Source organism: Microtus oregoni, unplaced genomic scaffold, assembly GCF_018167655.1.
Source record: "Microtus oregoni isolate MIOR12 unplaced genomic scaffold, Mior012 000112F_ref0000385, whole genome shotgun sequence".
Lineage (NCBI taxonomy): Eukaryota > Metazoa > Chordata > Mammalia > Rodentia > Cricetidae > Microtus > Microtus oregoni.
In genome coordinates, this window is record NW_024544738.1 from 1674806 (window position 1) to 1818984 (window position 144179).

The following is a 144179-nucleotide window of genomic DNA, read 5'->3' on the forward strand; positions in this document are numbered from 1 at the left end:
AGTCCTGGCCACCCCAGGGCGGCTCAGAACCACGGTCTGGCGCCCTCTGCTGGCCTGCAGGCGTACGCACAGACGGAGTATTATATCCATAATTAATAAATAAATATAAAAATCAGAATATTGTATAAATAATGAATAAATAAATAAGAGAATTATAATATTGTCTACATAATGAATAAATAAATAAATATAAAAATTAGAGTGTTGTATACATAATAAATAAATATAAAAATCAGAATATTGCATGCATAATAAATAAATAAATAAACCGGATCCAACCAGATCAAACCAGATCAAACCAATGCAAATAGGTTCAAAACCGGATCCAACTGGCTCAGACCGGATCCAACTGGATCACACCAGTGTAGACAGGTTCAAAACCGGATCAAACCTGGATCGGCCTGGCTCAGACCGCATCAAACCGGCTCAGACCGGGAGTCCTCGTCCTCCATCTTGTCCCTGGGGAGGGGTTGACCTGTGAACCCCCACACCGTGACCCCGGACGTCCTCATCCTCCATCTTGTCCCTGGGGGGGGCGTGACCTGTGAACCCCGACCCCGTGACCCCGGGAGTCCTCGTCATCCATGTTGTCCCTGGGGGGGGGGCGTGACCTGTGAACCCCGACCCCGTGACCCTGAGAGTCCTCGTCCTCCATCTTGTCCCTGGGGGGGGCGTGAACTGTGAACTCCGACCCCGTGACCCCGGGAGTCCTCGTCCTCCATCTTGTCCCTGGGGTGGGGTGATCTGTGAACCCCGACCCCGTGACCCCAAGAGTCCTCGACCTCCATCTTGTCCCTGGGGGGGCGTGACCGGTGAACCCCGAACCCGTGACCCCGGGCATCCTCGTCCTCCATCTTGTCCCGGGGGGGTGGGGGGGGGGGTGGGGGGGGTGGTGACCTGTGAACCGCGACCCAGTGACCCCGGGAGTCCTCGTCCTCCATCTTGTCCCTGGGGGGGGTGACCTGTGAACCCCGACCCCGTGACCCCGGGAGTCCTCATCCTCCATCTTGTCCCTGGGGGGCCTGACCTGTGAACAGCGACCCCGTGACCCAGGGGTCACATGCGGGTACCCCGCCTCCCCGTGATCCCGACCACCGGTGACCCCGGCTCCCTGTGACCCCGACCCCCGTGACCCCGGCTCCCCGTGACCCCGACCCCCGTGACCCCGGCTCCACGTGACCCCGGCTCCCCATGATCCCGACTCCCCGTGACCCCGGCTCCCTGTGACCCCGGGGCCAGGCGCCGTCTCTGTTCCGCGTCTCCATGACAACCAGCTGGGTGTGGAGAGGGGGAAGAGAATTATCTGTGACAGCACCGAGCACTGAGCACCGAGCACCAAGCACCCAGGGGTACCGAGCACCGAGCACCGAGCACCCAGGGGTACCGAGCACTGAGCACCCAGGGGTACCGAGCACCGAGCACCCAGGGGTACTGAGCACCCAGGGGTACCGAGCACCCGGGGGTACCGAGCACTGAGCACCCAGGGGTACCGTGCACTGAGGACTGAGCACCCAGGGGTACCGAGCACTGAGCACCCAGGGGTACCGAGCACCGAGCAGCCAGGGGTACTGAGCACCCAGGGGTACCGAGCACCCGGGGGTACCGAGCACCCGGGGGTACCGAGCACCGAGCACCCGGGGGCACCGAGCACCGAGCACCCAGGGGTCCCAAGCACCGAGTACCTGGGGGCACCGAGCACCGAGCACCCGGGGGTACCGAGCACCCGGGGTACCGAGCACCGAGCACCGGGGGGTACCGAGCACCCAGGGGTACCGAGCACCGAGCACCCAGGGGTACCGAGCACCGAGCACCCAGGGGTACCGAGCACAGAGCACCCAGGGGTACCGAGCACCGAGCACCCAGGGGTACCGAGCACCGAGCACCCGGGGGTACCGAGCACCGAGCACCCGGGGGCACCGAGCACCGAGCACCCGGGGGTACCGAGCACCGAGCACCCGGGGGTACCGAGCACCGAGCACCTGGGGGCACCGAGCACCGAGCACCCAGGGTACCGAGCACCGAGCACCCTGGGGTACCGAGCACCGAGCACCCGGGGGTACCGAGCACCGAGCACCCGGGGGTACCGAGCACCCAGGGGCACCGAGCACCCAGGGGTACCGAACACCCAGGGGTACCGAGCACCGAGCACCGAGCACCCAGCACTCAGGGGTACTGAGCGCCGAGCACCCAGGGATACTGAGCACCGAGCACCCAGTGTCTGGGGCACCGAGCACCCAGGGGTACCGAGCACCGAGCACCCAGGGGTACCGAGCACCGAGCACTGAGCACTCAGGGGTACTGAGCACCCAGGGGTACTGAGCACCGAGCACCCAGTGTCCTGAGCACCGAGCACCCAGGGGTACCGAGCACCGAGCACCCAGGGGTACCGAGCACCGAGCACCCAGGGGTACTGCGGGGGGGGGGATAAAAATATTTTAATGAATTAAAACGAATTAAAAATATTTTAATCAGTTAAAACGAATTAACAAAATTTTAATCAATTAAAAAGAATTAAAAATATTTTAATCGATTAAAAGGAATTAAAAATATTTTAATCGATTAAAAGGAATTAAAAATATTTTAATCAATTAAAACGAATAAAAAATATTTTATTTTCAAACGAATTAAAAATATTTTAATCGTTTCAAACGAATAAAAATATTTTATTTTAAAACGAATTAAAAATGTTTTGATCAATTAAAACGAATTAAAAATATTCGAATCGATTAAAACGCATTAAAAATTTTCAATCAATTAAATTAAAATAAATCACACTACAAACGAAAGTAGGTACGCAGAAAATAAACTGACATCGCTGAGAAATAATTAAATAAATGAAGAAAATTAAAATAAATCTAAGGAATCACGGAATGACAAAATGAAATAAAGAAATAAAAGTAGATTAAAAAATAAAAGGACACTACATCGGTTTTTTAAAAAGAAAACCCTGGATTCACGAGGAAGAAACGAAAACCAGCGTGGACAGGTTCACAACCGGATCAGACCGGATCAAACTGGTTCAAACCGGATCAAACCTTGGTAGACGGCTTCAAAAACAGGATCCAACTGGATCAGAAAGGATCAAACTGGTTCAAACTGGATCAAACCAGGGTAGACGGCTTCAAAACAGGATCCAACTGGATCAGACTGTATCCAACTGGCTCAAACTGGATCAGAGCAGTGTAGACAGGTTAAAAACCGGATCAAACCGGATCAGACCACATCAGACTGGACCAAACTGGATCAAACCGGTGTAGACATGTTCAAAACCGGATCCAACTGGATCAGACCAGGGTAGACCGCTTCAAAACGGGATCAAACTGGATCAGACTGGATCTAACCTGTGTAGACAGGTTCAAAACCGGATCAAACCGGACCAGACCAGATCAAACTGGATCAAACTGGATCAGACCGCTGTAGACAGGTTCAAAACTGGATCAGACTGGTTCAAACCGGATCAAACCTGTGTAGAGAGGTTCAAAACCGGTTCAAACCAGATCAAACCGGAGTAGACAGGTTCAAAACGGGATCAAACTGGATCAGACCGGATCAGACCGGATCAAACCAGGGTAGATGGCTTCAAAAACCAGATCAAACTGGATCAGAAAGGTTCAAACTGGATCAAACTGGAGCAAACCATTGTGGACAGGTTCAAAACCGGATCAAACCGGATCAGACCAGATCAGACTGGCTCAAACTGGATCAGAGCAGTGTAGACAGGTTCAAAACCGGATCAAACCGGATCAGACCAGATCAGACTGGACCAAACTGGATCGGAGCAGTGTAGACAGGTTCAAAACTAGTTCAAACAGGATCAAACCGTTGTAGACAGGTTCAAAACCGGATCCACCTGTATCAGACCAGGGTAGACCGCTTCAAAACGGGATCAAACTGGATCAGACTGGATCTAACCTGTGTGGACAGGTTCAAAACCGGATCAAACCGGATCAGACCAGATCAAACTGGATCAACCTGGATCAGACCGGTGTAGACAGGTTCAAAACTAAATCAGACTGGTTCAAACCGGATCAAACCTGTGTAGAGAGGTTCAAAACCGGTTCAAACCAGATCAAACCGGTGTAGACAGGTTCAAAACGGGATCAAACTGGATCAGACCGGATCTGAATGGATCAAACTTGACCAAACCCGTGTAAACAGGTTCGAAACCGGATCCAACCAGATCAGACCGGTGTAGACGTAAAACACTGATGGAGGAAGGTCATTGGCTAATAAAGGAACTGCCCTGGCCCATTTTATTGGTTAGAAGATAGGTGGGAGGAGAAAACAGAATAGGACGCTGGGAGGAAGAGGAAGTGAGCTCAGAGACTCCACAGCTCTGCTCTCCGGAGCAGACGCCTGAGAGAGACGCCATGCCCCGCTCCGGGCATGAAGCTCCGACCCAGGATGGACTAGGCTAGAATCTTCCCGGTAAGACCGGTTCTCACAGATTATTAGAGATGGGTTGATCGGGATGTGAAAATTAGCCAGTAAGGGCTAGGGCTAAAGGGCCAAGCAGTGATTAAATGAATACAGTTTGTGTGTTGTTATTTCGGGGCATAAGCTAGCCGAGCGGGCGGCTGGGGTGCTGGGGAAGCGGCCCCGCCGCCCTTATTACTACAGTTGGCGCCCAGACGTGTGGACAACTAAACCCACTTAAAAAACCTGAGAAGGCTTAAAAATAAGGGAGCAAGAGTTTAACACAGATTTTTGCTGTTTGTTGGTGGCGTGCTGTAGAGAGATTTCCTGATTCGGCAACAGTAGCAGAAAAAAAACGCTGTGTCATTTTAAAGCGCGACTTCCTGGGGCTGTGCCGCCATTGCGATCTCTGTCTGGCTCCTGCGGGAGACAGAGCTTTTGAATAGAGCATAAATGGAGTAAAGTGCTACGATTAGTTTGATGGCAACTAGACTCGCTGTGTCCTCGGGTCTGCTCTGCTTGCCAGAGGCAAGCAAGCACCTCATCTAAGAGAGGCTTCCTGACTCAGCTTTAGCTGCAAAGCCTGCAGCTCATTAAGAGGTCCTGCCACGAAACACTTAAACGGTGTTGATGAAAAGCTGAACGCATGCTTTTCGGTTTTCATCCGTAGCAGGAAAAAAGCTGCGCTGTTTAAAAATGCTGGCTTTCTGGGCCATCCTGCCAGGGCAAACTCTGTTTGAGGCAGGAGGGCCGGCTACCAAGAGAGGACGTGAGTGTTGTCTGTTGTAGCTCACTTGCTGGCAGGGACCTTGAAATGCCATACAGTTGTTGCAGTAAACATGGCTACAGCCTGTATATCAGCCATGAGGCTGGAAAGCTAAGGAATGGACTGGATCTAGCTGGCAAAGCCACGCCTTTAATCCTACCCATATTGCTCAGTAATTTAAAGGCTCGTGTGGTCAGAAAAAGAGAGATATACAGTAAAGAGAGATTCAAAGACAAAGAAAATTTTTAAATGGTTTACAGTGTGTTAAAAATATATGCAGACTAAAAGTTGAAGTTCTTAAAGTAAAAAACAAAAAAAGGAAGAGAGTTGTTGTGTGTGGTAGCACACGCCTTTAATCCCAATGCCTGGGAGGCAGAGACAGGCGGATCTCTGAGAGTTCAAAGACAGCCTGGTCTACAGAGTTACTTCAGGTCAAAGATACAGAGAACCTGTCTCAAAAAGCAAAGAGTTAAAAGTAAAAATAAACAAAATAGAGGTTAAAACAAAGCTGTACAAAGATGGAAAATACACAGAGAATCTTGATACTGTATGCTATTATGATCTCTTTGAATTATTTGAATGCTGAGGAAGGAGCAACAGCTGCTAAAAGATATTTATTTATAAATGCTGCTGAACTAATCCAACATAAATATTGTGAAAATGCCTTGACTTTGAAATTTGGATTTAAGGACATGATGCTTTGGAGAGGAGTTTCTTATTTTGTTTTCACAGAGGATGAGACCCTGTTCTTTTCTTCTATTCCGATTTGGTATGATGGACCACGCCCTCCTGAAGGGTTGGTGTGAACGCCTTCAAAAAATTGCTTCGCTCAACTGCCAACTGAGATGAAACTAGCACACAGGTTATACCATGAAAGACCTAATTAACGACGTCCCCATTCAGCAGGAAGCAGTTTGGAGAGAAATAACTGCGCCCATGTTCCCAAATATGGTTTATAAACGTTCTTTTACATTTTAAGGGGGATATGATATAGATATGAATAATTTACATTAGTATAGATTTTGCTTTATTGATAGAGATTTAAGGTCAATTTTGTTATATGTATAAGTGTTTCTGATTTTGATTAAGGTATTGTGATTGTGTAGTTCATTTAAAAATGTACTGTATAATTAAGAAATATAGGTTGTTAATGGATAATCATCGATAATAGTAAAGCTTGTAGTCATGTTAGTTAGATTTTCTAGATATATAGAGATGTATTTCAGTTAGATAGACATTCTTCATGTCTTTCAAAGATACTTAGGACTTTTCATGACAATGAGACCAGACACTCTGCTCCTGGCAGCACCAATGTACTTCAAGAGGAAGATGGGCATCGAAGAGGCACCTTATGGAGTTTGATAGCCATTTGGGCAAGAAACTGCTCTTGCCTGGACTACTGCATAAACTGGACACAGAGAACCCGCAGAGAGAGGACTACTGAACTTGCCTAAGGTGAGATGATCTTTCGGGGTTCCTGATTCATTTTGAAAGAGTCTGCGAGATATTCTGCAGGACACAACAGATAGTGACTGAACTGACTTTGAATTTTCCTGCTTTATGGAAATGTCTGCTGGATACCATGGGCCTGAAGGCTGAAGATGGATGCCCCAACGGTACAAAAGAACTTTGGGTGACTGTCCAGGCAGCGAGATGTCTTTGTCATTTCTAGAGTTTGAAGTTTCTTAGTTCTTGTTTACTTAGGCAATATTATATCTTTCTGGAGTCTTTGATGGAGTTAAGAATAGTTAGTTATAGTTTTCTTTAGTTATGATAAAGATTATTGTAACTTTTACTTGATAACTGTTTGGTTATATGTAATTTTGCTATGTTAAAGTTAAAGCCATTTTTTTTTTGTTTAAACCGAAAAAGGGGAAATGATGGAGGAAGGTCATTGGCTAATAAAGGAACTGCCCTGGCCCATTTTATTGGTTAGAAGATAGGTGGGAGGAGAAAACAGAATAGGACGCTGGGAGGAAGAGGAAGTGAGCTCAGAGACTCCACAGCTCTGCTCTCCGGAGCAGACGCCTGAGAGAGACGCCATGCCCCGCTCCGGGCATGAAGCTCCGACCCAGGATGGACTAGGCTAGAATCTTCCCGGTAAGACCGGTTCTCACAGATTATTAGAGATGGGTTGATCGGGATGTGAGAATTAGCCAGTAAGGGCTAGGGCTAAAGGGCCAAGCAGTGATTAAATGAATACAGTTTGTGTGTTGTTATTTCGGGGCATAAGCTAGCCGAGCGGGCGGCTGGGGTGCTGGGGAAGCGGCCCCGCCGCCCCTATTACTACAAAACACGTCCCCATCCCCGAGGTCACGAGTTCGAGTCCCGGCCACACGCACACACGAGAGTCACCCACGGAGTCTGCGCGCCTGAGGCAGACGGTGAGCGCGGTGTCCACAATAAATAAATATAAAATAATAAATAAATATAAAATCAGAATATTATGTGCATGATAAATAAATATAAAACCAGAATATTGTGTGCACGATAAATAAATATAAAATCAGAATAGTGTGTGCACGATAAATAAATATAAAATCAGAAGAGTGTGTGCATGATAAATAAATATAAAATCAGAATATTGTGTGCACGATAAATAAATATAAAATCAGGATAGTGTGTGCATGATAAATAAATATAAAATAATAAATATATATACATAAAATCAGAATAGTGCATGCATGATAAATAAATATAAAATCAGAATATTGTGTGCATGATAAATAAATATAAAATCAGAATAGTGTGTGCATGACAAATAAGCAAATAAATATAAAAATAATGTGTGCATGATAAATAAATATAAAATCAGAATATTGTGTTCATGATAAATATAAAATAATAGATAAATATACATATAATCAGAATATTGTGTACATGATAAATGAATATAAAATAATAAATAAATATACATAAAATCAGAATAGTGTGTGCATGATAAATAAATATAAAATAATAAATAATTATAAAATCAGAATAGTGTGTGCATGATAAATAAATATAAAATCAGAATATTGTGTACATGATAAATGAATATAAAATAATAAATAAATATACATAAAATCAGAATAGTGTGTGCATGATTAATAAATATAAAATCAGAATAGTGTGTGCATGATAAATAAAAGTAAAATCAGAATAGTGTGTGCATGATAAATAAATATAAAATAATAAATAAATATACATAAAATCAAAATAGTGTGTGCATGATTGATAAATATAAAATCAGAATATTGTGTACATGATAAATGAATATAAAATAATAAATAAATATAAACAAAATCAGAATAGTGTGTGCATAATAAATAAATATAAAATCAGAATAGTGTGTGCATGATAAATAAATGTAAAATCAGAATAGTGTGTGCATGATAAATAAATATAAAATAATAAATAAATATACATAAAATCAGCATAGTGTGTGCATGATTAATAAATATAAAATCAGAATAGTGTGTGCATGATAAATAAATGTAAAATCAGAATAGTGTGTGCATGATAAATAAATATAAAATAATAAATAAATATAAAATCAGAATAGTGTGTGCATGATAAATAAATATAAAATAATAAATAAATATACAAAAATCAGAATATTGTGTGCATGATAAATAAATATAAAATAATAAATAAATATGAAATCAGAATAGTGTGTGCACGATAAATAAATATAAAATCAGAATAGTGTGTGCATGATAAATAAATATGAAATAATAAATAAATATACATAAAATCAGAATAGTGTGTGCATGACAAATAAATATAAAATAATAAATAATTATAAAATCAGAATATTGTGTGCATGATTAATAAATATAAAATCAGAATAGTGTGTGCATGATAAATAAATGTAAAATAATAAATAAATGTACATAAAATCAGAATAGTGTGTGGATGATAAATAAATATGAAATTAGAATAGTGTGTGCATGATAAATAAATATAAAATAATAAATAATTATAAAATCAGAATAGTGTGTGCATGATAAATAAATATAAAATCAGAATATTGTGTACATGATAAATGAATATAAAATAATAAATAAGTATACATAAAATCAGAATAGTGTGTGCATGATTAATAAATATAAAATCAGAATAGTGTGTGCATGATAAATAAAAGTAAAATCAGAATAGTGTGTGCATGATAAATAAATATAAAATAATAAATAAATATACATAATGTCAGAATAGTGTGTGCATGATAAATAAATATAAAATCAGAATATTGTGTACATGATAAATGAATATAAAATAATAAATAAATATAAATAAAATCAGAATAGTGTGTGCATAATAAATAAATATAAAATCAGAATAGTGTGTGCATGATAAATAACTGTAAAATCAGAATAGTGTGTGCATGATAAATAAATATAAAATAATAAATAAATATACATAAAATCAGAATAGTGTGTGCATGATTAATAAATATAAAATCAGAATAGTGTGTGCATGATAAATAAATGTAAAATCAGAATAGTGTGTGCATGATAAATAAATATAAAATAATAAATAAATATAAAATCAGAATAGTGTGTGCATGATAAATAAATATAAAATAATAAATAAATATACATAAAATCAGAATATTGTGTGCATGATAAATAAATATAAAATAATAAATAAATATAAAATCAGAATAGTGTGTGCACGATAAATAAATATAAAATCAGAATAGTGTGTGCATGATAAATAAATATGAAATAATAAATAAATATACATAAAATCAGAATAGTGTGTGCATGACAAATAAATATAAAATAATAAATAATTATAAAATCAGAATAGTGTGTGCATGATAAATAAATATAAAATCAGAATATTGTGTACATGATAAATGAATATAAAATAATAAATAAGTATACATAAAATCAGAATAGTGTGTGCATGATTAATAAATATAAAATCAGAATAGTGTGTGCATGATAAATAAATGTAAAATAATAAATAAATGTACATAAAATCAGAATAGTGTGTGGATGATAAATAAATATGAAATTAGAATAGTGTGTGCATGATAAATAAATATAAAATAATAAATAAATATAAAATCAGAATAGTGTGTGCATGATAAATCAATATAAAAAATTAAATAAATATAAAATCAGAATATTGTGTGCATGATAAATAAATATAAAATCAGAATAGTGTGTGCATGATAAATAAATATAAAATCAGAATAGTGTGTGCATGATAAATAAATATAAAATAATAAATAAATATACATAAAATCAGAATAGTGTGTGCATGATAAATAAATGTAAAATCAGAATAGTGTGTGCATGATAAATAAATCTAAAATTAGAATATTTGATACATAATGAATAAATATAAAATCAGAATAGCGTGTGCATAATAAATAAATATAAAATCAGAATATTGTGTGCATAATAAATGAATATAAAGGAGAACTAGAATAGGGTACACATGATCAATAAAAATATAAAAAACAGAATAAGAATATAGTATACATGTTAAATAAATATAAAAGAGAAGTAGAATATGGTATACATGATTAAAAAATAAATATAAAAGGGAATTAGAATATGGTATACTTAATAAATAAATAAAGTGAAGTTAGAATATTGTATGCAAAATGAATATAAAAGGAGAATATTGCATTCATAATGAATAAGTAAATAAATATGAAAATTAAAATATTGTATACATGATAAATAAATATAAAAATTAGAATTTTGTATACATAACGAATAAAAAGATAAAAAATAAAAATTAGAATGTTGTGTACATAATAGGTAAATATGAAAATTAGAATATTGTGAACATAATAAATAAATATAAAATTATGATATTGCATACATAATAAAAAATACAAAAATTAGAATATGGTATACATAAAAATAAATGTAAAAATTACAATGTTGCACACATAATGAAAAATAAATGTAAAAATTAGAATATTGTATATGTAATGAATAAATAAATAAATAAATTAGAATATTGTGCACATAATGAATAAATGGATGTAAAAATTAGAATATTGCATACACATACATAATGAATAAATGAATAAATCAGAATATTGCATACATAATGAACAAATAAATGAACAAATTAGAATATTGTGCACACAATAAATAAATGCAAAATTATCATATTGCCAATATAATGAATGAATAAATGAATAAATTAGAATATTGCCTACATAATTAATGAATGAATGAATAAATTAGAATACTGTGAATGAATTGTATGAATATTGTATAAATAATAAGTAATAAATATAAGATTAGAATATTGTATACATAATGAATGAATCAATATAAAAATTAGACTATTGTACACATGATAAATATAAAAATTAGAATATTGTATATATAATAAATATAAAATTAGAATAGTGTATACATAATAAATATGAAATTAGAATGTTGTATACATAATAAATATAAAAATTAAAATGGTGTATACTTAATAAATAAATCATATATAAAAATTAGAATATTGAATACATAACAAATAAATGTAAAATTAGAATATTGTATGCATAATAAATATAAAAAATAGAATATTGTATGCATAGTAAATAAATATAAAATTAGAATATTGTATGCATAATAAATATAAAATATAATTAAATCAATATAAAAATTAGAATATTGAATACATGAAAATACATAAATGTAAAAATTAGACTATTGTATACCTGATAAATATAAAAATTAGAATATTGTGTCCATGATGAATAAATAATTATTTAAAAAAAAGGAACTGTTAATTGTGGCCACACCCCACCAATGACTAAGCTTAGAAAACTATTGAAATATACATTTTGAGAAATTAATTCAACACAAAGCCCGGCTTCATTTCCATTGCAGCGGCTCAGAAATATTTATTAATTATTAAATGTTAATATTTCTTAATATACAATGATATAATCATTATGCTATTAATGCCTATGTTTCAGAAATATTTCTATTTATGTCATTAAAATTAATATTTATGTCATTAATATTAATATTTATATCGTTAATACCTATATTATTAATATCTACATTATTATATTTATTAATATACAATATTAATATGTATTAATATACAATAACAGAATCATTATGTTATTAATGTCTATGTTTCAGAAATATTTCTATTTTTTATATTAATATTAATATTTATGCTATTAACATTAATAATTATGTTATTAATAATCATATTTATGTCGTAAATACCTATATTATTAATATCTACATTATTAATATTTATTAATACACAATTACAGAATCATTATGTTATTAATGTTTACGTTTCAGAAATATTTCTGTTCATATTATTAATATTAATGTTATTGATATTGATATTTTTGTTATTAATTTTAACATTCTTTTTATTAATATTCACATTTATATTATTAATATCTATATTATTAATATTAATTAACATACAATAACATAATAATTACGTTATTAAGGTCTATGTATCTGAAATATTTCTATTAAAATTATTAATATTAGTATTTATGTTATCAATATTAATATTTATGTTAATCATATTTATATTTATATTATTAATATCTATATTTTTAATATTTATTATTATACAACAACATTATGTTTTTAATGTTTATGTATCAAAGATATTTATATTTATGTTATTATATTAATATTTATGTTATTATATTAATTTTTATGTTATTAATACTCATATTTATATTATTAATATCTATATTGTTAATGTTTATAAATATACAATAATATAATCCTTATGTTATTAATGTTTATGTTTCAGAAATATTTATATTTATGTTATTAATATTAATATTTCTGTTATCGATATTGATATTTTTGTTATTAATATTAACATTTTTGTTACTCATATTCATGTTCATATTATTAAGATCTATATTATTAATATGAATTAACATAAAAGAACATGATCATTATGTTATTAACGTCTTTGTTTCAGAAATATTTCTATTCATATTATTAATATTAATATTTATGTTATCGATATTAATATTTATGTTATTAATGATCGCATTTATATTATTAATATTTATTAGTATACAATAACATAATACTTATGTCATTAATATTTATGTCTCAGAAATATTTATAATATTATAATTATGTTATTAATATTAATATTTATGTTGTCGAAACCAGCGCCGCTCCACCAGGAACCTGGAAGAGACGACCCAGGGGTCACGTGATCACTGAGGGGCGGGCGATACAACCATCAATAATAATAATAATAATAAATAAAAATAAATAATAAATTATAAAAATATAATAGTACCGTATGATAATTTTCCAGCAGCATTTTAAAAATAAGGAAAGGCAAAATTTTTGTTATTTTTATTTTTATTTTTTATATTTATTTGTTTATCATGTATACAATATTCTAATTTTTATATTTATTTATTATGGATACAATATCATAATTTTTATTTATGTATAATATGTACAATATTCTGTTTTTTTATATTCATTTATCATGTATACAATATTCTATTTTTTATTTATTCATAATGTATACAATATTCTAATTTTTATATTTATTCATTATTATACAATATTCTAATTTTTATGTTTATTTATGATGGATACAATATCGTAATTTTTATATTTATTGATTCTGTATACAATATTCTAATTTTTATAATTATTTATCATGGATACAGTATCATAATTTGTATTTATGTATTATATATATAATATTCTGTTTTTTATATTTATTTATTATGTATACAATATTGTAATTTTTATATTTATTTATCATGTATACCATATTCTAATTTTATATTTATTCATCTAATTTTTTATATTTATTCATTACATATACAATATTCTGTTTTTTGAATTTATTTACTATGTATGCAATATTCTAATCTTTATATTTACTTATCATGGATACAATATTCTAATTTTACATTTTTTTATTTATCATGGATACAGTATTCTGATTTTCATATTCATTTTTTATGCATACAATATCATAATTTTTATTTATTTATGTATCATATATACAATATTCTAATTTTTACATTCATTTATTATGTTTCCAATATTATAATTTTATTTATTCGTTTATTATTTATACAATATTCTGTTTTTTATATTTATTTATTTATCATGTATACAATATTCTAATTTTTATATTTATTAATTACATATACAATATTCTGAAATTTTTATATTTATTTATCATGTATACAACATTCTAATTTTTATATTTATTTATCATGTATACAATCTTCTAATTTTTTATATTTATTCATTACATATACAATATTCTGTTTTTTGTGTTTATTTATTATGTATGCAATATTCTAATTTTATATTTTTATCATGAATACAATATTCTAATTTTTATAATCATTTATTATGCATACAATTTCATAATTTTTATTTATTTATGTATCATGTACACAATATTCTAATTTTTATATTTATTTATTATGTATACAATATTGTAATTGAACCTGTCCACACTGGATCAACCTGGATCAGACCGGATCACACTGGTTGAAACTGGATCAAACCAGTGTAGACCGCTTCAAAACTGTATCAAACTGGATCAGACCTGATTAAACTGATTCAAACTGGATCAAACCAGTGTGGACCGCTTCTAAACCTGATCAAACTGGTTCAGCCTGGGTCAAACCATTGTGGACAGGTTCAAAACTGGATCAAACTGGACCAGACGGGATCAAACTGGTTCAGACTGGATCAAACCAGTGTAGAGAGGTTCAAAACTAGATCAGACTAGATCAAACTGGTTTAAACTGGATCAAACCAGTGTAGACCGCTTCTAGACCAGATCAAACTGGTTCAGAATGGGTCAAACTGATTCAAACTGGATCAAACCACTGTAGACCGCCTCTAAACCGGATCAAACTGGATCAGACACGATCAAATTGGTTCAAACTGGATCAGACCAGTGTAGACAGGTTCAAAACTGGATCAAACTGGATCAGACAGGATCAAACTGGATCAAACCAGTGTAGACCGCTTCGAAACAGGATCAAACTGGTATAACTGGATCAAAACAGTGTAGACTGCTTCGAAACAGGATCACACCAGTGTGGTCAGTTTTATTTTTTAATGATGTGACATCGACATAAAGAAAAAACCCATTTTAAAACGAACGCTCCATCGACCCCGAGTCCGTCCACGATCTTCCGTGTTCCCGCCACCTCTCCTTGTGGACACCTCCACATGAGCGACAAAAAAAATGAATAAAACAGTCTGAAAAAAAAAATAACAATTAAAAAAAATAATAATAAAAATAAAAAATAAGAAAAATTAAAAAAATAAAAATAAAAAAATAAACATTAAAAATAAATAAAAATTAAAAAAAAACAAATTAAAAAAAATTAAAAAAATAATAAAAATTAAAAAAATAAAAATAAATTAAAAATTTTAAAAAAACCAAATTAAAAAAAATTAAGAAAAATAATAAAAATTAAAAATATATATATAAAAAATTAAAAAAAAAACAAACCAGTCTGCTCCCTGTTTATCTTCAGAATGGATCAAGGCTATATTTTTTTGGAGAACTATGATCGAATGGCATAAAATCAGTATATCCTGGGCTGGGGAGGCGGCTCAGCGGTTAGGGCGCGGCCTGCTCTTCCTGAGGTCCCGAGTTCGAGTCCTGGCCACGCCAGGGCGACTCAGAACCGGCTGTGATGGGGTCTGGAGCCCTCTGCTGGCCTGCAGGCAGACACACAGACAGAATATTGTATACATAATAAATCAATATAAAAATTAGAGTATTGTATAAAAATAAATGAATATAAAAATTAGAATATTGTACACATAATAAATAAATATAAAAATTCGAATATTGTGTACATAATAGATAAATATAAAATTAGAATATTATATACATAATAAATAAATATAAAACTTAGAGTATTGTATGCATAATAAATAAATATAAAAATTAGAGTATTGTATGCATAAAAAATAAATATAAAAATTAGAGTATTGTATGCATAATAAATAAATGTAAAAATTAGAATATTGTGTACATAATAGATAAATATAAAATTAGAATATTATATACATAATAGATAAATATAAAAATTAGAGTATTGTATGCATAATAAATAAATATAAAAATTAGAGTATTGTATGCACAATAAATAAATGTAAAAATTAGAATATTGTGTACATAATAGATAAATATAAAATTAGAATATTATATACATAATAGATAAATATAAAAATTAGAGTATTGTATGCATAATAAATAAATATAAAATTAGAGTATTGTTTGCATAATAATAAAAAATAGTTTTTTAAAAAAATCATTCTATCCTTGATTTTGGAACTGTCATCGGTCTCCTCGACCACGCAGACCTACGCCCCTGGCCCTGTTCTTCGGGACCTCAGTAAAGTGGGGAAAATCGAGAAAAGGCCCTGAAATGGAAATAGAATGGAAACCATATATATATTTTACCATTTATGCATGAGACAGGGGGCTGGGAGACATCCTGAGGAACAGATGGACATGATATATATAATATATATAATTATATATAATATAAATATAATATAATATATTTTACCATTTATGCATGAGAGAGGAGGCTGTGAGACCTCCTGGGGAACAGATGGAAATGATATAGATATATATAATATATATAATTATATATGATATAAATATAATATTATAGTATATATTATATTATATAATTGTGTATAATAATATATATTATATAATTATATATAAAATATTATAATATATAATATATTATATTTATGTAATTATATATTATAGTATAGTATATATTATATAATTATGTATGATAATATATAATATTATATGATTATATATAAAAATATTATACTATATAATATATTATATTTATGTAATTATATATTATAGTATAGTATATATTCTATTATATAATTGTGTATAATAATATATAATATTATATAATTATATATAAAAATATTATAATATATAATATATTGTAATTATATATACTATTATATTTATATTATATATATATGTATTTTAAAAACTCACTGCTTAAGAGAAACCTGGCGGACAGAACCATCGCCAACCGATCAGGTGAATGTCTTACATTCCATCATCATCATCCATTGATCCTGTCACAGAAGGGCTCACGGTCTGCATCCGGTCCATTTTATAAACATTATATATAGAGAGAGATATATATATATAGACATATAAATATGGTAATAAAAACGAAAAAAATTAATATGATGATAAAAAAAGAAAATAAAGAAAAAATAAATAAATCAATATGATAATAAAAAAAGAAAAAAACGAAAAAAATAAATAAAAATGATAATGGAAAAAAGGAAAAATAAAAGAAAAAAATAAATATGATATTATAATTAAAAAATAAATAAATATGATAATAAAAAAGAAAAAATAAATAAATAAATAAATATGATAACATAAAAAGAAAAAATAAATAAATAAATATGATAATAAAAAAAGAAGAAAAACAAAAAAAATAAATATAATGGAAAAAAAGAAAAATAAAAGAAAAAAATAAATAAATATGATATTATAAAAGAAAAAAATTAATATGATAATAAAAAAGAAAAAAAAGAAAAAATAAATAAATATGATAATAAAAAAAGAAAAAGAAAAAATAAATTAATAAATATGATAATAAAACAAGAAAAAAACAAAAAAATATGATAATGGGAAAAAATAAAAATAAAAGAAAAATATAAATAAATATGATAATAAAAAAGAAAAAAATAATAAATAAATCTGATAATAAAAAAAGAAAAAGAAAAGAAAAAAATAAATAAATATGATAATGGAAAAAAGAAAAATAAATAAATAAATATGATAATAAAAGAAGAAAAAATCGAAAAAAAATAAATATGATAATGGAAAAAGAGAAAGATAAAAGAAATAGTAAATAAATAAATATGATAATGTAGACTTTAGATTTTCTTTTCTTTTTTTTTACGGTAATGTGCAATTTTTTTCCTTTGAAGTAAACTCCTGGAAAAAAATAAATAAATAATAAATAAATAAATAATAATAAATAAACTCACAAGCTTTCCGAGTTCCCTGAAGACTTGGCCTCCAATAAAACAGAAATAAATAATAATAATAATAATAATAATAATAATAATAATAATAATAATAAAATAATAATAATACAAATAACACAAAGACGTCTGTGTTCGCCCTGAGATTTCCCCCCTAAATTGAACACAGTTCATCCGTTTCTTATTTTTAATAATTAATAATTCATCTTATTTTTAATAATAATTAATGATAATAATTAATAATTCATTGATAATCAATCTTATATCATTTTATTTTTGTTTATTTCTACTTCAACTATGGACTCCATTGGCATTCTTATTACACGTTTAATTTTTATCCCATAGTTCCGTCTACGACGGTGATCATTATAAATTTAATTTTTTATCCCATAATGATTTCTTTTCATTGTCAATGATTTTATTACACCTACGTCAAACATCTCACCGGTTTTATTTTATTATTTTAATTTTTTTCCCTCCCCCATGCAATTCACAGCGAAAGAAATCACGAGCAAGAACCCTGACGTTTTTATAAAAATCGCTTTTATTTATTTTATTTTATTTTTTCCCCCCTCGTCCTAGGATCCGACGTTGTTATTGAGGGTTGGGACCGGTTCAAACCGGCCCGCAGCAGACGCCCCTCCGCCCTCGGTTACGTCACCCACACCCCGCCCCCAGCTCCGTTCGTAGCTCCGCCCCCAGCCGGGCTGCAGCCGTCCCATCCCCCGTGCCCAGAATTCGCGGCCATCCCCCTGCCTCCGAGGCCTGTCCCTCACCCCACCCGTGCCTCAGCCACAAACGTCATCCCCCTGCGTCGGCCACCGGCGTCATCCCCCTGCCTTGGCCCCCGGCGTCATCCCCCTGCCTCAGCCACCGGCGTCATCCCCCTGCCTTGGCCCCCGGCGTCATCCCCCTGCCTCGGCCCCGGTGTCATCCCCCTGCCTCACCAGCGCTCCCCTCCCCCCCGCGACTCGGCCCCCTGCGTCATCCCGTCTCAGCCCCCGGCGTCATCCCCCTGCCTCGGCCACCGGCATCATCCCCCTGCCTCACCAGCGCTCCCCTCCCCCCCCCCCCCCCCCCCGCACCTCAGCCACCGGCGTCATCCCCCTGCCTCATCAGCGCTCCCCTCCCCGCCGCGCCGGACACCGGCGTCATTCCCCTGCCTCGGCCACCAGCGTCTACACGGGTGTGACCAGGTCTGATCCGGTTTGAACTGGTTGGATCCGGTTTAGAACCTGTCTACACGGGTGTGGCCCGGTCTGATCCGGTCTGATCTGGTTTGATCTGGTTTCATCCGGTTTAGAACCTGTCTACCCTGGCTTGGTCCAGTTTCATCTGTTCTGATCCGGTTTGAAGTGGTCTGATCTGGTCTGATCCAGTTTGATCCGGTTCAGAACCTGTCTACCCTGGTTTGGTCCAGTTTCATCTGGTCTGATCCAGTTGGATCCGGTTTAGAACCTGTGTACCCTGGTCTGATCCGGTTTGATCTTCTCTGATCCAGTTGGACCCAGTTTAGAGCCTGTCTACACTGGTTTGATCCAGTTTCATCCGGTCTGATCCAGTTTGATCTTCTCTGATCCAGTTGGACCTGGTTTAGAACCTGTCTACCCTGGTTAGATCCAGTGTGGACCAGTTTTCATCCAGTTGGATCCGGTTTAGAACCTGTCTACACTGGTTCGATCCGGTTTGAACCAGTTTGATCTGGTCTGATCCAGTTGGATGCGGTTTAGAACCTGTCTACACTGGTTTGATCCAGTTTCATCTTGTCTGATCTGGTCAGATCCAGTTGGGTCTTTTCTGATCCAGTTGGATCCAGTTTAGAACCTGTCTACACAGGTTTGATCCAGTTTGATTAAGTTTTGAACCAGTCTGATCCAGTTGGATCCGGTTTAGAACCTGTCTACATGGGATTGATCCGGTTTGATCCGGTTTTGAACCGGTCTGATCCGGTTGGAAGCCGGGGGATGGAACCCAGAACCCCAGAGCCTATTGGTGATTTCTGTTTTAACTATGGACTTAATTAAAACGATGATTACACATTTAATTTTTATACAATAATTCCTTATATTATTATTATTATAAATTTAATTTTTATAACACAATTATTTTTTATTATTAATTATAATTATTTTATTTTGGTGATTTCTGTTTTAACTATGGACTTAATTAGGACGATGATTACACATTTCATTTTTTTATTTTAACTCAAATTCAAACAGTTGACCAGCTCCCATTCTGAATATGAAGCTCAGGTCGGCGTTGAACTCATGGCGGTCCTCCTGACGTAGCCTTTCAAATGCTAGGAGTACAGGGTCACCGGTTCTTAAATATTTATTTATTTATGTATTATGTGTACAATATTCTAATTTTTATATTTATTCATTTATTATGTGTACAATAATCTAATTTTTATATCTATTTATTTATTATGTGTACAATATTCTAATTTTTATATTTATTTATTATGTGTACAATATTCTAATTTTTATATTTATTTATTATGTGTACAATATTCTAATTTTTATATTTATTTATTATGTATACCATATTCTAATTTCACATTTATTATGTATACAATATTCTAATTTCTATATCTATTTATTTATTATGTACACAATATTCTAATTTCACATTTATTTATCATGTATACAATATTCCAATTTTATATTCGTTTATTATGCATACAGTATTCTAATTTCACATTTATTATGTATACAATATTCTAATTTTTAATGTATTTATTATGTACACAATATTCTAATTTTTATATTTATTCATTATGGATACAATATTCTGTCTGTGTGTACGCCTGCAGGCCAGCAGAGGGCACCAGACCTTGCTTCTGAGCCCCCCTGGTGTGGCTGGGACTCGAACCCGGGACCTCGGGAAGAGCAGGCTGCAATCTAACCACGGAGCCGTCTCTCCAGCCCCTTTTTTTAATGTTTATTTATTATGTGTACAATATCCTAATTTCATATTTATTATGTATACTAGATTCTAATTTTTATATTTATTTATTATATGTACAATATTCTAATTTCACATTTATTTATTTATTATGTATACAACATTCTAATTTTTATATTTATTTATTATGTATACAATATTCTAATTCTTTTATTCATTTATTCTGTAAACAATATTCTAATTTTCATATTTATTATGTATACAATATTCTAATTTTTATGTTTATTAATTATGTATACAATATTCTAATTTTCATATTTATTCATTACGTATGCAATATTCTAATTTTTAGGTTTATTTATTATGTATGCAACATTATTTTTATATTTATTTGTTTTTATGGAAACAATATTCTAATTATTTATTTATTATGTCTACAATATTCTATTTTTATATTTATTCATCATGGATACAATATTCTAATTTTTATATTTAAGAGAAAAAAAACAGCCTGGGGACGGTGTCCAGGCTTTGCGGAAACCTTTTTTTTTAATCTTATATTTATTGTTTTTATTGGTTTTTTAATTTCTCTCCAAGTCTATCTTCAGGATTTCCATTAGAGGCCGGCGGGTCTGGGTTCGAGTCCAGCCTGGTCCACAGGAGTGAGGGCCAAGGACGGGCACCCAAAAAGCCGTGGGGAGGGAAACCCTGTCTCGGAACACCAATAAATAAATAAATATAGATAGATAGATAAATAAATAAATAAAAAAATAAAGATCTTACTGCGGCGGCCCTGGGTCGATGCCCGGTCTGGGAACCCAATAAATAAATAAATAAATAAATAAATAAATAAAAATAAATAAATAAAATCTCACCGCTGTGGCCCGGGTTCGATGCCCGGTCAGGGAACCCAAGAAATAAATTAATTAATTAAAAAATAAATAAATTTAAAAAAAATAAATTTAAAAAAAATAAATAAAAATAAATAATAAATCACTCCACTTAACGCCTTCCGAAGGCTCCCTGGGCCTGAGCCCGGGATCGAATCCAACCGGCATTCGAGGTCCGCCCTCCTCCCCGCTTGCCTTGCGGATGATTGACAGCCAGGCTTTTCTTTTAATTGTTGTTGTTGTTTAATATTTCACACGGCGATGAGGTCGCATCCGGGGAACCCCCCGACTTCCCCCCAAACCCCCCACGAGACGTACATCCGGGAGCCGAACTCAAACTCAGATCCCTGCAGGGGATGGTGGTATAAGCGCGGAGCACGACCTTGCACCCAGGTCCCCGCTGCCTCTGATCGTATACTCATCCTATAGAAGGCACAGCCTGAAAATCCTGGGCGTGGGAACTCATTACCCACAATCCCGGGCGTGGACCTCATAAGCCACAATCCTGGGCGTGGACGTCATTACCCATAATCCTGGGCATGGGTGTCATTACCCACAATCCCGGGCGTGGGACGTCATTACCCACAATCCCGGGGGTGGGATGTCATTACCCACAATCCCGGGCGTAGACGTCATTACCCACAATCCCGGGCGTGGACGTCATTACCCACAATCCCGGGCGTGGACGTCATTACCCACAATCCCGGGCGTGGACGTCATTACCCACAATCCCGGGCGTGGACCTCATTACCCACAATCCCGGGCGTGGACGTCATTACCCACAATCCTGGGCGTGGACGTCATTACCCACAATCCCGGGCGTGGACGTCATTACCCACAATCCCGGGGGTGGGATGTCAATACCCACAATCCCGGGCATGGACGTCATTACCCACAATCCCGGGGGTGGGACGTCATTACCCACAATCCCGGGCGTGGTCTTCATTACCCACAATCCTGGGAGTGGACGTCATTACCCACAATCCCGGGCGTGGACGTCATTACCCACAATTCCGGGCGTGGACGACATTACCCACAATCCCGGGCATGGATGTCATTACCCACAATCCCGGGCGTGGACGTCATTACCCACAATCCCGGGCGTGGACATCATTACCCACAATCCCGGGCGTGGACGTCATTACCCACAATCCCGAGCGTGGGACGTCATTACCCACAATCCCGGGCGTGGACGTCATTACACACAATCCCGGGCGTGGTCTTCATTACCCACAATCCTGGGCGTGGACGTCATTACCCACAATCCTGGGCGTGGACGTCATTACCCACAATCCTGCTCGTGGGACGTCATTACCCACAATCCCGGGCATGGACGTCATTACCCACAATCCCGGGCGTGGAGGTCATTACTCACAATCCCGGGCGTGGACGTCATGACCCACATTCCCGGGCGTGGACGTCATTACCCACAATCCCGGGCGTGGACATCATTACACACAATCCCGGGCGTGGTCTTCATTACCCACAATCCTGGGCGTGGACGTCATTACCCACAATCCCGGGCGTGGACGTCATTACCCACAATCCTGCTCGTGGGACGTCATTACCCACAATCCCGGGCGTGGACGTCATTACCCACAATCCCGGGTGTGGAGGTCATTACCCACAATCCCGGGCGTGGACGCCATGACCCACATTCCCGGGCATGGACGTCATTACCCACAATCCCGGGCGTGGACGTCATTACCGACAATCTCAGGCGTGGACGTCATTACCCACAATCCCGGGCGTGGACGTCATTACCCACAATCCCCGGCGTGGACTCCATTACCCACAATCCCCGGCGCTGCCCCCCTGCCCCCCATGATGACAGACACACGGCGCAGCCAATCCGTGGCGAGAGCTCTGTTAGCACCCAGCAGACAGACGGGGGTCGGGGGTCGGAGGTCGGGGTGGAGGCAGGGGGATGGCGGGGATGAGCGGGAGGCCGCACGTGCGAGTCCAGGCCCCGGGGGTGAAGTGAGTGTCATCCCCCTGCATCCGCTGCGCAAGGGGCGGGACCTGGGGCTTCGTTCTCGGCTGAGATTAGAACTCGGTGTCCACGACCCGGAACGCGGGGCGGCCTGCGGGGGGAATCAATAATCAATAATCAATAACGGATAATTAAATAATAGTAATCAATAATCATAAAGAAGAATTAAATAATGATAATCAATAATCATAGACGGTAATTAAAAAATGATCAATAATCATAAAGGGTAATTAAACAATGATAATCAATAATCAAAAAGGATAGTTAAATAATGATAATCAATAACCATAAAAGATAATTAAATAATGATAATCAATAATCATAAAGGATAGTTAAATAATGATAATCAATAAACATAAAGGATAGTTAAATAATGATAATATTCATAAAGGATAATTAAATAGTAATAATCAATAATCATAAAGGATAGTTAAATAATAATAATCAATAATCATTAATAATTAAATAATGATAATCATTAATCAACAACGGATAATTAAATAATAATAATCATCAAGGATAGTTCAGTGATAATCAATAATCATGAATGGTAATTAAAAATTGATAATCAATAGTAAGAAATGGTAATTAAATGATAATCAATAATCATAAAGGGTAATTAAATAATGATAATAATCATACATGGTAATTAAATAATCATCATCAATAATCATAATGGGTAATTAAATAATGATCATCAATAATCATAAAGGATAGTTAAATAATGATAATAATCATAAATGATAATTAAATAATGATCATCAGTAATCATGAAGGGTAATTAAATAATGATAATCAATAATCATAAAGGATAGTTAAATAATGATAATAATCATAAATGATAATTAAATAATGATCATCAGTAATTATAAAGGGTAATTAAATAATGATAATCAATAATCATAAAGGATAGTTCAATAATGATAATCAATAATCATAAATGGTAATTAAAAAATGATAATCAATAGTCAGAAATGGTAATTAAATAATGATAATCAATAATCATAAAGGATAGTTAAATAATGATCATCAATAATCAATAACCGATAATTAAATAATTATAATCAATAATCATGGAGGATAATAATGATCATCAATAATCATAAGTGGTAATTAAATAATGATAATCAATAATCATAAAGGATAGTTAAATAATGATAATCAATAATCATAAAGGATAGTTAAATAATGATCATCAATAATCATAAAGGATAGTAAAATAATGATAATCAATAATCATAAAGGATAATTAAATAATGATAATAATCATTCATGGTAATTAAAAAATAATAAAGAAAGATAATAATAAATAATAAAACAAGTGAAAATAATAATACATAATAATTAATAATTAAAACATGATAAGTGAAAATAATAATAATTAATTAAAACATGATAAGTAAAAATAATAATAATTAAAACATGATAAGTAAAAATAATAATAAATACTAAATAAAACATGATAAGTAAAAACAATAAATAATTACAACATGGTAAGTAAAAATAATAAGTAATAATTAAAACATGATAGGTAAAAATAATAAATAATTAAAACATGATAAGTAAAAATAATAATGAATAATGATTAAAACATAAGTAAAAATAATAATAAATAATCGTTAAAACATAAGTAAAAATAATAAATAATAATTAAAACATAAGTAATAATAATAAATAATAATTAAAACACGATAAGTAAAAATAATAATAAATAATAACTAAAACATACTAAGTAAAAATAATAATAAACAACAATTAAAACATAATCAATAATAAATAAATGGGAAAAATTTAAGAAAAAAATAAAAATATAAAAATAATAAACGGGAAAAAAAGAAAGAATAATTTTAAAAAAAGGAGAAAAAAAAGGAAGAAATAAAAACAAAAAGGAAAAAGGAAAAACCCAGAATAAATGGATTTTATTGGATTTTATTCGCGGGCCCGCGGGCAGACACCACGGGGGACTGGAGGATAAACAGAATAAATGGATTTTAAGCAGAATAAATGGATTTTAATCAGAATAAATAAGTGGATTTTATTGTATTTTATATAAATTAATGTTGTCAGCGGTTACCTGAGTCGGGCGCGGGCGCGGAGCGCAGGGCGGCCTCCTGCTGGAGCTGGATCTCCTTTAGTGCAAATATCGACGTGGCTGTGGGGGAGAAAACAGTATAATATAAAATAAAAATAAGTTAAATTAAAATAAAATAAAATAAGATAAAAATGAGATAAAATAAAAATAAAATGAAATAAAATTAAAATTAAATTACAATAAAATAAAAATAAATTAAAATAAAATAAAATAATGAAATTAAAACAAAAATAAAATAAAAAATAAGACAAAAATGAGATGAAATAAAAATAAATGAAAATAAAATTAAATTAAAATAAAATAAAAATGAAATTAAAATAAAATAAAAAATAAAATATAAAAATCAAAAGTGGAGTCCTGCAACGCTATGGCCTCTTGGAGAATTTCGTACACCATAGAAGAAAAAAAATAAAGAGAAATAAAAATAAAATAAAAAATAAAAATAGTGGAGTCCTGTGAGGCTATGGACTCTAGGAGAATTTCATATACCGTGGAAGGAAAAAAATAAATAGAATAATAATAAGATAAAATAAAAATAAAATAAAATTAAAATAAAGATAAAATAAGACAAAATAAAATAAAATACAATAAAAAATAAAAATAGTGGAGTCCTGCAACGCTATGGACTCTAGGAGAATTTTGTAAAAAATGTGGAAGGGAAAAAATAAACAAAAAATAAAAAAATGATTAAAAAATAAAAATTAAAAATAATAAATAAAAAATAAAAAAGTGGAAGGTAAAAATAAATAAAAAATAAGAAAATATTAAATAAAAATAAAAAATAATAAATAAAAAACACAAAAAGATAAATAAATAAAAAATAAAAAAATGGAAGTGAAAAATAAAAATTAAAAAAATAATAAATAAACAAAAAATAAAAAAAGTGGAAGGGAAAAATAAATAAAAATTATAAATAAATAACAAAAAAATAATAAATAATAAAAGATAAAAAAAGTGGAAGGGTAAAAAAATATAAATATATAAATAAAAAATAAAAAATAATAAATAAATAATAAAAAAATAAATAAAAATAAAAAAATAATAATTTATAAAAAATAAAATAAAAAAGTGGAAGGGAAAAATAAATAAAAAACAAAAAAATTATAAATCAAAAAAAATATTAGATAAATAAGAAATAAAAAAATGAATATGAAATAATATTAAGTAAATAAAAAATAAAAAATAATTAAAAATAAAATAATAATAAATAATAAAAAAATAAAAGTGGAAGTGAAAAACAAATGAAAAATAAAAAAATAATAAATTAAAAAAAACAATAAATCAATAAAAATAAAACAATAATCAATCGATAAAAGTTCAGGACGGACTGTCGGGAAGCTGGTGGATCCGCTCGCCCAGGCTGAGGAAGAAGTCGTGTCGCATGGCGGCGTCCGCGGAGATCCGGTGTCGGCCCTCGAACTACAGGGGGGAGATAATATATAAATATAAATAATAATCGAAATAATAAATAACAATAAATAATACACAATAATAAATAATGAATATAAATAAATGATAATAAAAAGTAATAATCAAAATATATGATGAATAATACATAAAAATAAATAAACAATAATGAAAATAAATGATAATAAATAAAAACAAATAAATATAAACAATAAATAAAAGAAAATAATAAATAACATATAATAAAGAAAATAAATGATAAATAATAAAAATAAATAAATAATAATGAAAATAAGTAATAAATAATTAAAATAAATAATAATAAAAATAAATGATAAATAATAAATAAATAATAATAAAAATAAATGATATCAAATAAAAATATATAATAAAAATAAATAATAAAAAAAATAAACAATAATGAAAATAAAAAACAAATGAAAATAATTAAAAATAAATAATAAAAATAAATGATGAATAATAAGTAAAATAAATAATAATGAAAATAAATAATTAATAACAATAATAATTAATAATAAGTAATAATAATGAAAAAACTGCGTGGGAGAGAGTAGATGGGTCCCTAATAAATAAAAATAAATAAATATGAAACCAAAATACTGCACACATAATAAATATAAAATCAGAATATTATGTAATGAATAAATATAAAATCAGAATATCGTACACATAATGAAAAATTATAAAGTCAGAAAATTTCACACATAACAAATAAATATAAAAACAGAATATCGTATACATAATAAATAAGTATAAAATCAGAATACTGCGTATATAATAAATAAAAATAAAATCAGAATATTGCGTATATAATAAATAAACATAAAAATTAGAATATTGTATACATAATGAATAAATGTGAAATTAGAATATCGCATGCATAATTAATATAAAATCAGAATATCGCATACATAATAAACACCCGCCCTCACCTGCAGCAGCTTGGACAGGAGGTCGGCGCCTTCGCCGTCGAGCCTGATGGGAAGACAAGGGGGCGGAGCCCGTGACCCCCTGACCCCACACCCCGGGACCCCTGAAACCGCCGTCCCCGCAAACCCCGGGGCCCCCGGAAACTGCCGTTTCCCCCCCACACCCCGGGGACCCAGAAACTGCCATCCCCTCACACCCTGGGGCCCCCGAATCCGCCATTCCCCCCACACTCCGGGGAACCCTGAAACTGCCGTTCCCCCACACCTCGGGGACCCCTGAAACCACCATCACACCCCAGGGACCCCCGAAACAGCCGTTTCCCCCACACACCCTGGGGACCCCAGAATCCGACGTCCCCCCACACCCCGGGGACCCTTGAAACCGCCATTTCCAACACACCCCGGGGACCCCAAAACCGCCATTCCCCCCATACCCTGGGGCCCCCAGAAACCGCTGTCCAACACACCCCAGGGCCCCCCAAAATCACCGTCTCCCCACATCCCGGGGAACCAGAAACCACCATTCCCCCCACGCCCCGGGGACCCCCGAAACTGCCGTCACACCCCGGGGCCCTCTGAAACCGCCATTCCCCCAACACCCCTGGGACAACGAAACCGTCAGTCCCCCCACACCCCGGGGCCCCCTGAAACCGCCGTCCCGCCCGCCAGCCTCAGCGGGGCCCCCCAAAACCGCCGTCCGGCCCCCCGAAACAGCCATCCCGCCGTCCCGCCTCCTCGGGGACCCCCGAAACCGCCCTCCCGGCCGCCCTCCTCACCGTGGCGCGTGGCTGAGCAGCGCCTCCGCGCGGTACTTGGGGTAGTTGTGGGTGCGAAACTCCTCGTTGGAGAGGATGCCAGGCCAGGTCTCCTCCGTCGGCGTGCCTGGGGGACGGGCGGGCGCGGGTTCGAGTCCACCCGGTCGGCCCAAAGCCATCCCCCTGCCTCAGCTCCTCCTCCACGTACTTAGTCATCCCCCTGTCTCAGCTCCTCCTCCACGTCCTCAGTCATCCTCCTGTCTCAGCTCCTCCTCCACGTCCTCAGTCATCCCCGTCTCAGCTCCTCCTCCACGTCCTCAGTCATCCTCCTGTCTCAGCTCCTCCTCCACGTCCTCAGTCATCCTCCTGTCTCAGCTCCTCCTCCACGTCTTCAGTCATCCTCCTGTCTCAGCTCCTCCTCCATCTCCTCAGTCATCCCCCTGTCTCAGCTCCTCCTCCACGTCTTCAGTCATCCTCCTGTCTCAGCTCCTCCTCCATGTCCTCAGTCATCCCCGTCTCAGCTCCTCCTCCACGTCCTCAGTCATCCTCCTGTCTCAGCTCCTCCTCCACGTCCTCAGTCATCCCCCTGTCTCAGCTCCTCCTCCACTTCCTCAGTCATCCCTCTGTCTCAGCTCCTCCTCCACGTCCTCAGTCATCCCCCTGTCTCAGCTCCTCCTCCACGTCCTCAGTCATCCTCCTGTCTCAGCTCCCCCACTGTGGTCATCCCCCCGCCTCAGGTCCCCATCCCCACTGTGGTCATCCCCCCGCCTCAGCTCCCCCGCCCACACTGGTCATCCCCCTGCCTCAGCTCTCACCCAGCACCCGGAAGATGAAGTGCAGCTGCTCCTCCACGGTGGAGCCGGGAAACAGCGGGCGGCCGGTGGCCATCTCGTAGAAGATGCAGCCCACGCCCCTGCACGGCATCGTGGGTAGAGAATGGCATCATGGGTAGAGAGCAGGGCATAGTGGGTAGAGAGCAGGGCATCGTGGGTAGAGCAAGGCATTGTGGGTAGAGAGCAGGGCATCGTGGGTAGGGGAGAGCAAGGCATCGTGGGTAGGGGGAGAGCAAGGCATCATGGGTAGGGGAGGAGAGCAGGGCATCATGGGTAGGGAGACCAGGGCATCATGGGTAGGGAGAGCAAGGCATCATGGGTAGAGCAGGGCATTGTGGGTAGAGAGCAGGGCATCGTGGGTAGGGGAGAACAGGGCATCGTGGGTAGGGGAGAGCAAGGCATCGTGGGTGGGGGGAGCAAGGCATCGTGGGTATGGGGAGAGCAAGGCATCGTGGGTAGGGGGAGGAGAGCAGGGCATCGTGGGTAGGGAGAGCAGGGCATCGTGGGTAGGGGGGGTAGGGAGAGCAAGGCATCGTGGGTAGGGGAGAGCAAGGCATCGTGGGTAGGAGAGCAAGGCATCGTGGGTAGGGGGGAGCAAGGCATCGTGGGTAGGGGGGAGCAAGGCATCGTGGGTATGGGGAGAGCAAGGCATCATGGGTAGGGGGAGGAGAGCAGGGCATCGTGGGTAGGGAGAGCAGGGCATCGTAAGTAGGGGTGGTAGGGAGAGCAAGGCATCGTGGGTAGGGGAGAGCAAGGCATCGTGGGTAGGGGGGAGCAAGGCATCGTGTGTAGGGGAGAGCAAGGGATCGTGGGTAGGGGAGAGCAGGGCATCGTGGGTAGGGGGAGAGCAGGGCATCGTGGGTAGGAGGGGAGCAGGGCATTGTGGGTAGGGGGAGAGCAAGGCATCGTGGGTAGGGGGAGTAGAGCAGGGCATCGTGGGTAGGGGGAGAGGAGGGCATCGTGGGTAGGGGGGCGAGCAAGGCATCGTGGGTAGGGGGGAGCAAGGCATCGTGGGTAGGGGGAAGCAAGGCATCGTGGGTAGGAGAGCAAGGCATCGTGGGTAGGGGGGAGAAAGGCATCATGGGTAGGGGAGGGGATCAAGGCATCGTGGGTAAGGGGGAGAGCAGGGCATCGTGGGTAGGGGGAGAGCAGGGCATCGTGGGTAGGGGAGAGCAGGGCATTGTGGGTAGGGGGAGCAAGGCATCGTGGGTAGGGGAGGGGAGCAAGGCATCGTGGGTAGGGGGGAGAGCAGGGCATCGTGGGTAGGGAGAGAGCAGGGCATCGTGGGTAGGGGAGAGCCGGGCATCGTGGGTAGGGGAGCAAGGGATCGTGGGTAGCCCCGCCCCCTCACCAGAGGTCGATCGGGGTCGAGTACTCGGTGGCGCCCAGCAGCACGTCGGGGGGGCGGTACCACAGGGTCACAACCTCGTGCGAGTACGTCTTCGTGGGGATCGACTTCGCCCGCGCCAGGCCTGCGGGGATCCGGGTTCGAGTCACCGGGGGGGGGGGGGGATGATTATAAATATGAAATTATAATATCATATCCGTAATAAATATACAAAATTATATAATATCGTGTGTCCATAATAGATATAAAATTATAATATTGTTTCCGTCATTAATATAAAATTATAATAATATCGTGTCTGATGGAGGAAGGTCATTGGCTAATAAAGGAACTGCCCTGGCCCATTTTATTGGTTAGAAGATAGGTGGGAGGAGAAAACAGAATAGGACGCTGGGAGGAAGAGGAAGTGAGCTCAGAGACTCCACAGCTCTGCTCTCCGGAGCAGACGCCTGAGAGAGACGCCATGCTCCGCTCTGGGCATGAAGCTCCGACCCAGTATGGACTAGGCTAGAATCTTCCCGGTAAGACCGGTTCTCACAGATTATTAGAGATGGGTTGATCGGGATGTGAGAATTAGCCTGTAAGTGCTGGAGCTAAAGGGCCAAGCAGTGCTTAAAAGAATACAGTGTCTGTGTAATTATTTTGGGGCATAAGCTAGCCGAGCAGGTGGCTGGGGTGCCGGGATGCAGCCCCGCCACGCCTCTTATTACTACACGTGTCCGTCATAGATATAAAATTATAATATCATATCCGTAATAAATATACAAAATTATAATAATATCGTGTCCGTCATAAATATACAATTATAATAATATCGTGTCTGTCATAGAGATAAAATTATAATAATCTCGTGTCCATAATAAATATACAAAATTATAATAATATATCCGTAATAAATATAAAATTATAATATCGTGTCCGTAATAAATATACAAAATTATAGTAATATAGTGTCCGTAATAGATATACAAAATTATAATATCGTGTCCATCATGAATATAAAATTAGAATATCGTGTCTGTAAAAGATATAAAATTATAATAATATCGTGTCCGTAATAAATATAAAATTACAATCTAGTGTCCATAATAAATATAAAATTATAGTAACGTGTCTGTAATGAATATAAAATTATAATATAGTGTCCATTATAAATATAAAATTATAATACTGTGTCCGTCATAATTATAAAATTATAATACTGTGTCCGTCAAGAATATAAAATTATATTGTTTCCGTAATAAATATAAAATTAGAATATTACATGCATAATTAGTATAAAATTAGAATATTGTATACGTAATAAATAGACATAAAAATTAGAATATTGTGTGCATAATAAATAGATATAAAAATTAGAATATTGTACATATGATGAATTAATATAAAAATTAGAATATTGTACACCTAATAAATATAAAAATTAGAGTATTGTATACATAATAGATACAAAAATTAGACTATCGCACACATGATAAATAGATATAAAAATTATCATATTGCACACATAATAAATATGAATTTAGAATACTGTACACATAATAAATATAAAAATTAGACCATCACACACATGATAAATAGATATAAAAATTATAACATTGCACACATAATAAATATAAAATTAGAATATTGCACGCATAATAAATATCAAATTAGAATATTGCATGCATAATTAATATAAAATTAGACTATTGCACGCATAATAAATAGATATGAAAATTAGACTATCGCACATGTGATAAATAGACATAAAATTAGAATGTTGCATGCATATTAAATAGATCTAAATTAGAATGTTGCAAGCATAATTAATATAAAATTAGAGCACCACATGCATGATTAATATGAAATTAGACTATTGTACGCATAATAGATATAAAAATTAGACTATCGCACATGTGATAAATAGACATAAAAATTAGAATATTGCGTGCATATTAAATAGACATAAATTATATTGCAAGTATAATCAATATAAATTAGAATATCGCATGCATAATTAATGAAATTAGAACGCCACATGCATAATTAATATTAAATTATGATGCTGCATGCATGATAAATATAAGGTTGGGATATTGCATGCATAATTAATGCAAAATTAGAATGTCGCCTGCATAATTTATATAAAATTAGCACATTGCATGCATAATTAACATGGAATTAGCATGTCGGCGCCAGGGGGCCATGGTACCGAAGTCGGCCAGCTTGAGCTCGCCGCGCTCGCTGAGCAGCAGGTTCTGCGGCTTGAGGTCGCGGTGCAGCACCTTCTGGCGGTGGCAGTACGCCAGCCCGCGGAGCAGCTGGAACAGGAACAGCTGCGGGCGCCCAGAAAAATATCATCATTTTAGGGTGCAAAAAATATCATCATTTGTGGGTGCAAAAAATATCATTTTAGGGTGCAAAAAAATATCATTTTAGGGGTGCAAAAAAATATCATTTTAGGGTGCAAAAATATATCATCATTTTAGGGTGTACAAAAAATATCATCATTTTATGGTGCAAAAAATATCATTTTAGGGTGCAAAAAATATCATCATTTTAGGGTGCAAAAAAATATCACTTTTGGGTGCAAAAAATATCATTTTAGGGTGCAAAAAATATATCATCATTTTGGGGTGCAAAAAATATTTTAGGGTGCAAAAAAATATCATTTTAGGGTGCAAAAAATATCATCATTTTATGGTGCAAAAAATATCACTTTTGGGTGTACAGAAACCAGGTGGCAGTACGCCAGCCCATGGAGCAGCTGGAACAGGAACAGCTGCGGGCGCCCAGAAAACACACAGCACGCACGGTGGGAAAAACAGCATTGCGGGGTGAAAAAAAATCAGCATTTTAGGGTGAAAAAAAATATCATTTTAGGGTGCAAAAAATCAGCATTTTTGGGTGCAAAAAAACCCATCATTTTTGGGTGCAAAAAAACCCATCATATTTCGGTGCAAAAAAACCATCATTTTAGGGTTAAAAAAAATCATCATTTGAGGGTGCAAAAAATCAGCATTTTTGGGTGAAAAAAATCATCATTTTGGGGTGAAAAAAAACCATCATTTTGGGGAGAAAAACATCATTTTTGGGTACATAAAATCATTTTTGGGTGCAAAAAAAATCATCATTTTTGGGTGCAAAATATCATTTTTGGGTGAAAAAAAAACCCATCATTTTTCGGTGCAAAAAAACCAATCATTTTTGGGTGCAAGAAAATCATTTTTGGGTGCAAAAAACCATCATTTTTGGGCGTAAAGAAAACATCATTTTTGGAGGAAAAACATTTTTGGGGGAAAAACATCATTTTTGAGGGAAAAACATCATTTTTGAGGGAAAAAGATCATCTTGGGGGGAAAAACATCATTTTGGGGAGAAAAACATGATTTTGGGGAGAAAAACATCATTTTTTGGGGAAAAACATTATTTTGGGGGAAAAACATGATTTTTGGGGAAAAACATCATTTTTGGGTGCAAAAAAATCATTTTTGGGTGCAAAAAAACATTTTGGGGAGGAAAACATTTTTTGGGGAAAACATCATTTTTGAGGGAAAACATCGTTTTTGGGATAAAAACCGTCATTTTTGGGGAAAAACATCATCTTGGGCATAAAACCGTCATTTTGGGGGATAACAACATCATTTTTGGGGGAAAAAACGTCATTTTTGGGGGGGAAAGTCATTTTGGGGGGAAAACGTCGTTTATGGGGACCCCGCCCCCCGCCGTTCCCTCCCCCTGCCCCCACCTTGACGTTGTGTGCGTTGATGACGTTGCCGCAGTCGTCCAGGTACTGCTTCAGGTCCTTGTCCTGGGGGCACAGGGGGAAAACCGAGGCACGGGCCCCTGGGGAATATCCCATCACCCCCCGGAGCCGCCTGTGACCCCTGAACCCAGACCCGCCCGCGAGGGCCCCTGGGAAATCTCCCATCACCCCCCGGGGCCACCCGTGACCCCCGACCCCCGACCTTACCACCAGGTACGGGGGCACAAGGGGGGGGAAACCGAGGCACGGGCCGCTGGGAAATCTCCCATCACCCCCTGGGGCCGCTACCCCCAACCCGCCCGCGAGGGCCCCTGGGAAATCTCACATGACCCCCCGGGGCCGCGCCGTGACCCCTGACCCCGACCAGCCGTGACCCCTGACCTTACCAGGTACTCGAAGACAAGGGTGAGGGACTTGTCGGTGTGGATGATGTCGTGGAGCGTGACGATGTTGGCGTGCTTGAGGTCCTTGAGCAGGGACACTGCGGGGGCGGGCGCGATATTCCGATTTTATATCTAATTATCATGTGCACGATTTTCTGATTTTATATCTAATTATCATGTGCACGATATTCTGATTTTATATCTAATTATCATGTGCACAATATTCTGATTTTTATGTCTATCATGTGCGCGATATTCTGATTTTTATATTTATTATGTTCACGATATTCTGATTTTCATATTTATTATATATGCATTATTCTGATTTTATATTTATCATGTATGCAATATTCTGATTTTATACCTATCATGTGCACGATATTCTGATTTTATATTTATTATGTATGCAATATTCTGATTTTATATCTATCATGTGCACGATATTCTGATTTTTATATCATGTGCACAATATTCTGATTTTTATGTCTATTTATTATGCATGCAATATTCTAATTTTATGTTGATTATGCATGCAATATTCTGATTTTTATATTAATTATGTACGGAATATTCTGATTTTTATATTTATTATGTGCACGGTATTCTGATTTTTATATTTATTATGTGCACGATATTCTGATTTTTTAATATTTTAATATTTATATTTATTTATTATGCATGTAATATTCTAATTTTTATGTTTATTATGTGTAGGATATTCTAATTTTTATATCGATCTATTATGCACACAATATTCTGATTTTTATATCTATTTATTATGTATGCAACATTCTAATTTTTACATTTATTATGCACACAATATTCTAATCTTTACATTAATTTATTGTGTATGCAATATTCCGATTTTATATTTATTATGCATGCAATATTCTAATTTTTACATTTATTATGTGTGCAATATTCTAATTTTTATATTTATTTATTATGCGTGCAATATTCTAATTATATATTTATCTATCAATCATGTACACGACATTCTGATTTTTATATCTATCATGTGCACAATATTCTGATTTTTATATCTAATTATCATGTGCACAATATTCTAATTTTTATGTCTATTTATCATGCACACAATAGTCTAATTTTTTAATATTCTAATTTTTACACTTATTTATTATGCATGCAATATTCTAATTTTATATGTATTATGTATGCAATATTCTGATTTTATATTTATCATGTGCACGATATTCTAATTTTTATATCTATTGATTATGTACACAATATTCTAATTTTTATGTCTATTTATCATGTACACAATATTCTAGTTTTTATATTTAGCTATCTAATATGCATACAATATTCTAATTTTATATTTATTATGTACGCAATATTATTTATCTATCATGTATACAATATTCTGATTTTTATATTTATGATATACACAATATTCTGATTTTTATATTTATTTATTAAATATATATTATTCTAATATTTATATCTATTTACCATGTATACAATATTCTAATTCTATACTCATCTATTATATATACTATATTATAATTTTTATATTTATTACGTATACAATATTCTGATTTTTATATTTATTTATTCATTATGGATACAATATTCTAATTTTTGTGTTTATTTATTTATTGTGGATACAGGGCAGGAGTGAGACCCCTCGTCTATCACAATAAAGACAAGAGCTGGGTGCTGAGTTCGAGTCCAGCCTGGCCTGCAAGAGCGAGTTCCAGGACGGGAACCCAACGCCACGGAGAAACCCTGTCTACTAAAATAACAAAATAAATTAATAAATAAAAACAAATAAAAAATGATAAGAACCACACAGGGGCCGGAGGGGCGGCTCAGTGGTTAGAGTGTCGCCTGCTCGGCCCCGGGTCCCGAGTTTGAGTCCCGGCCACCCCAGGGCGGCTCAGAGCCAAGGTCACGGGGTCGGGCGCCGTCTACGGGCCTGCAGGCATACGCACAGAGTATTGTATCCATAATAAATCAATGTAAAATTAGAATATTGTGTACATAATAAATCAATATAAAATTAGAATATTGTATGCATAATAAATAAATGTAAAATTAGAATATTGTGTGCATAATAAATAAGTATAAAAATTAGAGTATTGTCTGCATAATAAATAAATGTAAAATTAGAGTATTGTATGCATAATAAATAAATATAAAATTAGAATATTGCATACATAATAAATATATAATTAGAATATTGTATATATAAGTAAATATAAAATTAGAATATTGTATGCATAATAATAAGTATAAAAATTAGAGTATTGTAGGCATAATAAATGTAAAATTAGAGTATTGTATGCATAATGGATAAATATAAAATTAGAGTATTGTATACATAATGGATAAATATAAAAATTAGAATGCTGTGTACATAATAAATAAATGTAAAAAATAGAATATTGTATACATAATAAATAAATATAGAATTAGGATATTGTGTACACAAAAAATAAATATAAAAACTAGAGTATTGTATGCATAATAAATAAATATAAAAAATAAAGTATTGTATGCATAACAAATAAATATAAAAATTAGAATATAGTATACATGATAAATAAATATAAAAATTAGAATATTGTATACATAATAAATATAAAAATTAGAATATTTTATACCTAATATATAGATTTAAAATTATAGTACTGTATATATAGTAAATAAATATAAAAATTAGAATATTGTATCCATGATAAATAAATATAAAAATTAGAATATTATATACTTAATAAATCAATATAAAAATTAGAATATGTATCCATGATAAATAAATATAAGATTAGAACATTGTATGCATAATAAATAAATATAAAATTAAAATATTGTATGCATAATAAATATAAAATTAGAATATTGTATGCATAATAAATAAATATAAAAATTGGAATGTTGTATGCATGATAAATAAATAAATCTTAAAATAAGGAAGGATAAACCTGGCAGGCGTGGTCCACACCGTGAAACCTGGGGTGTGGATGGTACACTGCACAGGTGAGGAGAGACACTCCCAAAAACCGTTTAGAACCGGTCTACACTGGTTAGATCCAGTCTGATCCGGTGTGATCCAGTTTTGAACCTGTCTACACTGGTTAGATCCGGTTTGAACTGGTTTGATCCGGTCTGATCCAGTTTTGAACCTGTCTACACTGGTTAGATCCAGTTGGATCCGGTCTGATCCAGTTGTATCTGGTTCAGAACCTTTCTACACTGGTTAGATCCAGTTGGATCCAGTTTTGAACCTGTCTACACTGGTTAGATCCAGCCTGAACTGTTTTCATCCAGTCTGATCCGGTTTTGAACCTGTATACACTGGTTTGATCCAGTTTGATCCGGTCTGATCCAGTTGTATCCGGTTCAGAACCTGTCTACACTGGTTAGATCCAGTTGTATCCGGTTTTGAACCTGTCTACACTGGTTAGATCCAGCCTGAACCGTTTTCATCCAGTCTGATCTGGTTTTGAACCTGTCTACACTGGTTTGATCCAGTTTGATCCGGTCTGATCCAGATGGATCCGGTTTAGAACCTGTCTACACTGGTTTAGATCCGGTTTGAACCGGTTTGATCCGGTCTGATCCAGTTGAATTCGGTTTTGAACCTGTCTACACTGGTTAGATCCGGTCTGATCCAGTTTGATCCAGTTTTGAACCTGTGTACACTGGTTACATCCAGCCTGAACCGTTTTCATCTGGTCTGATCCGGTTTCGAACCTGTCTACACTGGTTTAGATCCGGTTTGAACCGGTCTGATCCGGTCTGATCCAGTTGGATCCGGTTCTGAACCTGTCCTCACTGAGCATTGAGACTGTGTGGCGTGGCGTCAAGAAAGTCTCAGACGGGTTTGCAATAAATAATTAATTAATTAATTAAAAAAAAATTCGGGAGGCGGCGGCGGCCGGGAAGAGAGAGAAATCTTTAATCAATACATAAATAAAAAATAATTAAGTAAATAAAAAATTTAAAAAAAATAAAAATATCCTGCAGGCGGTGGTGTGCCACAGAGTCAGGAACGTCTAAGACGGGGCTTGCGACAAATAAATAAATAAATAAATAAATAATAAAATAAAATTCGGGAGGCGGCGGCGGCGGTGGGGAAGAGACAGAAATCTTTAATCAATCAATAAATAAATAAATAAATAAATAAAAATAAAAAAATTAAAAATATCCTAGAGGCAGTGTGCCACGGAGTCAAGAACGTCTAAGATGGGTTTGCAATAAATTAATTAATTAATTAATCAATATAATATTAATAAATAAATAAAAATTAAAAAAATAAAAATATCCTAGAGACGGTGTGCCACGGAGTCAAGAACGTCTAAGACGGGTTTGCAATTAATAAATAAATAAATAAAAAATAAACAAATAAATAAATAAACTAAAAAATAAAATAAAATAAAATTCGGGAGGCGGCGGCGGCCGGGAAGAGACAGACATCTTTAATAAATACATAAGTAAAAAATAAATAAGTGAATAAAAAAATTTAAAAAAAATAAAAATATCCTGCCTGCGGTGGTGTGCCACGGAGTCAGGAACGTCTAAGACGGGCTTGCAATAAATAAATAAATAAATAAATAAAAATAAATAAATAAAATAAAATTCGGGAGGTGGCAGTGGTGGGGAAGAGACAGAAATCTTTAATAAATAAATAAATAAATAAATAAAAATTAAAAAAAAATATCCTAGAGACAGTGTGCCGTGGAGTCAAGAACGTCTAAGACGGGGCTTGCAATAAATAAATAAATAAATAAATGAATAAACAAATAAATAATAATTAAAAATAAATAAAAACAATAAACAAATAAATAAAAATAAAAAATAAAAATCAATCGATAAATAAAAATAAATAAAAAGCAATAAATAAATGAATAATAAATAAAAATAAAAAAATAATTAATAAATCAATAAATAAAATAAATAAAAACAATAAACAAATAAATAAATAAAAAATAAACAAAAACCAATCGATAAATAAAAATAAATAAATAAAAAATAATTGATGAATTAATAAATAACAAATAAAAATAAATAAATAAAAACAATAAACGAACAAATAAATAAAAACAAAGAATAAATAAAAATCAATCGACAAATAAAAATTAAATAAATAAATAACAATAAATTAAGAAATAAATAACGGATAAAAATAAATAAAGAAAAAATAAATAATAAATCAATAAATAAATAATAAGTAAAAATAAATAAAAACAATAAACAAATAAATAAAAATAAAAAATAAACAAAAATCAATCAATCAATAAAATAAATAAAAAACAATAAATTAATGAATAAACAATGAATAAAAATAAATAAAAATAATTAATGAATAAATAAATAATAAAATAAATATAAGTAATTAATAAATCAATAAAAATAAATAAAAATAAATAAATAAAAATAATTTATAAATCAATAGATAAACAATAAATAAAAATAAAAATAATTAATAAATTAATGAATGATAAATAAGAATAAATAAACAAAAATAGTTAATAAATTAATGAATAAATAATAAATAAAAGTTATGTAAGTGAATAATTAATTAATAAATCAATAAATAAAAATGAATAAAAATGAAAAATAATTAATAAGTTAATAAATTAATAAATAAATAATAAGAATAAATAAAAAATTATATACATTCAGGCGGGGCGCGTACCTTCCCGGATGGCCGTACAGGGCGCGCCTTCCTCGTGCTCCAGCCGGATCTCCTTGAGCGCCACCAGGTTGTCGGTCAGCTTGCTCCGGCCTTTGTAGACGGTGGCGTAGGTGCCCTGGGCCGCGCAGGGTGGACAACCGCGGAGGGGTTTATAGCGATTTATTTTATTACGGATTCTCTGCCTCCTCCCCGCCTTTTCTTTTAAAATGTATTTATAAAAAAATAAAATAAATTTATTTATTTAAGGATTTCTGCCTTCTTCCCGACTTTTTAAAAATTTATTTATAAAAAAAGATAAAAATAAATAAATTTATTTATTTATTCAGGATGTCTGCCTCCTCCCGCCTTTTTTTAAAAAATTATTTATAAAAATGAAATAAAATAAATTTATTTATTCAGGATATCTGCCTCCTCCCTTTTTTTAAAAATTTATTTATAAAAAAAAATCCAAAAACATAAATTTATTTATGAAGGATTTCTGCCTCCTCCCCGCCTTTCCTTTTTTTTTAAAAAAAATTATTTGCAAAATAAAATAAAATATATTTATTTATTTAAGGATTTCTGCCTCCTCCCCGCCTTTTTTTTTAAATTATAAAATAAAATAAATTTATTTAAGAATGTCTGCCTCCTCCCTGCCTTTTTTTATTTATAAAAAATAAATACATTTATTTATTTATGAAGGATTTCTGCCTCCTCCCCGCCTTTTCTTTTCTTTTAAAATTTATTTATAAAAAAAAATTAAAAAACACTAAATTTATTTATTTATTCTGGATGTCTGCCTCCTCCCCTCCTTTGATTTTTTTTAAAATTATTTATAAAAGTAAAATAAAATATATTTATTTATTTAAGGATTTCTGCCTCCTCCCCGCCTTTTTATTTAAATTATTAAATAAAATAAAATAAATTTATTTATTTAAGAATGTCTGCCTCCTCCCCGCCTTTTTTTAAAATTTATTCAAAAAAAAATAAAAAAAACTAAATTTATTTCTTTATTCAGGATTTCTGCCTCCTCCCTGCCTTTTCTTTTTTTTAAATTTATTTATAAAAAATAAATTTATTTATTTATTCAGGATTTCTGCCTCCTCCCCGCCTTTTCTTTTAAAATTTATTTATAAAAAAAAATAAAAAATAAATTTATTTATTTATTCAGGATGTCTGCCCCCTCCCCGCCTTTCCTTTTTTTTAATTATAAAATAAAATAAAATAAATTTATTTATTTAAGAATGTCTGCCTCCTCCCTGCTTTTATTTATAAAAAATAAATAAATTTATTTACTTATTCAGGATTTCTGCCTCCTCCCCGCCTTTTCTTTTTTTTATTATAAAATAAAATAAATTTATTTAAGAATGTCTGCCTCCTCCCTGCCTTTTTTTATTTATAAAAAATAAATACATTTATTTATTTATGAAGGATTTCTGCCTCCTCCCCGCCTTTTCTTTTCTTTTAAAATTTATAAAAAAAAATTAAAAAAAACTAAATTTATTTATTTATTCAGGATGTCTGCCTCCTCCCCGCCTTTCCTTTTTTTTAAAAAAAAAAACTATAAAATAAAATAAATTTATTTATTCAGGATTTCTGCCTCCTCCCCGCCTTTCCTTTTAAAAAAAAATTATTTATAAAAAATAAAAATAAATAAATTTATTTATTCAGGATGTCTGCCCCCTCCCCGCCTTACCTTTTTTAAAAAAAAAACTATAAAATAAAATAAAATAAATTTATTTATTCAGGATTTCTGCCTCCTCCCCGCCTTTCCTTTTTTAAAAAAAGTTATTTATAAAAAATAAAAATAAATTTATTTATTCAGGATGTCTGCCCCCTCCCCGCCTTTCCTTCTTTTTTAAAAAAATATAAAAAATAAAATAAAAATAAAATAAATTGATTTATTTAAGAATTGTGGTCCTCACCTCGCCCAGCTTGTCCAGCTTGATGTAGGTCTCCAGCTTCCCGAAGCCGATCTCCGACTGCAGCGGGGAGGGGGAGAAGGGGGAGGATGTGCTGAAGCCGGGGTGGGGGGAATAAATTATTAAATATTAAATTATTAAATTAATTAAACCGCTCACCAGGCTGACCCTGCGCAGGCGCCGGCTGAGCGGCTTATCGAAGATGGGGCTGTGGAGCGTCAGCTTCTCCAGGTAGCCCTCGGGCAGCCGGATGTCGGCAGGCAGCGACAGGCGCTTGTTGATGTCCTGGGTGATGAAAAATAAAGAGATTAAAAAATAAAAGAAATTAAAAATAAAGAGAGGGCGGCTCAGTGGTTAGCGCAGCGGCGGCGCCTTCCCCCCCCCAGGGGTCAAGAGTTCGAGTCCCGGGAGGCTCGGGAACCGGCTGCAGGCGTGAGGGCGTAAATATACAATTAGAATATTGTATGCATAAGAAATATAATAGAGTATTGTGTGCATAATAAATAAATATAAAATTAGAATATTGCACGCAAAACAAAAATAAAAATTAGAATATCACATGCATAATAAATAAATAACTATAAAAATTAGAATATTGCACATATAATAAATAACTGTAAAAATTAGAATATTGCATGCATAACATATAAAATTAGAATATTGCACACATAATGAATAAATAAAAAATTAGAATATGGCACGCATAATTAATAAACATAAAATTAGAATATTGCATGCATAATGAATAAACATGAAAAATTAGAATGCTGCATGCGTGATGAATGCATAAATATAAGAATTGGAATACTGCACAGATAATAAACATAAAATTAGAATATTGCATGCATGATAAATATAAAATTAGAATATTGCACGCATTAATAAATAAACGTAGAAATTAGAATATTGTATGCGGTATGCATAATGCATATAAAATTAGAATATTGCATGCATAATAAACATAAATTGAGAATATTGTATGTATAATAAATGAACATAAAATTAGAATGTTGCACACATAATGAATAAACATAAAAATTAGAATATTGCACGCATAATAAATAAACATAAAATTAGAGTATTGTATCCATAATAAATATAAAATTAGAATATTGCATGCATAATTAATATAAAATTGGAATATTGCATGCATAATAAAGACGGGCCCCGCACCTCAGTGGAGATCTTGCGCTGCGGGTGGCTGCGCATGCGCACTTTCACGGGCGACTGCACCTCGTCGGAGGAGGTGGCGGAGGCCTGGTCGCTCTCGCCGTCCGACCCCATCTTGGTGTCCTCGTGGACGATCTCTGCGGATCAATAAATATAAAAAAAATCAGAATATGGCATGCGTGATCAATAAATATAAATAAATCAGAATATGGCATGCATGATCAATATAAATAAAAAAATGAGAATATTGTATGCATGATCAATATAAATAAAAAATCAGAATATGGCATGCATGATCAAATAAATATAAAAAAATCAGACTATGGCATGCAGGATCAATAAATATAAAAAAGATCAGAATATGGCATGCATGATCAATAAATATAAAAAAATGAGAATATGGTATGCATGATCAATAAATATAAAAAAGATTAGAATATTGTATGCATGATCAATAAATATAAAAAAATGAGAATATGGTATGCATGATCAATAAATATAAAAAAGATTAGAATATGGTACGCATGATCAATAAATATGAAAAAATCAGAATAGGGCATCCATGATCAATAAATATTAAAAAATCGGAATATGGCATGCATGATCAATAAATATAAAAATTAAAGTATTGTATGCATAATAATTATAAAATTAGAATATTGCATACATACAAAATAAATATAAAAATTAGAATATTGCACACATACACAATAAATATAAAATTAGAATATGGCATGCATAATAAATATAAAATTAGAATGTTGCATACATGCACAGTAAATATAAAAATTAGAATATTGCATTAGAATATTGCATGCAAACACAATAAACATAAAAATTAGAATATTGCATACATACACAATAAATATAAAAATTAGAATATTGCATGCATAGTAAATATAAAATTAGAATATTGCATGCATGCACAATAAATATAAAATTAGAGTATTGCATGCATAATTAATATGAAATCAGAATATTTCATATATTATTTATGAACAAATCCATACCTGGCGCGGAGCTGAGCGGTCCCCTAGCGGGGCGCAAGTCCCCGGGAACCCTGCGGGACGGGGTGGTCGCCGCCCCTGGGTCCCTACCTCCCTCCGGCTCAGCGACGGCGGCATCGGCGGATCCATTGCTCCTGTCTGGGCCCCGCCCCCCTCGGCCTCCGATTGGCTCGGCCGCTGCGGCCACTCCGCAGTTCTTGTCTGGGCCCCGCCCCCCGCGGAGGGTGATGGACAGCTGCCGCTTGATCTTCATCCGGTCCATGGCCGCCTGGGCGGGGCACAGGGGAGGGGTCGGGGGTCAGGGTGGGCGGCGGCATGCAATATTCTAATTATCATGTTCATTACGTATGCAATATTCTAATGTTATGTATAATACGCACACGATATCCTAATTATCATGTCTATTACGCATGCAACATTCTAATTTTATGTCTATTGTGCATTACGCATGCAATATTCAAATTTTATGCATAATATGCATGCGATATTCTAATCATCGTGTTTATTATGTATGTAATATTCTAATTTTATGTATGATATGGATGCGATATTCTAATTATCATGTTTATTACGTGTGCATTATTCTAATTTCATATGTATTCATTATGTATGCATGCGATATCCTAATTTTTATGTTTATTATGTATGCATATCCTAATTTTATATCTATTATGTATACATGCGATACCCTAATTTTTATATTTATTATGTATGCAATATCCTAAATTTATATCTATTGTGTATGCATGCGATATCCTGATTTTTATATTTATTATGTATGCGTGTGATATTCTAATTTTTATACCTATTATGTTTGCATGCAATATTCTGATGTTTCATATCTATTATGTACGCATGCAATATTCTATTTTTTTATATTCATTATGTATGCATGTGATATCCTGATTTTTTATATCTATTATGTATGCATATCCTAACTTTCATATCTATTCATTATGTAGGCAATGTCCTAATTATCATATTTATTATGTATGCATGTGATATTCTAATCATTATATTTATTATGTATGCATGCGATATCCTAATTTTTATATCTACTATGTATGCATATCCTAATTTTCATGTCTATTATGTAGGCAATATCCTAATTTTTATATTTATTATATATGCATGCAATATTCTAATTTTTATGTTTATTATGTATGCATGCACTATCCTAATTTTTATATCTATTTATTATGTAGGCAAAATCCTAATTATTATATCTATTTAGTATGCATATCCTGATTTTTATATCTATTATGTATGCATATCCTAAGTTTCATATCTCTTTATTATGTAGGCAATATCCTAATTTTTATATTATGTATGCATGCGATATCTTGATTTTTATATCTATTTATTATGTATGCATATCCTAATTTTTATATCAGTTTATTACGTAGGCAATATCCTAATTATTATATTTATTGTGTATGCATGCGATATCCTAATTTTTATATTTATTATGTATGCATGCACTATCCTAATTTTTATATCTATTTAGAATGTATGCATATCCAAATTTTTATATCTATTTATTATGTAGGCAGTATCTGAATTTTATATTTATTTATTATGCATGCAATATCCTAATTTTTATATTTATTTATTATGTAGGCATCATCCTAATTTTTATGTTTATTTACTCATGAGACATGCGATATCCTAATTTTATATTTGTTTATTACGCAAGAAATATCCTAATTTTTATAAAATTATAAATAAATATGAAAGAGAATTAGAATATTGTATTCATCATGAATAAGTAAATGTATTAATTAGAATATTGTATACATAATAAATACACAAATAAGAAGAGAATTAGAATATTGTATACATCATGAATAAATAGATATAAAAATCACGACATTGTATACATGATAAATAAGAATTAGAATATTGTATACATTTTGAATAAATAGATAAATATAAAAATTAGAATACCATATACATAATAAATATATCAACATAAAATTAGAATATTGCACACATAATGAATAAATATAAAATTAGAATATTGTATGCATAATGAATAAATGAATGCAAAATTAGACTATTTTATGCATAAGGAATAAATAAATGTAAAAAGTAGGATATTGTATACATAAGGAATAAATAAATAAAGAGAATTAGAATATTGTATCCATGATAAATAAGTATATAAAAATTACAATATGGTACCCATGATCAATAAATATAAAAAAATTAGAATATTGTATCCATAATGAATAAATAGAGAATTAGAATACTGTATCCATGATCAATAAATATATAAAAATTAGAATATTGTATCCATAATAAATAGATATAAAAATTAGAATATTGTATCCATAATAAAGAAACATAAAAATTAGAATATTGTATCCATAATAAAGAAACATAAAAATTAGAATACTGTATCCATAATGAATAGAGAATTAGAATATTGTATCCATGATCAATAAATATATAAAAATTAGAATATTGAATCCATAAGGAATAAATATAAAAATTAGAATATTGTATCCATAATGAATAAATAGAGAATTAGAATATTGTATCCATGATCAATAAATATATATAAATTAGAATATAGTATCCATAATGAATAAACAAATAGAGAATTAGAATATTGTATCCATGATAAATAAATATATAAAATTAGAATACTGTATCCATAATGAATAAATAGAGAATTAGAATATTGTATCCATGATCAATAAATATATAAAAATTAGAATATTGTGTCCATAATGAATAAACAAATAAATAGAGAATTAGAATATTGTATCCATGATCAATAAATATATAAAAATTAGAATACTGTATCCATAATTAAGAAATAGATATAAAAATTAGAATATTGTATCCATGATCAATAAATATATAAAAATTATATTATTGTATCCATAATAAATAAATATGTTGTAAACAAGGGCCCCAGGTCCTTGTTCGCCCGCCCCTACGCCGTCGTCACCTCGGGACTCGGATGTGCAGCCATCGTGGCCGCTGCCGTCGCCGTGGGGACCAGGGGTTCGGGGAGAGCCCCAGGACGCGGGTTCGAGTCCCGGGCCAGGGGTTCGGGGAGAGCCCCAGGGCGCGGGTTCGAGTCCCGGGCCGGGGGTTCGGGGAGAGCCCCAGGGCGCGGGTTCAAGTCCCGGGTCTGCATGGTCCGCGGGCCCCACATGGCCCCCCAGCTGCCGGGCAGGAAGCTCCGCCCACCACCCCCCCAGCAACCATTGTCATGGTGATGGGTGGATCCCCACACTCCTCTATGCAAATGTGGGGGGACCAACCAATGGCGTTGTGGGGGGGGAGTCTCACAAACCCGGGTCCTGTTTCTTTTTTTTATTTTAATTAATTATTTTTATGGCTGAGCTGTGGTTTATTGGTTGATTTTTTTTCTTTTTTAATTAATTAATAAATTTATTTTTATGGCTGAGCTGTGGTTTATTGGTTGATTTTTTTTAATTAATTAATTTATTTATTTTTATGGCTGAGCTGTGGTTTATTGGTTGATTTTTTTTCTTTTTTAATTAATTAATAAATTTATTTTTATGGCTGAGCTGTGGTTGATTGGTTGATTTTTTTTAAGATTTTATTTATTATGGATACAATATGGTAATTTTTTTATATTTATTGATTATGGATGCCATATCCTAATATTCTTATATTGACTGATCATGTATACACTGTTCTAATTCCTTTTATAATTATTTATTTATTATGAATGTTGTTTTTATATTTATCATGTATACAATATCCTAATTTTTTTATATTTATTGATCATGGATGCCATATTCTAATTTTCTTATATTGATTGATTATGTTTTTAATTAATTTATTTATTTTTAAGGCTGAGCTATGGTTGATTTTTTTAAAGATTTTATTTATCATGGATATAATATCCTAATTTTTTTATATTTATCATGGATGCCATATTCTAATTTTCTTATATTGATTGATGTTTTTAATTATTTATTTTTATGGCCGAGCTGTGCTTTATTGATTTTTTTTTAAGATTTTATTTATTTCTTATGGATACAATATCCTAATTTTTTTATATTTATTGATCATGGATGCCATATTCTAATTTTCTTATATCGATTGATCATGTTATTAATTAATTAATTTATTTTTATGGCTGAGCTGTGGTTTATTGGTTGATTTTTTTAAGATTTTATTTATTTATCATGGATACAATACCCTAATTTTTTAATATTTATTTATTCTAATCATGGATGCCATATTCTAATTTTCTTGTATTGATTGATCATGTTTTTAATTAATTAATTTATTTTTATGGCTGAGCTGTGGTTGATTGGTTGATTTTTTTTAAGATTTTATTTATTTATTATGGATACAATATCCTAATTTTTTTATATTTATTCATCATGGATGCCATATTCTAATTTTCTTATATTGATTGATCATGTTTTAATTAATTTATTTATTTTTATGGCTGAGCTGTGGTTGATTGGTTTTTTTTAAGACTTTATTTATTATGGATACAATATGCTAATTTTTTATATTTATTGATTATGGATGCCATATTCTAATTTTCTTATATTGATTGATCATGTTTTTAATTAATTTATTTATTTTTATGGCTGAGCTGTGGTTGATTGGTTGATTTTTAAGATTTTATTTATTTATCATGGATACAATATCCTAATTATTTTATATTTATTTATTCTGATTGATCATTTATACACTATTCTAATACCTTTTATATTTATTTATTATGAATGTTGTTTTTATATTTATCATGTATACAATATTCTAATTTTTTTATATTTATTTATTATGGATGCCATATTCTAATTTTCTTATATTGCTTGATCATGTATACACTGTTCTAATTGTTTTATATTTATTTATTGATCATCTATACAATATTCTAATTTTTTTCTATTTATTGATCATGTGTACAATACTCTAATTCTTTTTTTATTTATTTATTATGTAAATATTCTAATTTTTTATATTTATTTATCATGTATACAATATTCTAATTTTATTATATTTATCATGTATACAATATCCTAATTTTTTTATATTTATTGATCATGGATGCCATATGGTAATTTTCTTATATTGACTGATCATGTATACACTGTTCTAATTCCTTTTATAATTTTTTATTTATTATGAATGTTGTTTTTATATTTATCATGTATACAATATCCTAATTTTTTTATATTTATTGATCATGGATGCCGGATTCTAATTTTATATATTGACTGATCATGAATACACTGTTCTAATTCCTTTTATAATTTTTTATTTATTATGAATGTTGTTTTTATATTTATCATGTATACAATATCCTATTTTTTTTATATTTATTGATCGTGGATGCCATATTCTAATTTTCTTACATTGATTGATCATGTATACACTATTCTAATTCCTTTTATATTTATTTGTTTATTATGAATGTTGTTTTTATATTTATCATGTTGTTTTTATATTTATCATGTATACAATATGCTAATTTTTTTATATTTATTGATCATGGATGCCATATTCTAATTTTCTTATATTGATTGATCATATATACACTGTTCTAATTCCTTTTATATTTATTTGTTTATTATGAATGTTGTTTTTATATTCATCATGTATACAATATGCTATTTTTTTTATATTTATTTATTCTGATTGATCATGTATACACTATTCTAATTCCTTTTATATTTATTTGTTTATTATGAATGTTGTTTTTATATTTATCATGTATACAATATTCTAATTTTTTTATATTTATTGATCATGGATGCCATATTTGAATTTTCTTATATTGATTGTTCTTGTATCCACTATTATAATTCCTTTTATATTTATTTATTATGAATATTGTTTTTATATTTATCATGTATACAATATCCTAATTTTTTTATATTTATTGATCATGGATGCCATATTCGAAGTTTCTTATATTGATTGATCATGTATACACTGTTCTAATTCCTTTTATATTTATTTGTTTATTATGAATGTTGTTTTTATATTTATCATGTTGTTTTTATATTTATCATGTATACAATATGCTAATTTTTTATATTTATTGATCATGGATGCCAGATTCTAATTTTCTTATATTGACTGATCATGTATACACTGTTCTAATTCCTTTTATATTTATTTATTTATTATGAATGTTGTTTTTATATTTATCATGTATACAATATCCTAATTTTTTTTATATTTATTGATCATGGATGCCATATCCTAATTTTATTATATTGATTGATCATGTATACACTATTCTAATTCCTTTTATATTTTTATTTGTTTATTATGAATGTTTTTATATTTATCATGTATACAATATCATATTTTTTTTATATTTATTGATCATGGATGCCATATTCTAAATTTATTATATTGATTGACCATGTATACACTATTCTAATTGTTTTATATTTATTTATTGATCATGTATACAATATTCAAATTTTTTTCTATTTATTTATCATGTGTACAATATTCTATTTCCTTTTATATTTATTATGTATATAATATTCTAATTTTTTATATTTATTTATCATGTACACAATATTCTAATTTTATTATATTTATCATGTATACAATTTTCTAATTTTTTTATATTTATTGATCATGGATACAATATTCTAATTCTCTTTATATTTATTTATTATGTATAGAATATTGTACTTTTTACATTTATTTATTCCTTCTAACCTCTATTGTATACATAATGAATAAATAGATAAATATGAGAGCATTAGACTATTGTATACATCATGAATTAATCCATATAAAAATTAAAAAATGGTACACATAATAAAAAAATAAATATAAGAGAGAATTAGAATATCGTATACATCATGAATCAATCCATATAAAAATTAAAATATGGTACACATAATCAAAAAATAAATATAGGAATTAGAATATGGTATACATAAGGAATAAGTAAATATAAAAATTAGAATATTGTATACATACACAATAAATATAAAAATTAAAATATTGTATACGTAATGAATAAATAGATAAATATAAAAGAGAATTAGAATATGGTATACATAATGAATAAATAGATAAATATAAAAATTAGGATATTGTATACATACTAAATAAATATAAAAATTAAAATATTGTATATGTAATGAATAAATAAATATGAAAGAAAATTAGAATATGGTATACATAATGAATAGGTAGATAAATATAAAAATTAGAATATTGTATACATGATAAAAAAAATAAAAAGAGAATTAGAATAGTGTATACATAATGAATAGGTAGATAAATATAAAAATTAGAATATTGCATCCATGATAAAAAATAAATAAAAAGAGAATTAGAATATTGTATACACAATAAGTAGATAAATATAAAAATTAGAATATTGTATACATGATAAAAAATAAATAGTTAGAATATTGTATACATAATGAATAAGCAGATACATATAAAAATTAGAATATTGTATACATGATAAACAAATAGAGAATTAGAATATTGTATACATGACGAATAAATAGAGAATTAGAATATTGTATACATAAGGAATAAATAAACATAAAAATCAGAATCTTGTCTACAAACTAAATAAATATAAAAATTAAAATATGGTACACGTAATGAATAAATAAACATAAAAGAGGATTAGAATATGGTATACATAAGGAATAAACAAACATAAAAATCAGAATCTTGTCTACATACTAAATAAATATAAAGACCAGACTCTTGTAGACATAATAAATAAATATAAAAAATTAGACTATTGTATAATCAATTAACCAATCAATAATTAAAAAAAAACCTCCCTTCTCCAGCCCCTTAGCATCCGAGCCGTTCCCACGCTCAGTTCGCACAGTGCATTCTGGGAAAGTCCAAGGAGAGGGGCTCCCTGATGGCCAAGGTCAATAACCTCGCCCCCCCTGGCATTCTGGGAAAGTCCAAGGGGAGGGGCTCCCTGACAGCCAAGGTTAATGACCTCCCCCCCTGCGGTGCATTCTGGGAAAGTCCAAGGGGAAGGGCTCTCTGACAGCCAAGGTCAATGACCCCTCCCTCCCCCCACCCCACGGTGCATTCTGGGAAAGTCCAAGGGGAGGGGCTCCCTGACAGCCAAGGTCAATGACCCCCCCCCCTGCAGTGCATTCTGGGAAAGTCCAAGGGGAGGGGCTCCCTGACAGCCAAGGTCCATGACCTCCCCCCCCCCCCCCCCCGCGGTGCATTCTGGGAAAGTCCAAGGGGAGGGGCTCCCTGACAGCCAAGGTCCATGACCTCCCCCCCGCGGTGCATTCTGGGAAAGTCCAACGGGAGGGGCTCCCTGACAGCCAAGGTCAATATCCTCCCCCCCCCCCCCCCGCGGTGCATTCTGGGAAAGTCCAAGGGGAGGGGCTCCCTGACAGCCAAAAATCGAGGCCACGGTCAGGAAGGCCCCCCATGCAACCCCCCACCCCAGTGCATTCTGGGATCGAGGTCCCCCAAGGACCCCCACCCAGGTGCATTCTGGGACCGAGACCACGGTCAGGGAGGCCCCCCAAGGACCCCCCCCACCCCGGTGCATTGTGGGACCGAGGCCACGGTCAGGGAGGCCCCCAAGAACCCCCAGCCCGGTGCACTCTGGGATCGAGGCCACGGTCAGGGAGGCCACCCAAGAACCCCCACCCCGGTGCATTCTGGGACCGAGGCCACGGTCAGGGAGGCCTCCCAAGGACCCCCCACCCCGGTGCATTGTGGGACCGAGGCCACGGTCAGGGAGGCCCCCCAAGGACCCCCCCCACCCCGGTGCATTGTGGGACACAGGCCACGGTCAGGGAGGCCCCCTTGGACCCCCCACCCCGGTGCATTCTGGGACCGAGGCCACGGTCAGGGAGGCCCCCCAAGGACCCTCACCCCGATGCATTCTGGGACCGAGGCCACGGTCAGGGAGGGAGGCCCCCCCAAGGATTCCCCCACCCCGGTGCATTCTGGGACACGCTCACCGGAGCGGGCCCGCGGGGAAGCTCAGCGCCTCGGGGCCGGCACGGGGGCGGCTGGGGCGGTGATGGCGGCGGCGGCCCGGGCTGAGGCCGCGCGACCTCCTCGTCCTCCCGTGGGCCGCGGGCGCCCGTCCCAGTAGTCCTTGGCCATGGCTGCCGGGCCCGGGCCACCGCCGGCGGGGGAGGAAGAGGCGGCGGCGGCGGAGGAGGAGGAGGCGGAGGAGGCGTCCCGGTCACCCGGCCATGAGCTGGGCCGCTGCGGACGAGGCTCCGGTGCTCGCAAGCGCCCGCTGGGATTCGGGTGTTCACGACGGCTCGCGGGGACGCAGCGGATCCCAGGGCCCCACAGCCAGCTGCGCCGCGGTCCACGCATGCGCACGCACTCGCTGGAAAGGAAGAAGGAGGAGACTCACCTCGGACTGAGTGTACCAAAAGACCTGTCTGCAGCGGAAGGGGGTGCGGCCATGGCGGGCCCACCGGGGAAGGTGGCGCGGGCCCCGGAATGGCGCCAGGGGTGTAGACAGGGGGTGAGGAGTCAGTCTTGATCTTGCCAGAATTTTAATAGCATCAAGGTGAGCAGCAGCCAGGAGCCCGGCGTAACAGTTACCTTTTGATTCCCCTACAGTCTCACTTGGTACACCCTCATGGTAGCACACGGGAATTTTGCAAGGAGGAAAAGAACTGGTGAGCCTAGAAGTCCTAGTCCTTTGTGGTGCCTCTGGAAACAAGAATTTAAAGGCTCCAGATGACTTTCTAGGCGAGGTGTCCTGAATTATCATTGGCCTTTCCTACCTTAGATAGGACAACCTAGCCCCGCCCTGCAGCCCTCCCTCCACTTCCAGCGCGTTACCCACTGTGAAACGTATGTAGCCCCACCCTTTAAAATTTGTCGCTCAGCCAATCAGACTTGTTCCCTGTGGTGGGGCTGACCAAGAATGAGGGGCGTGGCAAAATTGGAAGAGGCGTGATCTCGCTTTCCCCTCAGCTTGCCTCGTCCTTTGCACGCTTTTTATTGGTTTTCGGGCTCGCCTTTTTGTTCTGAGCGCCTCTCAGAATTTTTCTGAAGATCCCGTAATATAATAGGCCCAAAGAGCTCTCACTCACTTGGGTCGCTCCCTAACCATTTACCATGCTCTCCTGTAGCTTTTTGGTGTGGTTGAACCTGGGCTGAGAGGAAAGGCAAACGTTTAAGAGGTGCAGGATCCAATACAGAGCTGTTAAGAACTTTGGCTTCTTGCTTCCTCACCCTAACATTCGCTTACATGCTCCCCTGATTGGGTTTTCTTGAAACATTTCAATTACCTCATCTTGCCCAGCACTGACTTATTTACTTACTAGGCTCTTTTACATGGCCAACTGCCAAGCACATATTTAACCTCTCATTCCTCTCCCTAGAAAATGATTCCCCATATCTATCCCAAATATTGCTGCAGGCCTTCTGAGACTTACACTGGACGAAGGAACTTCCTTGCCTCTTCTGGGCTTCCCTTGGTCGGGCCTTCCTGCCTTCCCTTCTCCCTTCCTTCCCTGTTAGGATTTTCAAGCAAGGTTCATTGGCAAGGATTTAGTCAGCCATTAAAGACCTAGGATAGACATCAGGTCTGTCACTTAACTGACTTAATCTCTTACCCTTCCTCTCACAACAGGAACAATTCTACTTGTTCTTGACTATAGCAGACACAGTTGAGCCTCTAGGACTTCATACTTACTTGTTCCCTTTGCCTGGAATGCATTTGCCCTATATCCATACTCCTCGTTTCTTCCTGTTGCAATCCCATTATTCCAGATCCCCACTTGGCTCTATGCCTTTCGAAAATGTGTTTTTAAATTTCTAGATGTTTATTTATTTGCAATATTAAAGTCCATTCCCAACCTTGCGTGTGCTCCACCGTTGAACGGCCTTGGTCAACACTTGTTTTGTATTTGGACAGGGTCTTTTGTAGCCCAAGCTGGCCTTGAGTTCACTGTGTAGTGAATGACCTTGAAGTCTGGATTCTCCTGCCTGCACCAGTCAAATGGGATTACAGACACCACCACACTTAGTTTTCTTTTCTTTTCTTTCTTTTTTTTTTTTTTTTTGATTTTTTTCGAGACAGGGTTTCTCCGTAGCTTTTTGGTGCCTGTCCTGGAACTAGGTCTTGTAGACCAGGCTGGCCTCGAACTCACAGAGATCCGCCTGCCTCTGCCTCCCGAGTGCTGGGATTAAAGGCGTGCGCCACCACCACCCGGCGGCTTGATCAACTTTTAAACAATTAAAAAAATAAATAATGGGACTGAGGCTGGAGAAATGGCTCAGTAGTTACAAGCACTTGCTGCTCATTCAGAAGACCTGAATTTGGTTCCCAGTACCTGCATTAAGTGGTTCAGAACTGCCTGTATCTTCAGCTCCAGGGGATGTCATTCTTGTAAAATATCTAATTACATGGAGTAAACACAAATGGACACAAATGTTTCATTTTACATTTTTCACTTGCTTTTCTCATCGAGTGTGGTTCCCTATAGTTAGCACTTTGACCAATAGTATAAACAATATGAAACTAGCAGATGGTGGTGGCAGTTGGGAGACAGGCCAGCCTGATCTACAGTTAGTTCTAAGACAGTCAAGGCTACACAAAGAAACCCTGCCTCAAAAAAACAAAATAAAAAACAACAAAATAAACCCCAAACTAAAAAAAAAACTAAAAAGGACCTTAGTCCATCAGAATGTTACATAGTGAGGATGCCCTTTTAGCCTCCTCCCACGTCCACATGGCATAACTCTTAAAACACACACACAACACATACCTGGGACACATTGAAAAAATTTTATAGGCCAGGCATAGTGGTACACCCCTGTAATCTCAGCACTCTCAAGAGGCAGAGGCAGGTGGATCTCTGAGTTTGAGGCTAGCCTGGCCTACATATCTGGTTTCAGGGCTACATAAGAGACCCTGTCTCAAAAAAAAAAAGGCTGAAAGGATGGCTCAGCAAGTAAAGGTACCTTCTTCCAAAATTGCATCAGTTCCATCCCTGGAACCCATATGATGGAGAGATCTCCACATATACACTATGGCATGTGACCCCCCCCCATTAAATGAATGGAATCCAATTTTAAAATTTTGTGTATGGACACACTTGTATCATGGCACACAAGTGAAGGTCAGAAGACAACTTGCAGGAGCTGGCTTTCTCCCTCACCAAGTGGTACTTGGGAATTGAACTCAGGTTGTCAGGCTTGATAGTTACATGCTGAGACATTTTATCAACTTAGCTTGGTTTGAAACAAGACTTCACATAAGCCAGGCTAGCCCAAACCCTTCTCTTCCAACTATCTCCCCAGTGCTGCAATTACAGGTTTGTACTACCTCACCCAGCTCTATACAGAACTGGGGATTGAACTCAGTTTGGTGCATGCTAGGTAAGCAATAGCTACAGCCCTAGCCCATGTTTAAAAAATGATTGTGTATAAGTGTTTTGTTTGCAGGCACATGTGTTCCATGTGTGTGCTTGGTGTCCAGATCAAAAGAGGACATTGGATCCCTCGGGACCATGGTTATATCATTTTTTTTTTTTGGTTTTTTTTTTTTCGAGACAGGGTTTCTCTGTGGTTTTGGAGCCTGTCCTGGAACTAGCTCTTATAGACCAGGCTGGTCTCGAACTCACAGAGATCCGCCTGCCTCTGCCTCCCGAGTGCTGGGATTAAAGGTGTGCGCCACCACCGCCCGGCGGTTATATAGTTTTGAGCAGGCATGTTGGTGCTGGAAGCCCAAACCAGGGTCCTCTGGAAGAACAGCCAGTGCTACTAACTGCTGAGCATTTCTCCAGCCCTTCAGCTTTAGTTAGTTGTGCGTATTATGTAAGTTTTATAAGCCTTAGGAGAGATGTTTTATTTGCTAATGTCTCAAATACCTATAATAGTGGCACAGTCACTATTAAACAAATAGTCGAGTAATTGGCTGGCAAATAGTTCCAGCACAAGAAGCACTAGCTCTTGTTCTATCTCTTAAGTCTGCTAAGTACAGGGGGCCCAACACTGGTTTGCTGAGCAGTCCTGTTTCCGACCAGTCTGGTTTTGTATTGATATATACACAGCAGTAAAATGGTATGCACGGTAGTGATCTAAGATACAGCCAGGATTAGTGGGTAACTAGCTGTTCTAGTTTTTTGGTCTCATGTAGCCCAGGCCACCTCCAGAGTACTGGGATTACAGGCATGGACCATGGTTTCAGAAGTTGGTATCAATGGACAATGATATCATATATAAGAGAATCAATCCATCCAGGAGTAGTGTTGGTAAAGATACTAAAATGTCCAGAGAATCAGTTTTAACGAAAGAGGTAGAAAACAAAGTATGTAGGATGCCCATGAAGGAACTGAGATGGTAGAAAATCAGTGCAAAGAATAGTATATTTTCTGCTTGCCTGTAATGTGCTGACAGTAGGAAAACTCTAAACAGATGGTACCACCATGAGACACCAGAGGTACAGTACCTCTGTCATACAAAGTGCTATGATGAGGGACTAAAAAGGAACTATATGGAAGGATAAGTTCACTCCAAAACATCAGGCCAAGAAAAAAAAAAGTATGGACAGAGGTAGGCAAGAGTAAACACTGCCTAGGGCCAGGAGCTGATTTAGGAGGTAGATATGGGAACAGGTTATGATGGGAATTAGGCCAAGTCTGGGAACAACAACAAACCCATCCACCATGGATGGAGATGGCCAGCTAGGTTGGCGTTTTCTTTTTCTTTCTTTGTTTTTTCGAGACAGGGTTTCTCTGTGGCTTTGGATCCTGTCCTGGAACTAGCTATTGTAGACCAGGCTGGTCTCAAACTCACAAAGATCCGCCTGCCTCTGCCTCCCGAGTGCTGGGATTAAAGACACGTGCCACCACTGCCCAGCAAGGTTGGCGTTTTCAACTGTTTGGAACCCTCAGCTGAGACAAGGAAGTAGCACAGCAGCTCTGGGCTTGGTGGAGCCATTGATGAGCCTTTTGCTATTACCTGCATTAATCAATTACTCTTTGGCCGGCCCCACAGCCAGCTCTTCTTTGGAAGGTAGGAGGCCTGGGTATCTCTGAGCACCTTCAAGGTATGAGCAGAATGAAGCAGAAAAGAGACACAGTGTTCTCCAGATGTCCTTAGCCAAGAATGCCCATAAAAACTACAGTGTGCCTTATGACATTGGTGTTCCCTAGATTGGCTGTTTACGGCTCCTCAGCATGGACTCAAAATACCTGGACAGGCATTCCTGGCTGCTTCAAACTGGGGAAGGGATTTGCCCAAAGGATGAAATGCCAAAAATATGCTATCTTAGCCCTTTGCAGTCTTATTTGTTAAGTGTGTTCACTGTGAATGGAAGCAGTTAGGACATGGAGAACACAGGGTTTGAACCCAGCTCAAATCACTCAAATCACACAGACCCAGGTACTTGTTTATATAGCTTCACTGCTACCTCCACGCCTGTTACACAGAATAGACAAGAGAGATCAACTCCCATTATTCTCTGCCCAGGAAGCTTGTAGCTTGAGTAGCTCTTTGAGCTGCTATCTGAACCAGACATTTCCAGGATGTTCCTTTCTTCCCTGGAAACAGCCAGGATGGCTATATCTGGGTTATTATCTTTTTATTGGGATTTAGGTTCCAAACAAGGTACAAAGCAGTAGTGAGAGGGTCTCGGGATGCTGGGTGATAAGGGAATGCCAGGCTTGACAAGATGGACCACTGCCAAAGGCCAAATGGGAACTAGTACTGGAAGGGATCTGGGGAAGAACTGGGGCTTAGGGAAATGCAGAGATCAGCGAATGGCGTATCGTACATAGGGAACCTCAACGTCCTCGCCACTTTCGTCGTTGCAGCACAACTCAAGCACCAGTGCCCGCACGTGGCGGCCCAGCTTTCTCTTTGACACACGGCTCACAATTTCCGTCATCCTAGGGAAAGGGGTGAGGGTAAGGGCAGAGGGCCAGGAGGACAAAGCAAGAGAAGAAGGGAGGTAGGTGGGGACAGGAAAGGTGATGGGTAAGAATAGAACACCTCCAAGCTGAGGCTCCCCACCCAATGAAAGGAACACAGGGCTTTTCCCAGCCTGCCTGGAAATAGCCTACTTACGGCTGATCCAATCGTTCCTTGAGCTTAGCAGCTGGCATGAAGAAAGAATAGAGCATGGATACACCCTGGGACAGCATGGTGATTTCTAATTTGTGCTCTGTCTGGAGGGCAGAAGGGGGAAAAATAGCACTGATGGTGGGAAGGCCAAAAAAAATCATCTATACATCCCATCCTCTAGGTGGGATGAGAGGGAAAAAGGGCCTTCCTTACCTTAAAGTAATCAAGGAACTGTTTGAGGGTCATCTCCTCACCATTAGGCTGCAGCCCTTGTACTTCAAAGCGATCCCACAATGTCCATTCTTGATTATAGTACTGCAATGCAAGAAAAGAATAGGATATGGGCCATTCCACAAGTCCCAACCCTCTGCTTTCCCTGCCCCCATTCATGCAAACCCAGTAAGTCAGATCAGAACCTTTTGTTCAAAGTCTCTCTGAGTAACAAGCGTTAAACCTTTACAATTGAATGACAAGGTCCTATGCCACAAGAAGAAATTCTTATTCTCATCTTCTACCCCTTATCTTCTCAATCACTCTGATCTACTGACTGTTATTCCTTCAACATACCAAACATACTTTACACCTTAGTACTCTTGTAAAAAACATGCAGGTATATTTCAATAGGAACTCTGACCTAGTGACCGGGTAACCCACTACAAGTCTCATCTTCTGATGTGAGCATGTACCTGGTGACGAGGTGCAGCAAGAGGTTCCGAAAACCCAAAGAAGGGTAGGGCCAAGTTCAGGAAACCATTTTTGTAGGAATCAAGCTGTTGGTGCCCCTGAACCACCTTGTACAGCTCCAGACACACAAGGCCAACTACAGCAGCTGTAGTGGTGGCAATGGCTGGGATAATCTTCCCTGCAATCAGCTTGCTCTGAGAAACAGATCAAGGAAGATGTTAGTTCTAAGTTGTAAGAGGTTGAAAGTCTAAAGAAGGACACAGATATAAGAAACTCAAGCCTGGAAATGGTAGAACATCAGGCTTAGAATCCCCTTACCTTGTGCCGGTCTGCAGGGGAAATATCATAGTTTTCAGCCCGAAGATTGGATGCAGCCACAATGAAATCCATGTGGAAGTTGCTGTCATCATCCTGAGTAAGAGGAGATCAGATGAAAAGTTTTCCTGGCCTCTTGGGATGTAGGTATCCTCCAATGCAAATTACCTGCTGGTCTCCCCCAGATCAGAAGGAAATCTACGTGGCTGCCCATGAATCTGATCACCATGAAGGGCTGGACTGGCTCTATATTCTTAGATCCCCATTCTTTATAACCCTGTCTATGCTTAGCTCACCCCAACTGTCCTATCCAAGGCCCCTTCCAAGCACCTTCTCAAAGTCAATAGGGTACATCTTAAATCCTGGTAACTTGTCTGGGCTGGGCAATGTAGCTTTGAGCTCCTCAAGACGGCTGTCATCTGCACAAAGAGAAAAAAACACAGCCCTTTAGATGCAGGGAGTGAGGGTGAAAGCCTAGGTAGGGCAAAAGAAATTCAGTTAGAAACAGAATTTGGAGAGAGAAAAAGAGATCCTAGAATGAAGGGACAAAGGGGAAAAGCAGAGCAGAACAGAGCAAACCTGAAAAAGACTAGAAGAGGCTATCAAGATCTGGAGAGATACTAGGGGCAGAAAAAAAAATCACAGGAGAAAGTGGACGTGAGGTGGAGTGATCAGATAGAAGGGGTTGTCAGTCTTGAGGACATACTGTATACAGAGACACAGAAGACATGATGGGAACATAGGGAAGTACACAAGCATGAATATATGAGAAGTATCTGAGGGGAAGGTGAAGAATATATGAAGAGAGGTGAGATAGGAGGAAATATATGAGAAGAAAGTCGGAAGGAATCTTGAGGTGGAAGAAAAGACTAAAGGAAATATATAGCAGTAGGTATTTCAGAAGGGGTAGTATACAGAACTATAAACACAGATATCTAAAAGGGAAGGCAGGGAGACTGAATAAATTATAAATTATGATGGGTGAAGATGTATAGAGAAACAGGGTGGGAAGGATGCATGGACAGGGAGACATGGGACACATGGAAGGAGTCAAAGTGGGCAAGAATCAGGTGGAAAGCCCTGCTGGAGATCATACCCCCTAGATGAACAGATCATCAAGGAGAGTCAAAGAAAGAATGAAACCAAGGCAAATGCACACCAAGCAAGAACACAGTTTGTTTTCCTGGTTGCTGGAATGGGAAAGAAGAGGAAGGGAGGGAGAGATTGCTCCAGCAACAGACTGTCTTCCTTTCAAGGTGAGGGAGGTGCAAAGTAAGGTGAGGTCACAGAGGACTAATGGGGAAGCTAGGAACAGGTAGGGACAGTGATTTCTGACCAAATTGCCAAACACCCTCACCAACAGAGGCATTGGCGCTCTGTAACTCCTGGTCAGAAACATGGATCTTGACACCAGACTTGGGGGTGAATTCTGGAACTTGTACTGACTGCAGGAGTGAAGCCACAGCAGCTCGATCTTGAGAGCCAGTCAACCCATAGGTCTGGGCAAAAAGGTTGGCAGCAGCCATCACATAATCCAGATGCAGTGTCTAGGGGACAGCAGGGCACAGTAGGGTTAATACATCTGCCCTTGAAGAGGAAGCCACCACCTTCCCTTCCCACCCGCCCATCCTTTACCCAATCCCAGGAAAACCCAACAAGAAGACTTACATTGTTAACATCAAAAGTAAGTGGATGTGGACAACGTTTGGGTCCAGACCAAAATGGGGCCCCTGAGCTGGTAAGCTAAAACAAAGAAAGTTTCCAGAAGTAAGATCTTGAAATGAAGGCCACTCTGGCAATCCTGACTTGTCATCTTGGCTCTGGATGCACCCCACCTCACTACTCTTGGCTGGGTCCTTGAAGAGGGCTAGAGTCAATCATCTGAGATTCAACCACCATCAAAATTCTTAAATACTTTCTTCACAAATCCCTTTAGCAGACTGGACTGAATCACCAGACATGTACTTAATATTTATAAATACCAGTGAATCAGATCACAACTATTCCTCCTTCAAGCTAAAGAAAGGAACAGAGAGAAGTGATTTGTCCAAGTTCAGAGAGAGCTGGGATTTGAATAAATGACTCCTGAATCTCTGCTTCATGGTTCACTATAGCCCCGATAAAAATCAGGTCAGACTCAGCCTATACACCACAGTGAAGGGGAACAGCAAGAGAACCAATTAATTTGCTCCAAGAAATGAAGGAAGAAATAAGAAGATCATTCTTCTGACATCTCTTGCCTTGGATACCAGCCACATCTGAATTAGTAACTGGGAGAAGTAACTTGAAGAGACTGCAGCAAACACGTGGTTGTAAGGAAACGCATGCTGCCACATGGATACATGAATGAACATTACCTGGTCGGGAGGAAAGTTGTGCAGCAGTTGTCGGATGTTGTTACAGTACTGGGTGTGCCAGTGGTGGCAGGCCCAGGTCACGCAATCACCCCAAGTCTGTGGTCGCTGCAGCACCAGGCTGCGCTGCACAGCCTCCAGCACCTCCAAAGGCTGGGTACCTGCCAGCCGCAAGGTCCGTTGCACAAACTTGGGGTCTCTATTAGGGAGTGAAAAGAGCCGAGGGGCAATTTACACAGTGGGCCCTGAGGTAGGCTCTAGGGCAATCTTACTTTCTCTACAGAAAGCTTGTCTTGATCCCCCACAGCATGAGAAGTGAAGAGTCCTTTGAAAAGTGTGTCTAGTGCTGAGGGTGATAGCTGAAAAAGCATAGAATATCTTTGCTGGCAGGCAGGAGAGTGGGGTGTGTAAGTTACTCACGTGAGGTACTGATTAACATTTTCTGCTGGCTGCTTGAAAAGGCCTTCAAATTCATCCCGGGCCCACTGCAGATGGAACAAATGGATTTTATAGAATGATGGACAAAATGTTTTCACGGGTGAGAGTCATCATAGGTAAGTAACCCAAGTAGGAAATACACAGCAACTTGTGAAAGAGAAGCTCCTAAATTTCCCCACTCCTTCATTTTTGACCTTTAAATTTAAGTCATTGAACTTGATCTGAGAAATAACTATCCTAATGCATGTGTTAAAAAAAGCATCAAGAATTGTACACGTGTACTATACCTTGATGAAAAATGCGTATTGGCTAAGTGCATTTTACAACTTAAAAACAAGATTTGCAGCCGGGCGGTGGTGGCGTACGCCTTGAATCCCAGCACTCGGGAGGCAGAGGCAGGCGGATCTCTGGGAGTTTGAGGCCAGCCTGGTCTACAAGAGCTAGTTCCAGGACAGGCTCCAAAAGCCACAGAGAAACCCTGTCTGGAAAAGAAATCCCCCCCCGCCAAAAAAAACCCCACAAGATTTGCAGCAACTGAACTTGCAGCAGTTCAAAGCTGGGAACAACTGCATGAAACCCTGACTTAACAAAAAAGAGTAGACAAGTGTTTGTCTAAGTCCTAGGTTTGGTCTCCAGCACCAAAAAACAAACAAGCAAGCAAGGAAACAAACAAAAATAGATTCAATCCAACAATGATTCCTATCTATTCTCTAGGGATTTAGCATAAGACATTGGCTCTATCCTCTTTCCTATGTGTACTTAAAGTGGTGCCAGTTAAACAGCTCAGTGAGATAAGAGAGAGGAAGAATATAAGGTACAAAGAAGTTAAGTTCATGGCCACAAAATTGGTGGGCACACAAAACTGACACAACCGCAGTAGGGTCAGAGGGGAAAATGAAAGGTAGGTTTGGTCTTTCCCCACCCCTCTATTTCTACTCTTCCCCAATATGTGGACTCTAACACTGAACCTAGAATTCTGATAGCAACATAGCTATACTTGTGGCCTGGGTGCCCATCACATAGATGTGGTCACTTAACATTTTAGCTTCATTATATACAGCACTGTTCCATATGTGCATCATATAGAGACTATCATTGTGACATCATTTTGCACAGCTGATGGAGAAACCTGAATATCATGTGCTAGAGACAAATAACTAGAAGAGAGTGAAGGAAATGACTATTTTGTTTAGCAAGAAAATAATGCTTTGGAGCTAGACATGGTAGCATATGCTTATTAATTCCAGTACTTGGGAAGTGGAGGCAGAAGGGTCAGTTTAAGGTCATCTTCAGCTACACAGTTAAATTTGAAGTCAACCTGGAACACATGAGACACTGTCTCAAAAGAAACAAAGAGGAAAAGCTGCTGTGTAGGTAACTAGGAACTGAACACGGGTCCTCTGTAAGAGTAGCAAGTGCTTGGGAGGCAGAGACAGGTGGATTTCTGTGAGTTCAAGGTCAGGCTCCAAAGTTACAGAGAAACCCTGTCTTAAAAAAAAAAAACCAACCAAATAAAAAGTAGCAAGCGCTCTTAACCACGAAGCCATCTCTCCAGTCCCAATTTAAAATTAATGTGTATGGGTTTATGTTCGGGCACCACATGCACGCAGTGCCCATGGAGGGTATCAGATCCCTTGAAACTTGAGTTAACACCATTGTGAACAGTCATGTGCCTGCTGGGAACTGATTTCAGGTCCTTTGGAAGAGCAGTCACTGCTTTTAACTGTTGAACTATCTCTTAAGTTGTTAGAGTGTAACATGTAATGAACAGAAATCAAAAATTCAGCACCTCTGCCACCTCTGTACTGAGATTAAAGGCATATGCTACCATGCCCATATCAATCTAAGAAAATATGGCAAATATTGTTAACCCTAGGTAAGGAATGACATTCCAGTATTCATCATTCTTTTGTTTTTCTTTTCATTCAAGCTGGCATTGACCTCACAGTCCTCATGCCTTAGCCTCTCAACTACAGGTGAGCTACCATGCCTACCAACAGCAGTGGTTTTTACCTGTCTATGTACTGGAAAAAGTCAAAAGTAGAAATTACAAGAATAAGTCATTTCAGAAGTGCCAACTGCCAGGTAGAAGAAAACATGTCTTATACTTAAGCCTGTGATACTCAAAAGTCAAGGGCCTGGTAGACATTTCCTCCCTTCCCCTGAGCCCACTTACCTGTAGAGTGTGTTCAATGGCATTGGGAAAGTTTTTCAGAGTGCAGATGGGAATGGATTTCTCTGGCGGGTCCTGGCTAGAGCTGTAGGATTCTGTCAGGAAGGGGATTACCACCTGTACGTTGCCCTTCGTGCCCAGTGTGCCAGACTCCAGTAGTGGTTTCCGATAGTACACACAGCGGCGATCCATGTACATGCCTGTGTGATAGGTTAGGGACAATGATGTGATAGCCAGGAAACAAGGAAAGGCACACTGGGAAAGAACAAGAGGGCCCAGCCTCTCCCTCTTTTTACCCTTGCCTTCTTTACCAGCCTTCAAACTTACGGGCATCTACATTGTCCAGGGCATTGGCCACACCATCCAATTTTAGGAAAAAATCATCATCGTAGATGCGCTCTGTGTCAGTACCCACACGATTCTGGTGGCTTGTCACCTGGATGTAAGGATTCATCTGGCGTACAGCTGCAGCAGCCGTGTCAGACTTTAACTTCTGTGAAGTTAAGAGATACAGTTGAGGGTACAATGTGGGACTCAGTTATTGGTGGATTCACTTAGGGTCATAAAAAGCTGTCCCCCTGAACGGTCATCTAACGTTAGAAGAACCAGCCCAAGTTCAGGAGGCTCCTTGGTTTAGCAGGATATTGAACAATAATGCCACATGGGCCAGAGCTGAGTCACATGTGGCAGTGATATGGAAAAGGAAGCATCCATTGTAGACAATGGACTAGCCACCTCTTTTTTTTTGTTTTTGTTTTTTTTTTGTTTTGTTTTTTCGAGACAGGGTTTCTCTGTGGCTTTGGAGCCTGTCCTGGAACTAGCTCTGTAGACCAGACTGGCCTCGAACTCAGAGATCCGCCTGCCTCTGCCTCCCAAGTGCTGGGATTAAAGGTGTGTGCCACCACCGCCCGGCTTAGCCACCTCTTTCTGTTTAACTGATACCTACTATTCTTTTAGGGAGCAGCAGGTTGGAGATTCTCCCCAAAACAACCAGATATTAGACAAATAAGCATTAAGTGTTATGAAAGCAAAGTCAGGTCACATCCCTCCTCTGCTTAGAACCTTGGCTCTCATCCCCACTCAAGGTAAACTTAATTGGTTTCCAGGACCTCTCAGAGTAGAGCAACCAGAAGACCATCTAGTCCCCACACTCACCACAGCTTTGCAGAGATGAGGTCTTTCTTAAGGAACTAATGAGATCTGTAAACTAACCTCCCTAGCAAGCCCAGCTTGCTCTTTTACACTTTGCAAAGTACCAAAATTGACTCCATATCTCACTGTTATATTGTATCTTTGTTACTTGGTTGTTGTTTGGAAACAGGATCTATGAAGTCATGGTCATGGAACTTACTTTGTAGACCAGATTGGCCTCAACTCAAGAGATCTGCCTGCCTGTGTGCATCTGTGGGCCCAGCTGTATCTGTATTATATCTATTATGCATTCGCCCTTTACTACTTACCTTCCTCCACTAGCACCTTTACTCTTTCTTTTTGTTTGTTGAGACAGGGTTTCTCTGTGTAGACTTGGCTGTCCTGGAACTCACTTTGTGGCCCAGGCTGGCCTTGAAGACAGAGATCTGCTTGCCTCTCAAGTGCTGAGATGAAAGGTATGAGCCACCATGTCCTACCTCATTTTATTCTTTAATGTACCTCAAGTATGTACAATAACAACGCCTAAAGTAACTATTCAGTGAATAAATTAATGAACAGGTATACTGGGCAGTGATACTGGCCTTATAGAAGGTCTCATAGATTTCTGATATCTCAGTTTCAAACTGCAGAGAAGAGTTACTGGCTGACTACAATGCCATCATTTAGGAGGCCTACTTTGAAAAATGGCCCTTGGTTGGAGTCTAGGATTTTGGATTTTATGGAAAAGTTCCCATCGCTCCTTTACCTAATAATAATGGCTCAGTGTGCCTGAATTGTTTGTGAACAGTATGGTTTATGTTAAACACTGTCTTTTCTCCTAGAGTCAAGAAACCAAATCCCAGTAAAAGCCCTAGGTAGAGAGATGGGCAGGCTTCCCTGGCTAGAAACTTTTCAGGTGTATTGTTATATTTGTTACTGGGGAAATGAAGTCCATCTTCTGCAACTCCACTGGGAGATAACTCTTAGACACTTGCTGCTGATTTAACTCCATGAACCTTTCTTCCTTTGCTGATTATACTGTGTCCTTTTTCTGTAAAAAAAAATCAGCCACTAGTACCTCTTAGGCAGGCACTGAGTTTGGGAATATTTTTGGGAACCCCTAACACACTGTTCCAGAGCAGCACCGATAAGAGCTGGAGTGATGGTTCAGTGGTTAAGAGCACTTGTTGGTCTTCCAAAGGACTCAGTTTTGGTTTCCAGCACGCACATCCTATGGCTCACAACCTCTTATAACCTCCAAATTCCAGTTCTAAAGGATCCAACACTCTCTTCAGGCACTATGCACTCACACATATAAAATAAATAAAGATATCGTTGTTGTTGTTTTCAAGACAGGGTCTTCTCACTGTGCAGCCCCAGCTGTCTGGAACTCGAGATCTGCTAGCCTCTGACTTCTGAGTGCTGGGATTAAAGGCATGCCACACCACGCTTGCAATAAATAAATCTTCTTTAAAAAGTTAAGGAAAAAGTAAAAGGAAATGAAAGGGCAGGGGCTGCTAGGCCCCAGCACTTCCAAGGCAGAGGCAGACGGATCTCTGTGAGTTCAAGGCCAGCCTGGTCTACAGAGCTAGTTCCAGGACAGGCTCCAAATCTACAGAGAAACCCTGTCTGGAAAAACAAGACAAAACAAAAGGGCAGGGGCTATAGCTCAATGGCAGTCTTTAACTAGCTACCCAGTATTTGTAAAGCTCTAGACTCAATTCTCAGTACTGAGAGAAAAAAGAATGAAAAAGAAACTGACTTGATGGTGGCTCAGAGGAGAGATGAAAATGAATGAGGGCTAAATGAATGACAGAAACAAGAGGGCAAAAAGGGCAAATTCTGGGGACAAGAAAAAGGAGAAAAGCGAGATGTCAAAGTTCCATCTTCTACTTCCATTTATCTCACCGTGACATCCCAGGGCCGGAAAAGAAACTGTCGATTCAGATTTGATTTCTCAATGGTGTCCATGTCTGTGACAATGACTTCTCCACCCTCTCCACAGCCTAGCCCAATCATGGCAAAGTTTTTGAGCAATTCACAGCCAATGGCCCCTGCACCCACCTAAAAACATCCAAGAGACACAGAGGCAAGTCAGGGTAAAGCAAGCGGATATAAACCATAAAATTCCTCATGCCTGCAGAAGACAACAGGATTGAGCAAAAAGATCTAGTACCACATATTTAGTCCCAGGGTTGTAAAGACACCCCCCTACAGAATGCAAAAGAAAACCCCAGAGGGAGTGGCCAGAGACCAAGGGAGGTGCACATGCTAGGTGTCCAATGAGGTCACTCACCAGGAAGTACTTTTGCTTGCCCAGCTTCTCTTGAAGGTCTGAGCCAAATACAGCTACTTGCCCATCATAACGGTTTTGACGCTGGGGGATATAAAGTGAGGAGGGTCAGAGAGAAGCTTCCCCAGAAACACCCCAGATAATGCCTTCCTTCCAGTCCATTCACATACCGGGAGGCACTTATCCTCTGTAAGAGCCTCTTTGTCTTCTGGGAGACATTCAAGAGCATCAAAATATAACCACTGCATGATGGGCATAAACTTCCCAGAGCAGGCCTAGTGGAGAAGGAAAAAGGAAGTGATCAGTGATAAGCAGACCCCAGTACATATGGATAGCAAATAATAAAGGAAAGGCAAAACCCAGTCCATTCCCACCCTGCTAACCTTCATAACTTCCTGGGCAGCAAGGCCCCCAATGAAAGCATTTACGGGTGCCAGGTCCCCAGCAGCAACATAAGCTAGCTTCCGTATAAGGTCTTTATCCAAGTTGTCCTGTTGTACTGCAGGTGGGGACCGAGCATTCACAGCCTGAGCTAGGGCCACCAGTTCTGTTGCATCTTCCTGGTAGGGCAAAGGAAATAGGCTACTGTCAGGAGATGGACAGTGGACAGGCAGAGGTATGGCGGGCATTTAACACCAAGGATTTCTATTCTGCTGCTGGCCCACCTACCCACCTCATTTCGTGGTCGAGGTGGTCGGTTGTGCTGTGCACAGAATTGGTGCAGGGCTTGGAAGCCAATGTGCAGTTGGGCAGGGCGAGAAAACTTGGCAAAGTCAGTCATTACAAAGTCAGGCTCTGCCAGTGATGCTGGCAAGGATTTCTAAAAATGAGAAGAAAGGAGCAGAGAATTTGAAACAGTCTAGTGCAGTGGTTCTCAACCTGTAGGTCATGACCCCTTGGCAAACCTCTATCTCCAAAAATATTTATGTTACAAATTGTAACTGCACCAAATTACAGTTATGAAGTAGCAACAAAATAATTTTATGGTTGGGAGGTCACCACTACATGAGGAACTGTACTAAAGGGTTGCAGCATTAAGAAGGTTGAGAACCACCCACCAAGAACCACTGTACCCAATACTCACAAAGCTAATCTTTTTAGGTACTTTGACCTGACTGACGATACCTCCACGGATGTAGTCAGAGAAGTTGGAGGTGTCACATATACTAAAGGTATAAGGACCTAGAGTGGATAGGGAGGCTGTCAGTCTTACATACCCTCCTTAAAGTCCACACAACTCAAGAGACAAGAAAAAAAAATGCCTGCCTGACCCAGTGCAGACGCCAGGTACTATCTTTCAACCCCAGGCCCCATTCGTGAGATCAGAAACCATCTCCTCTGCCCCAGAATAAGTTCAGACCCCATGAGAGCCTGTGTCCCTGACCCCAAGTCTATACTGGTGCTGTTTTACCCAAACCAGCTTAAACATGAGCAGATCTTCTGTTCAAAATACAGGAGGCTCTTTCACCTCAACTCAGATAGATCCCAGAGGCCCATGCTCCTACTAACAACTCAAACAACTCAAACTCAGCTCTGGTGGGATCCCTGATTCTCTGAACCACCTCAGATACTCAGGCTATGGCTCCCCTCACTCTTAACTCAGAAACTCCTCCCTTTGATCTGCAAGACCCTAAGGTGCCCCCATAGTCCCAGCTCACCTAGTACTTTGATCTCTATGGGCTGACAGCCATTGAGTTGGATCATGCCCTGGACTTCTGAGAATGAGACAAAATCACCACTCTCAAATCCATGTCGGGCCTCATCAAGGCAGGTAACCACACCGGGATTGTCCTGGTTAAAAAGGAGCGAGCAAGTTAAGGAATAAGAGAAGACAGAGAGAACTGTCATTGCCTTTTTGTCTTCCAGGACCACTGGGGATGGCCTCCTTACCTTGGTCACCATTGAAACCATAGCACTGAGTGGCTGCTCCCCATTGGAATCTGTGAGGACCATTTCCTCTCCAAAGTCACAGAAAAGTTGCCTGTATAGAGTGGCAAGAGGACTGATGCCTGAGGCCCACAAAAGCCCCCAGGCATCCTTCAAGGTACAGTGGATACTGCTGAGGAAACCTGGCACATCACAATGGGGATGTAACAGTACTAATGTCACACAGGAAGAGGTGAACACACAGAATATAAAACTTGAGTGGCAAAAGAGGGATAAGGGTCTTTGGCCTAGGAAAGTTTGTGGGGAGAGGCATGGAAAAGGGCACTCACCCAAATAAGCCTCGTGTATCTGCCACCACTAGCTTGATGCCACGGCTATGACAGAACTCACCCACTCGTAGTTGGTCTTCCAGGGGGCTGTTGGTAAGGACCACCACCTGTGGAGAAATAAAGCCCAGGTCAAGAGCTCAGAACTAGAATTGTCCAGGTTCTCCCTGGTCCTCTAGGCCTCTCTCATAAAGACCTTCTGGGGAGCAGACTCAGTGAGGGGGAAAGACAGCAACGAGAAAACAAAGGCTTAGAGCATGTGGGGAAAGGTAGCGGTACTAGGTACAGACTGCAGAATAGCTGACTCACTTGTTTGCTAACTGCCTACAACCCTGCCATGCCCCGTGAGACATAGGCAGGGCAAAACTACCTACAGCCAGAGTCTGTGTTCACTCATACCACACCTATCTGTTGGTGGCTCTCAAGATGCTGCCCACTCCACCCCAAGTTTTGAAACTGCTCTCCACCTTCTCCAGGAACATCCATCCGTGCCTACCAGGATGAGCTCCTACAACTGTGTCAGATTGCTGATGCTGCAGCACTGACCCCTGAGGACCTTAGCCCTACAGGGCAGACTTTTAGGTCTCATAGCCTAGACTTTTTAAAATCAGTAAATGCCCATGCCACTTTCCCTGTATCCAAATTGCTATTCTTCATTCTTAACCCTCAGAGGAACCCCATGAAATCAGTACTGTTGGGTTTCCTATTTTGAAATGGAAAGAGTAAGGTCCAGGATCTAAGTGAGCTGCCTAAAGTTACACTAGAAGAGCTAGACACAGCCGGACAGTTTGCCTCCAGTCTGTTCATAACTACTATGTTGTTTAAGTGGTGTGTCCACATCTTTCCCCAAAAGGTAGGCCCAGGGTCTCACCTTTCCTGCATCCTCTCTGATACCTCAGACAGCTCATTAAATAGTGAATAGTACCAAAAAATACCACAGATGAGTTCCAAGAAAATCAAGCAGGAAACTTTGCGGTGGCCAAGTACCTGGAAGCCACTAAGGAAATCCTCAACCAGAGGCCCAGTGTAGGCAGTGACAGGCACATAGCTGTTGAGTTCAGCAAGTCGGGGCTGAGATACCTCAGCCCGATTTTTACCGATGTCTTCCTCTCGAAGGTAAAACTGCAAGAGGGGGTGACAGAAGGATAAAAGTGAGATGGTTGTGGCACACAAAGGCTGCTGCTTGGAAAAAAATGTTGGGAAGAGGTACCTGGGAGGAGAGATCAGCCCACTGGGTAGTGCCTTGGTCATGTAGGGTGACAACCTTGACCCCACCAAGGATGATGTTCTTAGCAATTTCCACACCCAAGCCCCGCAAGCCTGAGACAAGCACGCTGGATGTCTGGAGCCTTTTCATTGCCTCATGGCCCAAAACATACCTGTCAAGTTAGAAGAGATTCCAGGTCACTGTCCAGCCCACCTGATCCAAGTATTTCAGTACCCCTTCCCACTTCAGGCAGACTTAGGCCTAACTTACAGCTGCCGGGAGTAAAGGCCCTCGTCTATGTCTGCTTCACTGCCGTTCTTCGCCATTCCCTGGGGATGAGAGCAAGAAAAGATTCAAGATAACAAGCACAAGTGGGGTATTAAAATGGAAAGCAATAAGACTCCTCACCCCATCATCATGCCAGCTAGTTTTCATGGGAAGGTACTCACGTTGGTTGGCACTGAGGGCACTTCGGACAGCACAGACTGGGCAGGGGAGCAGTTAGAACCCGGCTTTGGATCAGGCCCGGACACGCGACGTTTCTTGGACAGCGGCGAGCTGGACATCTAGAGGAAAAATGGCAGGAAAGAGGTGAGCCTAGGATACATGGGGATATTTTTCTGGTATTTTTTGTTTGTTTTAAATACAGGGTCTCACCGTGTAGCCCTGATTGGCCTTGAACTATTTTTTTTTCCTGTTTATTACTGGTAATAATTGGAGAAGACTTAGGTATTAGCAAATCTACTTTAAAAAAGAAACTGGTAGCAGAGCGGTGGTGACGCACGCCTTTAATCCCAGCACTCGGGAGGCAGAGACAGGTGGATCTCTGTGAGTTCAAGACCAGCCTGGTCTACAAGAGCTAGTTCCAGGACAGGCTCCAAAGCCACAGAGAAACCCTGTCTCAGAAAACCAAAAAGAAAAGAAACTGGCCCAGAGAGATGAAGTGGCTTGCCCAGGTTCACACCGCTGTCAGACCCAAGATTTGAACTAGGTGGTTTGGCTTGCAAATCCACACAGCTGAGTGCTAAGTCATTTTGTCTCTCCCTAGCCCAGCATAAGGGAAAGGCTCCAATCCTATGGAGTAAAAAACCATTGTCAGAGAACAGATGTGGACTTAGGAAGTATTCAGGTTTTAAATCTTGACCCCTTTATAGGTATCATATGGAGCTGTTCCCTCACTTTAATATGGTTCCAGGGTGTTGCTGATATGAGAAAAGATGCAGACCATAGGCCCTAGTGGGGCTCAGGGCAGAGCTTAAAGTCCTGCCCTTTTCCCAGTCTTAGGGGTAGAAAACAACCCAGGTCAATAAAACAGGCTGCTGGAAGAGAGAAAATGCACACTTCTAACTAAAGTCTCTTCTGCATGTGAAGTCCTTCAACAGGTTAGCAGGTCAGAGGCCACACTAAGCACTTTAATGAGCCTTGTTGCTGTCTGTCCTCAGGGCAACCCTGTGGGAATTGCACTACTACTATTTACCCCAGGGCACATGGAAGAAAAAACTTCATTCAGGGATGTTTGGTGACTTGACCAAAATTCCTACTCGGAGTGGTTGAACTGAGATCAGAGCAGATCCAATGACTCTGAAGTCCAAGCCACTTCTCAGAGCTAGCAAGTTTCATGCTCTCAATTGTATTAGCATGAAATCATGCAAGGCAGGATTTAAGGTCCCTGTTGAACAAATGAGAAAACCTGAGCTCACATGGTCAAGTAACACACTAGATCCCAGAGGGCAGGAAAACCACCACCAATATAACCTGCTGTTGGAAGTGAAATCTAGCGGTGGTGGACTCAGATGCTCGTAAATAAAAGATAGAACCTAGAATCATTTTTCAGGCCCAATGGTTCTTCAAAGCACTGAGTACTTGCTTATACCCTGTCCTCTACCCACACAACTGCTCTGACTCTGAAGCCTTTTCTGACCCTCAATACCACCAACTGCTGCCAACATACCTAAGATTCCATCTTGGCACTATCACTTTCTAATATGAACACAATGACAAGCGCTCCCTACCATCTACCCCATCAGTCGCAAGAGTAAAGGGCTTTGTCTTACTCTAACAATGCCTGTGAACTACATAACCCTATGCTCCTATGAGAAATAGAAAGTGAAAGCTTGAGGAACTCCCCTCACTAGCCCAAGTATCATGCAGCTGGTAGCAGTTTGTGAGATTTTCTTAGATGAGCAGTGTCAGTATTTGGCTCTGGGTCCAGCCCAGACTGCTCAGAGATGGAAGGTAAAGAAAGGGAGAGGAGGGGAGGCAGGAGGCTGCCTAGAGCCAAAGTCTGTCAGAGAAATTGCTGGGAATGCTTAGATCCAATCTGGGTAGGAAGAGGCTTGATAAGTCAGGAGCAAGACAAAAGCAATTCCTACTTTCCATTTACTGGCAGTGACTTGGCATGAGATTTCATTTCCTCTAAGTCAAGTTTCTCCAAAAGTTGAGAGAAAAGGAACTGCCCTCCTGATGAGGCTTAATTCCGTGGTTTCAAAACTCAGGGACCCTAGGACATGAGTTCCTCCCCAGGCTCCCACAGCGGCCTCCAGTACTTAGTTATCTCCCTTGCCTTGTCAGCAACTGGTTTGTCCAGGGCATATGCTTTCTCTACTCCCTACACCAGTCAAGACCCAGGGCCAGAGAACTCTTTATCAGACCTTTTACCTCTCCACCCCTAGTGCTGGCAGGCAGCAAGAGTCTAAGCACGGTTGGGATGACTATTCAAAAGTGGACTTCGAAGCCAGGTGTACATGCATGCAACCCCAGTGCTTATGAGGCAGAGGCAGGAAGACTAAGTTTGAGGCCAGTGTGAGCTGCACAGTGAGAACCCATTTCGAAAAAGAAAATAAAAAGGGACATTTCAATTGCCAGATTTTATCAAGTGGGAGGAATCTGAGGCAGGGACCCCTGGATAAGAGCTAAAGATTCCCCCATCCCCATTCAAAGAAAACCAAAAACCTCAAATCCACATCGTGTCTCTCTGTCTCTCTCTCTCAACATGTACTTAGCCTTCTCTGTTGGGATATATCTTCCATAACTTGCTTGGCAAAGCTGAAATTAAAGCATTTCAAAACTTACCTGGGGTCTCCAAACCGATGACTGAAGCCCAAAACAGAGATAGGCTGAGCAGGGGAAACCCGGGGTAGGCTTAGGAGGCACAGAACCAGCTGAATAACTCCAAGAAGCTACAGTACGGGGGAGGATGCTGGGGCAGGTCAGGCTTCCTGGGAGGTGTTAGCTGAGAAGTCCTTGAGAGTGTGAGAAAGGCACTGGGAAGTGATTGAGCTCAAGGAGCTCTGAAGGAGACAGGAAAAGAGACCCAAATGAGACCTCAGCAGGCCTTACAAGTACCAGGGGCACTGGGCAAAGTCTTAAAGACTTAAACCTTGGGTCTCTAGAAAGAAGTGGGAGAATGCAGAACCTGAGACTACTGCAGGAAGGTGCTGGGGTCGAAAGAGTCTCAGATTCCAGTGATAGAAACCCTTCACCAAAAATAATGGGAATTCACAGAAAGGTCTCCATGCTGACACTAGAGCGCCAGGAAGCCATTAGATTAAGTGTGAAGAAGCTAGGAGAGGTCTCTGAGGGCACACTGTTGAAGAGGGATTTCTAATGGAGCAACAAAGGCCTTGTGTTGTTCTAAAAGGCAACAAAGCTGCTCTAATAGGGTGGAAAAGGGCAGATAAGTTTTAGATAGCTTAAGCCTTAAAAAGGTTACTAAGTGCTGAGGATGGTGGAGCACACCTTTAATCCCAGCACTAGTGAGGCAGAGGTAGGCTGGTCTCTAAGAATTTGCAGCTTGCCTGGTCTATGTATCTATATATTTCATGGCAGCCACAGCTACCCTGTCTCAAAATAATAATTATAAAAATAAAGGTTACCAAGCAAATCCTGGCTAAATCTCCAAGTGGAGTTAGGTTTCTCCAGCCAATTCTGTGACTCCATGACTCAATAAATAGATATTAAAGTTTTCTACTCTGGTGGAGGATAGTAGGCCTATTGGAGAAAGGGGTATCTGACAGTAATAGTGGGGTTCAGTGAGGCCAAAAGCAAAAGCTGAGACTTCCTGAATGAAGATGCTAAGAACCTTTAAAAGGATAAGGGCAGATTCTGACGCCTGTTGTTAGATTAAGGAATTATAAGGAGAGAAGCTACTCTGGTATGTGCTTTTGAAGGCAGAAGTTGGGTCTAGGATGAGACTGTCTGGCAGATGAGGTTACAAATCAACAGGGTCTGAAAGAGTAGATGGTAGCAGGAGATTACTGATGGAGAATTGTGTCCAAACAGGTCCTCCCTAGTGTCTAGTCCCTTGAGAGGCTCTAGAGGAAAGATACTGGAGGTTAAGGATGGCTGATGGGGAAAAAGATGAGGCCTATTGAGGGGACAGCCGAAGAATAACGGGAGCATGAAAAATGAATACTTAAAAGCAGGCAAAGTCTCTAAGGGCAGATCCTAGGAATCAACGGAGCCTCTGGGAGATGCTAAAGCATCTAAGAATGCCAGGTTAGCACGATGATGCTATGTCAAGGCGGCATTGGGAGACCTCTAATGTGGGAATGAGTCTCCACAGGAAGGCCAGGCAGATTGCTTTTCACCCGGTCTAATCCAGATGGCAGCTCAACGGACAGATAGTATCCTGGGGGGAGGGGGAGATTCTGGAGGAAAATGCTAGACAACACTGCTCTTTCGGAAATGAAGGCCATGCGGAGCCTTTCTTAAGTCTGGCCCCTCTTAAGCCATGAGAGCAAATAATGAAGGACTGACTGGGAGGAGTCCCAAGGGAGATTTCAGGGCTTGGGACAATCTATAATAGCACACAAGTATGGACGGCTTTTACAAGCTGTAATGCTGAATTTCTCTGCCTTTATGGGAGACTGTCGGGAGTTCTGATAGGAAGCGCAGGACGGGATCAAGACATCTCGTTATAGATGTTAAGCTGGAAATCTCCAGAAGCCGAGATGGGGGGTCATCTCACGTCAAGGTCAGATCTCAGAGCCCAAGGGAATAGGGTGGTCCACGACAGAAATGATCCACCCTGCCCCAGGATTTGTACTCCCCCCACACCCGCTTGTCTAGTGATGGCTGATATCATCCACACCGCAGACAGAGGGCTGGCAGAGAGCCAGCAGGGACCCTCCCAAGAGCTTGCTTCGAGCCAGGTGCAGAGAAAAGCTATTACCAATGCCGGTTCCCCGGGTCGCGCCGCCGCCAACTCCTCAAGGAGCCGAAGTCAAGCTCGGCCGCCACCGTCCTTTTTCTCCTCCTCCTTCCTGCCACCTGGGCCAGCTAGGATCACCGCCGCCTTCTCCTCCCCGACCGCTGTGGTTGTGGTCCTTCCCTACCACCTCCCTCACGCCAGCAGCCGACACAAGATGGCGGCGGCAGAGCCCAAGGCCGGAACAAAACCTTGAGCCCCACCCCCAGAAACCCGGATGCAAGCGGACCGCGTCCACTCATGAATCATGTATTTTCCCTGCCTGCCCAGTTTGGGACTTCTGTAATGAGAAGAACAGCTCCACCAAGTGGCTCCAGAGGCAGTAACTAGAAAAACAGGTAGAGCAGGAGGCCACGCCTCATGGGCTATGAATAAAGAATAACTGCAGCTAAGCTGTCAAAGAAACCAAGGAAGGATCTCAAGGCCATTCTTCCTGATGGTTTACTAAGACCAGGCAACCAGAAAGTAGATGTTAAAGCATGGCAATCACACCCCATGCTCATGAATAATGAATGTTCTTGCTGCTGCCGGGAATCAAGGAGACCAAAGCGACATCTTACTCATGAATAATGCAAAAAGCTCAGTGGGGTGAAACAAAAGAGGCAGGCCTCCCTTATTGCTCCATCTAATACCCAGTAAGCAAGAAATGGGGCTACTGCAGGGAATATGCACTCCCTTGGCTCCTGAATACTGAATAATGCTATTGTGGCTGCTCAACTTGGAAACAGAAAACTTAAGGAAGGTTGCATGGAAGGGGGGGGGGTCATGGTATACGCCTTTAATCCTAACACTACGGAGGCTGAGGCAGGCAGATCTCTGAGTTTGAGGTCAGTCTGGTCTACAGAGGGAGTTCCAGGACAGCCAGGGCTATACATAGACCCTGTATAGGGTATAGGGTGTGTGTGTGTACTAAAAGAAAGGTCGCACCCAAGTAGTACATGCATAGTGGCATATGCCTATTAATCCCGGCATTATACTAAGGGAGATGAAAGCTGGGGGACTCGACCATGAAACCCTGTCTCAACAAAAGGACAAATTCTGTGAGGCTTGTGGGCAGCCTCCCAGCCAAGCTTGTGGGCCCTGCCCAGCAAGCACAGATTATGAGGTAACAGTCAAGGTATGTGTCATAGGGGATAACCCTGCGAAGCCTGAGGGGAGCACAGTCCTTGCTCCTTATCCTTGGCCATTTAGGGGATTATCTTGTCCCAACTAAATCCAGACTCACTACATGCCTCTGATAGACAATGACAGTAATAAAATCAATTCACCTCAGGTTGGAGATGTAGGCTACGGATAAAGTACTTCCCCTACACCCTGGGTTCAATCCATAGTACTACAAAAAAAACAAAACAAAACACACCAAACCCCACTTCAAAAAAATCTATCCAACTCAGATTGATAAAATGTGTCATGAAAATGAGTATGGAAAGGATCTTTGAGCAGTGCTGCTACAAGGCAATGTAACAATTTTCAAATATATATATATAACTAAAGTTAATATGTAAGCATATTTGAATTAATCTAAAATTACTTATGTGTGAGGCTATATCTAGTCATTGCAGAAGTATCCACTTGAATGTTTTCAGATCTAGAAAACGGAAATTAAGAACAAGAAATTACCCTGTGATTGAATTTCAGTAAATAAAACAGTGCCTGACACACATACCATATAATTAACCTGAGCAGTAGCAACACTGTTTCTTAAAAGACAGGCTCTTTCTGGGGTGCGCTAGTAGGATTCCTGTAATTCTACAGTACTTGGCAGGCTGAGGCAGGAGGATCACTAGTACCCAGCAAGTCTAGGGAAAGAGACCCTGGAGAAAGGGATATAGATACATAGCCACACAGAGAGGGAAGAGGGAGAATAGAGAGAAGGGAGAGGAGGGGAGAGAGCAGAGAGGAGGGAAAGGGAGCAGAGGGAGGGGAGATGAAGGGGAAGAAAGAAAGGACCATACTGGTCTCAAACACCCTTATTCAAGAGATCCTCCTGCCTCAGTCAGTGTCCCAACTACTCCTTGTAATTCCACAATACTTGGCAGGCTGAGGCAGGCAGGTCCCTAATTCTCTGACAGCCTGGAGAAAGGAGTAGGAGAGAGGGACGGAGGATATGAGTACCATGGAGCCCACCAGAAATAGTGCCATTAATTTGGTTTGGGGAAGGGCATTATCCAACTCTGAAACCAGACAGGTCAGATTTGAATCCTAGTTTAGCCACGCATTGTGCTACTTTAGGACAAATTACTTACCTGTCCTGTGGCTCAGATTCCTCATCTATGAAGTAGGATGAAACCTACTTTTGAGAAGTTGTGAAGATAAAATGGTTAATTAAAGTAACTAAATGGGTGTAAACTATTCTTATTATCCTAAATACCCACTTTTTGGGCTCCGAAAAAGACTTGCCCGAGATCCACAAAAGTAAAGATGGATGGGATTTCAATTCAGAGTCTTGGTTAGGAACCTAGAATTACTGAGACATAAGGCATGAATAATACCCACGGCATCATCTCCGATAGATGCCAGGTTTAAATCCAGGAACCTGTGAGGGAAAGCTAACTGCGGACCCCGCAGAAGCTGTAAAGGCCACGCCCCTCATAAATGACGCAGAGTAGAAAAGCTTTTTAAAATACCCTTGGGGCGCTACTCACCTTCACAGATTATTGTATGGATTATCAATAAAGTCTAGTTTGTGAGGCAGACTTCGGGATACCCCGTCAACACGCCCCTTCCGCACGTTGATCCGCCCCCTAGAGAGTAATTCATAAGCTGACACTTCTAGTGGACCAGGTGCGAAAGAGGGTTCGCACCGCAGCCCCACCCCTCATAAATGAATAAAGCGGCAACCAAAGTACCGCTCGGTAGCTCTACGTCCGCTCGGAAGTCCGCTCAGAAGAGCCCGGCAGAGAGTCTTTACCAGCCTCGGTTGAGAGGCTCCTCTCCCGGCGTCTGGGCCCCTAATGTGTCCGGGTCTCACAGCCCAGGGTAACCAACCGTGCAGAACCTCAGCACCTAGTCAGAGGTCACAAAGGGCATTTATACTACAGTGCCACGTCGGTGGTGCAACCTTCCTACTGTCACCCGGTCCGGTGCTAAGACAAGCCATCCCCAACACCCCTTCCCCCGCTTTGACTTTAGTAACTTCAAACTTCTCTCCTCTTGGGAAGCCCGAAAATCCTGCCCACCGACAGAGTACTCATACTCAGACCCTGAGCCTCCCTAAGCGCCCCCTAACCCCAGCTTCCAAGGGGTTCAAGTCTGCGTCTGAAAACTACCCTCATAAAGCAGACTAATAAATACCACCCAAGTCCCCAAGAACCGTCTCCTAAGGGTCTCCTCAAAAGCAGACACCTTCTGAATGCCACCCGGGCCCCAAAACCTCCAAATATGCCCATTCGGGATCCCTGAAGTTGATATTAAGGAAGCACCCTCTTCCAAATGCAGTCCAGGGGCTTGAGGGCAATTTGCTCCCGCTCACCCCCAGTGCTGGGCGGAAGCTTCGCCTTCCTTCAGGAGATAAGCCGAAGCCACAGGGCAACGGAAGAGCAAACCACCTCCGTCGGGCAAAAAGAACTAGAGTTTGCGCGAGCTCGGAAGCGCGGGGCCTTAGAGGGCCGGGTCTGGGGTGTACCATAGATGCCTGAATAGAGGGGCGTTCTCCCTGCTTCTGTGTCTCTGGCGCTGGTTTGAGGTCCATATATCCCCTACAGATTGTGGTACGACCCCAATGCGCGATGCATGCTGGGAGTGGTAGTCCTGTCCCGCTAATGCCTGGTGCACGTGGTGGGCATCAGCCCCTAGAAGATGGGAAAATGTAAGCCTGGGTTTATTTCCTAGAGCTGTGTACTCTGTGAGGGTGGGAAAAGAAAACGGAACATGATAGTGCCTCCAGATTAGAAGATACATCCAACCTAAGCACGGGAAGGCTGAGACTCGGGTGACCAAAAGCGTTCATTCATTTTTTTTTTTCCGTTTGTGCAGATCAAGATGTGGGCCAGGTGTTGGCACTTCTTCCTTACCCTCATAGAACAATATTCTATCTTGAGAAACAGCAGCATGTTTTCCTTGAACAGGATTTCCTTATGCAATTTAGGCAGGCTTGGAACTTGCTATACAACCCAGGCTGATCTTGGATTTAGGAGCCTCCTGCTTCTTCCACCAAGTGCTGGGATTGCTTACAGGCATGTACCACCATGCCCAGCTGCAAATGTTAATATGTAAATGCTTTACATCTGTTTCTATCTAATGTATCTTATATTTAATGCATTGTGTAAATTATATAACAGTATTATTGACTATACATTGTATACACAGCTTAAAGTAACTATTATATATAAAACCATACATCCCTTAACAATAGTGATAGTTTCTAAGAACTTAGGCAAAGTCTTACATGAATTTACATAAAACCAAATGGTACAATCCCTAAGATATATGGTTTAACCTAGGACTCCTAGGCTATAAACCGTATATATAATAAATATGGCAAAGTATAAGAGTGGTATTTGTGCATCAAAGCAGAGTAAAACTACAGCAAAAATACTATATGGGGTGCACTTGGTGGTAAAATGCTTGTGTAAAATGTGCAAACCCTGGATTTGATCCTTGGCACTTCAGAATAATATTAAAAATACAATAAATTAAAAAACACTAAAAACAATATGCTGGAGAATAGGGATGCTTTCTGTACCTACACCACTGTATATGATAATTGCTAAGTGCTATGGAGAAAAATAGACCGGAGTAAGGTGAATTTGCTCATCTGATTTATTGAGCAGTGCAGAGTTCTGGGAACACAACAGAGACTTTATCCTTGTAGTTGTCAAGAAATTCTTCCCAAAGGTATATCCCTTATCTCTTGCATGGGAACAGAGGAAAGGTGTTGTGTAGTGGGAACACTAGGAGCAAAAAGACTTGGTTGGCACCTGTGAGAAAGAACACAATGGTTTGCAGAGTTGGAGAGGAGGAAGTAGGGGCATTAGAAGATGAGGCTTGGGGACAGATCAACAATGGTCTTGTAAACTAGATTAATATGTTTAGCATTTAAGATTCAAGAGAAGGGGCATGGTGGCTTAGGCCTGTAATTACAGTATTGGGAGGCAGAAACAGGATACCTGAAGGTCACTGGCTAATAGGTGAGTTGCAGGTTTAGTAAGAGGTAATTCCTCTAAAAGGTAAAGTGTGTGTGGGAAGGAAAGGAGAGATAAATAATACTAAGGGTGTTTGAAAAAGCCATATGGAAATATACTATTTTTATAAGCTTACTTTATACATATATGTGTGTGTGATGTGTACATATACATACATACTTTTACATATTGTAATGGAGGTAGGCAACAGGGAATGATGATGCCCCCTTCCCTAAGAGCCACAGACTAACAAAGCCCCCCAAGTGCCAGGCAAGAGAGACTTTCCTTCCAGATTTTCATTGGGGGAGGTCCAAGAGAATCCCCAAAATGTAGGCTATTGCCAATGCCCTTCGGGAACTTGCAAGTAAGACCCTATTGCTAAAGATACTTTGGACACAGGACTTGGAGGAACTGAGTTAAAACTGACCTAGAGCAGCGGTTCTCAACCTTCCTAATGCTGTGACCCTTTAATACAGTTCCTCATGTTGTGGTGACCCCCAACCATAAAATGATTTTTGTTGTTACTTCGTAACTGTAATTTTGCTACTGTTATTAATAGTAATGTAAATAGGCAAATTATCTGATATCAGACCCCTGTGAAAGGGTCATTCAACCCCCAGAGGAGTCGCAACCCCTCCCATAAGTTGAGAAACACTGACCTAGACATTTTCTCCCTGAGGACTAGCTCCCACAGTGTCTGAAGGTGCTGTGCAAACTAATAAGGAAGAAAAATAATGAATAGTCCTACCAGCTAAAAAACCTAGGAACCATAATGACCAACCTAGCAAGAAGTGCTACAATAGTGGCACTTTTATCTTGGGAGTAACTAAACTAATAGTTGTCTAATTAATTGGGCTTAAGGCCTACTACATGGGAGAGAATACATGCCTGGTACTGTAAACCTAGCCAGCTACCTGTGGCCAGAAATGTCACAGACTGTAGAAGGTAACCTACTACTGCTATTTTCTGGAGAGTCTCAATAGTTTCTAACTCTATTCTATATATTTATTCTTTTTTTAAATATTTATTTATTTATTATGTATACAATATTCTGTCAGTGTGTATGCCTGCAGACCAGAAGACCCCATTACAGATGGTTGTGAGCCACCATGTGGTTGCTGGGAATTGAACTCAGGACCTTTGGAAGAGCAGGCAATGCTCTTAACCTCTGAGCCATCTCTCCAGCCCCTATATATTTATTCTTATATTCAGATAAGTGTAGTTATCCCCCTAACTAAAGCTTTATTTTTGCAAAAAACAGAGACTTTTTAAAGATTTATTTGTTTATTATGTATACAGTGTTCTGTCTGCATGTGTCTCTGCAGGTCAGAAGAGGGCACCAGACCTCATTACAGATGGTTGTGAGCCACCATGTGGTTGCTGGGAATTGAACTCAGGACCTCTGGAAGATCAGCCGGTGCTCTTAACCTCTGAGCTATTGTCAGGGAGATTTCACTCTATTGACTGAGGTTTCTGTCCTGCCTGGTTCCCACAGTCATTAAGTCCCAAAGAAATCACACAGAGGTCTACATTAGTTATAAACTGATTGGCCCATTAGCTCAGGCTTCTTATTAACTCTTATAAGTTATATTAGCCCATTATTCTTGTCTATGTTAGCCACTTTGCTCGGTACCTTTTTTAGCGAAGCAGTCACATCTTGCTCGCTCTGTGGCTGGATCATAACTGCAGACTGCACTCCCCTCTTCCCAGCATTCTCATTGCCCAGCCTCTACTTCCTGCTTGGTCATCCCACCTATATTTCCTGCCCGGCTACTGGCCAATCAGCATTTTATTAAAAATAATACAAGTGACAGGATAAAAGGCTATTGTTCCACAGTACTCAGCCATCTCTCCAGCCCCAGACAGAGACTATTAAGACATTACAGAGATCCACAACTGGTCAAAATTCAGAGAATACGTGATCGTTGGATGTCAAGCCCCAATTAGTACATTTATAACACAACCCCCACATCTAAGAGAAAATCAGGGATGGGGGTGGGCCAGAAGACCAGGATACCTGCTGCTAGATAGTATCTTCTTTTTTTTAAAAAAAAAAATCCTTTTCATTTATTATGTATACAATATTCTGTCTGTGTGAATGCCTGCAGGCCAGAAGAGGGCATCAAACCCCATTACAGATGGTTGTGAGCCACCATGTGGTTGCTGGGAATTGAACTCAGGACCTTTGGAAGAGCAGGCAGTGCTCTTAACCTCTGAGCCATCTCTCTAGCCCAAGATAATATCTTCTAGACATGATGGGGAAGCTGCATCCATGAAATCCCAAATGGTTGCCTAAACAAGACCTGCATAATGATAATACAAGTTGAAAGGGCAATGTGAATAGGGGCATGGAATTTCACAAGTCCTCACCCCTAGATGAAGAGCTACAGACAATCAGTGACCACCAAGAGAGGAAGAATCAGTTTTCATCTGAGACATGCCTCTTGACAGGTTATCCAATCCCAAATGGTCAGCCTTATGAGTGATACTAAATGATAGATAGATACATAGATAGATAGATAGATAGATAGATAGATAGATAGATAGATACATAGATACATACATAGATAGATACATACATAGATACATACATACATAGATAGATACATAGATAGATAGATACATAGATAGATACATAGATAGATAGATACATAGATAGATAGGAGTTGGAGGGGGAGAGTGGTGGAAATGATATAAGTTCTCATGTATGAAATTCTTTAAAAAATGAAACAATAAGGTGGGGCTTATGAGACGGCTCAGCTGTGCAAACCTAACAAACTGAGTTTGAACCTTGGAATCCATATAATGTTAAAGGAGAGAACCAGTTCTACAAAATTGTCCACTGACTTCACATGTGACACACACTAATAATAATAAAACAACAAAGTTTAAAAATAAGGTGGAGAGTGACAGATATCAGCCTCCATACATGCACACACAGGTCTGTACACTTGCAAATATACATGCTCCACCACATACAATCTATGAGCTTTAACACTTTTTCTCTTTTTTGGTTTTTCAATAGGGTTTCTCAGTGTAGCCTTGGAGGTCCTAGAACTCGCTCTCACAGAGATTCGCCTGCCTTTGCCCACCAAGTGCTGGGACTAAAGGCATGCACCACCACCACCTGACTTCTTTTTTATATTTTTATTTATTTGTTTGTTTTTCAAGATAGGGTTTCTCTGTGTAACTGCCTTGGCTGTCCTGGAACTTGATTTGTAAACCAGGCTGGCCTAGAACTCATGGAGACCCACCTGCCTCTGCCTCCCTTGTGCTGGGATTATAAAGGCATGTGTCACCACACCTGGCTAGGATTTTATTTTTTGGAACAGCATCTTACTGTAGGTCCAGCAGGCCTGGGAACACATTTAGATACTGGGGCCAACCTAGAATTTTCAGTAATCCTCCTACACCCCCCCCCGAATGTTGGGATTATAGGCATGAGCCACAATACCCAGTTGTAACAGGATTTTAAACACAGGAATCATAATAAACACATTTTATTTTATTGCAGTGTTGGGGAGAGAACTCAAGGCCTTATACATGCTAGGCAAGCACTCTGCCAACTGAGTCACACCCCAGCCCAATTGCAGAAACAGTCTGGGTGTGTGGAAAGAACATTTATAGTGGGAAGTGGGGAAGAAAAACCACTGGAAGTTAACTGTCAAGAATTCAAGAAGTAAGCTGGGCAGTGGTGGCGCACGCTTTTAATCCCAGCACTCGGGAGGCAGAGGCAGGTAGATCTCTGAGTTTGAGACCAGCCTGGACTCCAAGAGCTAGTTCTGGGACAAGCTCCAAAGCTACAGAGAAACCCTGTCTCAGAAAACAAAAAAACAAAACAAAACAATAACAAAAGAGAATTCAAGATGTGATGTTAGAGCAGCCAGTCTGTAATGTAGAAGCAGAGAGGAAGGGTCCCATTCTGGACTGATTTTAAACTTCTACATGTTAGATTTGCTGAGAGATCAAACAGATTTGAGGTATGAAAACTAAAGCCACTGCTGACCCATTAAGTTTGTGGCCTGTGTAACTGGAAGGATGGACTTGTAGGAAATACTCTACTAGGACTGGGCATGGATGGGGCAAGACGAAGAGTTTGGTTTTGCCTGTAATACATTTAAGATGCCTTAAGACACTCAAGATGTTGCTCTAGAGAAGAGTTGAGACCAGGCATGGTGGTTTGCACCTGTATTACCAAGACTCTAGAGGCTGTGATGGGAGGATTGCTGGGGAGTCTGAGATCAGCCATACCACTGAGTTCCAGTCTGAGCTACTGGAGACTCAAAACCAGCCAGGTGAATACATGCAATTTCTTGGGAGGTGGAGACAGGAGAATCAGGAATTCAAGGCCGTTCTTGGTGATACAGAGAGTTCTAGGCTATCTTGAGTTACATGAAATCCAGTTTCAAAAATACAGAAAAGCTAGGAGGTGATGGCACACACCTTTAACCCCAGCACTCAGGAGGTAGAGGTGAGTTCGAGGCCAGCCTGGTATTTTACAAAGTGAGTTCCAGGATAGCCAGGACTGTTACAGAGAAACCCTGACTGGAAAAAACAAAAAGAAACTATTTAAAAAAAAAAAAGAAAGAAAAGAAAAACGAGAAGATTTGAAGACTAAGTATGAAATTCAGGGTGAAGTCTACACCGGAGATGTGAATTTGAAGACCAGAACACGTGGCAACTGAAGCTCTGAATGTGACTGAGTTTCTAATTGTCTTCACTTTTACCAGTGGGATACATTAAGGATATAATGTATGTTGCATATATAGCCATACTGCATATACAGTAACTGATGCATGATTTGGACTTTAAAAAAGGAAGGAGGGACAGAAGGGTGTTACAGTTAGAAGGGACAACTCAAGAAAAACTGTGGAACTGGGAAAGTAAGCAAAAGTCGTTGTCTTCCTATGTTGCTCAGGTTAGCCTCAGACTTTTGGGTTCAGCTAATTCTTGCTTCATCCCAACTTTCCATCCTTTGCCCAAGTAGCCTATACATTTGACTAAAACTGTCCAAAATGGAGTCCTAAGGGTAACAGTGTATCTCAGTGGTAAGAACACTTGGATACTATATGTGAGGTCCTGGGTTCAATCTCAAACATGGACACAAAACAACAGACTCCTGGGGTTCAGAAAGTTGTGGCATTTACTTCTGCCTCCAAGGTCTGATATGTGTCAAACCCTGTTCTAGGCAATGGTGACACAGTAAAAAGCAGGACAGACAAAAGTCCCTTCTGTCATGGTTTTTGTTCCAATTCAGACAACAAGTAATAGAACAAATATGGAAAAATAAAATTTTCTATGACAGGATGTATTGTGGAAAGTAGCACAAGGGCATACAGGGAACATGGTAAGGGAGGGTTGAAAATTTTCCATGGGGTAGCCAGGGCAGACCCCACTATGGTGGTGGTGCTAGAATGCTCAGATGGCATGTCTCTTTCAGTCTTCCTTTGGTGTTCCTGATCTTGATGCTTTTAAAGATTACAGGCCTTTTTGTGGCTCACCCATTTGGGTTTATCACCTGACACAGGCTGAGGCTCTGTCTTGGGTAGTGACTCAACCAGGTGATTCTGTGCCTTTCTCATCCCGTCTTTTTGGAAACAGAACTTTTTAAAAAAGATTTATTGTATATGGTGTTCTGTCTGCATGTATACTTGCAGGCCAGAAGAGGGCACCAGATCTCATTATAGATGGCGGAGAGCCACTATGTAGTTGCGGGGAATTGAACTCAGACCCTCAGGAAGAGCAGTCTGTGCTCTTAACTGCTGAGCCGTCTCTCCAGCCTGGGAAACAGAATTTTAATACACCTTATTCTAATATAGATGGTACCTGTCAGGTTTCTCTACCATAAAGTTACTATTTTTCCTCAGTATTAAGTACATTTATGGGGGCTGAAGAGATAGCTCTGTAGTTAAGAGCACTGGCTACCCTGGAGGAGAACTGAGGCTTGGTTGGAGGCTCACTGCATTTAGTGACCCATATTCAAGAGTTCATGCAGATTCAACCATGACAGAAAATATTCAGGAGAGTATCAAGGAGAGCCCTGGGTTGTCCCCAGCACCAGTAAACAAAAAGTTAGGGGAGAAATTATTTTTTTCTACACTTTTCATAATATTGCATATAATATATATATATAGTATATAATATATGTGTGTGTGTATTGTACCAGATACTACACATCATCCATAGATGATTTAAGTGTATACAGGTTCTATACAAATATTCTACCATTTTTGTGTAAGGAACTTGAGCTGGGCATGGTGCCACATGTCCATAATCTCAGCACTTTGGGAGGTAGGAGGAGGATCAGTTCAAACCCAGCTTGTTTACATATCCAATTTGAAGCCAGCCTGGTTTTGAGACCTGTCTCAAAACATAATCAAACTTCAGGTGGAAATCCTGGTGTTTTGGCTCAGGTGGTGGTAGAGATATGGTAAAGAGCAATAGTTATCCCTGAACCAATTTCCTGCAGGTGACATTGTACTTCCACCTTCTTCCTTTTGTTTTGGTGTTTTTTTTCCTAACTTCTTGTATAATCTATATATGACGAATGCCATCACCAAAGTGCTTCCATTTCCAAGTTCCATATTAATGGAATCATTTAATATGTACCTTTGTGTGACTTTTCACCTACTTGTGTTTGTGAGGTTCGTTTGTTGATACTTCTATTAGCATTTTCTTCCTTTTTGCTCTATTTCATTCTGCAAATACATCAAGCTTATTTGTTTTGTTAGATTTTTGGACTATTCTCAGTTTGGGACTATTACAAATACAGCTGGAACGAATATGCATACAAGCCTTTTCATTTATGTTGGCTAGATACCTGGGCATGGAACTGCTAGGTGACAAGGCACATGCATGTTTAACTTCCTATGAAGCCAGTTTGCCAGACCATTTTACTCTACAGTCGCCAAGGTGTGTGGGTTCCCTTGGGATTGTGGAATTGGTGCTCTATGGTAGGAAGGAAACACCTGTGTCAAGTTAGGCCTGCATTCCTAGTCTCGTTTTGCAGCTCAGCTGACTAGGGTTTAAAAGGCAAACCGGTTCAGTTTTATGCTCCACTCCACTGTGAGCCTTTGCCAATACCATAAGCATAACCTGGGAGTCATGGCTGTAGACCATAGAGAGCGAGGTACTGTATTTACACATGTGGATGAAGGGTGAACTTGACTGATGCTCATCATGACATCCTTGGGCTGGAGTCTTACAGGCCAAGCTTCCTGTATCCCTTTGGGGTCATCAACATGTTGACAAACAGGGTTTTAAGCACCTGTTGTGTTCTACATATAGATGCCTGAGAACACTGTCCCCTACCCATGAGTGGCAAATCAGAGTTTAGCCTAGGGACATACATAGGCTAAGATTAGCACATGAGGGTTAAGTGAGGACAGGGGATGGGGGATTCCCAATCTAGGTTCTGACCCACAAACTTCAGTCTCTGACGAGAATTTTACTGGTTGGGACGGTGGCTAGAAACCCATGTATTTATAGTCATCAGTGCCATCCAGCTTAGCCTAGTAGCTATTTATACATTCACAAAACATGCTAGGGCATGAGAAAGTAGAGATGAAAGATACAGGCTTTTTAGATTTTATTACAAAAGGAACATGATTTGAACCCAATTTCCCAGCAAAAGTCACCCACTCCAAGTCTAATTTGGTGAGAGCTTCTCTGGTTGGGGAGCAGGCTGGTAGGCAGAAGAACCTCCCTAAGACCACTCCATATCTCATCTTTTCTGTCCCTGGATGGACACCCCATGTCTGTAGAAACTGCTTTCAAAGTTGTTCACTGGGCCTCATTGAAGCGGGTCACCATTGTCTTGTGCAGTGTCTCCTTGTAGGATTCTGTTGAGCTGACCCCATAGGAACTGCCCCGGGCACCCAGGCCAGAACCTCGAACCCGTGTTTGGGCCTGTGTAAGAGAGGCAGGTTTTGTCAGGCTCGTAGAGGTACACTGGAATGTTGAGAACAAGAATGTCTCATGCGCTCACCTCAATGGGCGTCACAATCCCCTGTTTCTTGCGACCTAGACCACTGCCTTCTTTCCAGCCCATGGCCTGGAGCATACGACTGCCAATGTTGTCACTGCCTAATCCATCCCGAGTGGGCTGTTCAAAGTCTCTGCAGGTGACAGTGTACAGTGTGAGTGGTGTGCCAGCGCCAGACCCCCTCACCTGGTACCTGACCCTACACTCACACAGAGGCTGTAGATATACCACCATATTTCCTCCTTTTGGGTTCTGGTGGCTCGGGGATACCATACTTCTCTCTGCGCTCAGCTGCACGGTCTCGGTACTTCATTTGCTACAAATTAGCACACGCGAGGATGTTGAAATTGGCTGTTATTTTCAGCAAACATAGGCATGGATGGGGCTGAGAGGGAGGAGGATTACAGGCCTCTCTGTATGGCCTGGTCATAGATCTTGAAGGTCAGGACATGATGGGATGGGAACTGGGAAGAAGTCTCACTGTAATAGGACAACACATGGCTGTCAGGCTGTACCTGGCTAAGGAACTTTTTAAGTCCCACTGCCTGGAATGACAGGGACTTGGAAGGGACAGATGGAATGGAGCCGAGGAGTGGGTCACACCTCACCTCCATGTCATTCTTTTCTAGTGCTTCCAATTCGTTTTCTGACAAGTGGGCTCTCCGGTGAATCTCAAGGTTTTGCTGTAAAGGGGGACAGGAGAGAGTAAAGCAACTGGGCTGGAATGAGCTAGACACAGGATACCCTGGCCAACTCTCTGATCAATTAATTACCTTGTGGAGCCCAGAGAGCTGCTGGTGCCGGATGAGTGCCTCCTTGCTGGGAAACTGGCGGCGGCAGAGCAGACAAGCTAGCTTCTGCCAATCTGTGAGCTTTTCTTCCCGCTCAGGACCCCCTCGCTCCTGCTCCTCCTCACTGTCACTCTCACCGCTGTAGGCTGCCACCAGTCCTCGAGGTGGGCTCTGTAGAGGGTAAGGGCAGATAGTTAGCCCTTCTGAGATCAGAGACCCCTGCCCGTTTTTGCTCCAACAACTCACTGGGCGGTCATCACTGGCCAACTTTGGGAGATCCATGCTGGTGTGCTGTCTTTCAGCTAGCGCTCCCTGAGGTAGAGAACAGAGAAATTCAGGGCTCCACAGAGGACCCTAAGGAGTAATGAGATTGTTGGTGGGGTACAGATGGACAGTTACAACACACCTTCTTCTCGAGGATGGCATAGCCTGCATCTGCAGTGGCCGATTCCCGCCTTTCATCATCTCGTAGGGCACTAATAGGCTGGAAGCTGTTTTTGAAGTTTTCTTTTTGCTTGTTGAGACTGCGGGCCCACCGCTCCATGTCCTTGGCAATCTGGGGGTTGGGTGGGGGTGGAGGTTAAAGTTCCCAGGATTCCTCAAACTTGAGGTTCCATTTTCTCACCCATGACCCTTGCAACAGTAGCCCTTCCAGCCCCATAGCCATAAATCTGGTACCTTTCTTATCTGAACCACTGTAAAAGACTGTGTATACCTGGTTTCTGGGCTATAGCTCTTGGGCCTTATCCTTACAGAACATTCCTTTACAAATGATAAACCACGCCCAAATACCGCCACCTCCTCCAAATCATCTTAAAATAAACTCATGCCAAGAAACCCTCCCCTCTACTGGCCCCATTTCCAAATATTCCCCTGCCTCCAACCCACTCCATGTGTTTTGCAAAGGCAAAGGAGGCAGCAGAAGTAGTGTGGGCAAGGAAGTGAGATACAACTGGGAGGGAGAGCAAGCAGAAAGTTAGGAGGGCAGTGGGGCAGTGGTGGTGGTAGTACAAGATTCTACTTTCTGTATTGGCTAGGGATTCTTTTCAAGCCCCTTTCTGGTTACAACCCCAACTACTTCTTTCTTTTTTGAGACAGTTTTTTTTTTTCTCTGAGTAGCTCTGGCTGTCCTGGAACTCACTCTGTAGACCAGGCTGGTCTTGGAGATCTATAGGCCTGTCTCCCAAGTGCTGGGATTAAAGGCCACCACTGCCTGGCTATAACCCCAACTTCTGTTTGGCATTTGTATTCCTATTTTTCATTTTTACTTTCTAAAGCAGAGAGCTACATACTTGTGTACGGGGAGGTGTGGTACTAGGCCTTGCTACAAGCACTCTTCCACTGAGCCACAACTCTAGCCTTGTATCTAATTTTAATTTATGTGTGATGTGCTGGTTGGTTTTTGTCAGCATGATACAAACCTAGACATATCTGGGAAGAGGGATTCTCAATTAAGAAACTGTTTTCAACAGATTGGCCTATTGGTAAGTCTGTGGGCCATTTTCTTAATTACTGATCAACATGGTAAGACTCAGCTCACTGTGGGTAGTACCACCCCCTAAGCAGGTGGTCCTGAATTGTATAAGAAAGCAGACTGAGCAAGCCATGGAGAACAAGCCAGTAAGCAGCGCTCCTCAATGATCTCCACATCAGCTTCTGCCTCCAGGTTCCTTCCTTGACTTCCCTTCATGATAAAAATCCTTTCACAACCACTTTTCTTTCGGTCAGTGTTTATCATAGCAACAGAAACCTAAGACATGTGGCATGGTGTCACATTTAATGTTCTGTGTTTTTCCTAGGGCATGAGGCATTTTTGTAATTCCTTAGGTTGCTGAAGGAATATTTATTGCTTGCTTCCAAGTGCGGTGCTTCCATGTCTCCACAGATACGCCGAGGCTCCCTCTAACTGCTCTCTCCTAGAAAACCCTGCAATATTTCTTTTCTTAATCAACTTTTTATGGGCCTATGAGAACTTATCTGGGGTCAATAGACATCCACCAGCAGCATGAAGGTTCCCTTCCTGGGACAGAGAAAAACTGCCAGAGCTCACCCAGATGGCACAAGTCACTTCATGGTGGTAGGTGGTCCTGCTATAGTACAGAGATCTGGCTCAAGAGTCCTGTCTGTCTGAAGCAGTTACTACCTTTGTCCGTGACCATCCACTATTCTACTTTCCCAAGGCAGGAGAGGGCAGGAGGTGACAGAACATAAGACTCCAAACAGCCTGGCTGCTGGTTCACCTGTTGGGCTGTCTTTGTCTTATGCTTCTCTTTCTTCTCTTTGCCCTCCTTTGATGATGCCCCCGTTTCCTTATGTCCATCGGCAGACTGCTCCAAGGCAGGTATGTAGGTTCTCCGCTCCCCATCCCAGTATAGGTACTGTTGGCTCTGAGCATTGTAGTAATACTGAGGAAAAGAATGGGGAGAGGGGACATGAGGAAGGATCTCTAGGGCTAGCTGCCACAAAACCACAGTCGTTTTCCCTAGGCCACCCGCTTGTCACCTACCTGAGAGTTGGGGTCATAGTATAGTCCAGTCTGGGGGTCATAGTAGTAGCCAGATGTCTCATCATATTGGTAAATAGAGACATCAGGAACAGCTGTAGTGAGGAAAGGCAAGGTTGTTGAATTCCTGCCTGCTTAGAGAAGAAGTCCACACCCTTACTCACAGGCTATGGCTACTCACGGTACTGGCTGTAGGATTCTGGGGCAGTGGGACTGGTGGCTGGTGGTAAGGCAGAACTGGGATGAGTAGGGCTCTGGAGCTCAGACTTGAGCACAGCAGGTGACATGATGGTATATGACTGCTCATGGGTTACACAAGGGAACTGGACTTAGTGTCTGTTAATACACCCCTACCCACTCAGGATGCACCCTGCCAACCCACCAGCCTCCCCAGAGTAGCAATGTCATCCTCACCTGGCTGTTGGAAGTTGTGCCCTGGCCACTGCTTCCTTCAGCTGACTGCTGATAGAGCCCAGGGGCAGAACCAGGCTGGGCTCGGGAGAAAGCTTGCAGTGAGACAGAGTCTGCCCCAGCCTCAAGGGAGGCCTCAGGACCTGAAAGGAAAACCAAAGAGAATGTCCATGAATGTCAGACCATAAGACAATAGGCTTCTAGGCCCCACAATTAGGCTCAGCAAGAGAGGTTGAGGCTCACCGGCTCCAGCTGGGTCCCCTTTGGTCCCAGTCATGCCTTGGCCCTTGGTGTTCTTAAGGTAGCCATGGGCATAGAGGGAATCTGTGCCCTGGCTGCTGCCATAGCCCTCATCCTGTTGATAGTAGCTGTAGTCAACTGGTGGCTCCTCGGGGGCAGCCCAGGCACTTTCTCCACCTTGGGAAGCCTGAGAGAAAGCATTAGAACAGGAGGGGACATAAGGAATCTGCTAGAAGCATCTGTCCACCATGTGGAGCTAGCATTTCTACTTGACAGAAAAGCATGCAGTCTTAAGGTAAGTAAAAAGCAAGGGGTCCTGACCACAAGATAACAGCAGAGGAAAAAGACTAGAAAAAGGATAAATGCCCAAATCTACCCTCCCACCCTGAGCTGACACTGATGTGTTAGGCCTCAGACAAATAAGACATCTTTTTTTTCCCTTCCTCTTCCTGCTCTTCCCCTTACAACAACCTGGCCTGGAATGTGTAGCAATCCTCTTGTCTTTGCCTTCACTCCCCATATCAGTGCTAGGATTACACGTATGTATCGTATCTTGCTATGCTCCAAGTCTTTATTCTCTTCTACCAAGTTTTTCACTTCCCTTTCTTTCCTTTTTGTTTTTGTGCTCTATGCTGTTGGGTAGAACTATATAGTCAAAGTATGGCCTTCAACATCTGATCCTCTTGCCTCCACCTCCAATTTTTTTGATATTAAGTTTCTTTTTATTCATGTCATATATATGTACATAAACAATGCATCTCTCTCTCTCTCACACACACTCACACACACACACACACACACACACACACACACAAATACACGACACATGATACCAATTCAGGACAATTAAAAAAGTTCTACCCAACAGCATAGAGCACCAATCCAAAGAGTGTTGTCAAGAAAAGTACAGGAGGTAGAGATGGAGGGAAAGTTCAGCAGATAAGAGCACTTGTTGCTCATGACCCAGGTTCAGTTCCCAGCACCCATATAGTGGTTCATAGTCATTCAAAATTCTAGGTCCAGGGGATCAAGACACCTCTGCAGGTACTGGGCACACATGGTACACATACATAGGTACAGGCAAAACATTTATACACATAAAAATAACATTAACACCTTAAAAAAGAAAAAAAGCCCAAAAAGTGACTGGGAAGGATGGAGTGGGAAAGGATTACTGTCTACAGAAGCAGGAGCAAAGTTGAAGGCCTACAATACCTGTTATAAAAGGGCAGAACATTTAGATAAAAAGCCAATTTTGCTTTTTGCAGAAAGAAGACAGAAGAGTTATAAAAGTCAGGTGCCAGGGAGATGGGGCAGAGGAGGCTAAGTACCTGTGAGATTGCCCACTGGGCAGCAGCAATGGCAGTACTGGCCACAGAGGCAGCATTGATGCGACTGCCTTCATTGGAAGCCATATCCCTGGGGAGAGGATAGTAGAAACTGGAAATGAACTGGGGAGCCCCAAGGTGGTGGTGGGCAGCAAAGCTGTAAGGGGGCTTAGGTGGGGCTCTGACCTCTTAGAACCCTTGGCAAACTCCACGTTGATGGTCTTGCCATCGATGGTGAGCGGAGGGTGCAGGGCCTGCAGGATCTGCAGAAGCTGGGCTGCCTCCTATGGGTGGAGCGAAGGGTCAGGCCCGGGGAGGCCCCCCGGCTCCATTGCCCCATTTCTAGATTGGGACCGCGTTGTGGGTGGGGTAAAGGACCCTCCTCCCTACCCTGGGGGCCGGGACCATAGCTGCCCGGCCCCCCCTGTGCCGCCCTCACCACGATGGTGGAGAGCTGGATGAAAGCAAAGCCTCGGTTCAGCTGGGTCTGCTTGTCCTTTATAACACGCACATTGGAGGATGACAGCACTGCATACGGTGCTAGGGCACCCAGAATGGAGTCCATGGTGCTGTGTGGGTTCAGGTTGCGCAAAATAATGGCTGTGGGAAAGGGCCCAGTGTTAGGACGCACCTCTCATGGTCTGCTCAGGGACCCAAGTTGCTTCTATGGTCAGTACCTTCTGCTTCCTCTTCCTCTTAAATAAACTCTGCTTGTCAGTCCAAGTGCCTGCTCTGTCTCTCATCCACCAGGAACCCTCTCATACACACCCCCAAATTAAGTTTGTGAACAGCCCCTCCCTTGCTCTCTCTAGGTCATGTGTTTTTCCCCATACCAGGTAGAAACACCCTCCCCCCTCATAAGGACCAAGTTTTGTTCATTACCATATCTCTGGCTTCTGAGGTCCCAAACCAGATGCCCTAGGGCATAGAGGAAGGAGGAAAGAACAACCGACTCACTGTCATTGGCGTTCTCGGAGCTTGGCTCGGAGCCCTGGGACAGGGCTTGGGAAGTCAGTACTCCCTGGGCCTGGTAGGGCTGCGGCAGTGGGAGTAGGCCCTGGCTTAGCTCCCGCCCACCCAGCGGCAGTGCCTGCTGATCCAACCGGGTGCCAAGGGGCAGCTTCTGCTCTGCCTCTGTCAGGGATGGTGGGAAATATGCTGGTGACAAAGGTGGAAGCTCCATACTCCCCACCTCTCCACACTGGCCCTTCACCTCTTTCCAGTCCCAGTTAGTACGGCTCACCTGATTTGGGCACACCACATTTGAAGCACTTCTCACGGCGTTTGAAGTTCTGGACACCACACTGTGAGGCACAGGCCAGGTGGTCAGGGCTTTCCATGATATTCTCCAAATATGGACCCACAGAACAACATAATAATCCCCAGGAAGGGAGCTTTTGGGGTCAGGGGTGGCAGGAGTCTTCTGGAACTTCAATCTTGGGAATCTTCTCCGACAACTGGTTCCAGCACCAGCCCTCTTACTTCAGCAATCAGCAACTCTCGCTGTTACAGCAGTTGCTTCTCTCCCCATCTTGCTGAGAGACTGTCAGCTCTCAGGATTGTATCCCATGATCCCTTTTCCTGAGACTTGCTTATCTGACAGAAATTGTCATTTTTCCTATTGGACGCCTTTGCTCAGATCCTTCCCATTCCTTCTTGCTAGAACTAGGTTGAATAAAGCTAGTTTTGATTTTTTTCCCCCTTGGATAGTCCAGCTACCAAAGACCTTGTCCAGCTTCCATCACATTCTATCCCTATTCCAGTCAGGTATTAAGCAGTGCACCTGTGTCAAGCCCTATACCATGTGATCAGAACAGGCTGCTTAGACTGTGCTAACTCAGGTTAGGGTCAGAGAATGGGCTGAGAGGGACACTGTGTTCACTGGGCTGGGCTACACAGAAGCAAGAAGGTGACATCTGGGAAGCCCAGAGATTTTGCTGGGAAGGGATCTTTAGTGGAGGGACTAAGAGACTTTGCACAGTTAGTGAAAGGGAACATGCAAAGACACAAAAGCCAAGGCTGGCAAGGGAAGAAGATGGCAGTTAAAGGAGGGCCTTATGCTAAAAGTAGATGTTATTAGAGTTTTAGCAGAGAAGGGAGAGCATGGTCAGAGCTGGGTTTCTACTGCAACATTCTAAGGGAGGGTGGAGAAAAGGGTGAGACGAATGTGGGAACTGGAATCGGCATGAATATGAGAGAATGGCAAAGAAGGGAAGGTAGCTATTCTGAGATGGAAATGAGAGGGTCTGGTAACCAAAAGGCATGTAGGACACAAAGGACAGGAAGAAGACAAAGAAAACACTGGTTTCAAGGAAAATATGAAAACAAGATAAGTACCACTCATCACTTTGTTCCTCTCTTTCTAGAGAGGTTGAGCACCTCCCCTATATAAAGATGACAGGTACCACTCTCCCAGTAACCAGACTGCTTCTCAGGGAGATGACAGGGTCCTCCACTAGCTTTCTCTCTCAGCCTTCCTATTAGATTTCAGGACTACAAGACAGCCCTGGCAGATGAGGCTGTAGAATCACAAAGCTGGCCTCAGGGCAGACCTAAAGGCACTTAGAGAACAAGAGGTGGCCCCATAAGCTAAAGGCTCATGCATGGTTGCACCTTTCTGAGCCTCCGCTTCCTCTTAGGGAATATGATGATACACAACTTACAGGGTGGACCTTTAAGGTTGAGTTACCCTCAGAACACTCTGTGCTTCTTTTCAAAGGTAACAATAGCTACTTAAGAGTTGAATGTAGGCCAGAAGTCTTTATCTATGTTGCTCTCCATTAACACTTTCATTCTCTCAACAACTTAATTAGTGCTCGTTCTCATCTCTTAAAGCTGAAGAAAAGTGATGGATAGAATAACCAACCACCTTGACTACTCTATCAAGGCAGACCAGAGACAGTCTGTAAGCAGCTTGTTTTACACACTGTAGTAGGCTTATGTTGTCACTGATTAGTCACTTATGCTATTATTTCTTTTAAGTCTACTGGGCCTCTAGGCCAGGCTATGTTTGATGAGGGTAGAGCCTTGCTGGCTGGGGCTGGACAGCCTGTTCCCAAGATCACATTTCCTCTCACAGGCTCTGAGTGAGTGAGCTGCTGCTGCTCCTGCTGGGGCAGTGCTCCCCACAGCACCAGCTGGCCACCCATCCCTGTACCTTATTACACAGCCAGTCCTCATTGATCTTGGCCTTGGGGTCGCTGTAATGCATGGATACTTTCTGGCCCAGGATGTTGAGGGAATGCTGTGGGAAAAAGCAGAGTACAGTGAGGCCTAGGTAGCAGTGCTCCACACACCGTTTCAGCAAAGGAGAAGAGAGTGAGCGAGCCCTTCAGCTGGATGGATGAGGGACAGGGAATGAAGGGAGTTTGGAGAACTGATGGAGGGAAGAAGGAACGGAGGGAGGGAGGGAAGGAAAGCACCACAGCTCTCAGGGTACAGCTGCTGTTTAGGCCCACATACACCCACACACACCCACACACATACACACACACCATCAGGCACATAGTGCTCGGTTGACCAACGACTGCCGAGTTGGGAGTGCTCCCCCAGCTTGGTCCTGAGAGTGCCAGGCCACACCCAGGGCTAGCACTATACAGGCTATTCTGGGAATGAGGGGAGATGGGCAGGGAAGAGAGAGGAGGGGAGAGAAAAAGAGAAAGAGCGCACGAGCGCTAGTGCTGGAGAAGGGGAAAAAGAAAGCCAATTTAACAGACGGAGGTTTCCCGCCATGAGGCCACTTTCTCAAGGTTGGCCGGGTCCTGGGCCCACCGCACTAGCCTATGGACCCGGCCCACAGAGCCGGCCACAGGGTTGCCTCTGCCAGGACCCTCCACTTCACCACAGCTGCCCGTTCCTCCCGACACTTCTCTCTAGTGCTCTCGACACCAGTGATAGGATAGGGCTGGGTAGCCAGGTTAGACCCTTGAGTCTTGGAAGGTCCCAACGCAGTTGAGTTGGGATCTAGTGCCAGGCTAGGGGAGCCAGCTCCCTCCGTTGCTGACAGAGCACAGTTCCTTATTGAGAAGGTAGAGGTGGGGGCCTCCTGTGAGTGGGGAGGGTGCTGTGAATGGGAGGGACCAATGAATTGAGCCCAGGGCGTCAATAAAACTATCACACTTGACTGGAACTTTCAACCAAAAAGCAGTGTTGGCCCTCTGCACGGAACTCAGAGGGCCAAATTCACATGCAGGAGAGAGCTAGCAAAAACAAGTCTTGCTAGTTTGTGTGCCAACATCTATGCTCCCCAGTGGCAGGATTTCAGTGGTCCTGAGAGCACAACCAAGTTCTGGCTCTGCTGACTCAGGAGCAGAAGGTTCCTGCTGGGGTGTGGGAAGCTAGGGGAAGGAACTTACCCTGGCAGCTCTTTGAGAGCTCAGCCAGGAGAGGTGAGGGAGAGCTAGAACCTGGCAGTAGGAAGGGGCCAAGGGACAGTGTTGAGAGTGGGCCCCAGATGGGAAGCCCAGTGGGTAGTGAGACATGGGAAGAGGAAATAGTGGTGGTCAGGAGGGGAGAGAAAGGGGGTAGGGGTATGGGACACAGGGCCACAGGGCAGGGAACTGTGTCCATAAGATTCAGGCGATGGGGAGCGCTCGATTATAAAGTAGTATTTGTTGGGGGGGGGGTTCAAGTGCGGCAAAGCAACCTGATTGGCTTCCATCCATCGTGTAGCGTCCTGCAAGTGACTAAACTCGACGAAGGCGAAGCCCCGGCTCTGACCTGGAGACAGCATTCAGATACAGACGCAGTGGGTTAGTCAACAGCTTTGGACACACGGCGTTCCCAGGGGCAGAACCCGAGGAGAGAGGACCAGGGGCAGAGAGGGAAAGGGGAAGAGGAGAAAAGAAGAGAAAAAGTGATCAGAGAGAGAACAGGGAAGAGAGGAGTCAAGGTAGATGGTTGGGAAGGGCAGGAAAGAGGGAAAGGGGAAGGAAAGAAAGTAAGAACAGGAGAGTCAGATCAGGATAGGAGACGTATATCCCAACTGTGCAGTGAGATTTGGGGGGGGGGGCTCAGGCAGACTTGCCTAGCCAGCCTGGGGTGACAGATGGAGAACTGAGAGGGAAGGGATACAAGGAGAGATGTGTCTCTAGAAGAGGAGGCTGCTTTGACTCCATATAGGCCAAAGCAAATAACTCATGGGCAAGCCTAGAGCAAGGCCAGGAGGATTACTGGAACAGATGTTTAATCAAAAGAGCAAGAGAAGCCAGGCTAAGCTGGTCTGTGAGGCTATTGGGGGTGAGGGTAGTGTTTCAGCCAGCACATAGGAAACCAGGGGGTTGTTAGGGACACAATCTCAACTTAACCTTGGTGTAGGCAAAGGAGAGGATAATCGCTAGGGAGCCACTTCAGGGCCACAGTGGGGAGAGTGTAACCACTGACAGTCAAGATTCTCCTAAATAGGCAGATGGTGGCTGGAGCTGGCCAAGAGGACGTTACAGGTAAGAACAAGCGCCTAGGAGAAATGTCCACTGAGAGGCCATACCTGGAATGCCTCCTTGGGGAAAGAAACAGATTCTGTCAGTGATCGGTATAGCTAGAGTAAAGAAGAGCAAGACCTACATGTCACTGAGACAGACGCCAGGCCTGGCCAGGGCCTTGGGGCTTACGATTCTGGGAAAGTAACTCCTTTAGAGGTAGCAACGGAAGGAGGCTTGAATGTGGTGGGTCTGGAGGGCATGCTTCATCCAAAAGAATCACCATCAGGATGCATGGGTGGGTAGAATTGTATAGGGGGTACGCAAGGGAGGATGGAGAGAGGGAGGAGGTATAAGGAGAGAGACTGAGATGGAAAGAGAAGCCCAGGCAGAGTGAGGCCCCACTGTGCCTGCCTTGGGGAGCCTGGGCAATGGTCCTGCAGAGACAACTCCACCCACCCTGCTAAAACCTCAGGCCAGCTCCAAGCAGCCTGCAAGAAGGAGAGAGGGAGGGAGGGAGGGAGGGAACAGGCGAGGCCAGAAAGTTCTGGCTGCTCCTTAGGATACACGAACCATCCCCTGCCTCCCCTCTTGGGACATACTGGTGGGTCTATGTGAGACCTACTTTTGGTTAGAGGCTGTTGTCAAAAGTTATGTGAAGGAGACCAAGGGGCAGAGAGGAAGGAAAAGGAAGTATATGTATTAGGAAGGGTCACCACTTCAGATACTCAGAGTCCCAAAGAGGTTTTCCAGAGCCTGGCCCTGGCCTTGCCCCTGGGAATAGTCAGCTCAACCCAGAGCTGTACCCTCTTCAGGACAAGCCCTCCTGTAGAGGCTGTTGGCTGGAGCTGTGAGAGTGGGGGTGGGAGAGAAAAAGAGAGGGCACCCTCCCCAAGCTGCCCATTCCCAGCTGTGGCAGGAAGAGGCATAGGGAGGGGAAGAGGGAGGGAAAGGCAGAGGCAGAAGGGAGTTTTGGAGGCTGAGGTTGGTCAGCAGAAGGGGAGGGCACTGGGAACGAAAATTCACCTGAGGATTTGTTCCGCATCAGCCGAACCTCCCGTGCTTGGACACCATGGGACTGCAGCTGGCCACGGATCTGTTCAGGAAATAAAGAAGTGGGATGGATTTAGTAAAGAAAGCAGCTAAGTATAAGACACGAACACACACACACACACACACACACACACACACACACACACACACACGCACACCCCTCCTCTGCCTCCCCAATAACAACTGCACCTAGTACTCAGTCTTGCTTCCAGCCTTGGACTTACAGAAAGTGAGTCAAACACAGACAGAAACACAGGACAGGGTAAAGGAAAGTGAGTCAAACAAACACAGACAGAAACACAGTACAGGGTAAAGGATGGGAACAAGATGATCCCCAGCGGCACAAAGACAACGGGAGAGCAAGTGAGGCAGCAAGTCAGGAATGGTGGGGAGGGTGATCTGAGAAGAGGCTTAGTAGTAGCCAAGAAGCATAGAAGCTGGAATGCCCAAGTCTTATCCATCACAAAGGAATACTCCCTCCCCTCTCTATGACACAGAGAAGGATAGGAGCCTGAGTCATTTCAGCCCTGTGAGGAGGAGAAATTTAAAGACAAAAAGGCATGGTGGTTGATCTGGAAAGCTTTCTGAGTGAAATGATCCTGAGAGACTACAGAGGCAACTGAGGACCCCAGGTGAGACAGTATCTAAGCTGGCAGTACCTCTTTTGGTGGATGGGGAATTTATACCAGATACATTTTAGAGAGAACAATCTGTGCTTTTGGGCATCTGTTCCTCATCAGGGTAACAGACAAGAAATTAAGTCTTATGAACACCAGTATGCAGGAAGATGAAAACCAATCAAGACTCCAATCAAGGAAGGCTTGGGAAATAACAAGAACATGGGCTCTGGGGTCCAGCAGTCCAGGTTTGGACCCCAACTCTACTCTGCCACTTGTTGGAACATAAAGAAGTCACTTTGTTGACTGGGGCTATGTGGGACTGACTATAATTCGTACCTTCCAGAAAGAGCTTCTGTGAGGATTCAATCAGCCTGGCACATAGCCCACCCTACAATAAAACCTCAGGTAAAAATGTCAGCAATCAGCCTGATCCTAGAAGGACTTCTTAGTGGGGATTACTACTGTCACAAAAAGGGCAGTTGGCAGGCTTTCAGGGAAGCACTGCTCAGAGAACCAACTGGGGCTGAAGGAAGTGAGAGATATAAGGATCAGGGAGACTAATCAAAAGTCTACTTTAGTAATACTTTTAGATTTCAAATGTGGCTTGCCATAAGACATCTATATGAGAAGGAAATTGGTGAAGAGAGGAAGATTGAAGGCAGAGAATGTCATAAAGGCAAACAGGGTCAAGAAGCTATCAAGAGCCACCTATGGGTAGCTATGGCCAGGCTGTCACTGCTGACAAAAACAGGAATATGGAATTTGGGAAAAGCCTCGTGGGCCCTAACATCTTACTCTCATGGGTCTCTGCCACCAAGAATATCCAACACTGGGTCTGGCCCTCCATTCACATATACGAAAAGGATGAAAGCCAATGGAATGTGCAGGAGGGACGCTCTTCTCTCATACCCACCAGCACTGGACACCCACGCTACTGCCCTTGGGCTAAGCCAGCCTGTCTGCTGCCTTCTCCCTTCCAGACCAGGAACTGATGGGGCCCATCCTGGAGGATGGATAGTGCTGGGGGACAGGAGCTGGTGGGGGAGAAGAGAGGGAAGGTGCTGTGGTTGGTTGTAAAGGATGGGTGTAGAATAGCTGAGAGCCCTGGAGAAAACCCAGCCTGGCCTCCTGCTCTGCCACCTGCCCAGGGCCATTGGAGGGGCACCTACATCATCCTCAGTGGCTGCCTGTGGCAGCATCCTCAGCATGACGATGTTACTGGCCTTCTCCTCCTCCTTCTCCTCCTCCTCCTCCTCCTCCTCCTCCTCCTCCCCTTGCTCGGTCCGATAGTCCTAGTCCCAACAGTCGCCGTCTCTGGGGAAGCCTGGCGGGCCAGTGGGACTGTGCCTGTGCCGCCTACACTGAGTCTCGGAGCCCGGGGAGGCCTCGTAGGGATCCTGGCCGACAGAATAAGATGAGAGACACCAGACGGGCAGTCAGCTGGTGGGCCTAGTGGCTGGCCGATGGCTCTCTGAGACAGGTGGGCTCTGAAAGCCAGGGGTGGGCGGGCGGGCTCCAGTTAAAGGCTCAATCAGGCAAAGTGGGTAGGCCTTGGATTGTAGCCTTTTTAAGGCTGCAAATGTTCCACAGAATACTTTTGGGAGCTGCCTTCAAAGAATGGCAGTATTGGTGTGGAGGAGGAACTCCCAAAGGCAGGTAGACAAAAAAACACAGCTTAAACCTCCTTGGGAAAAACTAGCCTGGGTTTTAGACTTTGCCTTCAATTTCTTCCCTTTTCTTCCTTTGCCAGCTTAGCTAGTATGAGTACAATTATTTACTGTGCCACTGAAAAAGACCTGTCTTATATAGTTCCCTGCTTAAGATTGGGCCCTGGAACCAAACCAGCAGTTTTAGAAACAGTTTCAGATATGAGTCTAAGGCAGCCAGCAGGAGTTGGTGGGCTACTATGCTCCTCCTTGGTCCTTATTCCTCAGCCCTGACAACGTCTTCATTCATTATCAGTTCTTTGACAAGAGAGTGTAGCTGCTAATTCTTAGCTGTTGTCCAATCTACTAATTTCAACACTAAGCAGATCTGGCCTAAGCCTACATCCTCCCACCTGCAGAGGACAGGCCCAGACAATTGGATGTCGTATTCCATACTTGTCAATGGTCTCTTTCCAAGGTCCATTGTACCCATTAAGAGACACTGCTCAAGAGCAGGCAATTGAGAAGCCTGGATGCCTATAGGCCCTGGCTAAGCAAACAAAGTATACCAAGGGAATAGCCCCTCTGCCTAGAGGGTAGAGGATAGCTCAAATACAATTCCTCAAGGCTCGGCTTGCAAGTGTAACCTTTCCATCGTACTAGACAAAGAGCTGCCTGCCTGCCTACCTGCTTACACCAGGTCTTTGACTGTCCCCTCAGACTGGAGTTCTCTGGGGCAAGGGTGTTTCTAGCCCTCAGATGTGGGCTCTCTCGTGGTGAGCATCATGCCTCATCCTTTAGGCTAGAGGTAACTACCACACAGAACTGGCTTCCCCAGAGGTCCTTTCCTTCCCTTCTGTCTAAAGGTTTTGTCAAGATCAGGAACACCCAGTGTTAGCTTCCCAGAGTTGTTTGGCTTGGATGCTAATTCTGTCCTCCCTACCCTAGATGCTGGGTCCCATGGAAGAGATCCTTTTGAGTACCCTAAATTGGTAGGGCAGGCAGTATAGTGCTTGCAGTGAACCAAAGACCAAAACTGAACAACAGGGAAGAAGGGAAAGAAGTAATGGCTAGGAACCTTGAGAAATACAGAGTAAAGCAGTGTGGAGGAAGCCAGGGAAACCCAACTCAGAAGAGTCCTCAGAGAAGGAGCAGGGACAGACCCTCCCCTAGGTGACACAAAGCAACTGAGCAATCCAAAGGCACAGGAGCAGAACATGGCCTACACCTGGTGTTGCAGGTAGACACACAGGCCATTCAGGAGCATTTCCCCCAAGACCTGGCTTTGCCCTCACCTCTGCACTTTGCTCTTCAGATGAGTCATCATACTCATGTTTGCCCTCCTGACTGCCATACTCTCGGGGGTAGGAGCGGTAGTCCATGTCTCTATAATCATGGTCCCGGCTGCGGTTCTCTCCACCATCATCCTGTGTGCGATCAGTGGCTCCATAGCGGCCAGTCCTGTCACCACGACCACCTCTAGGAGAAGAAGGATGGGGATTAAAAGACCATTTTTCCCAAAAGGCTCAAGATGTAAGAGTTACCCTACAACCCTCTTTCAAGGACCTCAATCCCACTCCCAAGAAAAAAAGACTCTGAAAATTTCACTCCACTACATGGACTAACTACTATATGCTCTTAAAGTCAACCCACTTATCTCCATCCCTTCCTCACTTCTGGTCCACATGTATCACAAGCTTCCTCTATCCAGGCTTCTCCCAGTTCTGTCTCTGTACCTAGAATCCCAAATATAAGTACTCTCTAAGATAAAGTTAATCAACCCCAGCTGCCCAAGATCCTGAGGCAGAAGGCTTGAGCACTAGAAGGTCAGGGTGAGCCTGGGCAACATAGCAACCCCCACATCTAAAAATATTGGTGTTGTAGATATAGTTCACCAGTAGTACACAGGCCCAGCATGCAGAAGGCCCTGGGTTCTATTTCCCGAATATCATAAAAAGTTAAATTACTTAATGGTGAGTTCTAGGAAATGATGGACCATGCCTGCTGAGTCCTTATTCCTCAAAGCTTAATATAGTGTATAGGACTCAGTAAGCAATAATCCCAGCACTTGAGAGGTGAAGGCAGGAAGATCAGGATTTCAAGGTTAGTCAAGGTTCAAAATGAGTTTAAGGTTACACGAGATCCTATCTTTAAAAAAGTATTATTTTAAAAAGAACCAATACACATTCATTTAAAAAGAAAAAAATACTGCTATGGGTGTTTAGTATCCAGCATTGAAGAAAAAAAATAAAGATGTAAAAAAGAACATTGTCAAGCAAGATGAATCAAACCTCACAGAAGAATGCAGCAAGATTCTACTTATGAGCAGTAATAACAAGAGAATGTCCACTGTTGACACCACTCAAACTACATTATTTAATGACACTAGCTAAAGCAATTAAATAAGAGAAGGAAGAAAAGGCATTAAGAACTATAGAGGGGGGCCTGGAGGAATGGCTCCGCGGTTAAGAGCACTGACTGCTCTTCCAGAGGACCTGGATTCAATTTCCAGCATCCACATGGCAGCTAACAACTGTCTGTGACTCCAGTTCTAGGGGACCTGACACCTATGCACATCAGATAAAAATAAATCATTAAAAAAAAAGAACTGTAAAGGCAAAAGAATCATCATTATTTGTATCTAATTTTAGAATAACCCTGTAAAGCCTAAATCAATCAAAAGAAAGATCACAAATAATAAATCAGGAGCTGTAGGTACAGTTCAAGGACAACATATTCATGACACTAATTTCAGTATCCCCAAAATAATAACAGTGATAATGATGACAATGAAAATCAGGGGCCAGAGAAATGGCTCAGAGATTTAAGGAAGTTTGGTTCCCTGCACCCATGTTGGGCAGCTCACACCCACAAGTAACTCTAGCTCCAGGGAATCTGATGCCTGCTTCTGCCTCCTGAGCACATGTAAACATACACTCACAGATTCACATAAAAATAAATTTTGTAGAGATTCTGGCTATAAAATTAATATGCACAATACAAAACACCCTGGTTTGATTCCCAGCACCTACACAATAGTTGACAAGCCTGTAACTTAAGCTCTTTGGGTTATGAGACTGACACTATCCTGGATTACCCAGCAAGATCTATCAAAAAAGGAAGCTGAATGTGGTGCCTCATAGAAAGATTCTGTATCAAACAACAACAAAATCAAATCTCCTTCCGCAAAAAGACCAAATCCTTGAGGGCTTAGTGGCTAAGAAAACCCTTGCTGCCCTTGCAGAGGACCTAGAATTTATTCTCAGTACATTATGGAGGCTCACAAGCATCTTAACTTCAGTTTCAGGGAATCTGATACCCATTCCTAGCCTCTGCAGGTACCAGGCACACACATGGTACACAGATATGTGTACAAGTGAAACACTCACTCATAAACCTTAATTGCTTTTCAAAAAGAGATCAAACCCAGTAGCTGTAAAACAAAAACAAAACAGTACAACAATAAACCCTATGGATCTATATGACTTTGTGAAAGTTAAAAACAGCTAACATGGGGAGGGAGCAGGAACTGGGACTGGTATATAAAATGAGAAAAAAGTGTTAAAAAAAAGTTAACATGTAAAAAAAAAATGAACCTAGAAATAAGCGTGAGATGAGTAAGTGCGGCAAAATGGCAGAATCTAGTTTGCAGATAGGTATTCATTGTAAAATTCTTTCAATTTGCCATATGCTTGAAATTGTGTAATAAAATATTAGAAAAAAGAGTTACCAGCTGGGCACGATGCATGTCTATGGGGTGAGTATGTGTGCACTAGAGGAAACAGCTCAGGCAGTAAAATGCTTGCTGAATAAGCATTAAGGACCTGTGTTTGATATCTAACACCCATGTAACAAGCCAAGTAGCACAGGCGAGGCAGATACAGGAAGATCCCTGGATCTAAGTGCCACCTGTTAGGCGTGGTTGCAGAGGTTGAAGCCAGCCTGGTCTACATAGTAAGTTTCAAGATAGCCAGGGCTATGTATTGAGGCCTTGTCTCAAAAAAAAAAAAAAAAAAACAAAAACAAAAAACAATGTAGGGCCAGATAGATGGTGACTTCATGGGTAAAGGCACCTGACACCAATCCTGATGACTTGAGTTTCATCTCCAGAACCTATATATGGTATTTCTCAATAAACTCCTCTGTACTGCTACCTGTGTGCTACACACACAGAACAAAAAACAAGGTAGGTGCTTCCTGAGGAACAATACTCAAGGTTGACGGCTAGCTTACACATATACACAAGATGCACCTGCACATACAATGACTGGACATGTACGTGTACACACACACACACACACACACCAAAGGCTGGGGCATACACAGCAAGTGGTAGAGTACTTGCCTAACACACACATGGCCTTGGGTTCTCTCCCAGAACTGCTAAAACAAACAAGGCCCAGATGCCTTTAAAGATAAGTTCCACTAAGTTTCACTAAGTTTCAAGGCAAGAATAGCCCCCCCCCCAGGGTTTTTCTGTGTAGCTTTGGAGCCTGTCCTGGAACTCGTTCTATAGACCAGGCTGGCCTTGAACTCACAGATTAGCCTGCTTCCGTTTTAGAAGTGCTGGGATTACAGGTGTGTGCTACTACAATAGTAACTCTAACATAAGTTTCTCCCAAAACAGCAAAGGTTACATAATTTATACTATGAGGTTACCTTGATTCCAATGCCAGATAAATACAACACAGATACAAATAAGCAAACTAATCCAATAGCTAACTAAGCAGCTTTAAAATAACAACGCTGGTGAGGAAGTGAACAACAGGAGCCTTCACAGACTGGTTGGGAATGTAAACTAGTCCATTTACTAGGAATTCTGTAGGGAGGCACCTCAGAAACTAAAAATAGATCTCTCAGAAGACCCAGCTTTACCACTGCTGTGTATTTATCTGAAGGACTTCAAGTCAACAAATCAGAGACATTTACACACCAATGTTTATTGCAGACAATTTGCAACAATATGGAACCAACATAGGTGTCCAACAACAAAGGAACGGGTAAGGAAATTGTGCTATATACAAATAATAACATTCTTTTCCAGCCACAAAGGAAGTTAGGCCTTTTTCAAGAGATGGATGCAACTGGATATAGACATTAAGTGAACTAAGCCAATCTCAGAATGACAGACATAATGTTTTCTCTGTGGTCCCTATATTCTATACATGCACATAAAAGCATGCATGTATTTAACATGAAAGTAGAAGCAAAACTGTCTAAGGAAATAAAACAGACTAACATGAAAGACATGCCTGTATTAAACACCCTTATGTGACAGTACCATGTGAATACTCACAATAATTTTCTAAAGAATAAAAAACCTAGCAGAGCTTTTAAATTAAAAGATTTATTATTACTATATGTGTACATAATGTATGTGAGTGGGCAGATGGACCAGAGCATGCATATAGAAGTCAGAGGGCAACTTTGGTGAACCTGTTCTCTTCTTCAAGCTTTATATATGACTTCTAGGGGAATTGAACTCAGGGCTCTAGGTTTGTGCAGCAAGCGCTTCACTTGCTGAACCAACTATCTTGTTGGCACCCAAACCTAGCAACTTTAAAAACATACTCAAACCCATCTAGATATGGTAGTGCATGCCTTTAATCCCATCACTTGGGAGGCAGGGGGTGGGTAGATCTCTTTGAGTTTCAGGACAGCCAGAGTTAAGAGAGAGAAAGACAGAAAGACAGAAAGACAGAGACAGAGATTGACCCTGCCTGAAAACAAACAAAAACACAAAACCAAAAACATAGAGGAAGGTAGGGTGGGGCTGGGTATGACACGGCACTTGCAATTTTGAATTCACTGCAGCTGTGGTCTCCTAAACAGGAAAGAACTGAGTCTCGCAAGTTGTCCTGTGACATACACACACACACACACACACACACATGCCCCTCCCTCAAATAAATAAATATACTATTTTTTAATATATGTGAAAATATAAGAGAAAATAGTTGGGAAAAGGCAGGGACTCATAGGAATAGGAGGGAGACGAGAGAGATATGGCCCAAACTAGTCTGAAACTCAGGATCTTCTTGCTTCAGTTTCCAGAGAGTAGGATAAAAAAAATTCATCACCACATCAAGCTCAGAGAATTTTCCTGGCTTATTAAAAGTTATATGTAAAAAATTGCAACACACACACACCTTACTTTATTAGAGAAATTTTGACTGGGCACCGTACATGTGTCTTTAATCCCAGCACTTGAGAAACATAGGCAAGCCAATCTCTATGTCTTCCAGGCCAGCCAAGGGCTACAATAGTAAGACCCTGTCTCAAAAATCCCAAATGAGCTAAGTGGTGGTGGCACACGCCTTTAATCCTAGCACTTGGGAGGCAGAGGCAGGCAGATCTCTGTGAATTCAAGGCCAGCCTGGTCTGCAGAGCTAGTTCCAGTCAGGGCTGCACAGAGAAACCCTGTCTCAAAAACAAAACACCCAAATGAAAAAAGAGAGAGAGAAACATTTTGGACATGTTCCTTTAAGACTAGGGATAGTGATCTACTTTACCTGAGTTAGACCCGCAGTTAATATTAACCTGAACTCCTAATCATCCTGCTTCCATCTCCTGAGGGCTAGTATTACAGGCCGTGTGCTATCACACCTGTTGACCCTGAATGAATAAATAAATAAGTGAGTAATAAGCAAACAAATAAACACACACACACTTTTTTGTTTGTTTTTTTGAGACAGGGTTTCTCTGTGTAGCTCTGGCTGTCTTGGCATTCACTCTGTAGACCAGGCTGGCCTCAAACTCAGAGATCTGCCTGCTTCTACCTCCCAAATTCTGGGAGTAAAAGTGTATGCCATTACCACTGCGCTAAATATTCTTTTTTAATTTTAACATGCATTGGTGTTTGACCTGCATGTTTTTTGAGGGAGTAAGATCCACTAGAAATTGAGTTACAGACAGTTGTGAGTTGTCATGTGGTTGCTGGGAATTGAACCTGGGTCCTCTGGAAGATAAGCCAGTATTTTTTTTTTTTGGATTTTCGAGACAGGGTTTCTCCGTAGCTTTTGGTTCCGGTCCTGGAACTAGCTCTTAGTCCAGGCTGGCTTTGAACTCACAGAGATCCGCCTGCCTCTGCCTCCCGAGTGCTGGGATTAAAGGCGTGTGCCACCACCGCCCGGCTGTGCCAGTATTCTTAACCACTGAGCCACCTCTCCAGCCCCTGGGTTGAATATTCTTAATTATAAAAATCTCTTATGTGAGCCAGGTGTGGTGACACATGCCTTTAATCCCAGCACTCAAGAAGCAAAGACAAACACATTTCTGTGAGTTTGAGGCCAGCCTGGTCTACAAAATAAATTTCAAGAGAACTAAGGTTATTACACAGAGAAACCCTGTCTCGAAAAAAATTCCATGTGTGTTTGGTTGGAGAGATGGCTCTGTCAGTAGAACTCTTGTTTCTAAAGCATAAGGACCTGAGTCCAAATCTCCAGAACTCAGATAAAAAAAAAGCCAAGTATAGTAGCATGTGCTTGTAATCCAGTGATATCAAAACTGGGAGGAGATAGGTAGATCCCTGGAGCTCAATGGCTACCTAGAACAATGACAGTCCTACCTCAAACAAAAGGTGGAAGGAACTCAAGTGTGGTACTCAGAGCTGCCTTCTGACCTACACATTACGTCCACATACATGCACGTGCACAGCTCTACACATGTATACACTAACACACACATACACATATAAATAAAATAAAATAAAATGGGGTGAAGAGATGGCTCAGAGGTAAAGAGCACTTATTGGACATGGATGCTGGGAACTGAACTCTTACCTCTCAAAGAACGGCAAGTGCTCTTAAAAGCTAAGCCACCTCTCCACTTTCCTAGTGATTGCACTTTAACAGAGTAAGTTATTACTTAAGCAAGCAGGTAGATTTTTATGCCATTTAAAAGTAGGAGGAGCTGGGTGGTAGTGGCGCACGCCTTGAATCCCAGCACTTGGGAGGCAGAGGCAGGCGGATCTCTGTGAGTTCGAGACTAGCCTGGACTACAAGAGCTAGTTCCAGGAAATGCTCCAAAGCCAGAGAAACCCTGTCTCGAAAAAAAACAAAAAGCAAAAAACAAAAAAAAAAAAACCCAAAAAAACAAAAAAAAGTAGGAGGAGTGGGAGGAAAATGGGAAGAGGGGATGTGGTGGAAATTTTTAATAAATAAAAAAAAACCAAAGATAAAAAAAAAAGTATGCTTCCTTGGAGCTAGAAAGATGGCTCAGCAGTTAAGAGCATTTACTGTTCTTCCAGAGGACCCAAGTTCAACTCAGTACAGAAATTTGATGCAATCTCAATTAAAAGTCCTGTGTTTGAGATGATTTCTTTAAATCTTGGGGGATGGAACCCAGGATCTCATACATACTAAGCACAGGCTGTACCACTCAGCCTTTGATTAGTTTTTACGTAGAATAAAACGCCACAAATGGTTAAATCAAGTTTGAAAAATAAGAGCAATAAGAGAACTATTAAGAAACTGTATAAATCCACAGTAATAAAAATGGTAAGATTATGGTGTAGGAATAAGCAAAGAGATAAATGGAACAACCTAGATCATTCAAGATGGAGGGAACCCAAGCAAAAATGAACTATTTAGGAGATGGTACTCAGCAAACTGCCCGCTGTAAGAATGAAAACAAACTAAAACTTATCTTATACCATATTCAAAACTGGATTCTAAATGAGCTAAAGATGTGAATGCAATTGGGAGGCAGAGGCAGGCGGATCTCTGTGATTTCGAGGCCAGCCTGGTCTACAAGAGCTAGTTCCAGGACAGGCTCCAAAACCACAGAGAAACCCTGTCTCGAAAAACCAAAAAAAAAAAAAAAGATGTGAATGCAAAAGGTTAAGAAAAGATTCTGAAATCACAAATATGGCAAGATCTGGTCATGGAAGTACATGCCTCTAATCTTATGAGTTCGAGGCCAGCTGGGTCTATATAACAAATTCCAGGACAGTAAGAGCTTCGTAGTGAGACCTTGTTCTAAAAAAGAGGAAGCACGAAAGTAAGGATTTATTTATTAAGAACAGATCATCAGGAGACCGAGGGAAGAAGATTACCACAAGTCTCAGGTCAGTCAGTCTGAGCTATAGGGTGGCTTCCAGGACAGCATGGATGAGATCCTGTCTCAACAACAACCACAAAAACAACAGTATCTATTCTTGGCAGGCACACACACATTAAGTAAAACGTAACATGGACACCTCATGGTACCTTTGGCACCAATTAGAGACAAAACATTTTGTATATTAATGACAATAGAGACAGCTAAAATATACAGTGCTGAGTAATATGGAGTTCAGGAGACAAAAGGAATACTGTAGCACTATGCTCTTTATAAGAATTAAAGACACTTGAGATAACACTATTTTAGAAGGATACATATTAAGTACAACAGAGCTGATGCCTACAGAGGTGGGAATTGGGAATAAATTGAAGAAATAAAAAAATAAACCAAACACAGTAAAAGAGGCCTTGTGGTGACTGGTCTTTGATAAAATCTATTTAGAAATGGAAAATGTGATTAACTCAAACCTCTACATTTTGGATCCTCTAAAAATCAAAAGGAAACCAGTAGTTTTACTTGGCAACAAAGTCTAAGGAAGTATAGCTACCTGAAGCTCAGTCACATAGTAGTTGTAGTGATTATGGTTGACAATCAAATTAATCTTCTCCTAAGCAAATATGGTATTGAACTTAACACTTCACACATGCTAAGTAAGAGTTCTACCACTGAGTATATTTCTAGCCACCAGATGCCTTTCAAAAGACAGTTTTAAAAGGAGGCCAGTACCAGGCATGGTAGCACATGCTAGTTCCAATATCTTGCTGGTGCTGGTGTTTGCAATGAGTTCCAGGTAGATAGAAACTACATGGTGAAACCCTACTTCAAAAATAAATAACTATGGATTGGAGAGATGGCTCAGCAGTTAAGAGCACTTGATTGCTCTTCCAGAGAACCCAGGCTCGATTTCTAGCACTTACATGGTGGCTCACTCACAACTGCCTGTAATTCCAGTTCCAGAGGGCCCAATGCCCTCTTCTGGCGGCACCAGGAACACACATGGTGCAAAGACACATGCAAGCAAAACATTCATGCACATAAAATAAATAAATATATAAGCAGGGTCTGGTAGTATAGGCCTGTAAACTCAGAGACTGAGGTAGGACAGTTGCAAGGTCTGGGTTACAGATTGAGTACAAACAAGCCCAAATTGGGCAATTTACAGTCTATCTCAGAATAAAATGTAAAGGGCTGAGAATATAAAATAGCTGAATGGTACAGAACATGCTGAGCTGTGCAACCTAGGTTCAATTTTACCAAGTATCCTAAATGTTTGTTACTCGGGAAGATGAATTTGCGTATCACTTGCACCTAGGATTTTGAGACAAGCTTATCCAACAGAGCAAGACCCATCTTAAATCCAAAACAAAACCCACCCTTCACAGGCCTGGAAGGTGGCTCTGTTAGTAAACTGCCTGAGCTCAATTCCCCATCACCCATATAAATACACCAGGTGTGACACATGCCTGTAATCCTAATGCTGAGGAGGTAGAGAAAGAGGACTCCCCCAGGCTTGTTGGCCAACCAGTATAGCTAAATCTAGGAGCTCTGGGTTGAATGTAAAACTCAGCCTCAAAAAATAACTGGGAGAGCAATTGAGGTAGATGATAGCTGGCATCACTCTCTGGCCTCCTCACCCATACTAACAAGAAACCTATCCTCACATCCAGCCATGGTACTCATCACCTGTAAACTACGTGCTCTGCCTTGTAAGACCATACACAGCAAGACAGTCTCTCACAAGGAGACCTACAATCATCATGTCTTGTTCATCTCTGCATTCTCGGAGCATAGAAACCACTCCTTTGTTGTGTTGTTTCTTCTGCCTAGAAGTTAAGTGTCCCTCAGCATCATTCCTGGATTGGTGTTCACACGGGGGCATGCTTATAGTGCCTGGGCGCAGAGGGAATGGAGAACTCACCGTCTTTCATACTCCATGTCCTGATAGGATCTTCGGGAGCTGTTGGGGGCCCCTCCTCAGTTGCTGGCTCCTTTTCACTTCCCAGCCACCCTCACTGCTGCCACCATGATCTGCCAGCCTGGGTGATACCTCCTGCAGAGACTCTGCAAAGAATGGAAGGAAGAAAAGGGTCAAGGTAGTTGGTGCAGAGAAGACCTCCTTGAGAGAATGTCATTGTCAAGACTCTCTACAGTCCTGTAGCCCAGGGACATTGTTTTCTACTTCCTTGTGCTCCTGTCAATCAGTGCAGGAAGACAGCCCCCATTTGGCTCTCTCCTTCCTTTCCCCACAAGCATAAGGCAAGATTCTACTGCCCCCAGAAAACAGTAAAGCCCTTATCAAACAAAGAACATCTTACAGAGATCTGGTGGTACCACCGGCTATGTGATCAAGGCTTTGCATTCTTATTCTTAGATCAACTGCTGAACGATCTGCCTAGGATTAGGCATAAGTCACAGAAATAAGACCACAATAATTGGATGGGGATATAGTTGTGAGACAGAACATGACCAGCACAGCCATGTTCAAGGCCCTTGGGTCACATCCCCAGCATCACAAAAACAAACAGCAAAACACCAAAAGACAAAAGAGTAATAAAAGACTTCACCAATGGAATCCCAAGCACCTCCCCATCGGTCAAGGTATCATTTCATCCTCCCAACAAGATGTTAGCTATACCCTAACAAGGCAGATAGAAACTTTGAAAGGCTTTTGGAGGGAGGGAGGGAAGGAGGGAATGTGTGTAGGGGCTAACTTGGCAACAAGACAGCTGCCACCTCCCTGGGCTCCTGGCCAACAGAGCTCTGGTCCTCATATGGCAAGTGGCTCAGCCATGATGTGACGTGCAGCCAGGTCCCCAGGTGGATCCCTCTCCCCAGGGATCATAGGCCAAGTTTTCAAGAGGCAAAAGAGGCCTCTTTCTGAAGCGGTTCCAAAACATCTTGTTCTACAGAGTTGAAAGGAGCAGTCACTTCATCCAACTTTTGGGGCTGCCTCAAGAAGTACAAGTCCTGAGAGTGATGTGACCCAACCAGGGATGGGAATTATCCCTGAATCTTCAGCTGCCACCCACTGTACAGGAACCAAGGAAAGCAAGGCCTAACACTAGGCTGCCACCACACCTTTCCTTCAAGTTCCTATTTTCTCTTCCACCTCAAACCACAAGAAACCAGCTAACTGCTCCCAGATGGGGGAAAACAGTTAACCAGGAACCCTAATGGCTGAGAACCTGATGCAAAGCCCTCAATGGCAAAAGGGTGAGTCAAACATTGTCATATACACAGCACAGAGAAGAATCAAAGTTACCGGCGAGCCCCCAAATAACCAAGGGCCAAGATCACAGAAGGTAACCCACAAGAGACATAAATAAACAATTCCCCTTTTAATATTTGAATGTCAGTGTCAAATACAACTCTCAAAAGAATAAAAGTCGCATCTATATTTCTCTATCCACCTCACCCTTCCCAGCATTCAATAAATAGGTTGGGGTCGGCCAGTAACACGACAGTTTCCTGACCGATAAGGACTGGAGGTCAGAGACACACTCCAAGGATAAAAACCATAGTCACTTTCTCTCTCCGCGCTCGCCACCCCCCATCCCCGCCACAGAAATGAATAGAGGCTGCAACCAGAGTATTTCCGCGTGGATAATAAGTAACACAGGACACAGCCAGCACACCCCTGCTCTTAGAATACCCCCGCAAAGTCGCAGACACGCACTTCCAAAAAATAAAAGTTCGATGGAGCAAACATAGTAAGTCCCGGTACCCCACTCCCATCTGTCCCTCCCTTCCCCCACCCTCGTGCACCCATCCCGTGTTCCAATCGCGCACGCGCTTTTGCTTTCATAAGAAAAAGTGGGGGGACACCCTCTCTCAGGTGCATCCCTCAGCTTTGTGAACCCCGAAGTGTGCAGTCCGTCCCCGCGCCTCTTCTATGTTTACCGCACCACCACCCCCTGGCGCACGCCCCGCTCCCTTACCTCGGCCCCCACCACCCGAAACAGCGCTCACCTTCCCGGCCCGGGCTGTCAAGGGAGGGCCCCCAGGCATCACCTCCGCCAGCCGTCACCTCTCCAGAACTGCTAGTTCAACGGGAGCCGATTGCGTGCAACAACTAAGTCCAAGGCTAGTGGCAAAAGAGGGGAAAGGGGGAGGGGAGACGCGCCCGACGCGCAGCCCTCCCAAGGAAACTCAGTGCCGCCTTCTTCCAGCCGGCTGCAGTCACTGACACAAAATGGCGACGAGGAGACGGGAGCCTGCGCTCCGACCTCCATCCACCTACTGAGGGAGCGCGCTCTGGCTGGCTTTGACGATTGGTTGCTGTCCGCCATGGGCTGGTCCTGGCCTTCTCTGATTGGCAAGCATATGCTACCTCCCCATTCCGTGAGAACACCCCGGGAGTCCAGAAAAAGAGTAGCTATTGGCTACCACTATGAGGCCCGCTTTTTAGAGCTTGCTTTGCCATGAAGTTGAAAGACAAGCAAAAGCCCACCTCTTTCCCCACAAGGCCTTCTAAATGTCACTACTTTCTTCTTATGAAGAAAATAAACAGACCTTTCAAGACTAAATTTCTCCCAGCGTGACAGAAAGGATAAAGTTGATTTGATGACAACACGACGTGGGAAGCAAAACAGAGTCCTCACCTCGCCACGCTTGAAAACAAACTTAGAACAAGGATCTATTTAGCGAGGTGAGGGCGGAGCGACAAAAATCGCGCTGGGATCAACCGCGCAGCTGCGCACTTCGCATTTCCGTGTCCCCCCCCCCCCCCATCCCCGACTCAGCCTCACAAGCTGTCATGGCGGCCAGGCTGTTAAGTTTATACGCTCGCCGGCTTTTGGCAGCAGCGGCTATACGAGAGCTCCCGGCTGCCCGCGTTCGCTGGGAGACCTCCAGGGCTGTAATCTCCCCGTCTGCTGTGGAGAGAAAGCGGTCACAAGAACTGACCACACTCTGGCAGGAGGACCCAGAACCCGAGGACGAAAACCTCTACGCGAAGGTGAGAGGGAGTGGGAAATGGGTTGCCGCAGGGGCCAATCCGGGACCAAGCAGACCCCTGTCGAAGAGATCGTTCTCCAGCTCGAGGCTTGCTCCGGAAACAAGATCTTTAAAGATTCATAGTTTTGACTTGTTTTCCCCTTTTTTGTTTTGTTATCTTCGGTCTACGACTCAAAGGAGGATTTGCTTTGCTTGTAGACAGAAATCACACTTAAAGTGGGCAGTGCCCAAAGCGCATTAAAAATCAGGATAATCCTAAATTCTGGGATGGCATGTGCTCGGTTCCTGTGTAAACACTTTATATCTATGTTCAAAAACAGCATGATTTTGAGGTAGACGCTACTACTGTTACCATTATGCAGATGAGGATACCGAAACAGTTAAGTTGCTTGCTCAAGATCACATAACTTAAGTAGGAAGTGGAGCTGATTTTTGAATTTAGGACTATTTGAATTCCCGTGCTTTATGAATAACAGAGACCCTGGAGTCAGACACCGTGGGTTGAAATTTATTCACTTGTATGACCTTGGGCAGGTAGTTTATAGTCTTTTGCTGCCTTAGTTTCTTTGTAGAGTGAGAAAAGTAATAGGACACCTCAAATGGAACTGCTTCATATGATTAAATGAGTCAGAATGGTTCAACAGCTCCGGCCACTTCAGAAGTACTCAGAATTAGAAGATGTTTATTATTACCATTTGCACCTTACTAGGATATGTGAGGTTTGTGTATTTGAAAAGGCCTGGTGTATAAGTATTTCATCAACACTAACCTCTGGTTGAGGGGCTTAAATATATAGAGTGCTATAGGGTAAGTGGACCCATAGGAAATTACCAACATTCAGCCATTTTTAAACCTTTATAAATAGCACTTCCCAAGGGTACAACTTAACAGACAGGGTGATTAGGTAATGTTTCCCAAACAAGTAGGTGAAGCCAATTACTCCTTTGGAAATAAAGTTAAAACCTTGGATGAGGGGAGGGGCATGGATCCAGCTCTGATTAGATTTAGAGGAAGCACTTTCTAGGTAGAGGGGGGAAGAGCAAATACCAAAGCCCTTTGTTGGGAAGGAACTTCACAAGCTAAGAATAGGAAAGATTTTAGTGAGGAATAAGAAGTTGGTTTGAGGGCAGATTAGAGACCAGACCATGCAGGGCCAGCATATATTTTTATTATGCGGGAGGAAACCCTTATTGATCTTTATCTCTCCTTAGAACCCAGACTTTCACGGCTATGACCAGGACCCTGTGGTGGACGTCTGGAACATGCGAGCTGTCTTCTTCTTTGGTTTTTCCATCGTCCTGGTCTTTGGTACCACTTTTGTGGCATATCTGCCTGACTACAGGTATGGGGTTTTCCAAGAGAGCAGAGTGAGTAGAAGCAGGAGCAAGGGTAAAGGTTGAAGGAGTCTCTGGCCAGAATCTTTGCCCTGCATTGATTGGTGGGGTATGGAGTGCTAAGGAGGGGAACTGGTGTCTAGTGAGGCTCTCTCACATAGATCATGCCTGTTGCTGCTTCTAGGATGCAAGAGTGGGCCCGCCGGGAAGCTGAGAGACTTGTAAAATACCGAGAAACCAACGGTCTCCCCATCATGGAATCCAACTGTTTTGATCCCAGCAAGATCCAGTTACCAAAAGAAGACTGATGAATTACTGAGTGGGCTTAAAAAGCGCTACTTTGTCTTCCCTGCCTGTTATCCTTCTGGTTTCTCAGAGTACCTTATTAAAGGGATTGAAAGAATGATTGGTTATTGTTGCTTTTGTTATGGAAGAAATTTATGAAAGTGTGACAAGCCTTACTAGGGCCACTGCTGCCTTTCTTGTTTGTCTAGAGCTATGCAACACTAAAGTTTGGTGGCTTAGTACTCTATTCCATGGCTCCATGGGCTGCACAGTTAGGGGATTTGGCTCCTCTAGGATCCCAGGTGGCTGCTGTTAGGTAGTAGCTAGGGCTAGAGTCATCTGAAGCACATCTGGTCTGTACAGCCAATGTTTCTGAAAAAACAAACATGTCTGGCACTTCAGTCTTCAGCGTAGTAACCTGGGCTGCTTATAGCAGTGGTTCTCAATCTTCCATATTCTGCCAACCTTTTAATACAGTTCCTCATTGTGGTGACTCCCCCCCCACCATAAGATTGCTTTTGTTGCTACTTCATAACTGTAATTTTGCTACTGTTACAAATCGTAATGTAAATATTTTTGGAGATAGAAGTTTGTCAAAGGGGTTGTGATCCACAGGTTTAGAACTATCTTAGAGGGTAGTTGAAGGTTCTAGATGGAGATCCAGCATTTAGGAAAAAATTGACAATAACTATTTCTACAAAAAAAACTAGCACACTATAATCTTTCTACATTTGAATATGTGCTGAAATAACTGGTGGGCCACAGCAGAGGTTTTCCATTGCTGGGTGTGGGTATTTGGCTCCCCCCCCGGCTTTCTCTGCTTCTCTCTGGGGTTTGTGGCTTCTCTGCTTTCATCTTGTGTGTTGGCTGAATGCTTCTCTTTTCCCTTCTAATCTAATTATGGATGGTCTCCAACTTGACATACATGTAGACTAGGGTTGTAGCTCAAGGTTAAAATACTTGCTGAGTATGCTGTAGGTTCCATCCCAGCACCAAATACTCAAAAATATTTGCATGTTTCTGCTTGCTTCTCCCTTTTCCTCTCCCTCTCGCCCCCTTTCCTCTTCCTCCTTCTCCCTTAATAGCATCTAAGGAAATAACCATCTCTGGCACTGAGATTTTTGTTTAGCAATTTACAGATTATGGAAACATCTTTTTTCACCCATACATTGTACCTTCATTCAAACTCTTGTTTGCTTTTTTTGAGATAGGATCTCATATAGCCCAGGCTGAGATCGAACTCATATAATAGCCAAGAATGACCTTGATCTCCCAATCCTTCGACCTCCTAAACACTAGGATTATAAGTGTGGACCATGTCTGGCTCACTCAAACTCTAAGCATTATTTTGACTAAAATTTGCAGGCATAGGCTTTTGTAGGATTTTTATCATTCATCATGGTAGGTATCATCTGCATCGTAAAGCTTCTAAAATTTTTATAGGTGTCCTGGCCCTTATAACCCCATATGATTTCTCATACTTACTTCTTTGGGTGTTGCTCCCATGCTTTTCATATGTGTTTCTAAATCTGTAAAACACTCAGAGGTTAGTATTATATAATCTATGTAATGAAATTACATTTTTGTGTGTGTGTGCATGCTTCAGAAGACAACTTGCAAAAATTGATTTCCTCTTTCTGCCATGTAGTTTACAGGGCTAGAACTCAGGTCATCAGGCTTGGTGATAGGAGTCTTTTTTTTTGTTTTTTTCGAGACAGGGTTTCTCTGTAGCTTTGGTGCCTCTGCTGGAACTAGCTCTTGTAGACCAGGCTGGCCTCAAACTCCCAGAGATCTGCCTGCCTCTACCTCCCGAGTGCTAGGATTAAAGGTGTGCGCCACCACCGCCCGGCGTGATAGGAGTCTTTATCTACTGAGTTATGTATCACTTTCCCTACACCATTTTACAAAGGGTAGTCAGGATTATTAAAGGCCCAATACTTACCATTCTAAGCAAGTGCCAATGATCTCAGGAATCAGCTGCTAAGGGGATAGTTAAGAAAAATTTTACCAAGGTCCAATACAGAATGAAAAGATTCCATTGCTTGTATCATTTTCTCAAAAGATCAGAGGTAAATTAATGGCTTGATGAGAGACACTATTTGAGTTATCCTTCCACAATGCACAGTCATTCTCCATGAGCCTTTTTGCCTCATCCTAGAATATGCCATGGGACTCCATATGTCTCCCACTTCTGAGGAACTAAGTGGAGCTGACTCTTACTGCTTTGAACAGCTTGAAGCCAGGGGGATGTAGGGCTACACTCTCATCTTCTGTCTATAAGGCTCCACATACTTGACAGCCTTTAGGCCAATGCTACAGCTGGCTTCTGCCTCGCCATCGACCATATTTGGCTGCTGAAAGGGCCCCAAGCTAGATAAATAATCTCTACTTGGCATACTTTAAGTTATTTTGTTGTTCTTAATTATGTGTATGTGTGTGCCAGTAGGTACTCATGGATGCCAGAGGAGCTAGTGTTACAGGTGAGTCATCCAATTGGGTGCTGGAAATTGTACTTGGGGACTCTCTTCAAGAGTGATTTGATCTCTTAGCCACTGAGCCATTTCTCCAGTATCCAGCATACTTTTAAAAATTATATATTTATTTTATGTGTATGAGGGTCTTGTCTATATGTATGTCTATGCAAAATGTGTGCAGTGCCCATGCAGGCCAGAAGAGGGTATTTCCTGGAACCGGAGTTAAACAGTTGTGAGCCACCACATGGCTGCTGGAAATTGAAGCCAGGTCCTCTGAACTGCTGAGGCATCTCTCCAGCCCCATCCCCTTTTTTCTTTTTGTCTTTGTTTCTTGAGACAAGGTCTCACTATGTGGGTGGGCTAGAACTCACTCTGTAAACCAGGCTGGCCTTGAACTCACAGAAATCCACCTGCCTCTGCCTCTGCCTTCTGAATGCTCGAGTTAAATACGTGCACCACCCTCCTAGCCTCATTTTTTGTTTTGTTATTGTTTAGATGGTCTCACTATGTAGCCCTGGCCGTTCTGGAACTTGCTCTGTAGACCAGGCTGGCCTCAAACTCACAGAGATCCGCCTGCCTCTCCCAGTATACTTTCTTACAGACAGGAGAGAAACCTGCAGTTAACTCTAGGTAAGTGTAATTGCCTACTCCTGGAACAAGCCATGTTAGGATTGCTCCCATGGATGCTGTCATGTCTCTGGGTGCCAAGTGTTCCATTAACTTTTCCTGGGGAGACAAGAACAAGCATATTATCTATTCACCAAGGACAAACTGTGAGGAGCTGAGGAAGCCCTGCGTGTGTGAAGTCCTGAGTGAATGTGTGCTGTTGACATAGCCATGTCAAGGACCCCGATGCCTCAAGTCCATGGGAAAATGGCCTAGCTTGGGGAAATGGCAAAGGCTTCTTTCTTCCTGGTCCACTATAGCTTTCTCCACAGTTCCATATTTACGTTTGGAAGACTCCTACCCCTACAGAGACTGCTCCTACTGATATTAGCTAATTCTGTCCTCTTAATTCAGCTATATTCCATAAATCCTGGCTCCTTATTTATCTGGATGCAATAATACCTTCTCTTAGAAGCCATGCTTCTTAGAATACCATGGATGGTTCCTCCATCAGAGAGCCCAGTCTACCAGATTCCAGCTTTTCTGTGTGTTATGTTTTCTTCACTCCATTGCTGCCCCAGTCAGGTCCATCCTTGGAGCCATGTAACGTACTGGAGAAACATTTTCACCCAAATCTAGCTTGGTAAACCTATAGGTTTAATTGGGGCTTACTTACAGGATCGTAGGTGAGGGGTTCAACTGTTTTCATTTTAACACAGCAATGGCCATTCCAAGCCTGGAGAAGAGTATTCCACAGGGACTGGTGTCAGCTGAGCACTGCTTTGAGCAGAATGCACCTGACATCGATGAGCACTTGGTCCATTATCATGTCTCAGCCTTTTAGCTAATATGAAGTTTTATATCTATTCGTAACCAGTTTACTATCTGACATGTCCTTTATCTAAGGAAAATGTACTAAATCAATTTTTTTCTATTTTTTTAAATTTATTTAATTTGTATTGAAAATTTCCACCTCCTCCCCTCCTCCCACTTCACTCCCCTTCCCCCCTCCCTCTCCCCCTCCCTCTCCAGTCCAAGGAGCAGTCAGGGTTCCCTACCCTATGGGAAGTCCAAGGTCCTTCCTGCTCCCCCCAGGTCCAGGAAGGTGAGCATCCAGACTAGGCTCCCACAAAGCCAGTACATGAGTAGAATCAAAACCCAGCGCCATTGTCCTTGGCTTCTCAGTCAGCCGTCATTGTCAGCCACATTCAGAGAGTCTGGTCTGATCACATGCTCCATCAGTCCCAGTCCAGCTGGCCTTGGTGAGCTCCCAATAGATCAGCTCCACTGTCTCAGTGGGTGGGTGCACCCCTCGTGGTCCCGAATTCTTTGCTCATGTTCTCCCTCCTTCTGCTCCTCATCGGGACCTTGGGAGCTCAGTCCAGTGCTCCAGTGTGGGTCTCTGTCTCTATCTCCATCCATCACCAGATGAAGGTTCTCTGGTGATATGCAAGATATTCAGCAGTATGGCTATAGGATAGGGTCATTTCAGGTTCCCTATCCTCAGCTGCCCAAGGAACAAGCTGGGGACATCTCTAAATGAATTTTTTAAATTTTTTTATGATGTATTTATCTTTATTTTATGTGCATTGGTGTGAAGGTGTCAGATCCCCTGGAACTGGATTTTCAGACAGTTGTAAGCTGCCATGTGGTTGCTGGGAATTGAACCCGGGTCCTCTGGAAAAGCAGTCAATGCTTTTAACCGCTGAGCTATTTCTCCAGCCCTCTAAATGAATATTTTTAAACAAGGAGATGGAATAGCTGGTTCTGTCCATTCCATGCATGAATCTGGTATTATGAAACCCCTAGGAATTAATTCCTTTGGGGGATTTTAAAAAATGGTATGTTACCTCTTGTGTAGATGACACTGATCTATCCATGGTCTTCTGGCTTATAGATCAAGAGTGAATGCCTCTTGTTCTGCCAAGTTCTACTTCATCAAGTTCTCAGCCCTTGAGAAGTTTTCATTCTTAGCTATACATGAATTAAATCCTAAAACCTAAGCCGGGCGGTGGTGGCGCACGCCTTTAATCCCAGCACTTGGGAGGCAGAGGCAGGCGGATCTCTGTGAGTTCGAGACCAGCCTGGTCTACAAGAGCTAGTTCCAGGACAGGCTCCAAAACCACAGAGAAACCCTGTCTCGAAAAACCAAAAAAAAAAAAAAAATCCTAAAACCTAAAGGTAGCAATTATAAAAAAAAAAGGCACAGAAAGGAAAGGCAAGTTCCCAGTGGACTGTCAATCTTGTTGATTTTCTCCAGGAACCAGCTTTTTGTTTCATTGATTCTTTGGATTATTTTCTGTGTTTCTATTTTGCTGATTTCAGTCCTCAGTTTGATTATTTCCAGTCTTCTACTCCTCCTAGGTGAGTCTGCTTCTTTTTTTCTAGAGCTTTCAGGTGTGCTGTTAGGCCCCCAATGTATGCTTTCTCCGTTTTCTTTAAGTGGGCATTTAGTTCTATGAACTTTCCTCTTAGCACTGCTTTCATCGTGTCCCATAGGTTTGAGTATGTTGTCCCTTTATTTTCATTAAATTCAAGGAAGACTTTCTTTCTTAATTTCTTCCTTGACCCAGGTGTGGTTCAGTAGTTGACTGTTCAGTTTCTATGAGTTTGTCGGCTTTCTGGGGGTAGCATTGTTGTTGCCTTCTAACTTTAATCCGTGGTGATCTGAGAAGACGCAGGTGGTTACTAATATTTTTTTGTAACTGGATGTTTGCTTTGTTACCGCGTATGTGGTCAATTTTCGAGAAGGTTCCATGAGCTGCAGAGAAGAAGGTATATTCTTTCCTATTTGGGCGGAATGTTCTATAGATGTCTGTTAAGTCTTCTTTGTTTAGTATCTTATATAGAGATAGATTGTTGCGATAATGAGGGTCACATTCCCCCACAAATTCTTGGCACATCCAAAGCAGATGGAGTTACATCTTAATTAGATTACTGGATATGGGTGCACTGACCTTGTTTGCCCAGTAGGTGGCAATGTTATGAAAGGTTTTATTTCTCTGGATTAACCAGGACACCTTAAAGCACTTTTCTCAGACTGTAATGACAGTAATGTCTGAATGGCCCTTTCACAGGGGTCACCTAACACCTTTGGAAAACACAGATATTTACATTATGATTCATAACAGTAGCAAAATTACAGTTATGAATTAGCAATGAAAATAATTTTGTGGCCGGGGTCACTACAACATGAGGAACTGTATTAAAGAGTCACAGCATTAGGAAGGTTGAGAACCCCTGCCTTAAAGGGATGTGTGTATGCCCTAATTGGATGTGACCAATCTACTTACTGTGGTGGTTTGGAAGAAAATGGCCCTCAAAGGGAATGGCACCATTTGGAAGTGTAGCCTTGTTGGAGTCGGTGTGGCCTTGTTGGAGGAAGTGTATCACTGTGAAAGTGGGTTTTGAGGGCTCATATATGTTCAAATCATGCCCATTGAGACAGTTTACTTCTATTGCCTTTGGATCAAGATGTAGGATTCTCAGCTCCAGCACCATGTCTGCCTGCCATGTCCTGTCATGATGATAATGAACTGAATCTCTGAAATTTTAAGCCTCCACCTCAATTAAATGTTTTGCTGTGGTCATGGTGTCTCTTCACGAAATAGAAACCCTAACGAAGACATTTATGAAGGTAACTATTCCTGAATCTATTCTACGTTGTTGGCATAAATCCTGGTATGTTCTTTTTTTTAATTGTTGTTTTTGAAACAAAATCTCACTATGTAGCCTTGGCTGACCTGGAACTCAGTCTTTGCCTTTCTAGTGTTGGGATTAAAGTTGTGCACTACTGTACCCAATATGGTCAATTTTCTCTGTAGCTCTGGTGTCTGAACTGGAACTAGCTCTTGTAGATCAAGCTGGCCTCGAACTCACAAAGATCCACCTACCTCTGCCTCCTGAGTGCTGGGATTAAAGGCTTGCACCATCATCACCTGGCTCTGCTCATGTTCTTAAAGCTTGTGGGTAAGGTACCTAAGTTCCTTGGCCTTATCATTTATATAAGAAGCCCACTTGCAACATAATATTATAGTTAATACTGTCTTATTCTGCCTATGCCTTCAATGCAATCTAAGTTCCTTTCAGGACCCAATGATTCTGTTGAGATCAGGCTGTTCCCTGCTCCAAGTTACTCCATATTGTGTGAAAGTCTTTTCAGACTGTAAATTGCTCTGAAAAACCTCACTACAATTTTTAATATATTGCTATTGTATGTATGGTGTGTGTGTGTGTGTGTGTGTGTGCGTGTGTGTGTGTGAGAGAGTGTAGGAGCATACATGCCACAGTGTGAAGATCTGGTTCTTTCCTTCTACCACGGGATCCTGGGGTAGAATCCATGTTATCAAGCTTGTATGTCAAACACTTTTACCTGGTAAGCTACCTTACTAGCCAGAGAGAGTCTAAGCTGCTTTTGGAGCCCATTTTGAGAGGCAGGATAACTCTGCACCCGAGTGGAAAGATGAATGGTGCCATATGTCTGGTACTACCCACATAGCACAACCATAAACAGCTTATTCCTAGGCGTGGACAAGATGCAACTCCATGAACTTTTTGAGTGAACTGGGACTATAGGGGCACATGAGCATGTTAAAATTATATCAGAAAGCCAGGCCCCAAGAACTTAGACCAAGGAAAAAGTGTAACTACTTCACCCAGATCCCATGAAGAGATGGACATTGTGGTGGTTTGAATAAGAATGGCCTCCATAGGCTCATAGATTTGAATGTTTGGTCACCAGGGAGTGCCACTAATTAGAAGGATTAGGAAGTGTGGTCTTGTTGGGCTAAGTGTGACCTTGTTGGAGGAAGCGTGGCACTGGGGCTGGGCTTTGAGGTTTCATCTGCTGCCGGGAGATTTGGATGTAGAATTCTCAGTTACTTTTCCAGCACCATGTCTGCCTGCACACTGCCATGCTTCCTGTCATGATGACAATGGACTAAACCTCTGAAACTGTAAGCAAGCCCTAATTAAATCCTTTCCTTAGACAAGCAGTGGTGGCACAGGCCTTTAATCTCAGCACTCAGGAGGAAGAAGCTAATGTATCTCTGTGAGTTCAAGGCCAGCCTGGTCTACAGAGCTAGTCCCAGGACAACCAGGACTGTTATACAGAGAAACGCGTCTCAAAAAAAAAAAAAAATCAACACCAGAAAAACAAACAAAATCCTTTCCTTTCTAAGAGTTTCCATGGTCATGGTGTCTCTTCACAGCAAAAGAACAATGACAAAGACAGAAGTCGGTACTGCTGTGATACAGCAGACCATACTGCTTGTCAGTGGAATGTGGACTTTGGGACTCTGGATTGGGAAATCAGTTGAATGCTTTAGCTAAAACAGAGCTTAATGGGCCATAGTAGTAGTGCTGGGAGCAATGATGAGCTTTATGATGATCCGGCTGAAGTAGTAGTGCTGGGAGCAATGATGAGCTTTATGATGATCCGGCTGAAGAGGTTTCAGAGAGAAAGAACATTAGCAAGTAGCCTAGTGGCTGTTCTTATGACAGTTTGGCAAGGAATATGGTTGCTTTCTGTCCTTGTTTCAAAACCGGGTCTGAGACTAAACTGAAGATTTTGTACTCATGTCATTGGCAGAGGAGATTCCAAGGCAGCCTAGTATTGACTGTGTCCTGTGGAGACCCCAGGATGTTGGAGATGCCAGAGTCATGACAAGTGTGCTGCAGTCAACAAAGCTGAAGGAGTTGGAGATCTGAAGAGTTTGTGGATGTCAGATATGGAGATGCAGAGTTTGCAGTTTGTCCAGCTGCTTTTCAGTCTTTCTTTGGTCCAGTGTTTCCTCACTATGTTCCTTTTTCTCCCTTTTGGAATGGTAATGTATATTCGACACCATTGTGTGTTAGAAGTATGTGATCTGCTTTTTTATTTTGATTTTATGGAGGATTACAGTTAAGAGTCCCAGAAGCAACTTTGGACTTTGAAGCAGTTTTAAGACTGTGGTAGGCTATGGGGACTTTGAAGTCGGACTGAACGCATTTTTGCAGTAAGGTATGGCTACAAGCCTATGGGGGTCAGGGAATGGAAGGATGTCTCTTTACAATAGGACACTGACTAAAACCGATGCCTGGCACTGAGATAATGACAGCCCTTATTGACTTGTTCTTTGGCTATTTGGTGTGTGCACCAATGACTGCTGAGGAACTTAAGCTCCTTTTGCTCCCTATGGTTGATGTGTCTTACTTGAATTACTGCTTGCTCATCCTCCTGCTTACCTATCCAGACCTGCCATCTGTTCATCCATCTGCCTGTTCATTCTTCTGGAGCTTGTTCTACCCCTTCATGTTTGTAGCTAGACTCAGCTCTACAACTCATCTTTGATCCTGTGGTTCAAACCTAAGGCCACTATCTAGCAGCCAGTTCTCAGCTTTGTTCAGTTGATACCTTATCAATACAGACTCCATTTGAACTTTCATCAGCTTCTGTGCTTTTCATTTCTCAAAAACTCTGAACTCTTTACAACTATTCTATAAACTTTGTATACATATGTATATGCATATATATTTACTGTATGATGTGTAATATATATCTGAGAGTTAATATTAGTAATAATATTGGAATTAAAGAATATTATGGTTGGAGAGATGACTCAGAAGTTGCGATTGAGGACTCCCCTTGTAAAAGACTTAAATTTGATTCCTAACATACAGTTGCCTGTAACTCCAGTTACAGGGTATCTGATGCCTTCTCCAGAACTCTGCAGAAACTCAGCCAGAAATTGGAAACAATCTATGTGTTCCATAACAGAAGAATGGATAAAGAAGGGGCTGGAGAGATGACTCAGTGGTGAAGAGTACTCACTGGTTGCTCTTCCAAAGGACCTGGTTCAATTTCCAGTACTCAGATGGCAGCTCACAACTGTCTGTAACTCCAGTTCCAGAGGATCCTACATTATCACAAAACGTCCATGCAGACAAAACACCAACAGACATAAAAAATAAAATTAAAAAAAAATTAAAATAAAGGATGTAGTGGCATTTCATTTGTATTTTAATAAATCTTGCCTGAAGTTCAAAAAAGTAAAACAGCCACACTGGCCAGCCTTACAGGTCAAGCAGCAATGACACACCCCTTTAATCCCAGTAGCCACAATGACACACAACTTTAATCCCAGTAGCCACAATGACACACAACTTTAATCCCAGTAGCAACAAAAGCACACAGTCTCATTCTGAGATTCCTGGAGGCAGAATCGCCATTTCAGACTGAGGTAAACATAAGAACCAGTGGCTGGCTGTTTTCTTTTCTGGCCTTCAGGTTGAACCCCAATTTCTGTCTCTGAGTTTTTATTCATTGTGACTCTAAAGGATAAGGGGCTGGAGAGAAAATAAAAATACAGAATGGGGGGCTGGAGAGATGGCTCAGAGGTTAAGAGCACTGGCTGCTTTTCCAGAGGGCCTGAGTTCAATTTCTAGCACCCACTTGGTGGCTCACAACCATCTGTAATGAGATCTGGTGCCCTCTTCTGGTGTGCAGGCAGAACGCTGTATACATAATAAATAAATAAATCTTAAAATAAGAAAGGATAAACCTGGCAGTGGTGGTCCACACTGTGAAACCCAACATTTGGGAAGCAGAGGCAGGCAGATCTCTGAGATTGAGGCCAGCTTTGTCTACAGAGCAAGTTCCAGGACAGTAAGGGCTACACAGATAAACTCTCTCAAAAATAAAGAATAAAGAAAATGTGGTACATTTACACAATAGAGTATTATTGAGCACTTAAAAAAAGACATCATTTGCAGGCAAAAGGATAGAACTAGGAAAAAGACTGAGTGATGTATCCCAGACCCAGAAAAACAAACAACAGATTTGCTTGAATATGTGGATATTAGCTGTTAAGTCAATGAGGACAAAGCTACAATCTCCAGAATCACAGAGGGTATAGAGTATAGAGGGAACAGACAGACCTTGTTAGGGAAGGGAAATAGAATAGATAAATTATCGATTAACTGGCCAGGTAGTTAATCTCAGCACTTGGGAAACAGAGACAGAAAGATCTCTGTGAGTTTGAAGCCAGCCTAGGCTGCAGAGTGAGTTCCAGGACAGACGTCAAAGCTACAGAGAAATCCTGTCCCAAAAACCAAAAAAAAATATTGATTAACTGGGAGGTGGGGCTGAATGGGAGGGTCAGGTGGGAGCAAGAGGGGGTTATGGGAGAGAATACGGGGAGAGATAACTAAAATTGAGGGTAGTATGGAAACCAAATACAGTAGAAACCTCTCTCTCTCTCTCTCTCTCTCTCTCTCTCTATATATATATATATATATATATATATATATATATATATATATATTAAGGTGATCTAAATGAAGTTGCCAAATAATGGGGGAGACAGAGTGCCAGCTGACCATCTCTTGTCACCAATGAAGCTTTGGTTTGGGTTATATCTAATTGAGTTACTGGCCAAATGGGTACCACAGGGATTGGATCCCCAAACAACCTAGGCTGTTGCCAAGACTATAGGCTACTTCCCACAAACTGACAGCAAGGTCCCATGACTGAAGACAACACCTACACAATTCCTTGAACATGGAGATGTTGAGATGTTGAGCTGGTGCCTCCAAGGCCTGTTGTGTGGCTATTCCTTCCAAATTGCAGCATCCCCTCCTGGTGGTGGTAGCTCCTTAAAACTGAAGAAGCTAGTGAAACTTGAAAGGGGCAGGAAGTAAAAATCTCGCAAATCTCAAGGAGTTCCTGGAATTTACAAAGTTCATTCTTCCTCCCACAAGGTTACAGAAACAGTAACAATTGTTGAGATGAGGAGAGTCTAACTGGCCCAGCTGTCTGAGTCCTCCAGAGAGCTCCAGTAATACATCTTTCAGGTATTTTGGTGCTGCAACTGTCTTTGAATCACCCATGCTCCTGTATGTAACCCTTCATTCATACTCTTGTTTTTTTTTTCCAAGACAGGGTTTCTGTGTAGCTTTGGAGCCTGTCCTGGAACTCTCTATAGAGCACGCTGGCCTCGAACTCACAGAGATCCGCCTGCCTCTGCCTCCTGAGTGCTGGGATTAAAGGCATGTGCCTCCTCACCTGGCTTATTGGTACTCTTGAAAGTATCTCCAGTAAACTCACTTGTTCATGAAACTAGGCTTGGGTGAAACTATTTCTTTAGTCAAAAACAGAAGAACCAACCTTTGAGATCTGATATTGCCATCTTAAGCTAATAAAGGAGAAACACACTGGCTTTGTCACATATACAATAGGGATAACCAGGAAACTCTGCAAGGTCATATTTATCCTCTTTTAAAATTACTAATTTTTTCATATAATGTATTTTGATAATATTCTTTCACCTCCCCAACTCCTTTCAGATCCTCTCCATTTCCCTACCTACCCAACTTTGCATTCTTTCTCTCTCTAAAAAAAGTAAACAAAGTAAAAAATGAAAACCAAAACAGACAAACTAAAACAAGAGAACCGATAAGACAAAAATATCAAAACAAAATGAAAAGTACACACACAAACACAACCCACATGGAATCTGTTTTGGCTAACTCTTCTTGGGCCTGGGTCCTGCTCTGGAGTGCTTTGGTTATACCAAGTGATATTCCAATGGGCAAAAACCCAACTCTTCTCCTCCTCACAGGTATCAGTTACAAACAGACTCTTGGTTAACTGATGGTCTTTGTGTCCGGTCCTTTTTCCAGGGCTAGAATTTTGTTTGGTTCCAGCCTGTGTAGGTCTAGTGTGTGCTGCTGCAGTCTCTGGGAGTTCATATCGAAAGGATTGGAGACTCAACAAGACTTCCAAAGACGAAGTTCTCAGTACAAAGGATATTTATTTGCCCCAGAGGGACAAAGGACAAGGAATAAGAGACAAAGACAGGAAAGGAAGCAGTTGAGGAAGAAGGGAAAAGGAGCAAGGGAGTGGCGGGGGGGGGGATATTTTCCCAGAGGGATAGAGAGGAGACAGATGTGACCCATAGATAAATTGCAGTTTATAGAGGGAAAAGGAGAAACCCCATGTTAGGATGAGTTGGTTTGTTTTGATTGGGCATGTGAATAATGGTAGCCAAAAGAGAGTATTTTAGTTAAGGTTTTATTGCTGTGAAGAGACACAGAAAGTTAGCTTTGTGTGGGGTCTGGGATGGGAGAAGAATCTTCAACAGGTCCAGGCTGCTGTGCAGGCTGCTCTACCATTTGGACCATATCATATGATCAGCAGACCCAATGGGACTTGAGGTGTCAGTGGCAGATAACGACGCTGTTTGGAGCCTTTGGCAGGACCCCTATAAGTGAAATCACAGAAGAGTCCTTTGGAATTTTAGACCAAGGCCCCGCCATCATCTGCAGACAACTATTCTCCCTTTGAGAGACAGATCTTGGCCTTCTATTGGGCCTTAGTGGAAACTGAATGTTCAATAATGGGCCACCAAGTTACCAGGTGACCTGAACTGCCCATCATGAGTTGGGTGTGGTCACAAAGTAGGATGTACACAGCAGACATCCATTATCAAATGGAAGTGGTGGATACGAGATCAGGCCTGAGCAGGTCCTGAAGGCACTAGCAAGCTACATGGAAAAGTTGCCCAAGTGCCTATGATTCCTACTCCTGTTCAATGCCATCTGCTGCTAAACATGCACCTATAGGGGTGTGCCTCATAGGGTGTGCGCTATGATTGGTTGACTGAGGAAAAAGTAGGGCCTAGTTTACTGATGAGCCTACATGATATGCAGAAGTGAACGGCTGCAACATTTCCACCCCCTTCTTGGACAACCCTGAAAGAAACTGGCAAAGGAAATCTTCACAGGGGGCCTAACTTCAGGCAGTATACAGGGTCATACAGTTTGTTTGGAAGGGAAGATGGCCATATGTATAATTGTTCACTGATTCATGGGCTGTAGCCAATGGATTGGCTGCATGGTCAGGGACTTAGAAAGAGCATGGTTGGAAAATTGGTGAGAAAGATATCCAGGGAAAAACTGTGTGGATAGATCTCAAATGGGCAAAGAAACTTGTGTCCCATGTAAATGTTCATCAAAAGGTGACTTCAGCTGAGGAGGAGTTCAATAATCAAGTAGACAGGACGACCCATTCTGTGGAGAGTCAGCCTCTTTCCCCAGCCATTCCTGCCATTCATTTCAAACAGAGACGGGGATTATGCATGGGCTCAACATTATGGGCTTCCAGTCACCAAGGCTGGCCTGACTACAGCTACTGCTAAGTGACAGATCTGCCAATAGCAGGGACCAACCTGATATGACACCATTCCCTGGGGTGACCAGTCAGCGACCTCGTGGCAGGCTGACTACAGTAGAAAAGACAACATTTTGTTCTTACGGGAGTAGATACTGATTCAGATATGCATTTGCATTTCCTACACATATGCTTCTGCCAAAACCACCATCCGTGCACTTACAGAACGCCTTATCCACCATCACGGGTATTCCACACAGTACTGCTTCTGACCAAGGAACTCACTTCACAGCCAGAGAAGTGTGACAGTGAGCCCGTGATCATGGAATCCACTGGTTTTACTATGTTCCCCACCATCCTGAAACAAATAGCCTGATAGAAAGATGGAATGGCTTTTTGAAGACATAGTTAAAGTACCAATTAGGTGGCAGCCTGGAGGAGTGGGGCCGTGTTCTCCAGAAGAAGGTGTGTGTTATATGATTTGAATAAATATCTAAACATGGTACAGTTTCTCCCATAGCCAGGAACCACAGGTCCAGGAATCAAGGGGTGAAAAAGGGAATAGTTTCACTTATTATCAGCCCTAGTGACTCACTGGAAAATTTTTGTTCCCTGTTCCCGCCATTTTTTTCTTTTGGCTTTTCAAGACAAGGTTTCTCGGGCTGGAGAGATTTCTCAGAGGTAAAGAGCATTGGCTTCTCTTCCAGAGGTCCTGAGTTCAATTCCCAGCAACCACATGGTGGCTCACAACCATCTGTAATAAAATCTGGTATCTTCTGGCCTGTAGGCACACATGATAAATAAATCCTTTAAAAATGTCTTTTAAAAAATATAAGACAGGATTTCTCTTTGTAGCTTTGGAGCCTGTCCTGGAACTCTGTAGGCCAGGCTGGCATCAAACTCACAGAGATTCATCTGCCTCTGCCTCCCGTGTGCTGGGATTAGAGGCGTGCACCACTGCCACCCAGCTTGTTCCCCTTGTTCCCATGATCTTAAATTCTACTGCTCTAGAAGTTTTGGTTCCAGAAGGGGAAGCCCTTCTGCCAGGAGCCACAACAAACTTTCTATTAAACTGGTCTTCTTGGCCACGTTTTATTTCTAATGTCCTTAAACCCACAGGCTAAGAAAGACATGTGTGAGGAGAGGTGATTAATCCAGATTGCCATGGGGAAATTGGATTGTTTCTCTACAATGGAGCAGGATTGTTTCTCTACAATGCAGTGCAGGAGATCTACGAGAAACTACAGCAGCCTAATCCAGGCAGGATGAGAAAGGGCACAGATCTGTCAGGAATGAAAGTATGGTCACTCCTCCAGGAAAAGAGCCAAGCCTGCTGAGGTGCTTGCAGAGGGTAAAGGAAATACAGAATGGGTAGTAGAGGAAGGTAGTTCTAAATACCAGCTAAGGTCACATGACCAGTCACAGAAACGGGGATTATAATTGACATGAAAGTTTCTGTTTTATTTTGTTAAGACTGTATTTTATACGTTTTCTTTCCTGTATTTCTTTATCATATGTTGTAATATCAATTAAGAATTATCAGTAATTATCATATTTAAGTTAGAGATACTAAAAAATGTTTCTCAAGGGACAATGCCACTATCCTCTATTTCTAATACATTGCGGTCATATGAGGTTATATCATGTAAGGCTTCGTTATGACCTGGTTAAATAGATAATGTGTTTGTGATTGTATGTGGTATAGTTATGTGTAGGAGTTATTATGACCTGGTTATTGTTTTCATTTGGAAATTGATCATGACATGAGGAGATATGATTTGTGTCAAGTTGACAAGGGGTGGATTGTGATGGCTGTTCTCGGTTGTCAACTTGACTATATCTGGAATTAACTAGAATCCAGAAATGGTCGCAAACCTGTGAGAGATTTTTGTGCTTGGGTTGAAGTAGGTAAATCCACTTCTAGTTGGACCTTTGGAGGCAGGAAGACATATGCCTTTAATCCTGGCCACACCTTTTTGCTGGAAATCTATATAAGGACATGAAAGGAAGACATTTTTGTTCTTTACCTGTTTGCTTTCTCCCTCCCTGGGACTAGATTCTTGGACTTGTTCACAGCCAGTCATTATAGCTAGACTTCAACCTGCAAATCATTTCATATATATATATATCTATATATCTGTGGTGTGTGTCAGATTCATTTTATAAGTTCTGTTCCCCTAGAGACTAAGACACTCATCAACTACCTGTGGCAGGAGTTATAACAGCTGCTCTTATCACCCTTGACCTTTCCTAGCTCCTAGCTTCCCCCTTACTCTTCCTACCACCTGCCTTCACCACAGGCTCAACTAAACTGTTTCCATGCTTTTCTGACTGTCTTCAGACTAAGCAATGATTCAAAAGTCTGGGTAATGCTTTAAACACGTTTTCTTAGGTCAGCCCCAGTACAGTCTGGTTGCTCTTCCCTACCCCATCTCATGCCCTTCCCTTGGGTCCTTTGGCACCTGCCCTAGTGCTAAAACATGAGCTCCCATCTTACTCTCTGGCAGGTCCCAGATTCGATCCGCCTTCTAAGAGGCTGGCTCCAAGTCTTTATTCACATAGTATGATGGCTAATTCCAGTTATTAATTTGACTACGACTGGAATCAACTAAATCTCAAACATGCCTGTGTGGGGATTTATTGATTGGATCATTTGAGGTAGAAAGACCCACCGTAAGTCTGGCCTCACATTCTGGTGGCAGTCCACATAAAAAGACATGGAAGCAGGAAGCTTTGCTTTCTCCTTTCCTGGCAAGTTCATCTACTCTGCTGCTGAGGCATTTATTCACTGGTGTTAGAACCAACTTCTCAAAGCCCCTCCTCCCCAAATGGAGAGTTGTGGAGGCATCCCAACTGATACATCTACATAACAACTCCTGCATCTGAGGTGCAGGGAACATTTCAGAAGACTGTAAGAACCAGAGAAACAAGGAGCTTGCTGTGACAATGTAGCTTCCTAGAACGTCAGAAACTACAGTCATGATGTTTCAACACCATGACTACCCAAGCAGGAGTTGAACAAGAACCACAATAGGTGTGCCAAAATGGGCAGGGGAAGGCTCAGGAGGCCTCAACCCTATGCAAAGAACTATAGGCAACTAAGAGAGGAAGTAGCCTTCCCTGGAGTACAGCATACCAATTGGTTGTTCAATACCAAAACACATACAAAATTGCATTCTACAGACTGAACAGGTTATATTTAGGAATATATATGCATATAACAATAATTAATGAAAAAAGAGGCCATGAATTTGAAAGAGAGCAAGGAGGAGTGCATGGAAGCATTTAGAAGGAGGTTTGGAAGGGAGAAATGATGGAATTATATTATAATCACAAAAGTAAAGGAAATAATTTTTAAAGTAAAGAAAATGGGAGGGAGACTTGTTTGGAAAAAGGCTACATTGGGAGTAGGAGAGAGATGAGAGGTGGCAATGGGACTGAAAAATGGCCAAAGTCTATTATATACATGTATGAAATTGTCAAAGAGTAATAAATCAATAAGAAAAAAGACTGGAGAGTCTCATTCTGAGGATTCCTGGAGGCAGGATCGCCCTATTCAGACTGTGGTAGAGGATCTTGGGACTGAGCGTGGCTGTGCCAGCGCGTGGAGCCAGAAGCAGCCTCCGGGATGGACGTGTTTCTCATAATCCGGCACCACAAGACCACCATCTTCACGGATACCAAGGAGTCGAGTACCGTATTCGAGCTGAAGCGCATCGTTGAGAGGATCCTTAAGCGGCCACCAGATGAGCAGCGGCTGTACAAGGACGACCAGCTCCTTGATGATGGGAAAACTGTGGGGGAGTGTGGCTTCACTAGGCTGACAGCAGGGCCACAGGCCCCAGCCACAGTGGGCCTGGCCTTCCGAGAGGATGACTTCGAAGCCCTGCACACTGAGCCCTTCTCCAGCCCTCCAGAGCGTCCATATGCGATGAAGCCACAGGATTCTGGAGACAGTGACGATTAACAAGCTGTGTAGTGAGGGCCCCAGGCCCACCCCCACCCCCAGAGACCCATTCCCTTAATAAAGATTTGGCTGCTGGGCAGCGGTGGCGCATGCCTTTAATCCCAGCACTCAGGAGGCAGAGGCAGGTGGATCTCTGTGAGTTCTAGGCCAGCCTGGTCTACAGAGCTAGTTCCAGGACAGGCTCCAAAACCACAGAGAAATCCTGTCTCGAAAAACCAAAAATAAAATAAAATAAAATAAAGATTTGGCTGTCAAAAAGAAAAAAAAAAGACTGGATATATCCAAGAGGCTAGACAAAAACCTTTCAGGAAGGATTAGAGTCCGCAAGGCCGTCCAAAGCCTAGCCTATGCCTCCCATGTGCAAGTAGCTAACAGTACTGACTGGCGGGGGCAGGAAGAGCACCAGAAGGCCCCAGAGGCTTTTCATGAGAGAACACCTCTGAGAAGTTCACAGGGCCCAATGCAGACTGCTCAGAAGTCTTTTGTAAATAAAATGTCTTAAGTCCCTAAGACACACTTCCCCAATATCAACCGCAACTACCAGCTAATAAATTAATGTCAACTGTTGTCTTATCCATACCTAACTCTGACCCTGACTCTAAAATCAATATTTGAATGCTGACCTCAATCAATACATGATCCTGGTCTTGACCATGAGCCTGACCTGCCCTTCTCACTAACCATAGCCTTGAAACCCACTCTAAATCTGACTCTAAACTCTCAGCCTGAACGTAACAATGACCTGCATTCCAAACACCACCTCATCATGACACTGGCTGGCTCTAACCCCTGACCTAAATGATGCCAAATTTAATCTTTAACCATGACCCTGCTCTAACCCGAGTCAGAACACTGGCACAGACTCTGAACAAGACCTGATACCTAACTCTAACCCAGACTCTGATGCTACACTAAGGATAGCCCGAATTGTACTTGCAAACTCTGAGCTTAAGGAAATGCTAAGTTGTTTCTTGTAAGGTATTTTGTCACAGCAACAAAAAGTTCCTAGCGCAGGAGCCAATTCTCTCAACTTATTCAACAACTTTTAAAGAAATTCCAGTTCACATTGGAGCACATTTATTCAAGGTGATTTAAGAATTTAGAAATGGGCTAGAGCATGTTTAACATGTGTCTAAATTTAATCCCCAGAACCCAAATATGAGTAAAATTAAATATTATTGAAGGTCAAACTAACACAACTAAAACAATTTTGAGGGGCTGGAGAGATGGCTCAGAGGTTAAGAGCACTAATCGCTCTTCTGGAGGTCCTGAGTTCAATTCCCAGCAACCACACGGTGGCTCATAACTATCTGCAATGAGATCTGGTGCCCTCTTCTGGCCTGCAGCATACATGTAGGTAAAACACTGTATACATAATTATTAATAAATAAATCTTTAAGCCGGGCGGTGGTGGCGCACGCCTTTAATCCCAGCACTCGGGAGGCAGAAGCAGGCGGATCTCTGTGAGTTTGAGGCCAGCCTGGTCTACAAGAGCTAGTTCCAGGACAGGAACCAAAAGCTACGGAGAAACCCTGTCTCGAAAAATCAAAAAAAAAAAAAATAAATCTTTAAAAAAATAAAAATAACACAATTTTTTAAATATTTATTTATTTATTATGTTTACAATATTCTGTCTGTGTGTATGTCTGCAGACCAGAAGAGGGCACCAGACCTCATTACAGATGGTTGTGAGCCACCATGTGGTTGCTGGGAATTGAACTCAGAACCTTTGGAAGAGCAGGCAATGCTCTTAACCACTGAGCCATCTCTCCAGCCCCCAAAATAACACAATTTTGAAGTTGAGAGCTGGTGGTGGTGGCTCATATCTGTAATCCCATTACTTTTGAGGCTGAGACAGGACTATCATGAGTTCAAGGCCTGTTTGAGTGACAGTGATATTTTGTCTAAAAACAAAAACAAAACAAACTTAAACAAAATAGAATAAATTTGGAGAGATCACACTATCTAGTAGTGTGTGTATATGTGTGCATGTATATATAAGTGTGTGTGTGTGGTATGTGTGTGTGTTACTAAAGACTGAACCCAGAGCCTTATACATGGTGAACAAGCCTTTAGCGCTGAGCTATAACCCCAGGCTGGCACTACCCAATTTTAAGGTCAATTTAAAGGGACAGAAAGAAGATCAGTGATCTGAGGATAGGGTAAAAGCATGTTGAAGGGCAGAAAGAAAAGATGACAGTGGAACACAAGGAAACTTTTGGGGGTAGTGAAGAGATTCACTGCTTTTTATGTGGTTGATATGAATATATATGACACATATATGAATATATGATAATTTTATACACTTTAAATATGATCAAGCTAATTATAGCTCAACAATATTACTTTTAAAAAATTCTTTCTTCCAGGTAGTGGTGGCACATTTCTTTAATCCCAGCACCCGGGAAGCAGAGGCAGGTGGATCTCTGTGAGTTCGAGACAAGCCTGGTCTACAGAGTGAGTTCCAGGACAGGCTCCAAAGCTACAGAGAAACCCTGTCTCGAACCGCCCCCCCCCCCCCGTAGGAAGTCCTACAGCCAGTAGTTACCTGCCCACTTGGGCGTGGCCTCTTATACTATATATGCCAATCTCCGCTCCAGCAGAGGATTCTGATTTGTGAGTCTACCCCTAAATAAATAACTGTCTATTTCTCAATTCTGAGCTAGTGTGGGATTTCTTTTAAGCGTCCTTCTTCACCACCACCCCCACCCGCCACAAAATATTCTTTCCAAACTCGGCATGGTGGCACACGCACATCTCTAATCCTAGCATCTGGGAAATGGAGGCAGGAGGCTGAGGAGTTCAAGGCCACCCTCACCTACACAGAAAGCTCAAAATCAGCATGAACTACATGAAAGAGACCACATTTCACAAAAGAAAGTGGAAGAGGGCTGGAGAAATTACTCAGCAGTTAAGAGCACTGGATGTTCTTCCAGAGGACCCAGGTTCAATTCCCAGCAATGACATTAGCTCTCAAATGATATCTAATGGTCTCTTCTGTCTGATGCCCTTTTCTGTTATGCAGGCATACATGCAAATAGCACAGTCACATCCATAAAATATATAAATAAATATTTAAAAAGGAAGAGGAGGAAGAGGAAGCAGCAGCGACACTCAGTGAGATGTCCGTCAATAAAGGTACCATCTGAGATCAAGTCCTTGAAATAGGATTTGCACATGCGTGCGCGCGCGCACACACACACACACACACACACACACACACACGGATGAATAAATGTAAAAAAGTAACGTAAATTCTTTGCCATGTGATGTATTTTTTTTTATATCCAGTAGGTGGCAGTTAGAACCACAGATTGTGACACGGTGTTTGTATCATATCCTGTGACAGTATCTTAGTTTGTAAAAATAACACACAGGAAGTATCCCAAAATCATTATAAATCACCAAGTTTCTATGCATTAATTTTTTGAAGCTTTGGATCCAGCAAGTATAGAATGCAGGAAAAAAATGGACATAGTCCCATTTCAACCCAAGAGCAATTTGCAGTCATCAGGCTGATTGATAGTTGAACAACTTTTTGCGTTTCTATAGGATTGTTTTTAATAGAAGGCCTAGAATGTGCTATTAAAGCCACTTATTCTCTGTGAAAAATGCTCTACTTTTAGAAAAACAAGGAATGTAATTCACTGTTAGTTAATATGTCACACACTGGGTTTATTCCCCAGCACCCAGGCAAAACTATAAATTAAAGCCTAGCCCTGCTATATCATTGTCTCATTAAAAAAAAGATTGAAATTTCATTGGTTTAAGTCCCTTAGTTCTCCAGTTGTCTTCAAAGCATTTTCTTCTGACAGCAAGGAAGAGCTGCAGTTTACCCTGCATAGGAATATGGGGCGATTCCTTTGACCCCAAGACCAGTAATCTGTTGGGAAAAAAAAGAATGAAACTGGTAAATTATAGTCTTCAAACCATTGTTACAGATCCAGGCATGGTGGCTCAGACTTGGAACCTCAGTACTTGGGCAGTTGAGGCAGGAAGACTACATAGCCAGCCTGGGCTATGGAGTGAGATCTTGTCACAAACAAACAAACACCAAGCAAATTGAGATAATATGTCTAGGGGCTGGAGACATGGCTCAGGGGTTAAGAGCACTGACTGCTCTTCTAGACGACCTGAGTTCAATTCCCAGCAACCACATGGTTGATATATATATATATATATATATATATATATATATATATATATATTGCCCTCTTCTGGCCTGCAGGCATACATGTAGGCAGAACACTATATATAATAAATAAATAAAAATAATAACATGTGTAGCTACTTTTAATAACCCCATTTTATTTTATTTTTTTAAAAAATTTATTTAACTCTATGTGCATTGGTGTGAGGGTGTCAGATCCCCTGAACTTGAGTTACAGTTAGGAGCTGCCATGTGGGTGCTGGGAATTGAACCTGGGTCCTCTGAGAGAACAGTCAGTACTCTTAACTACTGAGCCATCTCTCCAGCCCCCCCCCCATTTTATTTTTTATCATGAAAAAGAGTTAGGTATTACATGGTTCAACCAGTCATTCACATACATTCCAGTTCAATGAGCGAGCATGCACACTGATATAGAGCAATTTAGTTCTATTATTTTCTCACCTGTCAAGAAAGGTAGGTTTTTATTTGTTTGTTTGTTTCGGTTTTTCAAGACAGGGTTTCTCTGTGTAGCCCAGGCTGTCCTGGAACTCTCTCTGTGTAGACTAGGCTGGTCTCAAACTCACAGAGATCTGGCTACTTCTGCCTCCCGAGTGCTGGGATTAAAGGCGTGCGCCACCACTGCCTGACTCATGTAAGATTTTTTAAATCAGTGTTTGCTGTCACAAAAATTGTTAAAAACCTGCACATCTTTTTATGACATCAGAACAATCAGATGATCTTACAAACACTATTGAAAGTAGGTCAGACACATCATTCTGAAC

General features: G+C 40.8%; 7 protein-coding genes across 10 annotated transcripts in view; 3 read left to right on the top strand and 4 right to left on the bottom strand.

Moving 5' to 3' along the window:
• Nucleotides 1-23946: 23946 nt before the first annotated feature.
• LOC121443721 (cyclin-dependent kinase 16) lies at nucleotides 23947-45515 on the bottom strand. The gene is made up of 15 exons (XM_041645520.1): nucleotides 45251-45515; nucleotides 44244-44377; nucleotides 43230-43355; nucleotides 43074-43130; nucleotides 41170-41284; nucleotides 35511-35605; nucleotides 35107-35169; nucleotides 33571-33694; nucleotides 31380-31500; nucleotides 30011-30108; nucleotides 29217-29322; nucleotides 28444-28486; nucleotides 27412-27502; nucleotides 26066-26143; nucleotides 23947-24082 (listed from the first exon to the last, which is right to left on the bottom strand). The coding sequence occupies exons 1-15, from the start codon at nucleotides 45507-45509 to the stop codon at nucleotides 24045-24047; spliced, it is 1548 nt and encodes a 515-aa protein (XP_041501454.1). The 5' UTR covers nucleotides 45510-45515; the 3' UTR covers nucleotides 23947-24044.
• A 7974-nt stretch (nucleotides 45516-53489) lies between these two features.
• Nucleotides 53490-54335, top strand: LOC121443728 (proline-rich protein HaeIII subfamily 1-like). Its single transcript, XM_041645524.1, has one exon. The coding sequence runs from the start codon at nucleotides 53490-53492 to the stop codon at nucleotides 54333-54335; it is 846 nt and encodes a 281-aa protein (XP_041501458.1).
• A 5326-nt stretch (nucleotides 54336-59661) lies between these two features.
• On the bottom strand, nucleotides 59662-78416 carry LOC121443747 (ubiquitin-like modifier-activating enzyme 1). Its single transcript, XM_041645545.1, has 26 exons — nucleotides 78262-78416; nucleotides 73538-73654; nucleotides 73359-73417; nucleotides 73092-73260; nucleotides 72869-73003; nucleotides 71885-71991; nucleotides 71559-71649; nucleotides 71327-71459; nucleotides 70753-70850; nucleotides 70342-70488; nucleotides 70052-70228; nucleotides 69839-69943; nucleotides 69672-69752; nucleotides 69284-69439; nucleotides 66572-66737; nucleotides 66248-66444; nucleotides 64054-64118; nucleotides 63637-63832; nucleotides 62948-63022; nucleotides 62637-62826; nucleotides 61610-61698; nucleotides 61283-61375; nucleotides 60967-61158; nucleotides 60494-60595; nucleotides 60284-60384; nucleotides 59662-60105 (listed from the first exon to the last, which is right to left on the bottom strand). The coding sequence occupies exons 2-26, from the start codon at nucleotides 73652-73654 to the stop codon at nucleotides 59970-59972; spliced, it is 3177 nt and encodes a 1058-aa protein (XP_041501479.1). The 5' UTR covers nucleotides 78262-78416; the 3' UTR covers nucleotides 59662-59969.
• Nucleotides 78417-90879: 12463 nt separating this feature from the next.
• Nucleotides 90880-118681, bottom strand: LOC121443719 (RNA-binding protein 10-like). The gene is given in 24 exon segments (XM_041645519.1): nucleotides 90880-91328; nucleotides 91408-91537; nucleotides 91614-91720; nucleotides 92013-92087; nucleotides 92178-92366; nucleotides 92442-92507; nucleotides 92602-92751; nucleotides 94436-94600; nucleotides 94702-94793; nucleotides 94880-94997; nucleotides 95113-95252; nucleotides 95353-95536; nucleotides 96681-96768; nucleotides 96864-96961; nucleotides 97117-97277; nucleotides 97635-97811; nucleotides 97921-97981; nucleotides 99835-99921; nucleotides 101323-101396; nucleotides 103121-103190; nucleotides 106709-106892; nucleotides 116395-116441; nucleotides 116443-116537; nucleotides 118415-118681. Coding segments are annotated over 24 exon segments (2754 nt in total). The 5' UTR covers nucleotides 118485-118681; the 3' UTR covers nucleotides 90880-91202.
• A 536-nt stretch (nucleotides 118682-119217) lies between these two features.
• Nucleotides 119218-121169, top strand: LOC121443749 (NADH dehydrogenase [ubiquinone] 1 beta subcomplex subunit 11, mitochondrial-like). Its single transcript, XM_041645546.1, has 3 exons — nucleotides 119218-119433; nucleotides 120644-120774; nucleotides 120951-121169. The coding sequence occupies exons 1-3, from the start codon at nucleotides 119233-119235 to the stop codon at nucleotides 121072-121074; spliced, it is 456 nt and encodes a 151-aa protein (XP_041501480.1). The 5' UTR covers nucleotides 119218-119232; the 3' UTR covers nucleotides 121075-121169.
• A 17739-nt stretch (nucleotides 121170-138908) lies between these two features.
• Nucleotides 138909-139247, top strand: LOC121443712 (elongin-B-like). The gene has a single exon (XM_041645517.1). The coding sequence runs from the start codon at nucleotides 138909-138911 to the stop codon at nucleotides 139245-139247; it is 339 nt and encodes a 112-aa protein (XP_041501451.1).
• Nucleotides 139248-142504: 3257 nt separating this feature from the next.
• Nucleotides 142505-144179, bottom strand: part of LOC121443742 (regucalcin-like) — an 11955-nt gene continuing 10280 nt past the window's right edge. For all 4 annotated transcript variants that reach the window (XM_041645540.1, XM_041645541.1, XM_041645538.1 and 1 more), the window contains one exon: nucleotides 142505-143130. In XM_041645540.1, coding sequence (XP_041501474.1) covers nucleotides 143080-143130 — 51 coding nt within the window. In that variant the 3' untranslated portion in view covers nucleotides 142505-143079. The remainder of the gene's footprint in view (nucleotides 143131-144179) is intronic.

What these genes read in the sequence shown, in the direction of transcription:
- LOC121443721 (XM_041645520.1), bottom strand. Translation starts at nt 45,509, where the DNA reads ATGGACCGGATGAAGATCAAGCGGCAGCTGTCCATCACCCTCCGCGGG. An exon ending in AGCGCAAGATCTCCACTGAG is followed by an intron (nt 43,356 to 44,243) that starts GTGCGGGGCCCG and finishes TTCATCACCCAG; the next exon opens with GACATCAACAAGCGCCTGTC. An exon ending in TCGACCCCGATCGACCTCTG is followed by an intron (nt 30,109 to 31,379) that starts GTGAGGGGGCGG and finishes GATGCCGTGCAG; the next exon opens with GGGCGTGGGCTGCATCTTCT.
- LOC121443728 (XM_041645524.1), top strand. Translation starts at nt 53,490, where the DNA reads ATGACCTCCCCCCCGCGGTGCATTCTGGGAAAGTCCAACGGGAGGGGC.
- LOC121443747 (XM_041645545.1), bottom strand. Translation starts at nt 73,654, where the DNA reads ATGTCCAGCTCGCCGCTGTCCAAGAAACGTCGCGTGTCCGGGCCTGAT. An exon ending in TGCCCTCAGTGCCAACCAAC is followed by an intron (nt 73,418 to 73,537) that starts GTGAGTACCTTC and finishes TCTCATCCCCAG; the next exon opens with GGAATGGCGAAGAACGGCAG. An exon ending in TTGCTGCACCTCGTCACCAG is followed by an intron (nt 60,596 to 60,966) that starts GTACATGCTCAC and finishes CTTGCATTGCAG; the next exon opens with TACTATAATCAAGAATGGAC.
- LOC121443749 (XM_041645546.1), top strand. Translation starts at nt 119,233, where the DNA reads ATGGCGGCCAGGCTGTTAAGTTTATACGCTCGCCGGCTTTTGGCAGCA. An exon ending in ACGAAAACCTCTACGCGAAG is followed by an intron (nt 119,434 to 120,643) that starts GTGAGAGGGAGT and finishes ATCTCTCCTTAG; the next exon opens with AACCCAGACTTTCACGGCTA. An exon ending in GCATATCTGCCTGACTACAG is followed by an intron (nt 120,775 to 120,950) that starts GTATGGGGTTTT and finishes TGCTGCTTCTAG; the next exon opens with GATGCAAGAGTGGGCCCGCC.
- LOC121443712 (XM_041645517.1), top strand. Translation starts at nt 138,909, where the DNA reads ATGGACGTGTTTCTCATAATCCGGCACCACAAGACCACCATCTTCACG.